Genomic DNA, 142,724 nt, shown 5'->3' with positions numbered 1-142,724 from the left:
ATGCCATACTCATGGTACCACTACCAACATTAGCTGGTGTTAACCTTAACAGCAAGTTAGTTATTTATATTATGTGCAAATGCAGTGCCCACTAACTCATGCACTCGGTGTGTCTTTCTCTCTCCTGGTGAGACTCGCTGTCTCCTGGTGAGTCTCTGTCTCCTGGTGTGTGTCTCTCTGTCACGGTGTGTCTCAGTCTCTTTCCAGGTCTCTCCACATGAGCAAACATTTCACAAAAAGATAAATGTCTTGTTCGATATTCAGCGGGTGCCACGTGGTATTATGTAAATGTTTCCCTATTTAAAATGTTTAAAGCACAGCCAGTGTTATGATGAGAGAAAATAATATGGGATTTGGATTTGTATAGTTGCCACAAAAATAAGCAATGTCACCACAGGGATTCGAACCCTATCCCAAACAAGGAGTCCAGACCAGTGACTTGTGCTTTTTGAGGCAACAGGCTACCCTGACTTGTGTCTCATTAAATCTAATCTAACTTCTATCTGTGAGCATGTTACTACGGTGTTTGTATGCGCAAAATACTGTGTGCATTCTTATCATGGACTTATTCTTATCAACTGTTATTGCTAACAATGGCTAGCCGGGGTAAAGCTAATTCTGCTGGTATTCCAACAATATCTGTTTATTGAGATTAAAAAATAATATCATATATCAGTGTCATCCAGAGATGGGGACTTGGACTTGAGACGTTCCGATCTGTTAGTAGTTCCCAGCGAAGTGGACTACACAGGGTATTCAGCCATATTACTTAACATGGCTGAATACCCTTTGCAGTCCACTTTGAAGGGGAACTACTAGCAGATCAGAACGGAGGCAGCCACAATTCTTTAGTCGTGCACACACTGATTTGAGATTTGACTTGAGACTTGTCCTCAAAGACTTGAGACTTGACTTGGACTTGAGATTTGGGACTTGTGAACAATCTTTATTTATTTATTTTAATTTGGTGCATTAAGGAAATGTTTAATAATAATAATGTCAACTAATCAATGCCGATACTGTATTATAAAGGATCTAGTGATACAGTACATGCTTTGAATCCCTTCGTTTTAGCTATGCAGTGTTCTAAGCAGACCTGATGGCATACAGCAGATGACCAAAGACTTGTGACTTGACTTGTGGACTCTAGCTCAAAGACTTGAGTTGAGTTGGACTTGCAAAACATGACTTGTGAGCATATCTTGTGACAGCCGTTTACAGCAGTGCTATTTAACGTTAGTATCTATGTTAGGAAGCAATCAGGCACAATTAACATTAGCGGTTAATGCAAACATGACGCTGATATAAAGACGTGGAAAATTAATCTGATGCTATTTGAGCGCAAATATGCATAGTAACGTTCTTTTCACAACATTCAGCGTGGCGGCCCCCACCCTTTGGAACTCTCTCCCAGCCGAAATCCGCAATGCCCCATCACTGGGTACCTTCAAAACTCTACTCAAAACTCACCTGTTCAACACAGCCTTCGGCAGCTAGTCTCTTTCTGTTCTTTGTTGTTATCTATGTGTGTCCGTCATCTTTTGTGCTCTGTGAAGCGGCCTTGGGTTCCTTGAAAGGCGCTATATAAATCCAAGCTATTATTATTATTTGAAGGGGAACGTTAGCTAACGCTAACGTTAGCTAACGCTAACGTTAGCTGCCTGCCACAAGCACAATACATAACGTTACACTACACTGCTTCTAGTCTACACTGACACGACACGTACACTTCACACAGCTTCAGGAAAAAATAAAATACCGGTACTCACCCACGGCGGTTCCATGGTCAAAAAGTCTAGGGTCGGGTCAGGCCTGCATGTTAGCATAGCGAGCTAGCAACAGTCTGTAGGTAGCGAACATGAATCCAACCCCAACAAGCCATTTCTCATATTGTTTTACCCTGGGTTTTGGAAATGGGATGAAAAATACTCCAGGATTATGTGCTGGATATCTCGAGTCGCTGTTGTAGATACCCCAACAAGCACACCATTTTAACCATCTTAAAATAATATAATCATTGGTGGTTTATCAGTAATGCCAGGCAGCTAGTGTTGCGCTAACGGGAGCGTACCTATGTTCCCCGTTTTTGTGGGACCGGGCAACATACATAGAACCCTTCCTAACCTGCCCCAGACCCTAACCCAAAACCTAACCTCTCCCACCCCTCACGCCTAAACCTAAGGTCGGCATTGCGGGTGTTCGGCATAGCGGATAGACACCCCAATGGAGAGTGTTAAAAACGGGGAACATAGGACCTGGGGAACATAGGGATGACCCCGCGCTAACGGCGCTTCTTCTTCTTCTTCGTTTGATTTCCGGCAGACTAAGCACGGATTGGCGCGTTCTTCTTTCAAATTGTGGCTGACCAATCAGAACCAATCTCATGCACTGTGACAGTGCATGAGAGTATAAATAGAGATGGTGCCAGTTGAGATGTCATTCTGTCCTGAGCTGTCCTAAGAAGAACAAGTAGTAGTAGAGAGCTCATCAGTTGGAACAAGTTGGAACTTTTTACAAAGTTGCTCATTTGAACATTTGAAGTTTTTTTTTTCTTAGCTTGTGGAAAATGGGTGGATGTACCAGCACACCATGGAAGAAGGAGGCCAGTCAGCTGGACAAAAAACCAGCGAGGGCGGGCATCAAGAAGAAGATCTCAGACAAACTGAAGAAAAAGGAGAAGCAAGGGAGGGACAAGGTGCAGGGCCAGCTGGACAGCACGCCGCAGGGCCTTAAAGCCCAATATGCTGTCCTGGAGGAGAGTCCGAACGACAAGGGAGTGATGCAGGGAGCGCCGAGTGAGGACCCCATCCGCACCTGCACCCCCCAGATGCCCGTGAAAGCCCTGGCAGCCCACGCAGGGAGCGACAAGGACGATGTCACGCCTGAGGATCATCACCATACCCTCAGCAGGGCTGAGGCAAGGCAGGAGGAGGCTGAGGCCAGAGAGTACAGGAGATACCTGCGGTTGCTCACGCTCTGGAAATCAGGCGTATTCGGGCACCTCGACATCTACAAGCCCGGCCTTCCCCGGGGCTTGTCGGCTGAGGCTTGCCGCCGTCAAGAGGTCAAGGCCATGACCATGACCAATGGTGACTCCACCTCTTTGCCGCCTCTTTGCAGCAGCAGGGCTGAGGCGAGGCAGCAGCAGGCTGTCCCGGAGGACAGTGAGAAGGAGAAGAGAGCGTCGGTTGAGGTCCCCATCCGCACCTGCACCCCCCAGACGCCCGTGAAAGCCCTGGCAGCCCACGCAGGGAGCAACAAGGACAATGTCACGCCTGAGACGCATCCCGCCAAGGATCATCATCATACCCTAAGCAGGGCCGAGGCAAGGCAGGAGGAGGCTGAGGCCAGAGACTACAGGAGATACCTGCGGTTGCTCACGCTCTGGAAATCCGGCCCATTTGGGCACCTCGACATCTACAAGCCCGGCCTTCCCCGGGGCTTGTCGGCTGAGGCTTGCCGCCGTCAAGAGGTCAAGGCCATGACCATGACCAATGGTGACTCCACCTCTTTGCTGCCACCTCCAACCAATCACAACTTGGACTGACAGACTGCCGGTCCTCTTGCACACTGGCATGGCTTCACACACACACACATAGACACAGAGACTTGTCTTCAGGGTCCCCATGCACGTGATGACCGTCTGGGAGCACGGACAGAGAAATGTTCCCACACCTTCTTAAACATCACATTCAAGGACTTTTCAAGGACTTTCCAGGCCCAATTCCTTCAAAGTAAAGGAACCAACACGGCATAGTTTGAGAGACAGATGAAGCTTAATTGTCATTCAATAGACATATGGATTCATGTTGGACACTCGGGTCAATCATTGGAAGTGCCAATACCCTTGTTAAGAAAAAAACGCAGTATTTACATTTCAAACTTATTTGTATTATTGATATTTTTAACTGCATTTTTCTACTTTACTTGTACTGTATATATTTCGCTCAACAGCAAAATGTTCTGTTTGTACCTCTTAAGTTAATTTTACCTGCTCTTATATGCATTATTTTTTGACTGTTGCAATGTTGCAGTTGTTTACTGTTGTTTACTGCAACATCTGAGTTAAGTTTGTCTATATTGCACTGTAGTCATTTTGTAAATATATTTCTAAGATGACTGGTTACATTGCTTGAATCTGTACATAGTTTTTCAGAATACATTGTTTACATTCAAATATTGTGTCTCTTTCTCAATTTCTTTAGAGCAGTCAATTTTTCACTTTTGCAAACACCAACATCCTTTAGTTTAAGTTGACCTAATAATCAGATTATATTGATTTGGACCCCAAGATACACTGGTGTCTTCACTATAAGTGAAGACACCATGTTTTTATAGGGACATTATTCACTGGAATCATACATGTCAATCTAGTGATACCTTCCATTTCACCACAATATTAAGTCTTGGCACAAGGCAGTTAATACTAGTCTAGGATTTTTTTTATTTTTTTTTAAAAGTAGTATTGGATTTAGGAGGGGGATTAATGCCCTCTTCATATGAAATCCAAAGAACATGCTTTATAATCTAGGCTGTTTGGGTTTCCCTTGTGAATGAAAAAATATTTTCTAATCCAAAGAGGTGTTGTTGACCAAACATGATGGCGTAAGAGAGAGATGGGTGTGTGTATGACAGGACTCTACTATATAGTTATTGTATCACAGAGTGTAATTATGCTAGGCTACATGATTTGTCGGGATGCACACATTACCATCAATAAGAGGAAAAACCACAGAAAAATATTACTTTATATTCAAAGAGGTCTTTAAGTGGCTACAAGGCTAATTCTAACATTTCTTGAAATATAAAAATGCAACAGGGTTTATGAGGTTATATTGCACCCTTGAAGTACAAAGCATGACAAATCAGTTGGTACTACTTATTATTAACTGAGTGGGCAATTATGCTCAATGAAATCACATTTTGCTTCCAGTAATCTTCCAGTTGATGGACTTGGGTAACAAACCTGCAGCTCATCCCTGCTCTAAACTAAAGCCACCTATTTCTGAAGAAAATGGTGAAAACGAGTCGACATACCCAAACTCAAATGCTTACTGTGGCTGAAGCGCTAGGGTTACAGACAACTGCCTGACCTTTTCTGAAAGGTAAGACTTTGAAGTTTCTGTTCCAAGTGTCAGAATGACTACGTGTTGCTGACCCTGAGTAACACCAGCTCAAACACAGTGGTTGATTCTCGCCTGGAATAAAAAACACTTTTAGAGTGTAAACAGTTACCTGTGGTTGTTGTATTTATGGCTAGAAACCCAATGGAGACATAGCCACAGGCCTTACCACATCCCAACTCAAAGAAGATGAAAAAATACCAAAACATGAGTATTTGGCAGTGGTTTTTGTAGGGAGATACCTAGGCGGATTTCCAAAAAGCCATTTGAAAAAGCCAAATAATCTGAAATGTTGTCTTTGTACAAAGACGGCTATAACTTCCGCCGTGTTGATCTGATCCGAAAAAGGAAGACATGGTTTGATGCGCAAGATTCAGACAATTAACTTGGTATGTAGCATGAACAGCATTGTTCAGAATTAACTACCTAATTAATCACGTTAATGACAGATGAGCAGTAAAAAATCAGAAACGTAACGCCTGGGTTACAGTGCAATGCAAGAGGTTATTAAAGGATGGTTTTTACCAATCAATCCACTTTGTATCATTAGTCATCTCAGTAATGTAAGCACATGGGCAGTGTTTACTCTGTTTTCCTCATGGAGATCTCCCATTGAGAAGGTAAAAACTGCCCATGTGCTTATATTACCCAGATTAGTGGGATAAAGTGGGTTGATTATCGGTAAAGCCATCCTTTAAAGGTTGCACAGTATTTGATATCATGGTTGTGTACTTTTAACTTGCAAAAAAAGGTAACTTGTACGTATGTTAATGGATCAAATCAATTTTCTAGATGTTTGTATGTATGTGTATAGTTGAGTTTCACCTTTACTGGTGTAGAATCATCATCCTTAATGTTTAGCATTTCTCCATTTTTGTCCCTGCCACCAAGCGGACTAAATTATGTTCAAATTGTTTTTTTTCTAGTAGACAATGACATGTTTGCACAAATTGAACTGCTACTTTTGAGTCACATTTCATCTCTTAATAGAGACAGTCTGGGAACGCCCACAAAATGTGAAATGGCTGGCGCGCGAGTGGGGTAAAACCACGCATATATCTCATGGGCTGACTCACCAAAAGACGGTGCTGCGGCTTTAAACTACAGGTTTGGGGGTTCTAGAGCAGAACACAAGACGTCTGCTCAGATGTGCGTTTACTGCGGTGGTTAAATCCCCGATCGTGTCTGCCTGGGCTGGGCTATCAGCTAAATTCTAACTTTGCTGAATGGATAGAACGGGGGTTTTTACCCCACCCTGACCACGCCCCCAGCCAGGCTGAGCCAGCTAAACCAGCGTCTATGACGAGACGTGGCCTCAACCTATACTGACTTGTGTGCTTATCTGCAAAAAAGTGGTTGGCATGACATGTTCAGTGTTGGTGAAACAGATGGTCATACAGGCAAAAAAAAGACAGCAAATTCCAAACTAAAAGCAGAATGTAACTAATCATTCAAGCAACATAAAATAACTGCAAACCATAAAATATACATAAACAAATAATAAGATAATAATAAGAAACAAATAAATACAAAAATACTTCCGCCGTGTGGCACAAACATGTCCGCCGAGTTGCTCAGAGTTTCGATGATGTCGCTCGGTGCCTCAAACAACATGGTGCTGCCAGGAGACGGCACCAGCAGGGGAGGAGAGATACTCTGCAAACTTGTTGCGGATGAAGAAAGCCTGTCGGGTGGAGTTGTTGCTCCCAAGCCGCTGGACAGGCAAAAACCCCTCGCCAGCTCCGTCACCGCTGACGGGGGGGATGTCCTCTGTCAGGTCCCACCGCATGAAATTGTGGAGAATGCAAGCGGCCTTAACGACCAACTCTGCTGCCACCGGTTCGACGCCCATCACCCGTTGAAAGATCTGGAACTGGCCGGCGAGTAGGCCGAAGGCACACCGCACGGGCCCCCTAGCGTGTGCCAGCCGCTCGTTGTACAGGCGGTGCTCTCTGGGCAGCTTTTTCACGGGATACGGCCTCATGAGGTTGCGCAGCAAAGGGAAGGCCTCGTCTCCCAGGAACACGTGGGGCATGGGACGCTCCACACCTGGGAGACGTTGATCCGGGGGGTTGCCCAGCCCTGCGGTCCTGAGGGCTTGGCCGAACACGGAGTTTGACAGTACGCCTCTATCGCTGCCATATGCCCCTATGTCCAACATGCGGAACCGGTACCGGGCGTCGACCACTGCCAAAAGGACAATAGAAGAGGACCCCTTGTAGTTGTGGTACAACGATCCTGAATTTGCTGGAGCCTGGATAACGACGTGTCTGCCATCCACAGCTCCAATGCAGTTTGGGAAGTTCCACAACTCCTTGTATTGCTCTGCAATCACCCTCCAGTCAGCCTCTTTGGGTACCGGCATGAATTCGTCCACTAAGCAATCCCAAATGGCCTGGGATACTTGCCGGACGATGCCACTCACAGTGGACACACCCACCCTGTAGCTGTAGGCAATGGATCGGTAAGAATACCCGGTGGCAAGATACCTGAAAGTACACAAAAGGCAAACGTTACAAAGTTGCATGTTACAGTTGCATTATGTTAACATGTCCTCCAACGCATACGCTCCATGAGGTCGTAATACAGCAACAGCCGCCCATGCACACAGACAACTTCAACTTTATTATCTAAATGAATTTTACTTGGGTTTTTTAAGCCACAACCAGACCTTACAAAGCCCATAGAGACACTGCGGAGCGCGTCATCATTCAGAAACCATGCCCAAAACGGGGGGAAACAACCACCGCCCCCAATCCTGGCGTTCTCCTATGTCGAGTGCATGGTCGTGTGTTGCAAACAAAGATCATATATACGCACTTTGCATTGTGTTTACATTTTAAATATGTTTTGTTGCACTAAGTTACTTTTCCCCCTATCAGGACCATTTCTCTGCATACTTGCACTTTGTATTGTGTTTACATTTTAAATATATTTTTGTTGCACTATGTTACTTTTTACCCCTACCAGGACTCTAAGCCTGTATCATCTGGCAGGGGGACTAACAATGGAAATCAGTCCTGTGACTGCAATTGTCGTGCATTTACATTTTTTTTAAAATGTTCATTAATGTACACCTGTCCCCTATCGAACAAATAAATGAATTGGAAGATGAACACTCCAACTTACTTCCTTGACAGCTCGATCCACATTTTTCTTCTCGCCAATTCTCAATGGCTTCCTTGTTTTGCTCAGGAGTACAAAAAAACTTTAATTGGCTATTTTTTTTACATTGTTGTCTGCGCAGCCCAACACACAACAGCTTTTAGCTATATTTAATTCAAGGAAAATGACATTGGTGTATGGGAGTGAATGGAGCGCTTTCCCCCGTGATGGGCTTTTTTGTTTTAAACTTTGTCTAAGATGGTGCTATATTGTTTAAACTCACTAATAAAGTGTAGGAAAGATGGCTTGGATCCTGACCATTTTTCTTATGAATATGGAATTTCTCCAAAAATAATAAAAAGTTGGGTTACATACAGCATCATGTCATTTCCAATCTTGTCTTGACAAAAGTATAGCATTACATCAAACATAGCCTACTTATTTCGACATTCACCTTTAGTTGCTTTTTTTTAGAAAGTTAGCTACATCAATCCAGAATATTCTTGTATAGGACGAATCAGCGTGACGTCACTTGACACCCAGAAATGCGGAACCCCGCGGCAGTTAATAGTATGAGTTGTGCCAAACAAACGTTAATTTCTCAAAAAACTATACATCACATCGCTTATATTTTGACATTCTGAGTGAGAGCCATGGTGAGAGCAGAGGTTGCTCAAGTGTTTGATGAATAATATATGCATGTCGTGTTAAAGCCGTGTGAACTGTCGCAGTTTTTTAAATGTAAACAGAGCAGACACTCACGCCTCGCACCACTTGGGCTCCAGTGCCGTTGCCACCCAGTGACGCGGTTTGTTTACCAAAATGCTGCTCGGCTGATCCCTCATATATATACAGTGGGAAAAATATGGGAAATAGCCTCTTTTTCTAGTCCACAAAAATCACATTTATAATGAATATCCAGTTTGAATCTTTCTAACACATGTTTAACCGGATAGATTCTATACGAGGGATCAGCCGAGCAGCATTTTGGGTACCCTAAACAAACCGCGTCACTGGGTGGCAACGATGTCATGCCAAGTTTTGCACCCCCACCGAGAATTGCATCCCCACCTTCCGGGAGCATAATGTAATGATTTATACGGGGGCAGTTTGTACCTGCCAAGATTTGCATCGCTGTTTTCAAGTTAAAACAGTCCCAAAATATGGTGGGGGTGCAATTCTCGGCAGGGGTGCAAAACTCTGCATGACAACGCAATGGAACCATATGGAGCCCAAGTGGCGCAAGGCATGACTAGCCAGCTAACTCTGTTTACATTTTAAAAACTGCCACAGTTCACACAACTGCATATATTATACATCAAACTCTTGAGCTACTTCTGCTCTCACTCAGAATGTCAAAATATAAGATGTCATGTATCGTTTTTGAGATATTAACGTTTGTTTGGCACAACTCATACTATTAACTGCGGCGGGGGTTCGCATTTCTGGGTGTCAAGTGACGTGACGCTGATTCGTCCTATGCATTATCTTGAATGACACTTGTTTGAACTTGTTTATACAGTATTTATCGCAAATTCGCCCACTGTAGATCATAAAATAATGAAGACCAAAAACATCTAGACGATGGGATAGTGATACAACTAGGGTATTCCTAATATTTGTTAGAACATTTCTCTTTAATTATCATTGGTCTGACCAATATAAATACTTCCCACCCACTCTTCAAAATGAAAAGGTAGGTCCATCATTCATTGCAATTTGCAACATCAGCGCGCAGCAAAACCGCCATTTTGGCCTGAAGGAATTCAAGTAAACATATGATTGGCTATGATGGTTCTGTGCAGTCGTCCCATTGGCCAACAGGGACTTTTCAGTCCAAAATGGCGGCAGCACTGTTGTCCCAAAAGCACCAGATAAGACCATCCCATCTTGCCTGCCTTGAATACTCTCTGACAAACTTACCGAAGACAAATACTGAGTCGCTGAGATGGGGCTTTCTGTAGTTGGTCTCGATAGCAGTGATGTGCGGGCCTACTGTCTGCGGGGACTGCCCCCTAGTCCGACACCTCACGAGACCGACACCTCATGGTTTTGGGTTAGGGTCTGGGGGAGGTTAGGTTTAGGGTTAGTGAAAAATGGGGAATATAGAACCCGGGGAACATAGAACCCGGGGAACATAGACATGATCCCCTGTCCAATGCCTCTTTTTTCGGACTCGTGAGGTATCGGACTAGTGCCATGGCACCCTGTCTGCAGCAACGTGTCGAACTGGTCCACAGACAATCTGAAATACTGCTGGAAGCGGGCGCTGTCCAGGCGCAGCTCATGGACCAGACGGTGGTACTCTCCCAGCCGGGTCCTCGCTTGGTTTACTTCACGTACCCAGATTCGACGTGTGCGTTTGGCTTGCAGCCTATGCTGCAAAATAGCGATGGCAAGAAGCTTCCTTTGGTTTGCGTCCATGAGCCATTGGAGTTCACGGGGGCAGGAAGGAAATGGGGAAAAGGTGTTTTTTTTTTCATCCCACGATTTCTTAAGACCCGCCCTACTCTGCCCCTGATTGGTTTACCCTGATATTCTTACCCTAACCTTAACCAATCGTCAATCATCATGCCTAAACACAACCAATCACCACTCTTGCCTAAACCCAACCCAAGGCAGAGGAGGGCGGGCGTTAAAAAGAAGACATGGGACCAGTTTAGCCTTCAAAATAAAAGCGCATGATTATCATTATGACATCAAATATTAGTTGTGTGTTGACTGGATTTTTTTTATCAATTTAGAAGTAATCAAAGCACACACAGATTTGTCAGCGAGCATTATCCTTGATTGGGTGTTCAACTTTTAGAAAGTCATATTCTTTTTTGGAAATTTTAAGAATGAGAAGTGTCCATGTGTGTGTGTGCGCGTGTGAGTGAGTGAGCAGAATTTGGGCCGGCCACAGCTATGCCGTTTTACGTGCGATCGGGCTGAAACTTTCAGGGGGTGTAAAGAGCACCCGGGCGGGTGACCAGACGGAGCCGGATTTTTTTTTTAATTATGGTGATTGTCCTAATGACCTAATGATGTGATGTAGTTCAGTGATGATGTCATCAGTGATGATGTCATGTTCCAGAGCAGGGGGGGCCTAACTCACAGGGGGGTCCCCACGGGTCCGCTAGTAGGCCTACTCTTAAATCTGTTGGGTCTCCTGGAAGTCTGTTATAAAAAAAACATCATCTGAAAGTTGTCTTAAACATTGATTAATTTACATAGTCACCCTATGTCACCACCCTCACCCTAATGATTGTCTAACCACCATCGGATGTGTGACTAGGGTGTGGCCTATCCCCAGTATCTGTTGTCATACTATTGTTGAGGGCCCAAACGTCACACAATAAATAGAAATATATAATGGAGCCGGAGTGTGCTTTTATCTTTATACACAGCATTACCACACATCACACACAGAAGATGTATTGCATCTGAATTTCAAATTATAATGTTGCTGAGAGAGAGGGAGAGAGAGCAGAGACCTCAGCTGCCACTGCATTGGAAGCACTTTTCACTTTTTCTTTGCCTTCTTCAATGTCAACTGCTACACACACATGCGTGCACACACACACACACACACACACACACACACACGCACACGCGCGCACACACACACACACACACACACACACACACACACACACACACACACACACGCAGAGATACTCTATCATGCACACACACCGACAAAACCGTGCATCTCTAATATAAAGAGGGTACAAGAAATGTGTGTGGGTTCAGGCTGTTTTTATGTTTTTGAGAAACAGCGCACCCTACTGTCCTCTCAATATACTGCTCATCCAATATGATTTGTTGGTCAATGTTCTTGTTTTTATTTATCCTTTAATTTGAGCAGGGTAATCACATTGAGATTCCAAGCTCTTTTTCAAGTGAAGGCAGAAGGCAGCATACAGATAAGTTCATACAGCATGGTAGTATAAAATAATGCCATAATCCAATATAGGCAGAAAAGTAGCAGCCACAAGCCACTTCTTTGCTTAAAAGTTAACAAGGCTTATTTCGAAAGTAAAACCCCAATTTAAGTTTATTCTTTTCCCTAGTTGGTCAATATGGAGTTTAAAAAAAAAGACAATTGTTGGTCAAGAAGGAAAACTAGGTACTTGTAAGATGACACCACCACCTTACAGTAGTAATTTGAGGCATACTGTAGTAGCACACTAGCAAACCCATCAACTTACAGTAGTCACAGGACAGGAAAGGGGAGACAGATAGAGCTGATAAAAGATTGTCTTTAATGTTTGGCATTGTTAATGAAGTCCATACCACAGCAGTTATGGGAGTAGGAAAACCACTTTTACAACCAAACACTGTTTGATCATGCTAACACCATTATGTACAGGAAAGCACATTGAAAAGTGTATAAAGTATTTATATGAGAAGACTCAAAGTGAAGAACGGTGCAGACGGCCACAGTCTAATGGATTTGTCCTTTTTCAAACATTGATTATAGATATTTATCAATTACATCGATTTCTGGAGTACATGTATATACACAAAACAACAATAAACTTTTGTGGGGGGGGGGGTCTGCAATAATTCTCAAAAATATTTCACAATACTGCTGTATGTACAATAACAGAATTTACATTGAAAAATTCTATTGTACCTATAGTTTGAGTATCACTCCACTCACTCAATTATCTTCAATGCCAGCAAGCTCACAATAGATACCCACAATAATGTATCTACCTTTAGGTTGATCTCCATACAAAGTACAGTAGCCCTTGCAGTACCCTGTGCCTTCTGTCTTGGTACAGTTTTGGAAACGTGTTTTGCACAACTGATGATTTCACATACAAAAATAGATGTTGTCTAGTCAGCTGACAACTTGATGTACAATAACACAGAGCACCCACCTGCAAAAAACAACTAGGAAAACAAGTGCTTGATAAAATATTAGCTATAACCTTCCAACCCACCGCTGAGCGATACATCTTCCTACCCGCCGTCGAGTGATACATCTCGAGAAGCAGCGCCGCTGTCAGCCTGCACAAAGTAAACCTCTTATTGAGTCCTCTCCTTTGAAACAGGTCATTAGTTTTCGCACAACAGAACATGACTGAGAAGAGCTGCAGGCAGAAGAAGAAGGAGGAGAGCGCTACAAACCAAACAACAACCTGAAACCAAAGCGGGACGAAACCATACAAGAACATCACTAGGTAGATATCTCCTTCCTTCAGGGGGGGGAGCATAGAGAACAGAACGAAAAAGGAGAACGGCTGTCAGTGTGTGGTGAGCTTCTCACAGTCAGCTGAGGTGTCCTGGATGAGAGGTCATTCTGCATTTGGGTGCACTTTTAAGGCAGGTAGGCGATTCTGCCGCCGTCTGAGAGGGGGCGCACATTGGCCCCCCCTTCCCCGGTGGGTCGACACTGACGGTGCCGTCAGACGCGAGCAACGCCACTTGCAGCTGTCCACGTTCAGCCCTCATTGCTAAGCATTGCAGTAGTCCATAGGGAGACGGAGATGGAGAGAGAGTGGAGTTCTGTTTTCAGTGTCCAGTAAGTGGTTGAGGTGTGGAGAGTCCTCCTCGTTCCATCTCTTCTTGATTCCCAATCAGCGTCGAGCATCGAAATGCTAAGAGCACTAAGAGCTACAGTCTGTCTGTCGCCGTCCTTTAAGTTTCCATTCCACAATCCTGTCTGTGTGCTGAACACTCTCATTCCTCTGAAAGAGATATCTTACTCACACACACAAAAAGAGACAAATAAGGGGCTCCAACAGAGACTGAACTTAAAAAAGCACTTCAAACAAAAAGGAGAATTGCAACTTGTGTTATAGAAAGAGAACATCTGGTTTGAATACATTCACGTAGGTTTTCCATACGTCTGGTACGGACGGGGGGGAATCGTCATCGACTGAAGTTCATGTCCCTTGAGATGCCGGTGGTCCAAGAGGAGAGGTCCGATCTGGAGACCCGCAGGACCACGACAGCCCGGCGGCAACCCATATCGGAGTGCGCCGTTAGATAATGATTCACCATTAAGGAGCACTTAACAGTGTTTCGAAAAAACAGAATGGACAGAGCCTTTGAAAACACTATAATGTAGCAAATTTATCAAAATAATTAATATGAAGCCTTTAAAGCGTAGAAGTCACTTCAACTGTCAATATCACTTCCTGTAGTTGCCTTTGTTGTTGTTGAAAATGACGAAGCAAGCGAGTTCGGAGCTTATACTATACCTGGGATCACGTTGGTTATGATCATGGTTGTCATATTTCACAAAACTGTTGTCATATTATTCTCAAAATGGGGGGAAAAAACATGCTCACAGACTAGTTGTACAATTGTGTACAATCAATATAAATTTTTGAACAAAGTTATTCTTATCTGTCTTATTGTTGAGCAGATAATATTCCCTTATTAATATCTAAAGAGGCCATATACAGCACAGTGATGGCAGTTGTGCCTCGTGGTTGTTCTGAGGTCGACTCCTGTCCCTTTCCTTCATCTGCACTGAGATGAACACGTACTGTACGGCGACGAGAGGTCTTCGGGAAAACATCTCTTACTTGACACAAGGTTCTCTCTATTCCTGCTCAGGGCAAATGAAGGAAGAAGGAAGAATAAGGAGTGAGATCTATGTAGCCCCGAGGCTCGTCGTCATCACTGGGTCTCCTCGTGCTCTTCGTTGATGCACTGCTCCCACGCGTGCTTGGCCTGCTCCTCCCGGTGGCTGTGAGGGGAATGGAAGATCCTGCGGGGCAGGGGGATGGGCTGGGGGGGCAGCTCCTCCTCGGGGATGCAGCCCTCCCTCAGGTAGGGCTTGGGCGGGACGGCCGGCGCCTGGGGCCGGCGGTAGGGCACGTGGTGGGGGCCGTGGAGGGGGGGCACGTGGTGGTGAGGAGGAGGCGGGGGCCCGTGGGCGTGGGCGTGGTGGCCGTCCAGCCCGGGGTGGGGCGAGTGAGCGTGGGGGTGGGGTGAGTGAGTGTGCGGGTGCGGGTGCGAGGCTGGGCTGCGGTAGTGGAAGGGGCGGACCGGGTCCACCGAGGAGTCGAGTTCGGGCCCGCTGTAGTGGATGTGCAGGTAGGGCGAGGCCAGGTACTCGTCGGGAGGCGACCACAGGTGACTGGGAAGGGGCTCCAGGGCGTCGTTCCTGATGGGGCCGGTGTCTGGGTACTGGCCCCCAAAGTTACTCTCGCTCAGGGAGGACACGCCGCTGCTGGCGCTGCCCGACAGGGTGGAGTTACTGCCGCCTAAAGCTGACTGAGGACTGGTGGGTGAGCCGGGGATGGGGTGGAGAGGAGACTGCAGAGAGAGACAAAGGGAGGCAGTCATCATGGGGGTATTTCACTTTGACTTTGTATCAATGAAAACGGTGACAAGTTGTTCAAACATATTAAAGCAGCTTTTAATTTGTTTAACGGTTTCAGCTGTAGGGCTGCTTAGTGCTTGGTGTCTTTTATTTATTTTCTTCTTAGTTTTTATCAGGTTTTTTTTATGTATTTTATGCATTTCATAGCTATAAGGCTGCTTAGTTCTTTTAGTTTGTACCTGTCTTATCTATTTTATATTCTACAGCAGATATTATACAGTGTTGTGCAATTTGGGTAAATGTGCAATTTTGTTTTGATCTGTTTTGGTCTATGAGGTTTTTTACAAGCGGTTTGTAGATCTGGGCAATTCTGTTCTGTGATATGTGTATGTGTGTAGTGTGGATTGTATGTACTGTATGTACTGGTTATCTGTATTTTAACAGCAGCCACTGTATGTGTCCAAGACAAATATCCTTCGGGACAATAAAAGTCTATCCTATCCTACTTACAAAGATGATGCACAAGTAATCACCACGGATCATCATATTCCGACCTTGAGTGGAACTATTTATTAGGCTACTTAGGTTACAGTCGTTTTGAATTGGCAGGAGCAGTGTAAGGTGAAAGTTAACAGCATTCACATGTGTATATCCAGGCACTATACTGTTCAGAGAATAGCCTACATTTCGTCATGTTGCCTTTGTTGGAGGAAACTATATTGATTGTCCAACTTCACTGAGATTCAGTGCCATCACCAGAGAGCTGCGGCTTGTGTACAGTCCTTTGAGGTTTCTTATGTTTCCAGGACTGTCACAAGATGTATAATATTCCTTGGACAGACATCCGACACCATTTGTGAATGGTGTCGGCAGAATTGGCTTTGTGGAATCAATCAAGCTTGGGATCTTTAAATCATGGACATGATTTCTTCATTTGAGAAGTGTTTGAAGATCTGGTTTAAAAACCAGATGTGGCAGATGCTTTTTAAGCACCTAGTTGAATTCAATATCGGATTTTAGAAACGTTAAAAAATGTCACCAAATGTGTTCTGCCAGCTGCAAACAGTTCTGTGTCATATCCAGAAAGTATGTGTGGGGGTTGGATAGGAAGAAGTAGAAGTAAAGGTAGAAGTAGAAGAAGAAGAAGAAGAAGAAGAAGAAGAAGAAGAAGAAGAAGGAGGAGGAGGAGGAGGAAGATGAAAGTTGGAACAGAAAGTCACAGCCTGGCTTTTGACAGTAGATTGCAGCAGTCAGTGCAGTGAGTCAAACAGCTGAAAAAATGTCAACAACGTCACAGTCTAATCACGTCTTGAACTGAATCCCAGTCCACCTAAACTTGTTCATGAAAAAGAATGAAATATGGAACATATGGAACATCCATTACAGAGCCGACGGACGGATACTGAACCCACAAATCAAAACCACAAAGTTGCTACAAAGCCATCCAAGCCAAATGTGGTTTGATGGTTTTTCTTGTTTGCCATGGCACCGTAGAAAAATGACATTTAAAGAAATCAATAGTGCTGGTGTTGAAGTCAAAACTCTAGTATCGTGACAACAGTACAAGATATTGTTTCCCTGATGTAGTCGTCCAATTCAGTACCTTTCGGAGCGAGCGGACAGGCAGGGCAGGGGGCGGGTCACTGCTCTGGTGATGAAATGCATCAAAGTGCATGAGGAAATGCCCTACAAAGACAAGTCACATTCATATGTAAGAGCAGAGATAATGACGTTTGACATTTTAAGCATTTAAGTCGATGCAAAGGTTTCAACCATAGACGGTATAAAATATGAACGTCATGACAGCTCCCCAAAATTGAAGCCAGAACATCTCGGTTACCCCCTTTAGGCTGGTCTCAGTATATATAGTAGTGCATGAGTCCCGCCCCCTCTATGTTAGCGAATGGGACATGAGCCCATGTCCCATTAAAAAAAATCAAAGTACACACATCAAATAATAATTTCCCCAAAGATGGTTTCTGTCGTTTTAGCTACTGTAGTTCTTATCACACGGATGTACGTTCAAGTGCTAATTTTTTGGATAAGTTCATTTTTAAATAGTTATTTGACGCTATAAAACAGGCTGATTGACAGCTGTGACAGCCACTCTCAAACCTTTGTCAGATGGTGGGACGGCTGAGGGGGCTCAGCCTGACGGGTCCAAATGATGTCACACAAGCAAGATGGCAACTCACAGGAATTAGATATTTTGGCTTCAATTTTGCATCGATCCACATATCATACAGTCAATGGTTTCAACTGAGCAATTTCTCAACACCATAATGACAACATGATGATGTGAATTTGCTTTGATTTGAATATTGGGACAGAAAAGTAAGTGGAGGAACAGAAGCACCTGGTGGGAAGGACCTGGGTGGGACGGGGGGCATGATGACCCCTCCGGTAGAGGTCGGCATGTAGGACACCAGCTCCCTGTTCTCTCCATCCAGACTCCAGCTGCTGGGAGCACTGGGAAACACTGGGGCAGGAATGAAAGCATATGTGTGTGTATATACTGTATATATATAAATATATGTATATTATAAAAAAAAATATATATATATATATATATGTGTGTGTGTGTGTGTGTGTGTGTGTGTACATACATATATATGTGTGTATATATATATGTGTATATATATATATGTAAATATATATGTGTATGTGTGTATACTGTATGTGTGTGTGTATATATACACACAAACACACACACACACACACACACCACACACACACACACACACACACACACACACACACACACACACACACACACACACACACACACACACACACGCACACACACACACACACACACACACACACACACACACACATATCTATTACCCTGGCTGTGTCTTACCTTTCTCTGGCAGATTCATGTGAGGATCAGCACATGGCTTACAGGGGCTAACTTGCTGAAGTAAGGCACGCTGCATGTGGTTGTTCTGTAAACAGCAATGACAACATTTCATGTGGTATGTAATCAGTTCTCAGCAATCTTTTATTGTTTTATTTTGACAACATCTTTGCTGGTACAGTAAGCCGGTATGGCTGTGGTGTTTCTGCAATGCGTTTCCCAGAGATCACCTGTCAATCTGGTGCTTTTTTGACAACAGCGCTGCCGCCATAAAAAAACAAAAAACAAAAAACAAAAAAATGCCTCCTTGCGCCAATGGGACAACAGCACAGCCAATCAGAGGTAGTCTCCTTCAGGCCAAAATGGCGGATTTGCTGTGCGCTGAGGTTGCAATGGAACAAGATATTAATCTTCGGTTCTTATCAATGTAAGTTCCTTGCTGGTAGTGTAGTGTCTGTTTCCTTGGATTTTCTGTTGATAAAGTTTGGTTTCTGTCTTCTTCTTATTCCCTGTAGGCTCCTAAGTGGAACATAGGGCTTCAACCACACTACAGCAATCCTCTTGGCAATCTTCCTCATACAGAGGAAGACTGTGATTGCAGTTTCTGTAGGTTTTGACAGGGCTGGGTTGCTAGCCCCCCCCCCCTCATTAATCCTAACATACATGTATTTGATGGTGGGAGGAAACCGGAGCACAAAGCAGGAAACACACACAAACACGGCGAGAACATGCAAACGACACACAGAAATGGACCTGGGATGCACGGGGGTTCGAAACCCATGACCTTATTGCTGTGAGGGGACAGTGCTAACCACTGAGCCACCGTGAGTTTCTGTAGGTTGTGCCATTTTCTTTTGTCAGTTCAGCTATTCTATTTATAGTTCATGTTCTATTTACTCCAAAGAGATCACTGTTGCTAAACGTAAAACATACCACTTTATATGGGGCAAAGGAAATACATGTTTTGACCAACACATGTAGCAAATCGTTAGTCTCATAGCATAATTGCCTATTGTCTATGGGCAATTATGCTATGAGGCTAACGAAATGTAACAGCTTTCATGACCTGGGTATAGGTTGAATCACTATTGTATTACCGTATATCATTCAGCAACAGAGCAGTAGCAAAATGCAAATTTATTTCTCTAAAATTATCATGGTTTATTAGTTTTTATAAGACAGCTCTCTCGAATCAAGCAATCTGATTGGCTCACAGCTGTGGTATATTGAGCATATGCCACAGTCAATATACCACAGTTAGAGCCACTCACTGTGAGGATAAAAGCGGCTTTATAAAGCCAAACAGCTCATCTCATTTTTGCTCTTCTCATTTTGTAAACACTGAATTAATACATTTAAATAATAATAATAATAATAATAATACTTTTCATATTGCCATACTTGGTAACCGTTTTATAAAAGTAATAGATCACTTCAGACCGTGATATACAGTATATGCTTATACCACACCTGAGGGTGTTTTCGAGCATGACCCTTAGGTGTGGTACTGTATAATAAGCATATACCACGGCCTGTCGTGATCTTTTGCTTAAATATACTGTAACTTGAGTCTTTGAATTGATGCACACACGTACATCAAAAGGTGTCATTGGATCTTTCATGTGTGTTTTGCACGTTATGTACAGTTAGTATCATGGTACCTGTCCATTCTCAGCCATGGTGTAGTACATGGAGTTATTGGCCCTCTCGCGATGAGGCGGCAACAGTATCATCACTTCCCGGTTGTGTTTGGCTTTATCTGGCAAGGATGGAGAGCCTGGACAGAGACGAGCCGTGAGATGGAAAATGAGGTATTCTGTGTTCCATCTCCACTCATAATAAGCTTGTTGTATGCATAAGCATCTTGTTCTGTAACCCTATATCACGTATCTATCTTCACGCAAACCACACGTAAATAATATGACCTCCGGTGACTGCAAATGCAGATATAATTTTATACTTAGATATTGTTGAACTTCTTTGATTTATACATAAGTGAGATATCGATGAAAGATATCTCATTTGATAAGCGTCACTTCTCTGAGGCATTTGTTATTGGCAAAACCTTGATATAGAAGCACAATACAAATATTCAGGTAGGCCAATATGACCATCATTTCAGACTCTGTATCCACCTCTGGTGTGACTTCATGGTTGACTCTGCATTGCTTACCTCTGGCACTCGAAGGAGCAGAGTTGATTATCTGGGAAGAGTTGGAGCGAATAGAGCTCAGGCTGGAGGAGGAGGGACTCGGCTACAAAACAAAAATATATCAGCATAACAATAGTGAGGATTATTAAAGCATAAAGATTCATATCAGTATGGAAAGGTGTGTAAACTCTATTTCAAAATAAAATGCTATAAGCATAGTTGTGGGGGGGGGTTTATCCATGCTAATGTGTGTTGGCATGTTAGAAGCTACCTGCATGTGTGCTGTCTCCTCTGGGTGCTCCCCCACCAGGCCGTCGGTCATTATGACCAGGTTCCCCGCCTCACTGGACGTGTGAGAGGACAGGGAGGAGGACGAGTGACGGATCGAAGCCTGCAGGTTCAGAGGACTGCAGGACAGAGACAAAATGTAAACACATCTATGTCAAATAAGATTTGCAATGTGTGTGTGTCCTCGGTCACACTGAATATAACTGTGCAATATCTGGAGACATATCTGTATAAGCTTTTGCTTACAATCCTGTGTGGCTTATTTATACATATACTCTATGTACATTCTTTCATATATATATTTAAAATGGACACTTTACACCACACTTATTGTATATAGTAGTTACTGCATTTTTGTGTGCAAATGTTTAAATGTACACGTGCTTTGTTTGTTTTCACTTGTGCATACCTTTTTTATGTGAGTACTTTGAGAGCATCGCAAACTGGAGTCAAATTCTTTGTATTGTGTACAAACTTGGCCAATAAAATCGGATTCTGAGAATCTGCATTGCATTGATTGAAGTTATAGATTCCAAAATATGTTTGTGAGTATTTAACATTGCACTAGAGACAAGCTTTTTTATGTAAACTCTGCTGTTGATGCCAATTAAGATACTGCCACTTGAAATATTTAAAATGTTTACTTTTTTTTTTGCATAGTTGATCACTTTGGGTATCTTTAGAATGTAGAAACCCCAAAAGTCAACGGAAGGTCCACGGTGCATATATAATATTAGACATGTGTCCATGTCTGTCTGTGTCTGTGTATGAGGTAAATGGTAAATGGTAAATGGTCTGCATTTATATAGCGCTTTTATCCAAAGCGCTTTACAATGAGTAGATAGTCTACATTCACCCATTCATACACCAATGGCGGCAGGCTGCCGCGCAGGGTGCCTACACACCATCGGGAGCAAGGAGGGTTAAGTGTCTTGCCCAAGGACACAACAACAGCAGCTGGGAGGGAGCGGGGATCGAACCGCCAACCCTTGCGTCATTGGCTGACCCGCTCTACCTCCTGAGCTAAAGCCGCCGATGAGGTGTGACTGACCTGTGTCTGTGTATGAGGTGTGACTGACCTGTGTCTGTGTATGAGGTGTGACTGACCTGTGTCTGTGTATGAGGTGTGACTGACCTGTGTCTGTGTGTATGAGGTGTGACTGACCTGTGTCTGTGTATGAGGTGTGACTGACCTGTGTCTGTGTATGAGGTGTGACTGACCTGTGTCTGTGTATGAGGCGCACGCTCTCAGGGCTCATGTGGCTGTGGGAGCTCATGACGCCTCTAGGCGAGTTGCCCCCGGCGCAGCCTGCAGTAGGGCCAAATCGATCCGCAGCCGGCAGACCCTGCTGGGACCCAATCATATACTGCTCTGAATATTTACACCGCACAGACACGCATAAAATACACACGCACATAAACACACGGGGGGGGAGGGACTACTCACATGGTGTAAACCTGTCCTCATCATGTGGAACTGGTCTACCAGCTTTTTGTGCAGGGGACGCATTTCTGGGTGCACCAGCTTCTCGTGAACAGCCAGCCCCACCCCCAGAATGTGCACCTATTGTAGTGAAACAGTGCGAAGGAGGAAGGAGCATCACATTTATTATTGTTGAGGGGGATGTTTACTCCATTATCAGTCTATTCACCTAGCAGTAGGCTAGGAGTAGGCTAGGATTATGGAATCCCTATTTCCCCCTGGGTCTATGCACTCTTATGTTTTTTATCTCTACCATTTTTACTATTTCTTTTACATATTTATTTTGCAGTGCAAAGTATTCTTATCACGTTGACTGATGTAAAATTTATGTTGCACTATTTACTATTTACTATCTATTGTTGCTGCTTTATGGAGGCAATGCCCCCATTTTTGACTTGAACTCGATCACTCCTGGAGTGTGTGTCTCTGTGTCACCCGATGTCTGATGATGTTGACGTTTTTGTACTATATGTCCACACGCCTGCTGCAAACCAAATTTCCTTCGGGATATCAATAAAGTTGAAGTTGGAGTTGAAGAAGTTCCATAATATTGTGCGGTTAGAAGTCGGGTCTGACCTGCTCCTGCATCAGATCCTTCAGCTGTGTGACCCTCTCAGTATCTTCCGGGTGGCTGGTGATGTAGTCCTTATCAAAGAACGCCTGTTGTATATGAGGAGGGGTAAAATTGGATGGGGATCCTTGCAAAGAGTGATTTAATTCATGAATTCAAATAATTCAAGAAATCCATTCATTCATCGCTCCACTCTGTCCCCCCTTCCCTCCCTCCCTCTCTCTCTCCGTCCCACTCACCTCCTGGTATCTGGCAATGCCTCCATTCACAGCAGCATCTATGACCCCATTGAGGCACATACTGAGGGGGTTGATATTGCCATGATGCTGCCTGTGTTGGTACTGGCTGATCAGCGTCCGCAGCTCCTGGGTCTTATTCTCCACCACGTAAATGGCGTTCTCCAGAGGGCTCACCTCCACCTGCAAGTAGACATATATCACCCCAAGCCATGATGATCATGAGAGAAGCAGAAGTTCACTCACTGTACTGTTATATACACAGAGATCACACCAACCTCCCTTTATTCAATATGCTCCCTAAGAAGGAAAAACAAAATGTGACTTCAGATCTGTTGCAAGAGGGCTCGGGGGAAACTGTGGAGCAGGTCCCTCAGGACGGCAGCTCGCTCGCAGTGTGAGATGATGAGATGAAATGATAAAAGCTCCTCACCACTTCTCTCCTCTCCACCTCGGCCCAGCGGGAGATCCCAGGGAGAGGGCGAGACAGGATCAGGGTGGTTCTCTCGATCCACAGGCTCTGTTAAACACGCAGACAAGAGAACAGAGGCTTTGCAGCTGTGTCACAAATCTCCTGTCAACTACATCTGGAGCCGTCATGGAGGTCCAGTGGAGGACTTGGCTGTGCGCAAATAATGGCTAAATAACAACCAGGCTAGAAAGAGAAAGTACCTGTAATTATTTGTTCAATTCAGTAATGTAAGTAAAACTGAATAGTTTGATGTCGCTTGTTTCCATATTGAGGTTATTGTGACTTGTCTGTATTGCTCTTGCCCCTCTACAAGACACTACAAGTTGTACCTTGATAGGAATGAGCTCACTTAATCAGCTGTTTTTTGGGCATTGTTATTTTTTATAATGCTATACTTTTACTCTTACTCGAGTAATTTAAATAATAGATATTCTACTGAAATACTTTTAAATGTACACTGAATAAATGAGTAAATTCAGATGTTTGTTTTGCACACTGAACTATAAAAACCGCACGGTAGCATTGGGACCGCTTGCTAACAGGTCCAGAATTACTTCTGGATTTAGGCTGCTCAAACAGGTGGCTCGTTAGTGCAGCGGTCAATTAAATTAAATCGGCTAAAGACTGGCCAATTGAACAGAGTGTCTCTGGCCGCATCTGAATGAGCTGTTCAATATGGAAGACAAGACAGACAAGGACAGGGACAGCTTACTGTAGGTAACACTGGTAACGTGCTGGGTGTGTGAACTGTCATTATTATGGTAAATAATAAGAAAAAAATTAAGTAATGCAAATGTACTTTTACTTGAGTACTTTTAAATACAATAGGCTACTTTTTTTTACTCTTACTTGACTGGACTAGTAATTTCACTTGTACTTGAGTTGACACTAAAGTAACAATACTTGTACTTGAGTAGAATTTAGGAGGATTTGACTGTGTTCCCAGCCCTCTGTTTCCCAAGAGCTGAGGACCTCCAGGCCACCAGAGGGGGTGTTACATCCGGGTACATCACCTGAAAGGCCTCTATCTATAGAGACTAATTGCTTGAATCCAACTGCAGCACCCACAGAGTTGAGGACATTTCAGGTTTTACACTCAAGTCTTACAAATGAATTCACTATTCCTGGGGAAAAGGCTGAACTGTGAGGCAGCAATGGCTGGCCGTACCCTGAACTCATTCTCTCTGTCCTTGGGGCCCTTGTGGAAAGGCCTGTCATAGTGGAAGCGGTTGACATTGTTGATGCGATAGAAGCTCTTGATCCTTTCAGGCACACGCTCCAGTTGAGGCACATCAGAGATGTCTGACACTGGAGTCACCGCGTAGATCTGCAGGTCTGAAGGCAAGTGTCAAGGAAGTGATTCACATATGGACAGGCTTATTACTGACGCGAGAGAAGGGACACCAGGGATACACAAAATAAACACACAGGACATTTTGTCCTGAAGGAAGTAATCTACAACGAGACCCTGATGAAGACCTAGTAGGTCGATACGCGTTGGTCTGTTTATTTGCCTGTGCTCGTCATTAAATATTGGTTTTTACTCAAGACGGAGTGCCTTAGTTTTATTCCATGATAGTCTGCATCATAACCTGGGGATTGACATCAAGCAAGACTTCCTGGATTCTGTTTTTCTAAACACACAGACATTTTGTCCTGAAGGAAGTAATCTACAAAGATTTTATTTTATTTTTTATCAAGTTTGATCGGATTTCCCCCTTTTTTTAATTGGCCAAATCCCCCTTGCTGTCCTGGTCCCCTCTGCCGATCTGTGGAGAGTGGTAGACTAGCACATGCTTCCTCCGGTACATGTGCAGTCGCCAGCCGCTTCCTGTCACCTGACAGCAAGGAGTTTCAACAGGCAGATGTAGCGCATGGGAGGATCACGCTATTCCGCCCAGTTCCAATCCCCCCCAAACAGGCGCCACGACCGTCCAGCGGAGGGAGCTAGTGCAGTGACCAGGACACATTCCCCACTGGCTTCCCAGCCACAGACCAAGCCGGAGGTAACACGGGGGGCTCGAACCTGCAACCCTCATGTTGGTTGGCACGAAATCTCCCGCTGCACTACCCGGACGCCTAGTCATTTAGAAAGTTGTATTCAAAGTTCCCTATTGATCTGTAATCATCTATGAGATGCACACAAACAGACAGCCGAAGAGTACCAAATCCTACTGTAACGAAACCTGAGCAGGATACACTGTGCATCACTCTGTAGGATGGTGTCATCTGGTTGGTTGGGATGCTGCATGGCAATGGCCTGTGGAAATTCCCCCAGCATCCTCTGCTGGAAGTCCTCTAGCCGTTCATAATCATAACCACGACAAACAAACTCCTTGTTCTAAAGAGAAGGGAAGAGAACAGTTATTAGACGTATGTAACACTGAAGCAGAGGCAGGTGAAAGGCAAAAATGGCCGCTCACATCTTCATTGTGTTGCACATGACTCTCAACATGCTATATACATAACTAAAGTGGGATCATGTCCACTAAGAGATTTTCACTGCAAAAAAAACATCCATCTTAACAACTCATATTCAAATCTTATTTTTCTTAAAGGAAGAGAAAAATTCTGCCAGAGATCACTTGCTTCCAATGCAGATTTATTTGTGTCAGGAATTTCAATATCTTGTCAATATCTTGAAATGAGTCAGAAAAAGGCTGATCACTGTGATTTACTATCAAGAAAGTGACACTTGATTCTACCAAATTCATGAAACAAGTTGAAGTTGAATTGCACTGGAAACAAGTGAAATTGTCTGATCCCATTGGTAGATTTCTTCACTTAGGCCTATTTTAAGAAAATTAAAATGTTCAATAGATGAGATGACTTGTTAACATGACAATTGTTTGGGCAAGATTTACTGTCACTTATTTCGCCATATTTTCAAAATGAGTTTGCCACCTAGGCGATCTACCTTGATGGTCCTGTAGCGGACACTGTAACCTGCTAAGCACTTAGCGTAGCTAAGCACAGTCAGCAGAATGGTAACTGTGTCAGGAGAAACGAGACGAGAGACTGGCTTTCATGAGTTTTACCCTGAGGAAGAAGGGAAACTTCCTGCCATAGAAGCCCATTCGGAAGAACTCCGGTTCGATCCTCTGCTGCTCGATGATGTTGTCGTAGTACGCCGCCTCCATTTTCTGTCACAAAATGATACGTATGCAAAGAGCCATGAGGAATCATGATTTGATCACACCTAATTCTTGTTAATGATGATGAATGTGAGTGTGTGCTGGTGATTCTGACATCGTGTTTGTTGCTACACACTTCACACTGCGAGACTTGCTTGTGAGCACATGTGAGCTGGTCGTCGTGGTCGATAATAGACCCTTTTCTCGGGGGCCATTTTGTGTCAAAACAGCAGGGTGAACACAGGTGCAAGCAAAACACTAATGAGGGTTTCCAACTTACACTCATGGAAGTTGGAAACCCTCATTAGTGTTTTGCTTGCACCTGTTTACCCTGCCTTTTTGACACAAAATGGCCCCGTGAAAAGGATCTATAACAGAGGCAAATGAGACAGGGAGCAAGCTCGACTGATAGTAGTTAGTTCAAGCGATTAGTAGTTGATTAGTCGACACCAGCAAAACACCCGCCAATCCAAGTGTGAAGTAGAACAGACGAACAGTAAGATGCTCACACACGCACGCACGCACGCACACACACACACACACACACACACACACACATTCCTTGCTTTGTCGTTTGATGGTGTCAAAATCTCACTCCAGCCAGGTACCCAAAGTGGGCAACCCTGGACTAATAACTTATAACTAATAATTAACAGCTCCCCAGTAGACTTTGGGTGTTTTTTTTGTGTGTGCTTCCTGCGACTAAGCGACTAATGAAAACTTGGTTCGCCTAAAAGACTCTTCTCATGGACTAATGATGAGGGCAGCAGGAGCAGCAGGCTCTAACTCTTGGCTTGTCTTACTCACCCGGATCCAGCTGAGGCTCTGGTAATCATACAAGGTCTCGTACTGGAAAGCCAGCTCCCGACAGAGAGAGATTCCGTATTCCCAACACTGGAAAGTGAAACAGAGATGGGATTCAACGCAGTTTACATTATGAAGTAGCTGAAGGTAACCGCTACCACAACAACAACAACAACAACAACAACAACGACGACGACGACGACTGGGGGATATTAAAACATTTGGGAGAGAGAGAGACCGCATACACAGAGTTTGGATGATATATTGAGCTGCTCTGACTACACTCAATTAGCGGAGAGAATCACTCATGTAAAACAGAGAGGGGAAAGCTTTGGTCCTAAGAGTTTTGCTCGCCTACCGGGCTATATTTATACCATCAAGGTCAGAACCAGAAGCGGCTCTAATATCATACATTCAATATAGCTTCTCAAGCAGATTAAAAGGCTTCTTTTCGCGAAGCTTCTATGTAGCCTGTGCTGTATCTACCTACAGTAAAGACGGCCTGGTGCAAGAACAATATAATACAGTATCTCACGGTATTTTCCTTTAACTCCTAAGGATCAAATCAGGAAAGTCGAACCAGTACCCCGAATACAGCTTTCCATTTGGCATGGATACATTTTTTTCGAACGTTTCTACAGATCCAGAACAGTTACTTGCTGTGGAAGAGCGCTGATAAAGAGACGAGAAGAGGCAACAAAGAGTTAACAGATAGAGGCGGCCATTGTTGTCCTCTCCAAAGCACAGACTAGTCCAAAGGCCATTGTTGTCCTCTCCAAAGCACAGACTAGTCCAAAGGCCATTGGTGTCCTCTCCAAAGCACAGACTAGTCCAAAGGCCATTGGTGTCCTCTCCAAAGCACAGACTAGTCCAAAGGCCATTGGTGTCCTCTCCAAAGCACAGACTAGTCCAAAGGCCATTGGTGTCCTCTCCAAAGCACAGACTAGTCCAAAGGCCATTGGTGTCCTCTCCAAAGCACAGACTAGTCCAAAGGCCATTGGTGTCCTCTCCAAAGCACAGACTAGTCCAAAGGCCATTGGTGTCCTCTCCAAAGCACAGACTAGTCCAAAGGCCATTGTTGTCCTCTCCAAAGCACAGACTAGTCCAAAGGCCATTGTTGTCCTCTCCAAAGCACAGACTAGTCCAAATGCCATTGGTGTCCTCTCCAAAGCACAGACTAGTCCAAAGGCCATTGGTGTCCTCTCCAAAGCACAGACTAGTCCAAAGGCCATTGGTGTCCTCTCCAAAGCACAGACTAGTCCAAAGGCCATTGGTGTCCTCTCCAAAGCACAGACTAGTCCAAAGGCCATTGTTGTCCTCTCCAAAGCACAGACTAGTCCAGAGGCCATTGTTGTCCTCTCCAAAGCACAGACTAGTCCAAAGGCCATTGGTGTCCTCTCCAAAGCACAGACTAGTCCAAAGGCCATTGGTGTCCTCTCCAAAGCACAGACTAGTCCAAAGGCCATTGGTGTCCTCTCCAAAGCACAGACTAGTCCAAAGGCCATTGGTGTCCTCTCCAAAGCACAGACTAGTCCAAAGGCCATTGGTGTCCTCTCCAAAGCACAGACTAGTCCAAAGGCCATTGGTGTCCTCTCCAAAGCACAGACTAGTCCAAAGGCCATTGTTGTCCTCTCCAAAGCACAGACTAGTCCAAAGGCCATTGTTGTCCTCTCCAAAGCACAGACTAGTCCAAAGGCCATTGGTGTCCTCTCCAAAGCACAGACTAGTCCAAAGGCCATTGGTGTCCTCTCCAAAGCACAGACTAGTCCAAAGGCCATTGGTGTCCTCTCCAAAGCACAGACTAGTCCAAAGGCCATTGTTGTCCTCTCCAAAGCACAGACTAGTCCAGAGGCCATTGTTGTCCTCTCCAAAGCACAGACTAGTCCAAAGGCCATTGGTGTCCTCTCCAAAGCACAGACTAGTCGACTAATTGCATTTTGTGAACGAGCAGCAGCCGGAAGAGAGGAGCGATTCAGGGATGAAGCAAATCAGATTTGAGGAGACATCTGATCCTCATTTGGTATTTGTCTGTAGTGGCACGGGCACAGGCTGCACACTTGTAATGATATTACACTGTGTTCTTCAGTGCAGACAGCTCCATCATGATATGATACAGGACAGGTGCCAAAGCTAAGAGAGGGATGATTCTGTTTTCACGAGCCACACGTTGTGCTTTTGCGCTCAACAACACTAGAAAAAGCAGTTTCTTCTGATAATTACAAATGAATCTGTAGGCAGCATTCTGTTCAGGTACATGGTGTTAAAGAGGGGGAAGCTAGAGTGATTTTACTTCTGGGGGCGCGGGGGGGGGGGATCAGCTTGGTTATCTTTATGGGAAAGGACATACATGTGCTTGATGGCATAGTGTAGCATTTGCATGATAAAGAATAGCCTACAAAGATTTTTCTGAAAATTCATACCTTTTTTGTTATTCGCCTTCCTTTTTGCGGTTTAGCTCAACTGCTACAAATAATAAAAGGATACATTCTATTTTTTCGGCCTACCAAAGGATTACGATCTAAAAATGGTAATCTGCTAACTGATCTTGGTCGATAGTCTACGAATGTTTAATAGCTGTATTTCATGAGCCAGATCCAGGTTTAGTCATATGGCTAGTTTAACTCTAGTCTGGGCCCAAAACCTTTTTATGGAATTTTGTCATGAATTGCTGCCATGCGGTTCCATGATTACAAATCAGTCGAAGTCCAATTGATTTGTGAAGTGCTTTTAAAATGTGTCACAGAGTGATCTGAAGAGTAAAGAAGGATACAGATTAAAACGAGAGAGAGAACCAAACAAATCACAAATGACTGAGGACCGGCAAAAGCGAGGTACAGGGAGAGCAAGTCAAAAGAGGGGTCAACCTTTACAAGGTCCCATCTCTCCCCAGCTGTTAATGGGGCAAAATATATAAATATATATTATGATGTCTGAGGCAGCAGGTCTTCTGGGGGACCGAACCTGAACCTGGTGAGACCTGCTACCTGAGGGGAACTAAGGAGACGACAGAGAGACAAGACGAGATGTAGACGTGACAATCAGTCACGCCCCTTTACAAACCCCAATCCCACACCGCCCTTCACTGCGTCACAGTATACTAGGGGTGTCACAATATATCATCCCACGAAATTTCGCGATAGTAAAACGTCACAATATGTATCGTTGAGATGAAATCTCATATCGCGGATTTTTTTTTTTTTTTTTAAATAGACTAAGAAACGTCTTTGTTTGTTGAAGTTCAATGTGTGGGAAGTAGTTCAGTTGAACAAGTCTCTGAAGAGACACATGAGAAGTTATACAGGAGCGAAACCATTCAATTGAGTTTCTGGCAAAACTGTTTACCGGTACTTGACAGGAAAAACTGAAGATGCATAAAAAATAGATTAAGAAAAGTCTTGTTGTTTGAGTTTGAAGAAAAACTGAAGATGCCTAATGAGAATTTATACTGCTGAGAAACCTTTTAGTTCAAAGTAAATCTAAGTGACGGTGTAACTCATTCTATTTCAAGATAAGCCTTATCTCCAATCTCATGTTTTTTCTAGTTGTTATTGTAATAACAATTTCCCACAACAGCATGTTTTGTATTTGTGCATTTCAAATAAAATACTACTTTTCCAGTCATATATTGTCATTATTCAAGTTTAAAAAAATATTGTTAAAATCGTATCGTATCGTTATCGTGAACCCAGTATCGTGATACGTATCGTATCGTGAACTGAGTGTATCGTGACACCCCTACAGTATACCATAATACACAGAGAAATAATAATAAACAAGGTGAAGGTAAGGTAAAGTCCCACTGATTGTCACACAATGTGTGAAATTTGTTCTCCGCATTTGACCCATCCCCTGGGGGAGCGGTGAGCGGCAGCGTGCGCCGCGCTCGGGAATCACATGGTGATTTAACCCCCCCCCAATTCCAACCCTTTGATGCTGAGTGCCAAGCAGGGAGGCAAATGGGGTCCCATTTTTATAGTCTTTGGTATGACTCGGCCGGGGATCGAACTCACAACCTCCCGGTCTCAGGGCGGACACTCAGACCACAAGGCCACTGAGCTGGTAAGATAAACTAAAGAAGGAAAGAAAAAGAAAAATAAGTGAGTGAGAACAGATCAAATAAACAGATAGTAAATAAATAAACCAACAAACACAAATAAATAAAAGTAGATGATGAAAACAGATATGGTTTACACTAAGATGTACAGTATGGGTACAGCGAATGAGACATTTGTAAGGCACAAGATCACATAAAATGATTCATTCATTCATCAGAGAGACAAAGTTAAAGAGAGAGAGAGCGAGAGAGATCCCTGATCATGTTTTTTAGTCTGGTTGTCACTCCAGTTGGACTGGGCACCACCACCTAATGCAATAAATGTCTGAAGTTATAAAACATAATGCTGCTGTATTCTTGTCAAGTGATCCATTTTGTAAAATTCCCTGACTTTCCTGTGTGGAAAACACTTCATATTCCAGCAGGAATATTGCGTGTGCAATATATAGTGTGCATGTTTTACTGTACAGCTGGAATCAAGTGTGTGTGTGTGCGTGTGTGTGTGTGTGCGTGTGTGCGTGTGCGTGTGCGTGTGTGCGTGTGTGTGCGCGTGTGTGTGTGTGTGTGCGCGTGTGTGTGTGTGTGCGCGTCTGTGCGTGTGCGTGTGTGTGTGCGTGCGTGTGTATCTTACTGTATAGCCTCGGCGAAGCCATCAGTGCGGTGTGGGACCACCAGAGTGGGAGTGCTGGGAACCATCCTGTCATCATCATCAAAGAAATGTTGCTGCAACACACACACACACACACACACACACACACACACACAATGAATACTACAGATGCAGATGTTTTTCTTGACATGCTATGAGCTTCTTTTAGGCAAATGATGCAAAATGCACAGAATATCCTCTTTTAAAACCAGTAACATCAACATTAACATTAGAGGTCAACCCATTCATCGGCCGGCCGATTAATTGGGGCTGATTATTGGCGTTTTTAATTAATCGGCATCGGCCGCTGCCTGTGCTCAGAAGGCCAATTTTTTATTATTATTAAAAAATATATTATTGTTATTATTTTTAGCGGGGGGTTCCTATCTGGAGCAAACGAACATGCAAACTCCCACAAAAAGGCTGATTATTACAAATTACCGTACTGTTTGGGATTGCCTGCTGCAGCTGAACAACTATGCCACCCCTCCCCCGCATTGGTGCAGGCAGAGCATGGCAGCGGTAAAACTTCAAAAGGTTCCAATCAGACAAACGACGGTAACACTCACATTCCAGCTGAGCTTTCAAAGATCAATACACATTTACTGTCTGTAACATTATGATTGCGGGTGAACATCCAGTATAAATTGCCACGCATTGTTTTTAAGCCGGGCATGAGATGAGATGGCTTCAGTTTCACTTGAAGTGAATCCCTCTTGCTCTGTCAGTCAAAGGAGCTTCACAAAGGTGGGGGCTTTTGCCCCCCCCCCCCACACCACTCTCTCCCTCTCTCTCTCTTCCCCTCTCCTCCCTCTGTCTCGCAAAACTGAAAACAATTAACCCCTTCCTCCCAACTGCAACATCTCTCTCTCTCTCCATCTATCTCTCCATCTATCTCTCTAGTTTACACCATGAAACTGTTGCGACTGCCAACAGTTCATACAAACGTAAACAAACATACAAAAACATGCATAACCCAATGCATTTTTCTATTTCATTAATAAATCCAAATCTAAAAGGAGGTTACTGGCTAAGATATCTTATATTAGATGTATTTGTTGTATTAGATTTTCAATGTGCATAAATGGACAATGGAATTATAGGCTACACGATTTTTTTTATCCAAATACTTTCATTATTAACAGTATATTTAAATCGTTGTATTTTATATATATATATATATATATTTTTTTAAATAACCGGCATGATATATCGGCCATCGGCCACCCTGCCATCGGCCATTGAAAAACCCATATCGGTCGACCTCTAACATGAACACACTCTCTCACACACGCACACGCACACACACACACACTCTCTCTCTCTCTCTCTTTCTCACACACACACTCTCTCTCTCTCACACACACAGTGACTCTTACCATACTTCCTATCCCAGGGGTTAGCTGAGGTGCTCGTCCTAGTGATGGTCGGCGTATCTGAGAGGACTGCCTCTGGATGGATAAACACACACACACACACACACACACACACACACACACACACACACACACACACACACAATCAGTGTGTGATCACTAGACTGCAAATGTGGTTTGTAGTAGCTGTCCAACTTGTCCTTCCCAAATCCTGCCCAATCATCACGGGGTGAGAAAAAGAGACGTTACGAAAAAGAAAGAAAATGATTGAATTGCTGATCTTTGTGGAGACTGAGCTTCATCCACGGCAAAAAATAGAGATAAGTCACAATATAGATTTAGGATAGTAGAAAAAAAAAGAAAAAAAAAGTGCCAGGTATCTCTAAAAAGCCAGCACAAAGTCAGTCATGCGTGTGTTCATTCTTGCACAAAGCTTCAACAGCTACAACAGTGCTACATTATCATTACATCTACTGAATATCCATCTACTCACTCTACCTGTTTTCTACTATTCTACTTCTCTTCCTGGAACCTCTCTGTGTGTGATAGTAATGGGATCATTCTATCTACTGGAATACTGTAAAGGCACTCCGGCCCTGTCCTTTGCACCTCTTAAATGTGTCTGCTTGTAGCATGTAGGACATGCAGCTTGTGAGTGTGTGTGTGTGTGCGACTGTGCGTACCTGTGTGTGTGGGGGTCCCAGCTCTGCAGCAGGGGGCTGGATGTAGAGGCGTGGGGGTAGGGAGTGGGGGGTTCGACGGGGGTGGGGGAGGCGAGGGGTGAGGGAGGAGGAGGAGGGGGAGGGGACAGAGGAGGAGGCGGGGGCTAGGTGCACGTGCTCTCTGGGGGGGTCGCACTCTGATGTGGCGCTGCTGCCGCCTTCGCCTGCAACACAAGCAACCAACCACATTAGCTGTATTCAGAATGGTGTGTAGTGGGGGGGGAGCCACTTCTAAGAGTGTTTTTATTAAAAAGTAATTCACAGAAGTGGTGGTTTGAAATTTAGTTATCCAATGTTATTACACAGCTTCGATTCTGATTGGTCAATCACGGCATTCTACGCTTGCTATGCAGGCCATTCTGAAAGAGTGGAGGCCCCCGACAGTGATTAGGAAATTATACATTATCCCATACTGCAAGTCATGTTTTTCTTTAGCAGTCTGGACTATAGCTAATTTAACATTTTAGCTATTTTTCTCCTTGCTAAATACATTCTCAATATGAAATGCTACTAATATTGGTCACATCAGAAACAGCTTTATCTCGGTTTGCTCTGGAAGGACAGCGCCCTCTTCCTGTTTTGTGCCATAAAGCAGCAGATTTGCCTCCAAATGTGATCCAGTGGCTGACAAAGTAAAACACAGTGTAGAGTTCAGTAACAGGCTGCTAATCATCTCTCAGATTTTCTTAATTATCTCATTTTGTTTACATTCATGATACTACTCTCTCAAAATGAACGTGATGTTATGTCGTCTGCTTTTCTACAGCGCCAAAATGGCCGCTTACTGCTGTGGGCGGGCTCAGTGGGCCGACGGGCGTCTGAGGAGGGTGCGCACACGTTCTCGTCAGCGTTGGTGGCTTCTGACTCCTCCCCCTCTTCATTCTCCTCCTCCTCCTCTCCTCCCTCTTCGTCCGCCTCTCCGCTGCCCTCGTTACTTTCCTCTCCTCCCATGCCTCCGTCACCAGCGTCTTCATCATCTTCGTCGTCTTCTTCTTCTTCCTTATACTGAGGCAGAATGTGGGAAATTAACTCACAGCAGGGTTCCAACACCTTCAACATCAAATTCAAGACACGGTTCATTACGGTTACAATTTATAATGAGAACTAGCTTTACAGAAGCTCACAGACAATTAAAAAGAGAGGCTTGAATGTGTGAACATTTCTCAACTGTGCTGTGTTACACGTTAACTAAAAAAATATATATCAAAAGAACTCCAATTTCTATTCTTGCCCAAACTATGTAAATTCAAGCACCGTCAAAAACTTTCAAGGCCTTGATTCCCCCCCCCCTCAAATTCACAAATGGCTCATTTCCACCACATATAACAGCACAGTACAGCTCTACTCGATCTGGTCTTACTCGGCTCTACTTGATATAGACTCTGTTTCCATAGCAAGTTTACTCGCCTCCACCCACACCTGGTCGTCATAGCGATCTGCCCTCCACCCATAGCCGATGTAGCCTATAACGTATAACGTTAAAATTAAATCCATACACGGAACTTTTAAACTGATTATGAAATACTGGTGCCTCTAAATGACCTACAGTGTACATGGGCAAATGTGACAATCGGCTAGGTGAATGGATATCACTTTGTTGTTACTCAAACTCGCATGCATGCACTGCGTGGGGGACGGGAGAGGCGCTACGGGAAGAACCCCAGCGGCAGCTCACCAGGCAAGACCGCGGCTTCTCTAAACCCCCGCCTGCGGCCAAGCAGACTTTTTCTCTCTCAAAACAATTGAAAACCACCGTCATGTTAAAGCTGAGCAAGGAGATCGATTTTATTTCACCAGAGCCGAAGGCAGCAACACAAAATAAATAACTTCTGGAAATAACAGAAGAGAAGGTACGCCCCACTAAACTGGTATCCAGCATTGACAGTAGATGCCTACAGTAAACACGATTCTGCCTGACCAATCAGTCGTCTGCAGTGTTTTCACGTCACCGTATGGTACCGGGTCCACAGCCCTGGAACCTCAACAGAGCAGGGACCAAAAGCAGCACGACTCAACCCCGACTCAACCCGGGCTGTCCACGTTTTTGATCGGTGGAATGAGACAAAAAAGCGAGACGAGCTGTGCGGGACCGCGCTGATACCAGCGGTGGAAATGGGCCATAACTTTCAAGGATTTCAAGGACCCGTGGGAACCCCGCATTTGGCAAGTTAGCAGAACAGAGGAGCACCTCCTCTTCCTCCTCGTCGTCGTCGTCCTCTTCCTCCTCGTCTTTCTCCTCCTGGTCTTTGCTGTCACGGCTCTCACTGTCCGTGTCGATCACGATGACGTCCCGCTCTTCCTGATCGCCGGCCTGAGGGGTCATGGGCTCCGAGGGGACCGACTGGGACACGTCTCCTTCCCCGTCCCCCTCGTCTTCAACAGCCAGGACTGGAAAACCCTCCTCTGAGAGTGCCTGCACACGAGAATATTCAGTCATTCTACGCTAACATTTACTTGTGTGTGTTGCTCGTCTTCAAAAATCCATGCTAATGAATCCCTACTTTTTACAAGCTGCAAGTCCCCACCTCAGCAACGCCACCAAACGTTCTATCTGATGAAAGAATCACATCAGAGTTGTATCAACCGATAACTGACCTGGCTGTCGTCAGGTGAGTCTTGTCTTTCTCTCTCCTCTAGCTCTCCTTCCATCCCCTCATCACCCTCCACCTGAAACACACACACAGTATTATACAGCCTAAGTGGTGCAGTACTTCAATAAAGATTACATTCGCATTTTATATCTGAGTCAGACTAAGAATAATAATACTAATATTGCTAGTTCATGATTTTAACATAATAATAATACATCGGATTTACCGTAAATTCCGGACTATAAGCCGCGGCTTTTTCCCCGTTTTTTGGCCCTGCGGCTTATATAACGGTGCGGCTTATCTATGGATTTTTTCAGAAAAAAAGAAAAAAAAAAGAAAATACAAATAAAATCTCTCTTTTTTAGCACTCTTTCTAACTATAAATCCACTTCTGTTTTAATTTCCTCTCTTGCCCTCTTTTCACCACACCGCGGACACTGTGTGCACTGTAAAAATAAACAAAGGTGGTGTTGTGTTATGTTGTTTTGTTGAAATGTTACGGTAATACGGTAAATGGGAGCTTCCTCAAACAGCCATCTCTTTCCCGACAATCCCCTCTGTGCGTGACCCCTTACATATGGTAATTACGGTAAGCAAACGGCCACTCGGTGACCTCCAAAATCGATGGATTTTACAGGTTACACAGCTTCATCAGCACATTTTATGTGCATTGCTTTGCTGCTTGTTTTTTCGATTATTTTTTAGTAAAGCACATTGAATTGCCTTTGTGTATGAAAGACTTGACATCATTGGCGGAAATCAACCGGTTACTCCTACCGGTTCAAAGTTCATCAGCAGCCCGGAATCACAACAAGACGAGCAGTAGAAGCAACTCTCTCTCACTTACCATGGGGAAGGTACGCAGAAATTCACACGACGCAGCTTTCAAGTTGAAAGCTGTCTATCTCGCATTAAAAGAGGGAAATAGAGCCGCAGCGCGTACCCTGTGCATCAATGAGTCAATGGTGAGGCGTTGGAAGGCGCAGCACGAGGAACTGTCTCAGTGCAAGAAGACCAAAAAGTCCTTCAGAGGTCATAAAAGCAGATGGCCCGAACTTGAAGATTCCCTTGAAGATTGGGTGTTGATGCTCATATAACAGATTCCGTGAAAGCAGCCATCAAGACCACAAACTCCATTCCAGCTGTGATTCCTGGGGGCACAACGAAGCATCTGCAGCCACTTGACATCAGTGTCAATCGTGCGTTCAAAGTGGCACTACGCGTTCAGTGGGAGGCGTGGATGACGAGCGGCGATAAATCATTCACCAAAACTGGTCGCATGCGAAAAGCAACTTTCGCTCAAGTTTGCCAGTGGATCCTGACAGCGTGGAGGAGTGTGAAAACATCCACGATCACCAACGGGTTCCGAAAGGCTGGACTGCTGCGTGATGATGACGCCGGCACAGCTGGGCGCCTTCAGAGGCTGTTCGATTCCGACACCGACAGTGACGAAGAGGAGTTCCTTGGTTTTGAGAGTGACAACGAAGGAGAGAGGAGAGTGGTTGACGAAGCCACCCTGAACCTGTTCGTTTCCGACACTGAAGTTGAGGACTTTGCTGGTTTCAGTACGGAGGAAGAAGAGGAAGACGAGGATTAGTGACTTGACTTTGACTCTGACTCTGTTTTTGACGCTGCACCTTCACCTAAAAGATGAAGACAAGGATTACGGTACCTGGTTTGATTGTTGACAGCACCTTATTATATTATTGTTTTCCAGTTAATTTGTTTACTGCACCTTACCTTAACCTTTTGAGAATTGTTTTATTGTTTACAGCACATTATCCTTTTGAGGATTGTTTTATTGTTTACAGCACATTATCCTTTTGAGGATTGTTTTATTGTTTACAGCACATTATCCTTTTGAGGATTGTTTTATTAGGGGTTCAAGCCCTGAAGGGGCTGAAACCCTATTGTTTTTCACCCGGTTTATTATTATTATTATCGTTGTCGTTTTCCATCTGCCCCGACGCAAATTCCCGTGAGTTGGTAAATGGTAGAGACCTGACATTTGGCCCAATGACAGATATTGTTGGCTGGTAGGTGCTCAAAAAAGATTTTTCGAATCGGCCTGAAGGTGGCGCTATAATCGAAGGTTTTACGTTAAAGGCCTTAACTTCCACGCCGTTGGTCCGATTTTCAAACTTTTTTTTTCCAGATGTTCAGGTGAACCTGCTCTACAAGTTTGCCATAAGGACCCTCAATGTCCGCCTGGAAAGTTTTTGAGATATTTGGAAAAGTTTGGAAAACACATTTTTTGCATCTCCTCCTAGACCGTTGGACCGATTTGCACCAGACTCGCCAGGAAGCATCTATGGAGCAAGCTCTACAATCGTGATTGGTGGATTTTTGAAAGCTACTTTAGTTTCGGAGATATTGATCGCTAAAGTTGAGAGGGGCGTGGCCTCACAGCTAAATTGTCATAACTTCATGACCGATTAAGGAATCTTCACGAAACTTGCAGGAGGTCTTCGGAGACCATCCCAGACCATGCGTGTCAAATTTGGTGCAATTCCACCAAAAGGGGGCGCCATAAACGCCAGAAATGGGCGTGGCTTAACATAAAAAAGGCTGTAACTCCACACCTGTTTGTCCAATGATCGCAAAACTTGTCAGATATATCAAGGAGGATGTCCTAGTCAGAATCAGAAGCTTTGTCATCTGCGCAAGGCTTGAACCCCGCCCATCGCCGCTTGCGGCTATATTTATTATTATTATTGTTTTATTTTTTATATTTATTTTGTTGAAATGTTAATAAATGGGAGCTTCTTATAGTAGCCTACCGTAATGCAGATTTTGTTGAAATGTTAATAAATGGGAGCTTCCCCAAACAGCCATCTCTTTCCCGACATTCCTCTCTGTGCACGAACCCTTACATATGGTAATTAAACATCAAAACACCCGCGGCTTATAGTCCGGTGCGGCTTATATATGTAAAAAACAGTCAATTTTGCTGCTGCGGCTTATATACCGGTGCGCCTTATAGTCCGGAATTTACGGTATATAGCGCTTTTCCAAGTGCTCAAAGACGCTTCACAATACAAAACAATATAATACAATAACTTAAGAATAGAGAAGAAAATAAAGAAAAGGTGAGAGAGGAAGGAGTTCATGGGTTGAAAGCAAGGGTGAAAAGGTGGGTTTTGAGGGCGTGTTTGAATGATGACAGAGTGTCATCATTCAACATGATTACTTAATGTTAATAGACCTGTGGAGCGGAACCTGTATGCCTTATTACAGTAGTTAGACTCGGTTACAAACATGTAATACGATACTGTAAGTCACTTATTATTGATATTGGTTGGTTGGTTGATGGGATCCATAGTGTTGTCTCGCTGTGTCTAAGTGTGTGCATACCTGCAGTCTGATCAGTGTTTGTCTTAATCCTGTGTCTAAGTGTGTACATACCTGCAGTGTGATCAGTGTTTGTCTTAATCGTAGTTTCTTGGTAGACGGAGCTGTGTGTGAACTCTCTGGTGCCCCCTCCTCCTCCCTGCCTCGCTTTGGCACTGCTGAAACCACACGCGCACGCACGTGCACACACACACACACACACACACACACACACACACACACACACACACACACACACACACACAACCAATATTTATTTATTCTAAACATGGAGCTGCAACAATATGAGAAAGATTGTAAATATGAGGTGAGGGTCCTACTATAAAATTACTGTCCTCCAACTTTCAGATGCTAAATTCTACTTTGGAATGGGGTTTGGCAATGGACCCCGATTTCTCAGATTTCCATCATTCTTACCAAGGAGGAAATACCTGCTATCATGTCTCCATTTCAAATAATATGTACAAAATCAAAGGATTCTTGGTTTGAGGTTGTCAATGTGATATTTGGTTTGCTGTCAAACACAAACTCAGATGTATCATCACTAAGTTCATGTGTGCCAGCTGTGGAAAAAGCAACCTGCTGCCATGGTTTATTCCATATACAGCAGAGTCTTTATGTGTGCTATGCTTACATAGCTAACAGTAGCTAACTCCCCACTTACTCATATCTCCCAGAGATCCCTTGTGGCCAAACCCCACCCATAATAACGATTATTCCCATATGACCCGAACAGCACAACCTAACCAAACCAAACTCTATGGCTCTGCTCCTGTCAGGCTCCTCCTAGTCTCTCGCCAGACTCAAATATTGCATTGAATCGCTGCGCTCGGCATACTACATAAATTAGTCTGTGCCACTTCACAGCAACTTCTGGGGTTTGAGGGCGCGTCTAGGGGGTTGAAACTGAATGAGCGACAGGTCGTAGCACCAATGAGAGAGCGGTTCGAAAAATGGGCTGGGCCTCCCCTGTCGTCTGATCGCAAAGAGCGTTACTGATTGGGGAAGACTGAATCCACCACTGGCCAATCACTGGCCAAGTGAACGGCTCACTTCTGACCCCAGCTGGCTGAGGGAAAGTGTCCCAGACCCAGAGAGAGATCTGCAGCAGGCAGTAACGTAGTGTATCAGCGGAAGAACTCTCATGGGTCTGGCGTTGAGACTAGGCTCCTCCCATCCTACTCACCTGTTCCAATCAGAGTGGTGGACGTGGACGGTCTCTCTGGCTCCATACTGGGTTCTGCCTCCTGATGGGCTACCTGCTGCTGAGTGGGCTGGACAAAGGCAGTGGCCTGGGAGCTGGTAGGCTGAGTGCTGATCAGTGCTGGAGAGACAAGCACTATATTACACACTGACACACAGGTTATTAATAGATGTAGGTTATTAATAGACATCTCCATTGGTAAAAACATGTATAGCTTTAGGGTTTGACCAAATATGGGATTTTCCATGCATCAGTCTCATCCTCATTTCGTTCGTCGTTCTCCGTTACCCTCTTGGCTGTCGGCCTGCGTGGTCGGCATGACAGTGGCGGTGGGCATCGGCACGGAGACGGTCGCCGGTGTGAGCATGGGCCGAATGCTGGCGCGGGGCGTGGCCTTGTTACCGGGCGAGGGGCTGGGCTTGTTGCCGGGAGACGGCGTGCTCGTGGTGGGGCGGATGTTGGCGGTAGGAGGGTCGGACAGACTGGAGCTGACAGAGAAACGGTTAAAGGCTCAAATTAATCCTGCCACACTGAGATTTCTTTTTGCTTTTAGTCTGTTATTTCTCTTCAGCAAACACTTCTCATCCATTGGTTTCAATGAGGAATGCTATCAAACCATAATTGTATTGGTGCAGTGTAGTATTGCAGTACATTGTATTGGTGCAGTGTAGTATTGCAGCATAGTGTAGTATTAGTGTAGCAGCAGTGTAGTATTGCAGTACTTATCCTTGTCATTTCTATGGGATTTCAATGGAACCTGCATATTACCTTCCTCTGTCTTGGGCAGGATTCTTCAGTGTTATTAGTCTCTGCTCTGCCGACCTGGGCTGATCGCCCACCTACACACAGAGACACACACCCACGTGATTTCCATTTGATTGCATTTCTAATCACTATGAAATTGAGAACCGCAGGGTCATGAGTGAGGAAGTATACTCCCGGGGTCGTAATAGGAAAAGTGAATGGGGTTTTAGAACGTGGATTTCACTTAAATGCATCAAATAAGGTCTGTGGTTAACAAAAGTTGATGGGAACGCGAATTTGGGTTCAGCAGGATCATCTTCACAAACGTGAATAACTGATGACTTTTGAAACGTAAATGCGTTTTTTTTAAGGAGTTTTTTAGAAAACGCTTCAAAAGGCATAAAAGTGATTAACGTCCGGGAAGATGAACCCAAATTCGCCTTCCCATAAACTTGTGTTAACCTTACTTTATGTGAAATCCACATTCTAAAACCCCATAGACTTTTCCCCTGATGAACCAAAATGGCGGCGATTTCTGGTTAAGCCTACAAAAATAGGCCATCCCTGCGGTACTCTATTGTTATGACTATTTTCAAAACAGAGGTTTGTATTTGTTTTGCCATCACAAAGACAAAATAATCCTTCCAGTGATGCAAGTTTAATCAAAATCAGCAGGCAAGGAAAATACTCAAATCTCTTGATGGACAGCAACTCACAAGGGCTACAGGATGTAATACAATTAATATAGCAACGATCTATTTAGAGAAACGACAGAGTATTGTTGAACATTTTAACTGAACACTGGAGCGGTTTTAATTGGTAGGAAATATGAACTAAAGAGTAGTGTGTAATTCCCACAGGATATCCAAGACAATAAAGCAAACTGTGATCAATATGCAGCACTAAGGCCAAGCAGAAGATAAACGGCGCACATTGTACCAACAGATCATTTGTAACTCCTTGCAAGTAAAAAGTTCTGCGAAATCATTGGTTGATATCCTGCATTGGTGGTGCACATTTCAGCTGTCATTTGTGGTAGAGAAAAAAACACAAATATTGTCAAATAATATCAGACAGTGAAACAAAGCAAAAAAACAAAAAAGCTCTGGCGATATTAGGCTTGGAACGATATTGCAATATTTTCTATAGTATTGACCATTTTCATGACGTGATAACATGCCATGAAAATGGTCAAGTTGACAAATCAGTACAAAATATTTGCTATCAGTATCAGCAGCTACAATCCAAAAAAACAAAACCATCATTGGCCTTAAAAACAAAGTGTGAGCAGAAGCATCATGTCCATGTCCATACCTTTGAGGTGCTGTGGTCCTGGCTGTCCTCTCTGGAGTCAGCATGTGTCTGTGTCTCTCTCAGCTCCCTCAGCTCTCTGTCCAGGCGGAGGAGTCGTGCTTCATACTGAGACTTGAGGGCGCTCATCCTCACCTCCTGTTCCTCCTTATGTTGTTTCAGCTCCTCGATCTCATGACTGAGCTTCTCCTTGGCACCTGGAGGTAAAGGTGCAAATTACACTTACCCCCTCCTTAATCTTAACTTACACTTATTAGAAAGTGTCGCTCAGCACATGGTCGCCGACGGAAAAGAAAGCGTCGCTGTTGCATTTATACTTCAGTGAACGGTCGCCTCGGTTCAACGGTCACGTGACACCCGAGCGCTATGAGTGCAGACAGCCAAGAGATGAGAGGGAATGGAATGCACAGTGAAACCACCTCGGAGGCAAGATGTAAGATGTAACGTACTTGGCTGCAGCCGCATATAAACAGCATACAACTCACCTCCTCTCTCTGGGAAATTGGTCACGATGTTCTTTGTGATTTTCACAAAGTCATACATCAAGGACATGCTGATAAAAAAGAGCGGGGACACGTTCATTCATTTCGGCGAAAACCAAAACAAGGAAGTCAAGCGTGTGCCGTCTATAGCCAATCACACTTGCGCGATACTAGGTGACGTAGTCAGCGACACTAGACATTTCACCAGGTAGCAGACACTGCTCACTCGCCGACACTTTGTTGAAAGTGTCGACTCAAGTCCTCATTTCTGTCGGCGACGGTTTCAAAAGTGTCGACAGACAAAGCATAAATTGGGCTTTAGTGTAACCCTGGTGCTTATTTGCACACTTGTACTTGTTTGAGTGTATTTTGTAGTCGGTAATTTTACTCCTAGTGTGTGTGTGTGTGTGTGTGTGTGTGTGTGTGTGTGTGTGTGTGTCTGTGTGTGGGTGTGTGTAACTTACCGTTTAGTTGGTTGATTTTGGTCCTGGCTCCCAGGATGACCTTCTTGGTCTTTTCTTCTTTGTCAGCCGTCTGCTGTTTGAGCTGCTCCTCTCTGCTGCTGCGCTCCGACAACTACAGAACAACAACAACGTTACGTTAACGTTACAACTCATTTATAACCAGTTTCAGTTCGGGAATGTGACGGAAATACCCAGAATACCTTGCGCGGCGGCGGGCGGGGGGGGATCTAGAGAAACATTCATGGGGTGGCATGGAGATTTTAAGGGGTGGCAGAAATATCTTATTTGAACATGTTACAATGATAGATGCATGAGGAACATTTATTGCTACATCAAGGAACATCCAGAAGGTTCCTCATGCTTATCTCTAGGAACACTCTAAGGGTGCTTTCTCACTGGCGCCCAGGTACCGTTCCCGAGCACACTTGTCCCCAAACTGACCCCAGTTTCGGAACATTTGACTAACCGTGACAGGATCCACTTGAAAAGGTGGTCTGGGGAGCGCTGCTTTGGCGCGCCCCGGGCACAGAACACTTGCGAGTGTGAAAGCCAACCATTCTGAACCTCATAGACAACACACGGGCAACGACAAACTCCAGGCACAGTTGATGACGCAGGTGCACTCTGTTCCGTTTCCGAGCGCGGAAGACATGTTAAATGTGAAAGCTGAGCAGCGGAGGAGAGGGGAGGGGGGGGTGTGACCTGTGAGACCTGTAGTGTGAACAATCATGTCTTTGTTTTCTGCCTGAACCACAATCTGCAGCAATGATTACACTGATCGTAACATCGATGAGTACAAGCCTAGTAGGCACGCACAGCACCGCTTCCTTTAATAGGGAAGAAGATTCACCTAGGAGAGCATACTTGCTTCCACATTTAAGTTCATTTATCCTTTATTTATCCCCATGGGGAAAATCATCCTCTACATTTGACCCATCCTCTACTAGGAACCTTCCTAGAACTAGGAGCAGTGGGCAGCCGCAGTGCAGCGCCCGGGGACCAACTCCAGTTCTTTTTGCCATTGCCTTGGTCAGGGGCGCTGACAGGAGTATTAACTCTCCTGTCTCTCCGTTACATCAGAAAGCGTCTGAGGAAGAGCCTGTGTGGCTCCAAACGTCACGCTGGAATAAAATAAACCTTCATACGGGAGCTCCAAAGGTGTGCGGATCCTTTCTTTTTTCACTGTCAGGTATTTTGATCCAGCACCCAACCCAGTGGGTTTCTCTGGATGTGCGTACGAACACGGGGGAGAACATGCAAACTCCACACAGAAAGGACCTGGGACGGACCGGGGGTTCGAACCCAGGACTTTCTTGCTGTGAGGCAACAGTGCTAGTAAGCACTGAGCCACTGTGCCGATGATTCATAGTGTGTAAAATCCAGACCACTGCCATTGCCTGTCAAAAATGAATGGACGTCAATGGGGAAACATCAACCACTGAACAGTCTATAAAAGTCTATTCCTTTTGACTGGAGATTAAGACGAGAATAGTCATAAATTCATGTTTGAAGTACCTGCTGTCTGAGTTTAGCCAGCTCCTCCTGTACTGTTTGGTTTGCATCACTAGCAGTGTTAGCATCGCTAGCCTGGAGAGACTGGGAACTCTGGCTGGCCTGGGTGGCTTGGCTAGCCTGGTTAGCCTCAGCCAGCTGCTCCTGCAGACGCCTGACCTCTGCTTCACGCTCACCCACCGTCTGAACAAAAGAGAGGAGGATGGAGAGAATATGAAGACATGGAGAGGAAGGATGGAATAACAAGCCTATTGTGACAACAGGGTTCCCACACCTCCTTTTGAATAGAAAAGAGGGAGAGGCTTGAACGTGTGAACACTTCCCAACTTCAGCATGTGTTGTAAAGCGCTTTGAGTGGTCAGTAGACTAGAACAGTGGTTCTCAAATGGGGGTCCGCGTCCGTGGCACTTTGCCAGGGGGTCCGCGAAAAGTTTTCAGTTATTTTTTTTTATTTTCATTTTTTATAAAAAAAAAAATGCTATATGTTACTTATTCCTTCTCAAACTACTTCCTACATGGTGCTAGTCTATCAAAATATCTTGGCTGTCATTGATTGTGTTGCATAGTGGTTTTCTGTACTGTTGACAAATTGTGATATTGCAAGTCGCTTTGGACAAAACAAAAGTGTCTGCTAAATGACGTAATGTAAATGTAATGTAATAAAAAAAAATATATATATATATTTTAGCAAAATCTTCATAGTTCAACGAAAATAGTTTATGCTTTAAATCTAAAATGGTTCATAGATTACATTCTAATAACAAACCTATCAAATTAAAAGTCAAGCACGTTACCATGGAAACAATGGGCTACATGCACAACTCCACTACTTCCTGAAATTAGTACAGCTTCTTTATTTCCTGTCATCACTACTGGATGAAGTGATTAATGTCAGGTGTGCTGCAGTCACAACAATGATCAGGCACACCTGATTAATCAGTTCATCCAATAGTGTAGGACAGGAAATAAAGAAGCTGTACTAATTTCAGGAAGTAAAAAAGTTGTGCATGTAGCCTATTAAGCTTAGCCCAAAATCAAGAATCAGAATGAGGGGGTCCCCGGTATATTTTCTATCTTGTAAGGGGTCCTTGGCTGAAAAACATTTGAGAACCTCTGGACTAGAACATTTATATTCTTGCGCTTTCAATGACCTATGTCTATTTTCAAAAACTTTCAAGGCCTTGACCCCCCCCCCCAAATCCACAAACGTCCAAGGATTCCCCGTGGGAACCCTGTAATAAGAACAGAATGAGGGGAAATGGAGATGGGGGGAATTAAAGGATGAAATAAATCGTAAAGGGAGAATAATTGAGTCTAGTTTCCCGACCTTCTGCAGGCTGTCCAGTTGGCCCTGCAGCTCAGTCACCTGTTAGGACGGAAGGATAAATGGACAAGATTCATTTGTTTGTTGATCATTGGTTTTATGATGGCACGTAAACCTCAGAAATCACACCAACATAGTATTTGCATAGAGCAAAGCCACCTCTCACCTTGGTCTCTGATTGGCCGAGAGACGTCTTCAAAGTGTTGACTTCTTGGTTGTGGCTCTGTTGATTGGTTAGTTGGGTCTGCTGCAGCTCTTTCTCTTTCTGCTGAAGGGCTTCTTTGGTCTGCTGGAGCTCCCTTTGGATTTGCTGGATTTGGTTCTGACGGGCCTGGGTCTGAGCCTGGGACGACTTCAACTGGTTCTGCAGCTGCCAATGAGAATGAAGCAGATTAGGCGGGTTCATGTGTGGACCTGCAGTTCCTGGATGCATTTCTTTTGGGTGGCGCCTCAGGGATTCATGCTGCATTCATATGATATTTGGGGCTAACTGACAAAACCACTTGATGGTGCAAAGCAACAACTTGAAGGTGTCTATGCATTACAACTCTTGTGAAACCATCAAGATGCCATGACTGAACATTTCTGTTGGCCTTGGTTGCTCCTGATCAGTTTCTTCACACTGGGAGCACACAGGCTACATTTGCGTTCATGTTTTACAGCAAGCAAAAAAATGTCAAACGAAAAATCATTATGTATTATTATTAAAATGATGATTAAAATTATTTATTTAGTATTTAATACCTGTTGGGTGTGGGTCTTGGCTTGTTGAAGCTCTTTCTGACTCTGGGTGAGCTGGTTCTGATTCTGTTGGTTTTGTGATAAAAAAAAATCTTTATTGGCCTTTTTACATAAAAAAACCAACAACACCACAAACACAGGGAGACAAAACCACAAAAAGCACATACACACACATAGTCAAAAAGATATATTCATGGGGCGTCTGGGGTAGTGTGGATGTAAACGCACTCGCCCACCACCGCGGAGAACCGGGTTCAATTCCCGGCAGCGGTACTTCTGGCTTGGTCAGATGTTCCTACGGGCACAATTGGCCGTGTCTGTGGGTGGGAAGCCAGTGGCGTAATGTGTCCTGGTCACTGCATTAGTGCCTCCTCTGGTCGGTCATGGCGCCTGTTCAGGGGGGAGGGAAACTGGGGGGAATAGCGCAATCCTCCCACACGCCAAGTCCTAGCGGGTGAAACTCCTCGCTGTCAAGTGAAAAGAAGCGGGTGGCGACTGCAGAGGAAGCATGTGCTAGTTTATAACTCCCCCCAGATCGGCAGGAGGAATTGGCCAAGTGGGGGTGGGGGGGGGGTGTTCTTTCTCAAAACAACAACAACAACAACATGTGGTGGTGTTGAGGAAGTGAGGAAGGCTTCCAATGCAAAACAACCACCTTTTTAGCAGCTGTCAAGCCAGCTAGTACAGTGTGGCCTTGTGACAAAATGCCTTGTGGAAATCTTTAGTATTTTAATACCTGTTGGGTGTGGGTCTTGGCTTGTTGAAACTCTTTCTGACTCTGGGTCAGCTGGTTCTGATTCTGTTGGAGTTGAGTCTGGGTCTGGCTCAACTGAGACTGGATCTACAGAACCAACAACACACGGTTCAAACGGCTGACATAATGGAACAAGCGATTCTCGGATTTTCCTCATTACATTTACTATATGCTCTTAAAGAGTCTTCCCTATCCCCATGTGCATAGCCCTGTCCAGACTACAGATAGCCTTGCTGGTAGGTTAGGTTAGCCTGGCTAGGCTAGAGTACCTGTTTTAGCTGATTCTCGTTCTGGGCTAGCTGGTTTTGGACCTCCTTGACTTGTTCCTTGCTCTGCAGGTTTTCCTTTCGGGCCTCCTCCAGATCCTGCTGGGACTTCTGGGCCTAGCAAAACAAATTAAACAATAAGACACTTTTCCACAGTGGAGCTAATTAAGTAGGGCCAAGTAGGTGCCAATCTCAACATAGAAACTTGCAAGGTAATTTGCCAAACAAAAACAAACTAGAACGACCGCACCACGGATATATGCCTCCGCCAACAAGTGAGCAGTCGACATCCATGTCTGTCCAGACTTTGACGTTTGAGCCAAATGTGAAGAAATTCCGTCAAGGTGGTTCCTGAGATATCGCATTAACGAGCTACAGAATGGCGTTCGTGAGATCACAGTGACCTTGAACTTTTACAACCAAAATCGAATCCGTTCATCCTTGACTCCAAGTGGACGTTTGAGCCAAATTTGAATAAATTCCTTCAAGGCGTTCCTGAGATATCACGTTAACGGGCGGTCGTGACTCGTGAGGTCACAGTGGCCTTGAACTTTGGCCGTTGATCAACAAAATCTAATCAGTTCATCCTTGAGACGTTTGAGGAAAATGTTATGAGATTCCGTCCAGGCGTTCCTGAGATATCATGTTAACGAGCATGAAACGAGCGGTCGTGAAGTCACAGTGACCTTGACCTTTGACCACCAAAATCTAATCAGTTCATCCTTGAGTCCAAGTCGACGTTTGAGCCAAATTGGAAGAAATTCCGTCAAGGCGTTTCTCAGATATCGCATTAACAAGCTTGGAAATGGTGTTCGTGAGGTCACAGTGACCTTGAACTTTGACCACCAAAATGTAGTCAGTCCAAGTACAGATCCTGCATTCTGAAAAGCAGAATGTTGGAAAAGCAATGTAACAAATATAATAAAAGCATAATAATCATTGAGAAAATGTACTTGGCAGCTCCAGGGTGAATGTGTGTAGAGTTATAGTTATGTGTAGGTTCAAGCAGCTGCTCACCTCCTCCTGTTTCTTCTGCGCCTCCTCTTTGAGCTTGCTCAGCTCCTCTCTGGCCTTGCTGAGCTCCTCCTGGGCCTGACTGAGCTCCTCCTTGCTTGGCTCTGCCTCACTTCCTGATTTGGCTGCCGTTTCCGCAACCAGCTGGAACATACAAACATACACACAACCACAATCAGATGGAACATACAAACATACACACAACCACAATCAGATGGAACATACAAACATACACACAACCACAATCAGATGGAACATACAAACATACACACAACCACAATCAGATGGAACATACAAACATACACACAACCACAATCAGATGGAACATACAAACATACACACAACCACAATCAGATGGAACATACAAACATACACACAACCACAATCAGATGGAACATACAAACATACACACAACCACAATCAGATGGAACATACAAACATACACACAACCACAATCAGATGGAACATACAAACATACACACAACCACAATCAGATGGAACATAGATGCATACATACAACATACACACAACCACAATCAGATGGAACATAGATGCATACATACAACATACACACAACCACAATCAGATGGAACATACATGCATACATACATACATACAAACATACACACAACCACAATCAGATGGAACATACATGCATACATACAAACATACACACAACCACAATCAGACAGGCCCACAATTAAAACCGGACAAGCTCCAGATGCTGGTTAATTTTCGGATAAAGCGATAAGGGTGCTACCCTGGCCTGTATAGACACAACTAACTGACGAATCAGCCGGTCAGCTAAGAAAACAGCCACCCCACAGTCCCACCTTGTCATGCTGGGCTTTGAGCTCCTCAAACTGGGTCTTGTAGCGCCGTCCGATCTTCTTGAGCTGGATGATGTACTTGTTCTTCTCCACGAGCTCATTGGTTTTTGCCTCCAGGTCTTTCTTCATGGTGTCTCTCTCTGAGGTGAGTCGGCTCACAGAGTCTCTGAGGGCTTGCAGCTGAGACTGGGCCAAGTTACTGCTAGCACTGGATCTGATCCAACACATGATAATAACAATCAATTTAAAAAAGATTTTTTTATGAATGCACCAATCAATAACACACTGATCATAATCCGCTGACAGACGACCTAAATCGATCATTTCAACTGTGCGATCACATACTACGTCAACATTGGGACCCAAAATCAGAAATTGGGACAGATTATTTTATTTCTCAAATTATTTCTGGCATCAGTCTGGGCAGATTTACTATGGAAATTGGTCCTAAAGAGCAGAAAATATGACTGTTCTTATTATTCCATTATTACCATCAGTCTCTGGGCTCAGTCTGGCCTTCCTGGTTGGTACGGCCATCAGCCTTATTTATTTTAATAGTATTATACTTTTGGCTGATAGGTGAGTTATGCTTATTGTAACATTCTATTTACTGTTGTACAAAAATTGTAATGGGGGGGGGTGTTACAGCCTCTGTCAAAGCCAGGCCTTGGTTTGTGTGTGGCTCTATTTCTGTTTCTTTTCCTGCCTCGCTATAGACCAGAACAGCACATCCGGGTAATTTGCAAAACTTGAAGGCCGCGCCCCTTTTTAGGGGATAACACAAGCCACTCGCGTTGACTTCAATGTAAAATAGCAGTACCCAAAACATCTATAGAAAAATAACAGAATTCATTTCCTTTATAAATGACCCAAAGACACCATGACATGACAATATATTTCAACTCGGCCGGCCATAGAATGCGCAAGATACATCGACATGAGGTACTTGCCTTATATGAACACTGTATCCAGTTTCCACCAGGTTACATGCATCGTCCACATTGACGGTGTCACGCCTATGCGCCTACCCTATCGCAGACCTTTTTTTTTTTTTTTAATTGTTAGTGAAACTATAACAACACAGCAACTCTTCGGCATATCTCTATCAAATTAAACCGTTTTAAATAGTTTGTTTGAAGTGGTTTCGGCTTCTTGTACCGTCGTTTACTATGGTGGGTTTCCCCTAAAAAGGGGCGCGGCCTTGGAGCTGGGCGATTGAAGACGCGACGCAGTTCTGGTCTATCTCTGTCCCAGACACACCCCTCTGCTGCAGTGATTGAGGTGAGGAGTCCTCACCTGGAGCTGGTTGAGAATCAACACAAATCAGCTGATGTCGTCACTGCTGATTGGCTGCTTCAGACCTGCAAGCCCTACTTAAGCTCCAGTGTTCCAAGATGGCACTGGGGGTCAGTGTTAGCAGAAGGCTTTGCATGCTGAACACTGGCCCTCCACCCTCTCTCCTCAAACTTTGGTTGTTAGAGACTTTGTGTCTTACATCACTTTTTGCATTAGTGCTTTTGTATTAGCATTTTGCTACTTATAGCTAACTTTACTAGCTCTCTTTTTGGTTAGCTCTTTTTGTAATGGCCCTTTGGCCACTTGACAGCCAACACGTATTCTGTGGTGTCTGCTTTAAAGCTGCAGCTACTGTCACTTACAGCTACTGTCACTTACAGTGGCTGCTGGCCCTTTTGCAGGCTTTGTGCCTTCTAATTTTGTAGCAAACTTTTACTATGTTAACTTTATCTCTGAAGTTACTTTCATCGGCCTTGCTTTAACCTATGCTTCTTTGTTAGCTGTAGCCTAACTATTTTCATGCATTTTCCTTGCTGGCCAGCTTATAGCTACTTGTAACTATTGATTGGTTACTACATACACTCACTGGCCTACTTAGATACTTTTATGTATAAAAAAATATTTTGAGTGATTCCTGTTTATTTCTGTTCATGATTTGTTAATCATAGAAGCCCTGTAGGGGTGTGTCGCCCTTTATTTGTTATTCCCTTTTCGTTTTTTATAGGTTAAGGAGAGTAGAATTGCCTTTTGTTTGTTTTCTTGTCAACCATTTTATGTGGAGCACTTTGAATTGCCTCTGTGTATGAAATGTGCTATACAAATAAACTTGACTTTTTGTTGAGTCCAATTTATAGGTAAAGTGATTGCGCTTTGGCCACCTTGACGCCATTGTGCTTCCCTTGTCCTTGGTTAAACTAAATAAATCCTTGTTTTTGTACACCTTAATTCAGCTTATTTCCCTTTTTCCTGGACTCTTTATGTTACACCTTTTCACTGTGTGTGTGTGTGTGTGTGTGTGTGTGTGTGCGTGTGCGTTCTACCTGGCAAGTTCAGTCTTTAGCTTGGCGGTCTCTTCAGCTAGCTGTATGATGCGTCTCTGCTGAGCTTCTTTCTCACTGGTCAGTTTCTGTCTCTCCTCAACGTCGCTGTCCTTCTGCTGGCTCGCCAGTTGCTGTACAGACACATCGAAAACAAACACTTTTTATTATTTTTCTGATTTTTTTTCTCCCCAGTTATACTTGGCCAATTTATCCCCATGCTGCCCTATTGGCTGCCCCGGTCGCTGCTCCACCCTCTGCCGATCTGGGGAGAGCCGAGACTAGCACCATGCTTCCTCCGACACATGCGCAGTAGCCAGCCACCTCTTTTCACCTGATGGGGAGCTTCACCGGTAGGACAGGGGAGGATCACGCTATTCCCACCAGTTCCCTTCCACCCCGACCGACCAAAGGAGGCGCTAGTGCAGCAACCAAGCCGGCGGTAACACGTGGATATGAACCTGCAACCCTCGTGTTGGTAGGCAGGGAATCTAGCGCTAGTCAGCTACACTACCCGGACGCCCCAAAACAATCAGGTTTAAGTGAAAGTGCTGCAGTAATGCTCAGAAAGTATTAGATTAGATCAGACGTGTGAGGCCTGTGGGGAAACTGGGCTGTGGCAGCAAATTAATCTACTCCAGTCCGCCAACTTGCATAGAAAGAAAAAAAAATTGGAACTTAAATTTTCATTCATTTTTTTGTATCTATTTCACTCTGCCAACTCACGTAAACAGATGATGAATGCAAATATCTAGAGTTTAGTATGTCATCTACTGTAGGTTCTGAAACTGCCACTCCCTGCAAGCATACATCAGGCTAGAGCTAAGAGAGCAGGGAGTGATAATAGGGAACTCCCCCGATATATGAATATATATGTAGGATATCTGCACGTAATCGGTATCGGCCGATAAAGGATAAAATAATAGAATGAAATATCGGCATCGGACCGAAACGAACATTTCTGCTGATATGACAGGCCGATAAAATGATGCTTTAATTATCCCCAAATGCTTGACTAAATGCTCGACGCCAAGTTGAAGTAGCTTTCCGATTTTGTTCAGTGAATGTGAAAAGAGAAAAAAGGAGCTCCCTGGATACTTAAGAGACCAATTTTAATTACGAAGTACAGAACATGTCTACTGAAAAAGTTAAACAATGTAGATCTTCAAGGATAGACAGGGGCACAAAAACGCAACGTGTTTCAACCTCTCTGGTCTTCGTCAGGCTGTATAGGCGAAGACCAGAGAGGTTAAAACGCGTTGCGTTTTTGTGCCCCTGTCTATCCTGAAGATGTACATGATTGATTGATTTTCTTGATTTTAAGTGTCATGCTTCCAATGAAGCCCAGCTCATATGGGCTTACAGGACACTTTCACTATGAAATGAAACTCATTCTCAACATCCTTTAGGTCACAGACATGGCATATCCTGTTCTCTTCTGGTATAGCTGTGAACCGCCCTACTTCAAGTCAAGGGGCAGGATACCAATTCTCAGCTGAGCACATAAAGACCTCTGGTTTCTGCTTAGATAGGGCTCAGGACCAAAAAGCTGCTTCATCTGAACATATGATCTAAGCTTAGACCATATGTAATTTGCCCATTCCTCTCTATAATTAAGAGATCACTTTTGTTTCAACATATTAACGTTACAGCAAAGCATGTTGTGAAAAAAGATATGCCAGGTCTGCCTCTCTCAGAGTAGAAAACATTTCCTTTATCCAGGGGTGACTGTGAGCCTTGTCCCAGTTGAAGACCTTCTTTGTTAACCTGCTCTCTGGCATATTGAGGCAGTTCCACAGCGGTATCATTTAGGGGTGGGGGAAAAAATCGATTCACCTAAGTATTGCGATTTTTAATGTCACGATTTTTTTAATCGATCTTTTATTCCAGAATCGATAATCGAAAAAAAAAAAAAAAGATTTGGGTGCTTGCAGTCAGGCCACTCACTGAACAGCAGGCCAGGCGCCGCCTACTGGTTTACTAGTGGTTTTATTACTTTATTAGTTAGTCTGAAGTAATAATTACACTTCAGGGTTAAAGTGGGTGCATCTCATTGTAAAATTGGACTTCAAACGGCCCAAATCTGGCTTCAAACGGCCCAAATTGGGCTTCAAACGGCCCAAATTTCACGCGCACGGCCCATATCGGCCTGGCCTGCTTGGTATCTAATGCCCGGCCTGAATTATGATCCCAGTCCGCCCCTGTTTTTAACTATATCGCCCAGCCCTACTCATGATATATAATATACAGTCTCTAGTGTATGATTCAACTTTTCCCATGTTCTAATCTAGTGTAAAAAAGCAAACAAACTGAAAAAAGAAAAGAAAAAAATAAACAAAAATCGCAATAAATCGTAATATCGAATCGCAATAATCGTAGAATCGCAATACTTAAGAATCGCAATATAAATCGAATCGGCACCCAAGAATCGTGATAGTATCGAATCGGGAGATAAGTGAATCGCCACAGCCCTAGTATCATTTCTCCCTTTAGTGTCTAATCTCCACCGGTTCCCAACCCATATCTCCCTGTATGGCAAGAGTAGGTACTGCATGTACTGTACTGTACCCCAAGGAAGCATCTTATGGCTCTATTCTGGATGGAATTGACTTTTTTGGCATCCTTGTAACCCCATACTCCAGCTACATAACTAAAAATAGGACAAACACATGCTTCATAGAGCTGTGTGAGTATGTGGAATAGGCAATGTCTTTACAGAATTTCACATTACCGATTATTGAGCCTACAGCTCTCCCTACAGAGTCTGCCAGTATTCCAATCCCAGAATCATAGGAGATAAATTCATCCAGAGTAAAGCAGAAGTATTAATTAGAATCTGTATATTCCGGATGCAGGGTTCCAAATTCTGCAGAGATCTTACAGTACCCTTTTTTCTGAAGTGCATAAATAAACATAAACAAAGAGTGCGCAAATTAACAGCAGCATAACTTACAGAGACAAAGAAATTAACAAGAAATATGTACAAAATATATATAAATACACACGCGCGCACACACACACACACACACACACACACACACACACACACACACACACAGACAGACAGACAGACACACACACACATACCTGTGCCCTGGCTTTCCATCGTTTGAGGTCCTCCTCCTGGAGCCTGCCATCAGCCTGCAGGGAGCCGTTCCTCTCTGACAGCTGGGACAGAGAATGCTGTAGTGGGCTGATGTCTGACTGCAGCTTCGTCACCTGACAGACAGCACAAAGGGGAAGAAGCTGTGAGCTTTATATAAGCTTAAGCATAGCAGGGCGTCCGGGTAGTGTAGCGATAAATTCCCTGCCTATCAACGCGGTGGTCGCAGGTTCGCGCCGCCACGTTACCTCCGGCTTGGCCGGGCGTCCATACGGGCACGATTGGCTGTGTCTGTGGGTGGGAAGCCGGACTGAGGGTATGTGTCCTGGTCGCTGCACTAGCGCCTCCTCTAGTCAGTCGGGGCGCCTGTTCGTGGCGGAATGGAACTGGTGGTGAATAGCGTGATCCTCCCACGTGCTACGTCCTGCCGGTGAAGCTCCCCGCTGTCGGGTAAGAGAAGCGGCTGGCAACTGCGCATGTATAGATCTGAAAGGGGCTGGGCTGTTGAGAAGCTGCCTATTCTGTTCAGACTCTGCATGGTTTAGTATCTGGTAGTAGCGGCACAAATATGAGGAAAGAGCAAAAACGAGTCACAGCTGATGCTAAACGAATGGGAGGCACATTCATGACGTGCAGTTGTGGGCAGGGCCTTACTTTAGCCTGAGCTTGCTGTAGCTCCTGCTCCAGTCTATCTCTCTCCATCTTCAGCATCCTTTGGGCTTCCTGGAGAGCGTTCATATTCTCCAACCTCTTCAGCTTCTCCTCCTGCTGGGACAGAGTCTTCACTGTAGCCTAACGGAGGGAGGGAGGTCAAACAGGCAGACATTAGGGCTGCAAAAAATCACATCTTGGTATTTTTCGGCTGAATGGCGACACAACATTTATCTGGGTATTTTCTATGAAGTGGGCTAAATGTTCAGTTGGAAGACAAAGCCACATGTGCGATGTAGGGCTGGGCGATATAGACATGATAGCATAACATCTTTGACCAAATACCTTGATGTTGATTTTGCAACAATATTGTAGGGATGACTATTGGTGCTTTCACAAAATGTTATTTTTTTAAATAAATAATCATCAGTATTGTGGATATGATGACTAAGTGTGTAAAGTAAATAATAGAACAGCTAGAACCGTCTGGTAAGTTCAGAAGATGACAGCATTTTAATGTGATGGAGCCTTTAAAACCAGGAAAAGACAACACTTATGCCATATCACGGTATTCAAAATTTAAGACAATATCTAGTCTCATATCACAATATCGATATGATATTGATATATTGCACAGCCCTAACAGACATCAATTACAATTAACAAACTTATTTCATCTTTTCTCCCATCCCTCCCTCCCCCACCTACCTGCATCTTCTCCCTCTCAGTGTTCAGAGCGTCCAGTAGCTCCTTCAGCTCTCTGTCTTGGTGTTCAACCCTCTGTTTGTAGCGGAGAGCTTCTCCTTCAGATGCCTCACATTGAGCCATGGAAATCTCCTTCTCGCGCCGAACAAACCTACAAGACATAAATATAAAAACATAGATATATGACATAGATCAAGTTTGTCAAATTAGAATGAAGTTGATTAAATGAAAAGCTTTCATGATAGCTGTAGAGCAGGGATACTCAACTTGCTTTGCCCGGGGGCCACTTTTGTGAAATGATAGGAGGCCAGGGGCCAGTTAATAAACAAACAATATACATTTTTCTGTAGCGGATTGTAGTTTTTTGGGGTGTCAGCCGGAGTTTAGTCTGACAATGTTGTGCACACCGGACAGTTAGTTAGGTTAAGTACATACATAAGTGCCTGGGTAGCGAGCAGACGGCGGGCGGTATTTGACAATTTAACTGGAGCTCAGTCAAACTTTATTTCACATTAGTTATTAGTCTCTAATTCACAATGAAAACTAACGTGAAATTATTAGGAAATGGTCGGGGGGGGGGCACTCTGCACCCTGTCGCGGGCCGCATCTGGCCCCCCGACCACAAGTTGAGTATCACTACTGTAGAGACTGATGGACGTTAAGGAGTCTGCATTTCTTATGTCCAGAACTCAAAGCACTTCTCAAGTGCAGTAACGCAAATACTACTGTAGGACTGGGCAATATATCGCTATGATATCAATATTGTGATATGAGACTAGATGTCTTTTCTTGGTTTTAAAGGCTGCATTGCAAAAATAATGCAGGCATGCATGCATGTATGTTGTGGAACTTACCAGACTGTTTTATGATTTGTCATGTTTACCCACTTAGTCATTAGTGTATATCCACATTACTAATGATTATTTATGAAAAATCTCATTGTGTAAAAATGTTGTGAAACCACAAATAGTCGCAGTATCGCTATCAAGGTATTTGGTCCAAAATATAGTGAGATTTGATTTTGTCCATATCGCCCAGCCCTAGCAAATGCACAGTCATCCTTAGTGTTGCAGTATTACCTGAGTATTTCTAGTAACTGTTCGGTGGTCTTTCCTTCTTCACTGAAGGACAGGTTGAGGTTGGCAGGTTGCTGCTGCTGCTGTTGTTGTTGTTGTTGACGACTCCTGGTGGCCATTTCATCCATCTGTTTGTGCAGGAGGCCATTCTGCTTCCCCAGCTCCTCACAGCGACGGCTGTGATTGGACAGATCTTCCTGCGGAGGCGGGCGAGTCGGAGTAAAGTTACATTTATGGCCGATCGGAAAACAAAGCTTACACAGAGCAGTGGTTCTTCAAGGTGGTGTACACACAGGGACACCTGGAGGTCTTTAGCAAAACTAGAACGACCGCACCGTGGATATATGCCTCGCCAAACAAGTGAGCACTGAGCAGTCAACATCCATGTCTGTCCAGACTTTGACGTTTGAGCTTGAAAATGGTGTTTGTGAGGTCACAGTGACCTTGACCTTTGACCACCAAAATCTAATCAGTTCATCCTTGAGTCCAAGTGGACGTTTTAGCCAAATGTGACGTGATATTATTACTTTTTTCATTTGGAGGGACTTTGCGACCCCCAGCCCAAAGTTTTTTGGGGGTCATGGCTCAAAAAGGTTGAGAACCATTGCTCTCTAGGCCAGTGGTTCCCAACCTTTTTTGTCTTATGTAGCCCTTGAGCTGTTTTGCCAGGCCAATAGTACACCCTCACTAATGCCTGTTGATGATGCTCCTAAATTTGTTCTATAACTTTTAGTGTAATAATATGCAGACATACAAGTAAATCCATACAAAATAGATGTTTCACTGAACTGCCAGTGTGTGGGCATGGCCTTCTCTTTCCTTTTGTCACCAGACTCCCCTAAACCTGAATCTGGAGCAACAGCAACTGGATGTTTTTTAGCCATTTATCAGGAAAGTAACAGTTGACACCTGTCGGGGGGAACTAGTTGTGGTGTGCACGTGCCATTTTAACAATGGGCTTATGTTTTTCATCATTTTGGAAATAAATTGTAATCCCAAATCTTTCCAAGTAACCCCTGCAAGCTGATCAAGTACCCCTAGGGGTACACGTACCCCTGGTTGGGAATCGCTCTAGGCTACCATCTCCTCCGGACGCACGGTGGTTAGCACTGTTGCCTCACATCAAGAAGTTCCCGGGTTCGAACCCCGGTCATTGCCAGGTCCGTTCTGTGTGGAGTTTGCATGTTCATGTGGGTTTCCTCCCACCATCAAAAACATGTATGTTAGGGTTAATACTCCCGCCAGTGTCCCTGACCAAGACACTGGCAATCCATCTGGAGTTGGTCCCCAAGTGCTGCACTGCAGCTTCCCATTGCTCCTAGTTCTATGAAAGCTTCCTAATAGAGGATGGGGTCAAATGCAGAGGACGACGTTCCCCACAGGGACAATAAAGTATAACTCAACTCTCTCCTTGTACCTTCAGCTGTCTCCAGTGTTGTTTACCTTCAGCTGTCTCTCCAGTGTGTTCCAGGCGGTCGTTTTCTCCTGCAGGAGGGAGGTGGTCTTGCTGAGTTGCTCCTCTAGCTCCCTCGTGCGCTCTGCTCCTTGTTGGGCCTGTCTCTTCCGCTCCTGCAGGGCCACCACGTCGGCAGCATGCAGCATCAGCTCTCGCTCGTACTTGGCCTGCGCCTCGCTGGCCAGCTGGGTCTGGGAGGAGGAGAGAGGAAGTGTCTATCAACAACAGACATCAAAACTCCTGTACAAATCTGGCTGGAAAGCTGTCAATGTAGTAACACAGGTCACTTTTTTTATTTTATTTTTCTGATTTCCGCCGCATTTTTCCCCCAATTGTACTTTGACAATTCCCCCTGCTGGCCCACCCCCTCTGCCGATCTGGGGAGAGCCATAGACAACACACATTCTTCCTCCAATGGATGTGCAGTTGCCAGCCGCATCTTTTCACCTGACAGCGGGGAGCTTCACCGGCAGGACGTAGCACGTGGGAGGATCACGCTATTCTCCCACCAGTTCCCTTCTGCCCCAAACAGGCCCCCCGACCGACCAGAGGAGGCGCTAGTGCAGCGATCAGGACACATACCTTCATTCCGGCTTCCCACCCCCAGACACAGCCAATCATGCCTGGAAGGACGCCCGACCAAGCCGGAGGTAACACGGGGGCGCAAACCTGCGACTCTCGTGTTGGTACGCAGGGAATCTATCGCTACACTACCCGGACGCCCCGTAACAGAGGTAACTGTGTTCTGTGGCATTGCTTGATGATTTTTCTTCTTCGCCATAGTGTTGTTGTAGTATAGTATAGTATAGTATAGTATAGTATAGTATAGTATAGTACACCTATATAAGTAGCCCAATGAAAGACTTGATGTTGTATGTATCAAATGTTGAGTAAGATACTTCCTTGTTAGCACAAAGATACTGAGCTCGCTAAATGAAAATATGCAGGCAAAATAATGCTTACACAGAGCCTGGCAGAAATCTCCTATCTCCAATTTCGCAAAGTGTCAAACCAAAAGCGTTTTTGGAGCTGCCAGTCTTTCTGCAATTCATTCTCTATGTAAGGACGCGCTAGACGTGCTCCTCTTTTAATGAACGCACCTGGCGTTTAAACGCTGGTGGCGTCTCGTCTTTTTGGCGGAGCGCTCTGGGCGTTTTAAAGCTGAAAAAGTTTAACATTAGAGGAAAAGCGCGCTGCTCATCCTTTCCACTCCTCCTACCGAGGGATTCTCGACCTCCACTGCTGCCAGAATTGGCTTTTATGTTGACAGTGAACAACATCAAACAGACAAAACTAGCTGGCTACCGTCCGTGTGGTCGTTGTGCTGCTATCTGTACTGCACGCTAGCAGGAGGAAACAAAACGGAGTACCGTAAATTCCGGACTATAAGCCGCGGCTTTTTTCCCGTTTTTTGGCCCCCTGCGGCTTATATAACGGTGCGTCTTATCTATGGATTTTTTCAGAAAAAAAAAAAAAAAATACAAATAAAATCTCTCTTTTTTAGCACTCTTTCTAACTATAAATCCACTTCTGTTTTAATTTCCTCTCTTGCCCTCTTTTCACCACACCGCGGACACTGTGTGCACTGTAAAAATAAACAACGGTGGTGTTGTGTTATGTTGTTTTGTTGAAATGTTACGGTAATACGGTAAATGGGAGCTTCCTCAAACAGCCATCTCTTTCCCGACAATCCCCTCTGTGCGTGACCACTTACATATGGTAATTACGGTAAGCAAACGGCCACTCGGCCATCAACTCCCTCCCCCGACTACCAGGAGAAAATCACAAACTTCGGCGAATTCACACAAAGGAAGATCAAGGAATATTCACAACAAGACGAGCAGTAGAAGCAACACTCTCACTTACCATGGGGAAGGTACGCAGAAATTCACACGACGCAGCTTTCAAGTTGAAAGCAGTCAATCTCGCATTAAAAGAGGGAAACAGAGCAGCCGCGCGTAACCTGGGCATCGATGAGTCAATGGTGAGGCGTTGGACGGTGCAGCAGGAGGACAAACACAAAGGAAGATCACGGAATATTATAGGAGTGTGAAAACATCCACAATCACCAACGGGTTCCAAAACGCTGGACTGCTGCGGGATGAAGAGGATGACGCCGCCACAGCTGGCGCTGAGGGCCGTCAGAGGCTTCAGAGGCTGTTCGATGCCGACAGTGATGAAGAGGAGTTCGTTGGTTTTGAGTGACAATGAAGGAGAGAGGAGAGTGGTTGACGAAGCCACCCTGAACCTGTTCGTTTCCGACACTGAAGATGAGGACTTTGGTGGTTTCAGTACGCAGGAAGAAGAGGAAGACGAGGATTAGTGACTTGACTTCTCTGGTTACAGGTTTGCTGCACATATAGCCTATTGTTGTGTGATTTTGTCTGGGGATTAGTGACCTGACTTTTGTTTTGTTTTGTTGAAATGTTAATAAATGGGAGCTTCCCCAAACAGCCATCTCTTTCCCGACATTCCTCTCTGTGCACGAACCCTTTCATATGGTAATTAAACATCAAAACACCCGCGGCTTATAGACCGGTGCGGCTTATAGAAGAAAAAAATAGTCAATTTTGGTCCCGCGGCTTATAGACCGGTGCGTCTTATAGTCCGGAATTTACGGTACAAACAAAACGTTCCGTGCGCTGTGTTTTGTGCAGAATGGAAGCGCTCTCGACATGATTTTCATAGCGTTCTGACTGAAAACAACGCTTTTGGTGTGAACGTCCCCTTAGAGTCAATTCAGGTTAAAGCAGAATTCCGGTTGGACCTTATTTTTGGCTTTTTTTTTTAATGATTTTCAACTCACCCTGAAAATAAATGTTTGAAATCGCAGCACGACATGCAACATTATCGTTGCACTGAAAAAGTGGCGAGCAGCGGCCTGAAACAGAGGAAATGCGGGCATGTGTAATGCGTGTATTTACGTCCTGTAAATAGCTTCTTTTCTAACATGCAGCAACTCATATCATTATTATATCATAGCGAGGTGAGAAAATGGCCGCTGTATTTACCTTGTTGCAGCAAGCCTGTTTGTTTACCCTGTCTGTCTGCTGTCCGTCACAAAGGCTCTCGTTCCTCCGCTCCTCCGTTTGTAATCCACATCATGTTATTCATCAAATAAATACGGGTGGCCATCGAATTCAACTGCCTCGTCTATATTCTCAAAATGAGATAAATATCAGCGGCGTGTAGCATGCTATGGGCTACTACGGCGGCTTCATCCACTGCTTTGAGAGTCCCCGGATGAGGAATACACTCCATGGAGGCAGACAGAGGGACCGTAAATATACAGCCCGCCAGACTCCTGCCTGTATGATATAATAATGAAATGAGCCGCTGCGTGACAGAAAAATAAGATATTTACAGGACGTAAATGCGCGCGTTACACATGCCCCGCCCCGCGTTCCTCTGTTCCAGGCTGGGCATTGCGTTGTGGTGGATGGATTTGGAACATTTCTTTTCAGGATGAGTTATATTGGCCTCATGTATCTAGTACAAACCTCATGTTGTAGATACAAACATGCATCTACAAACCAGTTCTAAAGCTTCTGGCATACTCTTTGCGCCCAGCCAAGCGCATAGGGCGCGCGGCGATTAGGACGTCATCACACAGGGCGTGTCGGGGGGGCGAGGCCTGAGCGCAGCGCGGCGCGTCCATGGAGATTTTTCTATCAGCGTGTCGGGTTTTGCTGCCTGTGCCTGTGAGATCTCCGTGGTAGGCTATCAGCGGATATCTGCTGTGATTGAGTCCTCACCGTCGTAAAGTCGCTTCAAAGCATGATGTTCGATTATAACGAACTAGTTGTGTGGCTTAGCCTTCCCAAATGTTGAGGGTCGTTTTTTAGAATTTAATATATAGAATTGGGAACGTTACATTCAATTTAATTCAGACTGCCTGGCACTGATCGCTGCCATTTCTGGAGCACTCATTATGTTCTGTTTTGGCCCGCGCCCTCCGTGGAGCCGCGCCTCCAGCGCATGTGCGAAGAGTATGCCAGAAGCTTTACACTTACTAGAAATATAAGTGCGTCAGTGGGGAAATCAACTAGATTGGCAAAAAAAGACTTCCTGGATATAGACCCTTTTAGAGTGGCCGTCACAGGGTTAGTTGCGCAGTTTCGGCTTCAGTTCCTCAGAACTGAAGCCGAAACGAGAGAGATCCCCGGAATACAGGAATATAGCGTCTATACGCATACGGCACAAGACGTCTATATATATATATATATTTATATATATATATGTTTTTGTAGGGTGTGTGTAGATATGCATTATTAAAACCTGCTGCAGGCTGTCCTGTGTAGCCTTCTGCTCCTGTGTGACAGCAGCAGCGGCTCTCTCTAGCGCCTCCTGTTGTTCTGCTTGGCTGGTCTTCAGAAGGCGCTTCAGCTCGCACACCTACACAAGAGAGCAAAGGAAAGTAACTACAGTAACAGCACTGCGGTAGACATTTCTGTAAGAATGATCCGAGATCGGAAAGTAGAGACATTGTTTGCATTGAGCGCTAGATCACATTTTGCCTGCAGTATTTAAAGGTGAATTCAGCTACAAGGCGCCTGATGGATGTTGGATAAGAATTTTGGTATTAAACAAAAGGCCAATCTCAAAGCTGCCTACCCAACTCCTATAGCCGGCCGCCAATTTAACTGAGAACTGATAACATGCAGAATAAGAAGGGAAAGTCCAGAGTTTCCTGAGAATTCCGGGAGATAAAGACATTTTCAGTGCAACAAAGACCAATTAAACTGGCCACTACCAGTAATCTCACGGTCATGCGAGAACTACTGAACTGTAGTTCACATGAGCTCACATTATAAAACGAGAGAATTCAACAAAGAGACATAAAATAGCATAATAGTATTATGCAAAATAGAATAATTTCCTCCACAACTACCAATGTTTTTGAAAATGTACATGGATCTAACCGTAGATGTGTTTACGTGTAGTCTTTTCTGGGTGTGTGTGTGTGTGTGTTAGCCCTACCTGCTTCTCCACAGCGTCCACAGCCTTCCGCCTGTCTTCTAGCTGCTGCTGCTTCTCCACCTCCACCAGCCTCTTCTCCAGCTGCTTCTGCATCTCATCCGCCTGCTTTAGCCGGGCCTCCAGGGGGCAGCGCGACTGGACGACAACACCAAAAGTGGGGTTATTGTGTGTGTGTGTGAGAAAAGAGCAGAAGACGTGACAACGAAATGAGGACAAGGAGCTATATGGTAAATGGCCTGCATTTATATAGCGCTTTTAAGCAAAGCGCTTTACAATCAGTAGGTACATTCACCCATTCATACACTGATGGCGGCAGGTTACCACGCAGGGTGCTGGCACACCATCGGGAGCAATTTGGGTTCAGTATCTTGCCCAAGGACACTTCGACATGCAGACTGGAGGAGGCGGGAATCGAACCACCGACCTCTTTTATCCAAAGCGATTAGTGGACGACCCGCTCTACCTCCTGAGCTACAGCTGCACCGGTATAACCCGCCCCAGCTATAACCAGGGGTCCTACACATTTTCAATTAATTTTTTTTTTTGAAGATTTGTCTCGTGTCCAATATGATTTACGCAGATAGACATCTTGCTCCTGCTGACTAGGTCATATCACTGTATAGATGAAGATTGTTCTTCACAGCCACAAATATCAGAATATGTGAGATGTGATTTTATAATTCCATATTTTTTCTTGACTGGATTTGATTTTGGTGCGTATTTGATATAATGGATGCTGAGAGTGAACATCAACAATCAACAATATGAACATCCCTCTGAACATTATTCTTCACATCAACAAAAAATGTGAACTCGGGAACCACAACATTTCCCATACTTTTTTTTTTATTCTTAAACTATTCAATGTTTTATACTTTTCCAGACCTGCGTAGGAACCCTGTATACCTGTTTCTCTTTCTTCAGACTGTCTTCCAGAGTCAGCACCACTGACTTGTACTGCTCTACAGTGGTGTTAGCATTCTTTAGCTGCTCTGCTAGCTCGCGGCTCTGTTCCTCAGCGGCGTGCAGACGACCTTTCAACTCTACAAGTTCCCGATCTGAGTTGGCGGCCTGCTGGGAGGCTGACTGTGCTGGAGCTGAGAACATACAGAGACACAAGCACAGGTTTGAATGAGAGATCATTATATCCATCAGTAGTAGCACTAGTAGTAGTAGTGTTCTGTCACATTCCGCAGTACCACAGCTTACCTCTGAGTGATGCTCTGAGACCGGATGCCCTGGTTGCTGGGGTGGCGGCAGTATTGCTAGGGCTGGCTGTGGAGGTGGCGGCCTCAGAGGAGGCGGAGCCTAGCTGGGTTTTCAGCATTGCCACCTGCTGTTCAGAACTGCGCAACAACTCCCGGGTCTTCTTCTGTAAAGTGTTCTGGGTCTCCAACTGTTTCTTAGCTTCTAGTAACTGAGCCTGAAAAGCAGGGAGGGGTTGATGGAGAGAGGGTGATTAACAAAATTATATTGTTGAATCATCTGATTGCTCGTCCATTGCAAAGTTCTCTTGATTGTCCGGTTGTTTTTTAACTTGACTGATTAAACTAATAACATAATAACATGAAATATGATATACAGTTGAGTAGTAAGTGAATCTGAGAGAAAGTGATTCAAGGTTTGTTACGTTAGTTCATTTGAGCCATTTGGAATTCCTAATCGATTGAACCAAAAGAAAATAACTTCCGCACACTGTCTGCAAATGCAGAAAGTTTTATTTAACAGAAAGAATAAGGTTTCGGTGGAAAACGTTATTCTTTCTGTTAAATAAAACTTTTTGCATTTGGAGACAGTTATTTTCTTTTGATTCAGTCGGGTTTTTCCTCCTTCGACGCACCTGTCATTTTTAGGTGTGCAGAAGCTTTGCTCCTTCGAATCCCTAATCGATGAAATGCTCACTATGACCGACATAATAGCTGCTGCTGAATGGCAGTAGAGGAAGCTGTGACCACTGACTAAAAACAATGTATGCATATTAAACATAATACATACATCCATACTGCGTCCAAGGGTGTGTCTCTGCTCTACTTCCTGGTCCAGCTTGGTCTTCATGGCAACCAACTCCGCCTCCAGACGCTCAATCTGGCTGTTCATTCGCTGGCGAGTCTCTGTCTCTGTACGCTCCATAGTCAACTAGACAGATGAGAGAGACACAAGAAATTCATGTTACTTAACTGCAGTAAATAAAGTCATCTGGACATGATTTATATGGTTTGACTGATTTTTTTGAAGGCCAAGCATTCAATTTGTCTCCCTGAATGTGATCACTGTCAGGGTGGAAAAGCCTATACAGCTATAAATACCTGTATGGTCTTGAGGTTGGTGAGCAGTAGCTATAAATACCTGTATGGTCTTGAGGTTGGTGAGCAGTAGCTATAAATACCTGTATGGTCTTGAGGTTGGTGAGCAGTAGGTTCTGGTTACGTTGCTCAGCCATCATGGCTTCCTTCTCCCGACAGAGGCGACCTTCTGACACCTTCATCATGTCTCTCTCTTTGGTCAAGTTCTCTACTCGCACCTGCAGGTGGAGAGGATAGAAGGGCGGACAGGAAAGAAAGCAAGGAGGAAACAGTGAGAAGGGATAAATAAATCAGCACCTCCAGGACTGCAATATCGTGGAGGTACTGATACTTTTGAGTTTTTTGGTCATCATTACAGCAGTTTTACTCCAAAATTGCCGTGCAATCTTAAAAGTATTAGCTGCTCCTAGTTCTAGGAAGGTTCCTAGTAGAGGATGGGTCAAATGCAGAGGATGAATTTCCCCATGGGGATAAACAAAGGTTAACTTAACTTAGTGTTACGTAATTTTGGTTTTACAGTCAAATTGAAGGATTGAAGGATATGCGCTAGGCTTGCCGTGGTAGTCGGTGTTACCGGTGTTACACGGTGGTGGGGTATACACCAATTACATAACATGCCCACCGGTAACACCGTTCATTTTTATAGAGGAAATGAAAGAAAAAACTCCACGGTTTCAGCGTACGCGGTGGTAAATTACAAGTGCTCCCTCTGGGCTGCAGTGTGGCTACAGCGTTCATCATCTCTGGTTAGACCGGCAAGTAACGTTAGTTATATGTTATCATCCACTTCCGGTGGCGCTGCTCTGCTGGCGACCCGGGCTCTAGTGCTACTGTGCTGATTTTGCTTTTTATGTCTACGTTTATGTTTGTTTATTGTCTGGTACACGTTCTCTGCATTGCGCTTTTCCTGTGGAAGTGTGGGACAGCTGGGGTCTGGTTGTCACACGAGAATACTGATTCGATTTGTCAATCTTTGCAATAGTGCAATCTTGTGCCTAGCTGGCACTCTTCCTGTGTTTTAGTGCAATGCTGTGACTGTGACCGTGTCTGTTCTGTGTTACCGTGTCTGTTACACCGATGTTGGTACAAGCACTTTCTGCCCAAGACTAATTTCTAGAGCTGCCGAAAATAATCGATTCAGAGATGCATCGCGATGCTTAATAGGACGATTCTGAATCGATTAACAAATATCAAAAATCGATTATTTAAAAAAAAAAAATTTTTTTATAATCAAATAAAATAGAATGTAAGTACATGCAGTTGTTTATTTTAATTATGGATCATAATACAATGCAATTCCAAATGCACTTTTATTTTAAAAGTAGCCACACAGTGAGAAAAAAGAAAGTGAGAAAAAATAAATCATGTATTGCGGAAAAAGTGATGCATCGATTTAAGATGCATCGCGATGCATCGAGATGCATCGTATAATCGAATCGAATCGAATCGTAGACTTGTATAATCGAATCGTATCGAATCGTGAGATCAGTGAAGATGCACAGCTCTACAAATTTCCCTCCTGGGACAATAAAGTTTATCTCATCTCATCTCATCATCTCGTTATGAGCACAATGCCCCCCTCATACACATGTAGGTAAGACCCTTAGCTAAGCCTGTGTGTGTATTCTGTTGTCACTGAGGGTCATCTCTCTCTTTTTTTTAAACCACAGATAAAAGTCCTGCTAGCATCGATGTTAATACCACAGTCTGCAGCATCGATGCTAACTTAGCATCAATTACATATTTTTTTCTATCCCATTTTTATCCCCCATTAGTGCTAATTTTTAATTTATTTATCCTGGTTGCTGCTCCACCCTCTGACGATCTGGGGAGAGCCGAAACTGGCTCCATGCTCCCTCCGAGACATGGGCAGTAGCCAGCCGCTTCTTGTCACCTGACAGGGGAAGCTTCACCGGTAGGACATAGCACGTGGGAGGTTCACGCTATTCCAACGAGTTCCCCTCCCTCCGAACAGGCGCCCCTAACGACCAGAGGAGGCACCACATCAGCATCCAGGATATTGCATGTTTTGGTGTGGGGTTCCTATATGAAGGAAACCCCCAGGGAGCACATGCAAAACTCCACACAGAAAGGCCCTTTTGACGACCCCACCCGGGCGGTGGGCACTCGAGGACATGCGGACGGGCACGCACTCCTTCAGCGCTCACAGCGTCCCAGGTGGGAATCGAACCTAGGACCTTCTAGCTGTGAGGCGATGGCGCTTACCACTGCGCCACCGTACCCCAACCAACGTCTCTTTTGAGAAAGATTGTCTCCAGGAGGGTCTGAAATGTTGTCTGGAGTCGGATGCAGCCATGAGTGCGTATTGTGAGGCCGCCAGTGTTGTGACTGTGAAAGTCTTGATATAGTTCCATGTCAAGCGGTCGGCGAGCCTGCCAGCACAGCCTGCGTACCGCGCCTCGAAAATGTGACTCGACGCAGCTGATGCGAACAGTATAATATAATATAGATGGGGAGATAACAGGAAGAGAGTGAAAGCTATTACCAAGTATATGCACTACATTCTCTCCCTGGGCTAACTTCTAGTCATTGAAATCCTAGTGAAATCACACAATTGACTCATTTTACTGGGGAGTCCCCTGGGAGCCCTTGTCAAGCACAGCAGCGGGGAGGGGCTGACTGACTGGACTGTGAGGACAACTCAGGAGCTTTGTTGTTTATTGTACCTCATACGGTGTCACCGGTAACACAGATGTTGTCACGTGTTTATTACCCGGTGGGAAAATGTCGACACCGTGGCAACACTAATATGCGCTCATCTATCCATCCATGTTTGTATACATCTCTTGCTCCCTGCATCTCCCCTTCCATACCTCTTCCAGTGCCAGTTTTTCGTTAGCCTGTCGTAGGTCCTGGGTCATGGTGTGGATGATCTGTTCGTGTCGCTGGATGGTGGTGACCATTTTGCGGTTCCTGTCCTGTAGAGCGGATATCTCTCTGCGGTGGGCTGATGCCGTTTCCTGGAGCATCTCGTACCTGACATACAGAGAGACACAGAGGGAGGCAGACAAACAGACAGAAAACACACAGAAAATAATGATTATCTGAAGAACTGGAATGGGGGGGGTTAGGTCAAACTTCCCTTTAGGGCTGGGTGATATGGACCACAAATCACTCCTCTGTATTTTTAAGCTGAATGGCGATGCACAATATATTATCTCTGTATTTTTTTACAAAGTGGGCTAAATGTTCAGTTCTAGGTCAAAGACACATGTGAGATGAAGGGCTGGGTGATCGGGACAAAATCAAATATCACAATATTTTTTATTCAAAATAATACCTTGGTGTCAATATTGCAACAATATTGTAAGGATGACTATTGGTGCTTTCACAAAATATGATTTACACAATGAGATTTTTAATAACCATCTGTAATGTAGATATAGGCCCAATCCAATTTCTTATTTTTACCCCTGCCCCTCGCTTTTGCCCCTTGCCCTTCAAAATGGAGCCACAAGGGGTCGTGTTTGAAAACAATCATCATTTTGCCAAACTGGGAAAATAAAGCGATTTATGGTTCTAACAGATTGAATGAAGTCTGCAGATTCTCATAGATATACTATTTTGTCCTCATATTGCATATATCCACTAATTAAATAATTAAATTATTGATAACTTATTGATATTTAAATTATAATATCAGTTGCCTGGTTTGCTCAGGAGTCACTGAAAAACATGATTATAACATTATAGTGCACTAGTAGGATAGTATATCCAAATTTACATTGATATTGTACATATTCTGGTTTCTGGTTTCATATTCTGTAAAATGCCAACATTGGCGATTGGGTTGCTGGCTCCGGTTTTGAAAAATAACTGATTTTATAGCTGCATATATAGTCACGTTTCAGTGTTCAATGCTTTACACCAGGGACACTCGACTTGCTTTGCCCGGGGGCCACTTTTGCAAAATGACAAGCATCCAGGGGGCCTGTAAACATCCCAAACAAATCAATAAAGGGTCTCTCCAAAAAGAAAATTAACCAAACATGACTTTGTGCACAAAGGATAGTTAGTTAAGTTAAGTTAGTTCAGTACACAATATTGGACAATTTAGCTGGAGCTCAGTCAAACTTTATTTAATGTTAAGTTTTCATTGTGAATTAGAAAATGGTCGGGGGGGGGGGTATCACTGCTTTACACCATACCTCTTGTTGTTAAACTCTAGCTGTGACGCCAGCTTGGCCTTGAAGGAGCGCAGCTCCGTCAACTGCTTCTGCAGCCGGTCGTTGGTTTCATTCATCATTCTGTCATTCTCTGCCTTCTCCTTCTTATACAGAGAGAAGGAGTCGCTGAGCTGGATGGAGACACACACACACAAATAATAGTTATTGAATTTGATATTTAATTTTTTCCAAGTTCAAGTTCATAGGAACATTAAAAGAATGATGTGTGTTGACTACAGTCTTGAGGAAGCCGTTCTAACCAAGATGCTGAAATATCAACAGTGTGGGAGAACACCATTTCACAGCTAGGCTACGTTTTTTTTTTTTTTATATCTTTGGGAGCCTGGGTCATGGTGCTGGTTGTTTGTTGTGAGGGCCCTCAGATCCCTGGTCTCCCTAAAGCGCAAATTATGCTCAAGCGAAATCGCCGGCGCTGACTGTGCAGCCTGGGCGGACTCTGCAGCAGCAGCTCTGTGTGTGTGTGTGTGCATGCGCGCGCGTGTGTGTGTGTGTGTGTGTGTGTGTGGGTGTGTGTGTGTGTACCTGTTTGAGTGCAGCTTTAGACTGTGCAGCCTGGCCGGACTCTGCAGCAGCAGCTCTGTGTGTGTGTGTGTGTGCATGCGCGCGCGCGTGTGTGTGTGTGTGTGTGTGTGTGGGTGTGTGTGCGTGTACCTGTTTGAGTGCAGCTTTAGACTGGGCAGCCTGGGCTGACTCTGCAGCAGCAGCTCTGTGTGTGTGTGTGTGTGTGTGTGTGTACCTGTTTGAGTGCAGCTTTAGACTGTGCAGCCTGGGCTGACTCTGCAGCAGCAGCTCTGTGTGTGTGTGTGTGTGTGTGTGTGTGTGTGTGTGTGTGTGTGTGTGTGTGTGTGTGTGTGTACCTGTTTGAGTGCAGCTTTAGACTGTGCAGCCTGGGCTGACTCTGCAGCAGCAGCTCTGTGTGTGTGTGTGTGTGTGTGTGTGTGTGTGTGTGTGTGTGTGTGTGTGTGTGTGTGTACCTGTTTGAGTGCAGCTTTAGACTGGGCAGCCTGGGCTGACTCTGCAGCAGCAGCTCTCTGTGTGTGTGTGTGTGTGTGTGTGTGTGTGTGTGTGTGTGTGTGTGTGTGTGTGTGTGTACCTGTTTGAGTGCAGCTTTAGACTGTGCAGCCTGGGCTGACTCTGCAGCAGCAGCTCTCTGTGGAGTCGAGCGAGTAGCCGGGACCGCGGGCCGAGGCTGAGGAGGCTGTGAGGAAGAGTCTGGACCTGGAGACACACATGGAAACATGACCTCATCCTGTATGGACTGTTACATTAGGCTGTGTTCACGCCCAGCCCGTTTGGGTCCATTCATCCAAACCCTAGACGACTTTTACTTACTTATTTACTTCTTTAGTTTGGTTTGTTTGGACAGGTGAGATCGATGCCCTTCAAACTCTGTTGTGTTCTCAACACAAACCACACTTCAGGCCACTTGGAAGTAGACTGAGACCCATGTTTTCAGGGTGTTTTGAAGGGATCTCTACTCTGTTTTGGATGATTCATCTCAACAGCTGATGATTATTTTAAGTATACTGTTAAAACACATCTCATCTACCAAATGGAAGGATTTCTTGCTCACAATCCTTTGTGGCATGGATTAAATGAGGCTAATATATGCAGCTTTAGGGTCCTTACACATCAAGAGCGATGCGAATATACGGCACGAAATTGCGATGCGAGTTTTGACCCACCTGTCAATCACAGCCACAGATGTGTACACGTCGGAAGCGAATTTCTGAAAAATCGACCGCGGTTCGAAAAAATAAACACCGCAACAACGCTCAGCGAAACTTCGCCGTTAGTATGCACGGTTGCATTGACTGATATAGGTTCGGAAAATATTATTGACGTGCGAATTAATCGCATGGAAAAAACGCTCCCGATGTGTAAGGACCTTTAGAGTTGTACATAAGCTGTGTGTGTGTGTGTGTGTGTGTGTGTGTGTGTTTATTTATTTGTACCTTGAGGAGGCAGAGTGAAACCAGTACTCTGTGACAGCAGTATCTTAAACATGTCTCTCTGTCTGGCGCTGGAGTCGGCCAGCTGTTTCTGCTGGTTCCTCTGCTCTCTCAGCTGCTCCACCTCCTTCTGCAGCAGGTCTCTGCTCGCCTCCAGCTCTGATACACTGGAAAGACCCAGAGAGATGCAGCTCAGGGTTATAAAACATTTAATACAACTCCACTGCTGAGCAATGCTCTGCGCCATATTTTTGACAACTGCAAATGGCAAATTAACTTGCCCTTTGAAATGCATTGTATTCATGTCTGCATCTGCCAGTGGGGCCATCACAATAAGAGAAGACATAATAATGTGTGAATTCTACTACAGGAGAGAAGTTCACTGAAATTAGGTGGAGGAAAATGTGCGCATATATCAGCATCATCGGCCAAAAGAGTTGCAAAATATCTGCATATCGGATATGGGGGGGGGGGGGATCCAATATCGTGCATCCAGAGGTAGTAGTGGTATTAGAACTAGTAGTAATAGTATTAGTACTAGTGGTGGTAGAACACGCAGCACTATAGTTGCTGTAGTTAGTAGAACTGGCAGGACTAATAGTAGCACTGCGTTACCGTGCTGATGTAAGCTGTGTCTGCCGTCTGTCCCTCTCCTCCTCCAGTTCCCTCAGGCTTCCCAGCAGGCTTTGGTTCTGCCTCTGAAGCTCCTCCACGCTGCGGAAGGACAGTTGGCGCGAGCCGATCACCTCGGAGGAGCTGCTGATGTTGGCCGAGCTGCCGTCCTCCTTGGTCACATGCCGTCCCTGGGCTTCCTCCAGTTCCACCAGAAGAGCACAGACCTGGACAAGGAGAGGACAACGTTGATGAATGATAGCAGACTGACTGCACAGCGCTATTTTTTTACAGAGACTTGACCTTTCACCCATCATTAGCTACTTACTTTGACTTACTTAGGCCGGACACCCCTCCAAACGGTAGAGGTGCAGAACATTTAATCATTCCCAATTCCTTTCAAATTAATGGTTTACCTGAACACTAAATAAAGTGATCTGATGTGTGTGTGTGTGTGTGTGTGTGTGTGTGTGTGTATGTGTGTGTGTATGTGTGTGTGTGTGTGTGTGTGTGTGTGTGTGTGTGTGTGTGCTTTTACATGCACCAAAGCATAGACTTTCCCAGAAACTTGATGACATCTCTTCCTAAAGTAGGCGGCATAAAAAGACCAAACAATTTTGTTTGCCATTGGGAATCTGTTGGAATATTGCCCGTGAAAAAAAGGCAGAGAACAACGATCTGTCAATTTATAAGCAGAGGTTCGGAGGGGGGAGAGGGGGGGGGGCGTCAGCACACTTCCAGCGACGGAGGATCTGAATCACAAGTTACATTTCCGGGTTCTGCCAACAGGAAGCCTGCGGCGAAATCCGATTGGCTGGGCTGTTGCAGAAGTCCAGTATGCCATCCGTGGCTGGTCAATTCATATGTCTGTTACGCCTCTGATTTGTGTCTTGGGGTGAGTGTTAACCACTTTTCAAGAGTTGCGTTCCAGACGTAGACCCATCGTATCTACGGCAGGCTACTGCGAGACTAGGGACGACCCATCCTCATTAAATGATGTAAGTGCCAGGCTACACTGGGTACCTCAAGGCCGTCTCCGGGCAGGTTTGTGTTCATCTCAAAAGCTGTCAAAGCGAGAACATTGACTAAGGTAGAAGTGGTTTCGGGCTCTGGTGGTGATAAGGATGTTCGTGTGACAAGGAGGATCTAGCTCTGAATTACATTACGTCACATCATTTAGCAGATGCTTTTTTCCAAAGCGACAAGAAGTACATTTTGTCAACAGTAGTGAAACCAACTGTGCATCACAAGTCTTTATCATATAAGACTTTTAAGAGGAATAAGTTGTGTTTGTTGAATGGGTAAGAAGAAAGGTTTGTTCAGGTCACAAAGCTGTAGTTCGAGAGGGGTCCAGCGAGGTGTGATAGATAGAAAGATAGGAAGTGATTCAGCCGTTCTGACAGAAGAGGGGAGCTCGTTCCACCATAGTGGCGCCAGGAACAAGAGGAGCCGCGACCGAGATGAGTGACTTCTGAGCCCACGTACTGATGGCAGGGCAAGGGGGCCTGCAAGGGTGGAGGAGCTGAGTGAGCGAGGCGAAGGTTTGGAAACAGACTGTAGATTGCAGATAGGGAGGAGCAGTCTGATGTACTGTCCTGTAGGCACTAGGCCAGCGGTACTCGAGGGGTACCAACTTCCTCAAGCAAAGGTCCGGAACACTGTCATCGTATGCGATGTTCAGGAGAACGTGTATATCTAGCTATAACTTAGCATTATGATTTAGTGCCATATATACTGAAGGTCAGTATCAACCTATGTAGAATCACATGTGATGATTTACAACGCATGCATTCGTCAGTAGGGCTGGGCAATATAATCGATACGGCAATATATCGCGATATTTTATTTCCCGATACTGTATCGATACTTGGACGCCAAGTATCGCGATATAAAAAAAATAAAAAATAAAAAAATAAAACAAATTGCAGGCCATGCCATGTCAGCTGCCAGGCCTCTGCATCTGGTGATTCCCACCCCTAATCGATACTGTATTGATATTTCCCATATCGCTGCGTTCAGTAACACTCAACACTCAGTAGTTTTGACTACATTTGTCCACTAACTTATCAGTATAAAGTGATGTACATATTATTACACTACCTGGGTGGTACAGTGTGTTGTATCTTTAGCTCTATTATTTAATTTTGAGTAAATTCTGTAGAATATCGCAATATATCACAATATGTATCGCATCGCAATATATTATCGTATCGTGATACGTATCGTATCGTGAGATCCTTGCCAATACCCAGCCCTATTCGTCAGTGAGTTTCCTGTGCTGATAAACAAGTACCGTAATGGCTAATAGCCATTGGCTATTAGACGTTCCGTGAAAATGTAATAATTCTCAATGATTTGTAGGTTATATGGCTGGGTCCGCATAGGATGCCGTCTGGGTCCGGGTCCGGACCGGAGCCCGCAGTTTGAGGATCGCCGCACTAGGCAAACACCAGTCTTGAATTTGATGGCTGTAGAGATGGGAAGGCAGTGGAGCGACCTGAAGAGGGGACTGACATGAGAGAATTGATGTTGGTTGAACAGCAGACAGGCAGCAGCAGATTTCCTTCCTGCTGGATCCTCAGAGCTCCAGTCTCAATAAATCATCAGATATCATAAGACGGAGACTCCTCAAGTTTCGGGAGATGAGACATTCTTCAGCATCGCAAGACCAAGTGAAGCCGGGCACCATCTCTCAGAGTCAAGTCACAGACAGAGAGGTGTGCTGAACTGCAGTGTCCTAAGATGAGCTCACAAGAGAATACAGAACACTATTGACTAGCATCATGCCAGAATGCAAAATACATTAGTATAATTTCCTCCACAATGCCTACAAGGTCTTTTTTTATTCTGATTGAGCGGTTGTTCTCATTATTAAATGACTATTAGGCTAAATGTAAACCCAACCAGCGTCCAGTGTGGGTTCCCACTAAGGTTGCTAACTTCTTGAAATGGAAATAAGGAACTGGGGCGGCTGGGGGCGACCGGGGAGGGGGGGTGGGGGTTTGGTTGTCTCTAGCTATGTGGACCTATAACAAATAGAACGGGTCTTAACGGCTCAGTGGACTTAAATATATACAATCACATAACTGCAATGGCTTCAGCTTCAACCATTTACCATTAACACAAGCAAACAAACCTGATTTTGATCAGTTTTTACATTTTCTGCGCTATGGATTGAATAAAGTTTAACATTTTAAGAAAAACAAACCGTAGCGTAGTGCAAATGACATTTTGATATAATTCATCTTCACATTGTAGTCATTCAAGAATTTTCTTTCAAGAATACAAACAGCAATGTCATATTCCCTTGAGTAGAACAGACTATACTATAAATATACTATAATATACTACTGTACTATACTAAAACATTTTAGATTTGAGATGAAATCTTCTGAACAAAAGAACAATTAATTATTGAAAAGTATGAATTTAGACTGAGGAGCTCTGATTACTGTAGAACAAGTCTTACACCTGCATTACCCTAGTAGTACTTTTACTACATCTAAAGATATAACATAATAACGCCCAAATGTAAGCAGGGTTTGTACAGCTTTTTAAGAGTAAAATTCAAACACTTCTCAAGGTACCAGACTCTCGAAATCTTTATTATCACATCTAAATAAAATAAATATTGATAATGTGCAAAAGAAATGGCATTTGTGACGCCTGGTGAATAAGGAACTTTGAGAGTGCTCCGTGTGTCCTGTGCACTGTCTGCAGCCTCTGGCTCCTGCTGTAACATGACACCACAGACAGGTTGGGGGGGGGGGGGGGGGAAGAGGCAGCAGGGCCAGTGGACTAGTAAGCAGAGACTCATACAAATAGCCCTTCACTCTTTGCATGCAGTGTTTCTCGAATACAGGACAAATCACGCCCCGCATCAGTTCAATACGGCACACGTCTTTTTGTTTACAAATACGGGACGATTCCGTATTTTAAGGGACGGTTGGCAACCCTAGTTCCCACACCACCTTCGACAACAAATTCAATTACTTTTCAAGGACTTTCAACAAGGTCCAATTCCCCAAATTCAAGGAGCCAACATGGCATAGGTTGAGACATGGAAGGTTAATTACTGTTACAACACAGGATTTTTATCATGAAAACTAGCAGAAGCTCACAATTAAAGAGAGAGGCTTGAATGTGTGAACACCCCTCAACTGTGCTGTTAGTTCCAATTGCAAATGACAGAAATCCACCGACTGCAACACTTGTTTGAAAAATATTTTGTTTTCATTGGTCGAGAGAGAGAGCTGAAGGCGGAGCCACATTTAACAGAGGTGGCTCCCACATAATTCTCTATACAGGAAAACATCTCTAAATCCAAGCACCATCAATGACCCATGTCTATTTTCAAACACTTTCAATGCCTGGATTTTAATTGTTCAAATTCACAAACGTTCAAGGACCCGTGGGAACCCTGTCCGATATTTTTGCCATGTTTTAGAAACAACCGCATCTAGATCTCATTCGACTGCGTGTGTACCTGGGTAGACGTGTCCTCTAGCTGTCTCTCCGTCCTCAGTTTGTCCCTCTCCAGGGCAGAGCTGTGCTGGATGCTCTCCTCTCTCTCTTTCTGCAGGCTGTGGATCTCCTAATGACAAAACGGTGAACACCCACACACGACCACACGTTCCACGTTAAACAGTCAAAGAGTCAACGTGCATTTCCAGAGAGAGATGAACATGTGGCCGCACCATTCTGGCCTGTTCCAGTTTATTGCACAGGGAGGTCATGGACCTGTGCATGGCCTCGTACTCCTCTCTCTGCCGTTTGAGGACGGGGGCTTTGGACTCCACCTCCTGGACGATCTCGTCCAGCACCCTGCTCACTCGGTTCTTCTCTTGCCTCTCCAGCTGCAGCTTGGTCTGACAGTCGGCATAGTCGTTGTACAGCTAGACGCAGAAACAGAGGGTGAGGCGTTAACATCAGATCCTATCTCCGACTCCTCCCGTGCGTTGAACTCTGACGATGTGCTATTGAACCCCTGGTAGGAGGTAGAGGCGGGTCCCTCTGTGTAAGCACAATTGTTACAAGGACTTTATTCAACTTATTAAAGGGCTCCCCCTGGAGGACAGACAGAAAAACAGCAGGCTCTGAGATCATTCACAGGCTCTAACGATTGCCTGCTTGCACGTCAAGTCTAACAACCGCTTGTTTTGCTTGCATGTAAAGTGAGATACGCTAGTATCGTTTGTAACCTGTCCTATTGTACTGTACTTTATTGTATTTTGCACTGCGTTATTGTATTGTGATGTGTGTGGTCTGAGAAGTTTGCCTGTAAGTGTTAATGACTCCTCAGTTTTTGCTTTATTTTGTAGTTTTGTTTTATGCTAGGCTAGTGTTTGCATGCGTCTGTATGTGATGCAGCTTTTCCTCTCTAACCCAAGACAAATTTCTCCCACGGGAGATGTGTTAAGAGGGGGCAGGAGGGCAGAGGACTGGTCAATGACTTTGTCAAGTGGTGCAACCAGAACCACATGCAACTAAACATAAAAAAAAAAGAGATTGTGGTGGACTTACAAAAAAGAATAAAACCAATCTCCCCTGTCTCCATTGGGGGTGAGGATGTGGACTTGGTGCAGTCCTACATGTACCTGGGAGTGCACTTGGAGAATAAACTGGACTGGAACACTGGGACCAGAGCCGACTGTACCTCCTGAGGAGGCTCAGGTGCTTTGGCTCAACGTGTTCCATCAGTCAGTGGTGGCAAACGCCCTTTTCTTTACAGCTGTGTGCTGGGCAGCAGCATCAAAGCTGCAGACACTAACAGACTAGACAAGCTGCTGAGGAGGGCGGGGTCTGTCCTGGGGACCAGCCTGGGGCCTGTGAGTGTGGTGGTCTGTGCTGGGGACCAGCCTGGAGCCTGTGAGTGTGGTGGTCTGTGCTGGGGACCAGCCTGGAGCCTGTGAGTGTGGTGGTCTGTCCTGGGGACCAGCCTGGAGCCTGTGAGTGTGGTGGTCTGTGCTGGGGACCAGCCTGGAGCCTGTGAGTGTGGTGGTCTGTCCTGGGGACCAGCCTGGAGCCTGTGAGTGTGGTGGTCTGTCCTGGGGACCAGCCTGGAGCCTGTGAGTGTGGTGGTTTGTCCTGGGGACCAGCCTGGAGCCTGTGAGTGTGGTGGCTGAGAGGAGAACGTTGTCCAAACTGCTGACCATCATGGACAACGCCTCTCATCCACTCCATCACACTCTGGCCAGGCAGAGGAGCATGTTCAGCACCAGGCTCATTCTGCCCCGGTGCACCACAGGAGGTCCTTCCTGCCCACAGCCATCAGACTCTGCAATGCCTCCCTGAGCTAAACACCCCCACCACCCCACACGGACTGGCTCACCTATTACTTATTAGTATTATATTATTCACTTGTGTATAACTAGGTCCATACTGTATATAATTGTGTGTAATATGTAAATCTGTTACATAAATGTGTATTTATTACATAATATGTAAATTTGTTACATAAATATAGGGGCAGTGGTGGCCCAATGGTTAGAGAAGCGAGCTTGTGACCGGAAGGTCGTCGGTTCAATCCCCGGGACCGGCAGGATAAATCTGGGTGGGGAAAGTGAAAAGGCAGCGCTTGCCCCTCCCTCATTACCACCACTGAGGTGCCCTTGAGCAAGGCCCTTAACCCCAACTGCTCCAGTGGAGCTGATCAGTGGCCAACAGATCAGACTGTGGTTGTACTGGTCAGCTTCCAGGTATGAATGTGTGTGATTGTGAACAGGGCGCTCCTGAAAAAGAGAGCATTGCTCTCAGTGAGACTCCCCCTGTATAAATAAAGGTCAAATATATATATATATATATATATATATATGTATTTGTCAGATACATTTATGGATGTATAATTTGGCTAAATGCTATTCATACTTTATTTCTTACTTTCTATTCTTATTTTATTGATTGTGTGCTGTATTGCTGCTGTAACAAAAGAAGTTCCCCTCGGGAATTAATAAAAGTACCTACCTAGCTTACAATTACGACACTATCGTAGCTGCATAGTGATATAGCAAAGGACAGTTCCCTGTCCATTATATAGGGCATCTGCAGGTCAATACCCTTTTAGCACCTTGAATTGGATTTAAGACCACTTGAACAGCAAAATATAGAAAGCGGCTTATTTTCCTTATACATGTTCTGAAACTATGAATGGGCACAATATGAAACATTGAAAAAGAAATAAGCGATTTCCACTGTGTTTCTTAAAGCAGATGTGATGCTGCTCAGTCACACCTTTTGATGAAACTACATAACTCTGCTTTAAGTAGAATCACAGAATGTCCAGAATCTGTCAAAACCACTGCCTACTGTTATAGTTGCATTACGAGGAAACTCCAGTGATAATAAACCTGCATTAAACATTGGTAAAAAAAAAAGGGGGGGGGGGGTGCCTTTATTAAATGTATATAAGAAACTAACGAATACTTTTTTTATATATATAATTTAAAGCATTTTCAGACTTTTATGGACAGAGCAAGTCCAAGCAAACTCACCTCAAAGAACTTCATACCAGGCTTGACAATCTCCGCTATGGCAGCTGCTGAGGGACACATGGAGTCCAACTGCTCCTCAGTCAGAGAAGGCACACCTAGACGAGAAGATAGACATTTAGTTAAAGTCCAGGGTTCATACAGTCAATACACACACACACACACACACACACACACACACACACACACACACAGGAACATATACCCAGCCCGCACCCTTATGTTCACACACACACACAACATAAATATGTCTAGGTATGTGTATATTTATATGTGTGTGTGTGTGTGTGTGTGAGAGAGAGAGTGTGTGTGTGTGAGTGTCTGAGTATTTTCTCACAGCAGCGTTTGTCAGCAGCCTTTATCGTGGCATTCTCCAGCTCCTTCTCCATCTTCTTGATCTTCTCTCTAAGCTCCGCCTCCAAATGTGCCTTTAGCTCCTCCCCTTCAGACACCTTCTTCTCCAGTGCTTTATTCGCTGCAAGGCCAGTGACATCATCAATCATGTATATAATCATCAATTTTCAAACTAAAGGCCAGATACGTGGTTTTAAGAGTCCGATAAAACTGCTGGCAATTTTCAACAGAATCATCTGATCTCTGATAGATTTGCTGAATGGGCAAATCTAAAATAAAATTGCAAATCAAAGAGTGAGTCTTACCCTCCCCAGTGTCTCTGACCAGTTTGCTGAGCTCCTCCACTGCTCTGCTCAGCTCTTGGTTCTTGGTCTCGCAGTCTGCCGCGGCCCCCTACAGGGGGAGAAAGAGACATCAGATACAGTCTGCCGCTGCCCCCTACAGGGGGAAACAGAGACATCACATACTGGTTGTGGTCTTGTTCAGATTAATCTGTAATCCATGAACCTTCCATCCTCTGTGATTGACTCTCCCTATAGATACAGTCAGCGTCTCGTCATAGACGCATGTTCAATGGGATCAGCGTGGGGTAAATCCTCCCGTTCTTCCAATGCAGCAGAGTTAGCATTTAGCTGCTAGCCCAGCCCAGGCAGGGCTGGGCTAGCAGCTAGCAGGGCTATCATTATCATAACCCCGGTTATTCTGATCAAGTTCGACCAAGCTGGAGGTAACACAGGCGCTCGAACCTGCGACCATCGTGTTGGTAGGCAGGGAATCTACCGCTGCACTTCCCGGACGCCCTTACCCGGGTTATTCCAACCCAATTGTGATGTTTACATGCATCAACACAAACCCAGGCTACTTTGAGGAACAAGGTTCAAGAATGCAAGTCTTTCTTACCTTGTAGAGCGAAGACAATTTGACATGAGCGTTGAGTTCATTACGATATTTCTCCTCCATAGCACTCTGCTGATCGATAGACTGGAGAGAGAGAGAGAGAGAGAGAGAGAGAGAGGGTGGACATGTAAGCAGAGCATGTGGAGGAAAATATACTATTTTGCATTATCATATGTATTCTCTTACTTTATAATAGTGCAAACATATCTGAAAGTGTTTGACCTTTTTCAGGGCTAGAAGTTTTTCTTTTTCTTTAAACCAGCAGATTTAGAAATCCCCCAATTAGGATTTCATGCCCCCATTTTCCCTCGCACCCATAAAAAGATCTGACCAAATTCAATGCGAAAAATATGCATTTTAGTTACCTGTTTCAGTTTATTGTTGAGGTATTCGGCCCTCTTGTAGTGGCTGTCGCTGGTCTTCTTCAGAGAAGCTACCTGGCTTTCTAGTTCGGTCACCTGGAGCAGGGAAAAACATGACCAAGATAGTATTACCATGCGTGGTTAGACCGGGGTGGAACGTGGAAGACGCCAATCCTGATGACTTTCAACCAGACACACCAGCAAAACCTGACAACAACACAGTGAAGAAAGCTGTAATACAGGCGTGTGTAAAGTCCAGCCCGGGGGCCAACTGCAGCCCGCGGACCGATTTCAAGTGGCCCTCAGCTTGTCTCTCAAAATATACACACTATTGGTTAATCAAGCAAGTTCAAATTTGCGTTTTTTCTTCTTCTGTTCACTTAACAATGACAGCGCTATCAAACCGTTTGTAGACAAGCACCAAGTAGGAACAACACACAGGCATAACTAATGTTTTCAGATGGTAAACAAACTCCTTAAGAGTAGGGATGCAGGGGTTAACCGGTTTGACTATTAACCACGATTTAAAACGTCACGGTTATATAACCGCAGAGGCTCCGCTACACCGAGTGTTTTGTTTCACAACAGTCCGTCAGTTTAAACTCCCATGCGGCGCAGACGGCGCTGGAAGGAGAGGAACCTGTCTTTCTCGCTTCGTTTCCGCACGGACTATTTAGCGGAGGCACCAAACACAGGCAGCTGCCATCCTATGGCTGCCATGTCTCCCAGTAGTAGCCAGTCTGTAGCCTAGCCATGGATGCCAGCCCAACATAAATGTTGCAATACATGTCCCGCAAGGTTTCTGAGATTAGGGGAAAGTCTGAGCTGGTGTGACGTTAAACCAAACGTGGGGAAGAGGCAGCGGATTTGTTTAGCGTTAACATACAGTCATTGACGTTAACGTTAGCTGTTGTGGCTAATGTTAGCTAGCTGGCCATGGCCTAGCGTACATAGTTCCTCAAGCTCGTTGTGACCAAACATCCCCGCATTTAAAGCACTTCATGCTCCCAGCGCTGGCCTAAACCATAGAGAACCTCATGCTTTACATGAAAAGAAACATCAAGGGTTTGTGTCAACTCCAAAAGCAACCCGCTAACGTTACATGTAGGCCTAATAACGTGAAGCTAACGTAGCTAGCTGCTTGGCAGTCATGATCTGACTGAGACAAGGAAAACAAATGCGCACATTTACATAACAAACACCAGTCAACACCACAGAGTGTCCTTTCTTTAATCCAGAGGGAGCATTTTCCAGTAAAAAGTGAAACGACACATGATGGCTTATAGTGAGGCTTTCCATGCCTGCCCCATCATCACTTCAATAGAACTGACCCCAATGCAAAATTCATTTCAGACGGCACATTTAGTTGCCAGTAACATGCCAATAAGAGTCTAAGTTACTATGCCTTTTGTGTTTTTTTCTGCAGACTAAGCAGCTATAGGCTTTCGCTTCTATAAAGTAATAATAAAATATTTTTTTTATTGACTATTGAGTGATACACTTTACTAATACAATCATATTATATCAGAAATGTTGTTTGTTTTATGTTCACAATAGTGATGTCAGTTAGATTTGATTAGGTCAGAGCCATGGAATATTAAATCATCCATCTTTGCTCACTACATCTGCCCTTTCTTCTTTTTTTAATCCCAGGTGTGCATAAAATACAGGTTAAGAACTTATTTTTTTAAATACAAAAATGTGAAAAAAGTAACATAGTATGTTTATCGTATCGGTTATTGGCCAGGAGAATATTTATCGGTTAGCGTAGGCCTATACTATCGGCTGTAAAAATCCATATCATGCATTAGTATTCCGGAAGGCAGCAACTGTTAAGATTGTGGGGGAAATACAATAAAACCTCTATTTAGAGAATGCTCATGTGATTTTTATACGTCCATAACAATAATCGTGAAACCGTGATAATCGTGGTTTTTTCTCAGACTATAATCGTACATCAAAATTTATAATCGATGCATCCCTACTTAAGAGTACTACTGTGTATTGTATGAGATTTATTTATTTTATAACCCATACGATGCGAGAAGCAGCTGACCTGCCGGTATTTCCACATGATCTAATCTGGCCCCATTTAGTAAAAAAAGTTGGACACTTGTGTTCTCCTGTTTTGTTGTTGAATGATATTACTGGGTTGAATTTATCCTTGAGACAGAGGCGTTGGTTATTATAAGGCCTTACTGCTGCTGCTGCAAAAAAAAAAGTGGCTCAGAGATGGAAGGCTCCTCATACTCTGCCTTTGGAACAACGGACATCTTCAGTCGTGGACCTGGCTGTCATGGAGATGTCAGTGGCCCGTATGCATGGTGCCAAAGTGGAGAATATCACAGCGTGGGATGCATTTGTGGAGGCCGTGCATGGAGGTCATGGGGTTCCATGAGGGCTAGGTTGTTTTTTCTTCTTCTCTTTTTGCTGAAGAGCTGTTGTACTATGAGCTAACTTCTTTGTGGATTTGTGGGTGGGGGCTCCTGCGGGGAGGGGGATTGTGTTCCGAGTGTGTTTGTTTGTGTATGTCAGGGGTGTCCAAACTTTTTGAATGCAGGCCAGATTAGATCATGTAAAAATGCCGGGGGGGGGAAGGTGTTTCTCGCATCATATGGGTTATAAAGAAATTAAATAAAAAATCACATACAAATGTACTCAAAGTATTTTGTTTACCATCTGAAAACATTAGTTCTGCATGTGCTGTTCCTACTTGGTGCTTGTACAAACTGTATGATAATGCTGTTGTCATCGTTGGGTGAAGGGAGAAAATGCAAATTGAACTTGCTTGATTAACCAATACTGTGTGGAGGGCCACAAAATATATTTCGAGAGACAAGCCTTACAATCTGTCCGCAGGCCGCAATTGGCCCCAGGGCCGGACTTTGGACATGCCTGGTGTAGGGCTGTTGAAACGAATTTTGATATTCGAATATTATTCGAATTTAATAATTATGAACGAAATTCGATTATTATTATTTTTTAAAAACGAATATTTTTTTATTTAAAAAAAAAAAAAAAAAAATTTTTTTTTTTTTTTAGAACACTAGAACAGTGACAAGTTCTGACAACATACTTGAAGAAAAGAGTGTTAACTGAAGTTGACTGTTGAAGCTGCTATACTGATGTAAACCTACCTGTAGCTCTTAAAATGTATGTTCATTCATTGTTAACTGAAGTTGACTGTTGAAGCTGCTATACTGAATGTAAACCTGTAGCTCTTAAGTGCAATACGTGACTGATTTTTTTTTGTTCATGGCTCATTGTTGTTTTGGCAAAGTTTACTTATTTGTTTATTGATAAGGAGCTCAAACAAAGTCTGTGTCTTTTTTTATTATCAATTATTTTATTTTAGCATTTCAGACAGCACCAATACATCACTGATGAATATTAACTAAGCTCTGGTTATCTGACCTATTTTCTAATGCAATGAATGTATGTACATTGTACAAGGAACATGTTTTCTTAAATAAACATCATTGCTGGACTATTTGTGATAAGCCTAATATTATTTTGAATATTCATCCACCATTCACTTTTCCATCTACATTTGGTAAAATGCTTAGAAAAAGTTTTACTTGGTCAAACCCAAAGATTCAGCTATATTTAGAATCAGAACACAACATAAGAGAAGACAACAATTCACTCAGACAAAAAAAAAAAAAAAAAAAAAATTTTTTTAAATTCAATTAAAAATTAATTAAAATATTCGAATATAATTCGAATATTAAAATGTATAAAGCACTGAAATTCGAATTTGATTATAGAGGGAGATTGACAGCCCTAGTGTATGTATAGGGATTCTTTTCTTGTAGATGTTTGTGGTCTTTGTGTTTGTGTTATGAAATGTTGTTTAAAAAATGAATAAAACATTTGATTAAAAAAAATTAGTTTGGACAACTATTTGTAGTCTATGTCTGCGTTGCCTCTGTTACCTGCTCCTTGGCGTTCTGCAGACTACAGCGCAGCTCCAGTAACTCCTTGCCTTTCTCTCGGTTTGTTTTGAGCAGCTCTTCAGTCTTGGTCTTCAGTTCAGCATTTAACCAGTCGGTCTGCTTCTGCAGTAACTCCTTCTCCTGCTCCATGCGCTTCTCCCGGTGCTACAGCGCATGAAGAAGAGCAAGAAGAACACATTTAGAAAATTGGGTTTTGTGTTGTTTACTTTCCCAACGCTAAATGGTCGAACAGCAGAAATAGCCACCAAGTAGTTTAGAGTCTACGGTTTCCAAATGGAGATGTTTTGTGTGCCCGTTCATAGTCATTGACTGACAACAGTGTGTTACTGTATTGTATTTAGTGTGTACCTGTACAGAAGTCTCAGTGTGTTACTGTATTGTATTTAGTGTGTACCTGGACAGAAGTCTCAGTGTGTTACTGTATTGTATTTAGTGTGTACCTGTACAGTTACTGTATTGTATTTAGTGTGTACCTGTACAGTTACTGTATTGTATTTAGTGTGTACCTGTACAGAAGTCTCAGTGTGTTACTGTATTGTATTTAGTGTGTACCTGTACAGTTACTGTATTGTATTTAGTGTGTACCTGTACAGTTACTGTATTGTATTTAGTGTGTACCTGTAGAGAAGTCTGTGTGTTACTGTATTGTATTTAGTGTGTACCTGTACAGTTACTGTATTGTATTTAGTGTGTACCTGTACAGAAGTCTCAGTGTGTTACTGTATTGTATTTAGTGTGTACCTGTACAGAAGTCTCAGTGTGTTACTGTATTGTATTTAGTGTGTACCTGTACAGTTACTGTATTGTATTTAGTGTGTACCTGTACAGTTACTGTATTGTATTTAGTGTGTACCTGTAGAGAAGTCTGTGTGTTACTGTATTGTATTTAGTGTGTACCTGTACAGTTACTGTATTGTATTTAGTGTGTACCTATACAGAAGTCTCAGTGTGTTACTGTATTGTATTTAGTGTGTACCTGTACAGTTACTGTATTGTATTTAGTAGGGGTGGGAATCACCAGATGCCCACGATACGATACTAAAACGATACTTGAGTCACAATACGATAGTATTGCGATATCGCCGATATTGCGATATTTCGATATATTACGATTTCTTACTTTTTCAACTGCAAATGTCACCAAAGGAATACTTTGTCAACATCTGGTTTATATAAGAACAATTTTTCAGTCTGTACATCTGACTCCAACCATTTTATTGCAGCAACATTGTCAAGTAGACAGACCAACAACTTTCATAAAGTCATGTCATAGTTGCATGCACCTGACAAACTGAACTGTTTGTTACAGTCTACTTACAGTCCACCTTAACTGGATGTGTGTGTGGACTACTGTACTTAGGTAGTTTTTGAACAATGCAACTTCACTTACACAAAACATCTTGTGCAGCCCATTCAGTAACTGGGGAATTTGTAAATTACTGTTATGACAAAACTGTTACTGTCAAAACAAAATGAAAATATGCTACCGTTTGTTTACTGCTGGCCTTGGAACTAAAGTTTATAGTAGCCCGGTGGCCTGGCATGGCCTGCAAATTTCTTTTCTTTTTTTTTCAATATTGATACTTGGCATCCAAATATCGATACAATATCGTCAGGCAAAATATCGCGATACTATGGTGTATCGATTTTTTCCCCCACCCCTAGTATTTAGTGTGTACCTGTACAGATACTGTATTGTATTTAGTGTGTACCTGTACAGTTACTGTATTGTATTTAGTGTGTACCTGGACAGAAGTCTCAGTGTGTTACTGTATTGTATTTAGTGTGTACCTGTACAGTTACTGTATTGTATTTAGTGTGTACCTGTACAGAAGTCTCGGATGACTGTATTTCATCCAGTTTTAACTGCAGCTCCATCTTGACTTTGTTGGTCTCAGTCAGCTTCTCGTTCAGGCGCTTCATGTCCTCTGCAAACAGACACATTCAAAATTGTCTACATTTGAACACAGAGTATGAGACGGTTTCAACTCGACAACATCAACATTCTAAATTGCCCGCAGATTACTTCCTGTTGTAGTGTTTGCTAGCTACAATAACTGACAGGACATAAGATAGGGTTCCAACTGTTCCCCAGCAACACGATTGTGTGAAAACCATCTAGACAAAACTACTAGTTTGTGTTCCGGAGAATGATGCATTCCTTTTTAACAATAAATGTTTCAATTGCTGTGGTAAAAAAAGAAAATAGCTTAGACACACACACACACACACACACACACACACACACGCGCGCGCACGCACACATTTGTATCACCTTCACCTTTATGACAGAACAGGATTATAGGTGGCCTCAATGAAGATCTCTACACATGATGTTACCACTAAGAAGGCCCAATACCTCACCAATGCTAACACGGCTGTCCTTTAACACTAAATATATACAGATTTGTTGTCGTCTTTGAGCACTGGGCCTTATGCTGTGTGTGTGTGTGTGTGTGTGTGTGTGTGTGTGTGTGTGTGTGACGTGTGTGTGTGTGTGTGTGTGTGTGTGTGTGTGCGTACACACTGAGTGTGAACATCTCACCAGTAAGGTTCTCCACCTCCTGGTTTCTCTTCTCCAGCAGTCGAGCCAGTTCTCTCCTCTCTGCCTCGATCTCATACTTGGCCTTGGTCTGATGCAAAAAAAACAAACGCACAAAAAAAGACAAACTAAAATTTAGTCCACTAGGCATTTTCCCGCCCTGCAGCTCGCTGAGCTGGCCACTGTGCGCCCTCGCCCGCAGCTCGGCTGCTGCACGATTGTTCAACTCGGGGGTTAAAGCAAAAAAAAATATTTTGACTGAAATTTTTTCCAGGCCTATTTTTTCCGGGCTTTTTAGAGTGTCGAAGTAGGTTAAGGGATCAGTATAACTATAATAGCTAACAGCCACAGGAACTACAACAACATTGTCAAACATATGTCCCAACTAAGGAGGTTCTCTTCCACCAGTCACACAGCCCAGCTCCACCCAACCTCTCACCCCTCCTGTCCCACTGAGCTGATGGTCTGATAGCTGTTATGAAAACACACCAAGTAATACTGTGAGACAACACCTTGCATGCCTAGGCTAACCACCACCTAACGCTAAATAGTGTTACAGTTCAGCATCAAATGAATAGGAAACATCCACACACGGTTACATCTAAAACATATCCCTTAGAATTACAAAACTATTATCGTGGAGTCAGGTAACAGATGAAATCAGCATCTTGTTATCAACTAACTCAGAGACTAACAGCAGCTGACAGATCTAACGCTAACCAGAAAGTTAGTAACCAACTAGTTACTGCGCTAGCAACAGTTGTTTGTTAATGTTATCACGTTGCAGATAGGTGCCTATAGCTCATTCAGTAATGTTAGCCGCTAGTGTCAAGTCAAGTCAAGTCAAGTTTATTTATATAGCCCTAATTCACAAGCATGTCTCAGAGGGCTTCACAGAAAGTATGTCTAGCTAATTCTAGCTGACACAACAGTAACATGAATATACAGAATAAAGATAACATTTGAACAATTGATAATATAGAAAATATAGGAATGAGGGGAGAGCAGAGGAGAGCGCAGGAGAAGGGAGAATAGCAGGGGGAATGTGAGAGAGTGATGGGGTGGGGAGGGTATAGGAGGTGGGGAAGGAGCAAGAGGAGAGAGCAGGAGAGGGGAAGGGAGGGGAGGTGTGGGGGAGAAGAGAGCAGGGGGAGGGAGGAGGTGGGGAGAGAATGAGCAATATAGACGGAGGAGAGGGGGGAGGTGGGGAGAAGATAGGAATGTGGAGGAGGAGAGAAGGAGAGATGGGGATGCAGGGGAGGGAGAGCCAGGGTAGAGAAGCAGGGGGAGCGTCCCACATCCCCCCCCCCCCCCCCCCAGAGAGGACAGAGAGGAGGAGAGTGTTGAGTTACAGTCACTAATGTGAGTAATAATAATAATTGTCTCTGTATACATGTTATGGTATATCGAGTAGTGAGTAGGAACCTTTGTTGTAAAGGAGTGGTTTCCGGGGGGGAGTCGTTATTGTGGGACAGGATGTTCATGGTGAACATGGCGGTGGTCGCCAAATAAAGCTGCTGTTTAACAAGAAGTAAAGTTGTCTTCTTTTCGAGTAACATGGTAGCAGAGGATGGCTAACAACTACAGAGTCCCGCCTGGCTTCGATGAAGCGAAGCCATATGAAAGCTGGAAGAATGAGGTCGCGATTTGGACCAGAGTTACGGAGCTGGAGAAGAGCAAGCAAGCGCTCGCTGTGGTTTTGGCGCTGTCGGGGAGAGCGAGAGAAACGGCGATGGAAATACCGGTAGATGACTTGGATGCCGACACTGGCATGGAGACTTTACTTGCGAAGCTTGACAATTTGTTTCTAAAAGAAGAAAAAGACCGAACATATGAAGCGTATTCGAGCTTCGACCGGATTACGAGAGACGGTAGTGTATCCATGCTAGACTACATAATTGATTTTGAGCAACGTTACTCTCGGATGCGCAAATATAAGATGGAACTTCCTGACGCAGTATTGGCGTTCAAACTGCTTGATACTGCATGCTTGGACACAAAAGACCGACAGTTAGCTCTCACAGCATGTACAGAACTGACTTTTGCATCGATGAAGTCAGCATTGAAGAGGATATTTGGAGAAAAGGCGCCTGTCTCCAGCATGGGAATTAACCAAGAATCAGCATATATGACGGAGCAGCGACGACAGAGGGGCAAGTCATGGCCTCAAAAAGATCAACCAAAAATGCCACTGCCTGGCACAAACCCACTAGACAGGTACGGCCGCAGATCAAAGTGTGCTGTTTGTCAATCCACGTTTCACTGGGCCAAAGACTGTCCACATAAAGGTGAGCAAGTCAAGCTAACTGAAGATGGTGGAGCAGTAGAGGAGGTTAACATCACTCTGTACACAAAAGAGCCTGTCACTGAAGCAGAGATATTTCTGGCAGAGTGTTTTGGATCAGCAATTATCGACACAGCATGCACACGGACTGTGTGTGGACAAGCATGGCTAGATAGCTACAGCGCTGGACTAAGCCAGAAGGAGGTGAATGTTTTGAGGAAAACAGAAACACGCAGTCATAGACCATTCAGGTTTGGAGATGGAAAAGTGGTATTTTCCACTAAAAAGTTAAATATTCCTGCAAAGATTGGAGAGACTACATGTCATATTGAAACAGAGATAGTCCCAGCTAACGTTCCACTGCTTTTGAGCAAAGCCTCCATGAAAAGAGCAGGGACGATACTAGATATGGAAAATGACAAAGCGGTCATGTTTAACAAACCTGTAAAACTTGAATTTACAAGCTCTGGTCACTATTGTGTGAACATCATGGACAATAAAGAAAAGAAAAATGAGCAGAAAGAAAGCCAATGTGAGGATGAAATTCTGATAATCACAGAAGAAATGAGCTCAGCAACAAAGCAGAAAATGTTGTTGAAGCTTCATAAACAATTTGCTCATGCTTCAGCCGACAAACTCCAGAGGCTTCTGAAGAGTTCAGGCAATAAAGATACAGAATGTGACGCCATCCTTCACAAAATTGTAAGTGAATGTGAAATATGTCAAAGATACAGTAAAACTACGCCAAAGCCTGCTGTTGGTCTACCACTGGCATCTCAGTACAATGAGACTGTAGCTGTAGATCTGCATGAACTTGAACCAGGTGTGTGGTATCTCCACATTATTGATCAGTTCACCAGGTTCAGTGCAGGCAGCGTTCTGACCACAAAGAAGTCATCTGAAATAGTGAAACATTTTGTCCATGATTGGATAAGTGTGCATGGTCCACCTCAGAAACTGTTTAGCGACAATGGGGGAGAGTTTAACAATGATGAAGTGAGAGATATGGCGGAAAACTTTGGCATTGAAATAAAGACAACAGCTGCCTACAGCCCATGGAGCAATGGACTTCTAGAGCGACACAACCAAACACTCACTGAGATCATCATGAAAGTGAAGGCAAGCCACTGTTGTGACTGGAGCACGGCAATGGACTGGGCTCTTATGGCCAAAAACACCATGCAAAGTGTCCATGGCTATAGTCCGCATCAATTAGTTTTTGGACAAAACCCCAACCTGCCCTCTGTACTGACAGATAAACCCCCAGCTCTAGAAGGAACGACAAAGAGTGAATGGGTGGCAAAACACATATCTGCTTTACATGCATCGAGGAAGGCTTTTACAGAAGCAGAATGCTCAGAAAGAATACGGAGAGCGCTGCGGAAACAACTACGTCATACAGATGAAAAATATGAAAGTGGAGACAAAGTGTACTACAAGAGAGTGGATTGCCCGGAGTGGAAAGGACCAGGAGTTGTCATCGGTCAGGACGGCGCAGTGGTGTTTGTCAGACACGGAGGCACCTGCGTTAGGGTGCATTATCTCAGATTGAGAAAAGTGAATACAGAAAATGTGGATCATAACACAAATACCGAAAATGACACAGACCTTGACCAAGGACAGGAGATTGCACAGAACATAGAGGACACAGAAGACAGTGTAACTGAGGTGCAACAAGGTCTGAGTCAAATGGAGCCGCCAGGAATAACCACTAGGGTGCAGAACGAAGAAGAGCATCACACAAATGACAATGCAGGTGATACACAGCAGGGAACAGATGTCACTCTGAAACCAGGACAAATTGTGAAATACAGAGATAAAGACAGAGGTATTTTGCACACAGCTAAAGTCTTGGGGCGTGCAGGCAAAGCCACGGGTAAATACAAAAACTGGTACAACTTGCTGTATATTGAGCCTATTAATGTTGCAGGCACTACAGATTCAACTGATATCTCAAGCGTAGAGAACCTGCATGTAGAAACAAATGTTGATACTGATGTAAGTGATGATGTATTTGTGGTGGGGGATGTCTCTTTTAACTTGGCAAAACATGAGGAGATAAAGAACTGGAATAATAACGGTGTATATGACGAGGTTAAGGATGAGGGACAGAGGTGTATTTCCACCAGATGGGTATGTACCCTCAAAGAGACACTCACTGGGACTGTACCTAAAGCACGGCTTGTAGCTAGAGGTTTTGAGGAGCTAGAGGTGTCAGAGCTGCAAAAGGACTCACCCACATGTGCTACAGAGTCTCTTCGGCTACTTGTGGCCGTGATTTGTCAAAGACAGTGGCCACTCCATTCTATGGATATCAAATCTGCATTTCTGCAGGGAATGCAACTATCACGTGACATTTATATCAGACCCCCTCCTGAGGCTGAGACTAAAGGGATATTATGGAAACTAAAAAAGTGTGTGTATGGTCTGGCCGACGCCTCCCTGTACTGGTACAACAGAGTAAAGGAAATAGTGTTGACAGCAGGAGGACAAATGTCTCAGGTTGATCCAGCTGTTTTCTATTGGCTAGATCAGGACTATGCGGTGACTGGGGTTCTTGCCTGCCATGTAGATGATTTCATATGGGGGGGCACACATAGTTTCTCCACAACAGTGATACCTCAGCTCAGGTCTGCACTCCAAGTTGGACATGAAGAGCATGACAACTTTTGTTATGTGGGAATAGACTTTGTGAGCGTAGACAGAAAAGTGCAAATACACCAGGAAACATACATCCAGCATATGCAGCCCATACCTATAGATCCTTCACGGGCTGTAGAACAAGACTCAGCTCTTGGTGAGAAGGAAAAAGAACAGCTCAGGTCTAAGATAGGCCAAATCCTCTGGGTTGCACGACAGAGTAGGCCTGATGTAATGTTTGATGCCAGCAACTTGGCGTCAGGCATAAAAAATGCAACTGTTCAAAATATTCATGAAGCAAACAGGATTGTGTGTAAAATTAAGTCCAAGAAGGTAGCACTGAACTTCCAACACTTGGGCAGAGATAGTGCCTTGAAGATTATTGTGTTCAGTGATGCCTCTTTTGGCAATCTCTCTGACGGTGGCACTCAGGGAGGACACCTGATTCTTCTAATGGGGGAGAATGGAAAGTTCTCACCCCTTTCTTGGCAGTCAAAGAGAGTCAAGAGGGTTGTGCTACTCTTGCAGGTGAAACACTGGCAATGTCAGATGGGATTGACAATGCTATCTTTTTGGCTACTCTCTTCTCTGAACTGACTACTGGGGACACTGAACACATTACACCGATAACATGTGTCACAGATAATCATTCACTGGCTGATGCACTGAAGTCCACAAAGTCAGTCACAGAGAAAAGACTTCGCCTCGAAATTAGCAGTATCAAAGAACTTATCCACACCCAGAAAGTTGAGCGAGTTCTTTGGTATAATACCAAAGAACAACTTGCGGACTGTCTCACTAAAAAGGGGGCATCAGCTCTCCTACTGCTTAAGGCGCTTAGTGAAGGACAGTGGGAACTTGGTTAGGAACAGTTTTTTTTTTTGAGTCACCTGTTTTTGGTTTTCTCATTTTCAAAGCAGTGTAAACTTGAGTAAGAACAAAATTCTATCCTTGAGCCAAATGTTATGACTTGTTGTATTTATGTTTTTTTTCTATACAAGGGAGGCCACATGGCTCTAGTTGAGTACTTGTTATATTAATGCTACTTTAAGAGCAGGAGTTATTGCGCTGTTTTAAACAGCATCAGTATTTTTTATTTATTATGTATTGATTTTATTTTTTCAGAATGTTTTGTGATTGATTCTTCTTTAGGACTGTTGATTTACAAGATGCATTACAGTTTAAGTGGGGCTGCTCTGCAAGCATACAATGAATTAAATAAATTGGGGGCGGGGCTAGAGTTCAAACACTACTTTTATGACAAGAAATAAGAAAGAAAGTTCTCGCATAGTTTTTGTTCAGATTCAGTTTTGGGAGAAAGTCTCATCCCAGTGTTGTGTCGAGAGAACTGACATTTTAGATTGTTGTACACAGCCAAATCATAAAAAATAATGCCATTTGAAATCATAGAGATTAATTCTATGATTATCTATGGTATCAAAAAAAAACAAATTTCCCCAAGGGGATCAATATATCTATCTCCCGAATTTCCCCAAGGGGATCAATAAAGTATCTATCTAATTTAATCCATTTAGGTGTTTAAATGTGTCTGAACAGAGTGGTCCAGTCAGAAACGGCAGGGTCGGGGAGGGAATACCTGGTCGACGCGGTCAGCCTGCACGCCAAACTTCCCCCCGAAGCCCTTTGACGTGTCTGTCTGGGAGCAGTGCTTGGACAGCTTGCTCTGGTAGTCGTGGCCCACCGCAGACTGTGGACACACACAGAGACAAGGGACACACACACAGACAAGGGACACACACACAGAGACAAGGGACACAGACAGAGACACACACACAGAGACAAGGGACACACACACAGACAAGGGACACAGACAGACACAAGGGACACACACAGAGACAAGGGACACACACACACACACAGAGACAAGGGACACAGACAGACACAAGAGACAAAGACAAGGGACACAGACAGAGACAAGGGACACAGACAGACACAAGGGACACAGACAGAGACAAGGGACACAGACAGACACAAGGGACACAGACAGACACAAGGGACACAGACAGACACAAGGGACACACACAGAGACAAGGGACACACACAGACACAAGGGACACACACAGACACAAGGGACACACACAGACACAAGGGACACACACACAGACACAAGGGACACACACAGACACAAGGGACACACACAGACACAAGGGACACACACAGACACAAGGGACACAGACAGACACAAGGGACACAGACAGACACAAGGGACACAGACAGACACAAGGGACACAGACAGACACAAGGGACACAGACAGACACAAGGGACACACAGAGACAAGGGACACACACAGAGACAAGGGACACAGACAGACACAAGGGACACAGACAGAGACAAGGGACACACACAGACCAGGGACACAGACAGAGACAAGGGGCTGAGATAAGAGGGAGGGACAGAAAAAGACATGGAGGTAGCACTTCTACTAGAAACCCAGCCAGCGGTTTGGAGTGCTGACATCTGACTCATCACAGTAACACATGTAAACAGTGTTTGGTCATCACATTCATGCTGCGCTGACCGCACAAGAGAGAGAGAGGGGGTGGGGGGAGAGAGAGGGAGAGAGGGAGAAAGAGGGAGAGAGAAAGCAAGGGAGAGCGAGAGAGAGGCAGAGCAAGGGAGAGGGAGAGGGAGAGCGAGAGAGAGGCAGAGCAAGGGAGAGAGAGAGGGAGAGGGAGAGAAAGCAAGGGAGAGCGAGAGGGAGAGAGAGGCAGAGCAAGGGAGAGAGAGAAAGCAAAGGAGAGCGAGAGGGAGAGAAAGCGAGGGAGAGGGAGAGAGGAAGGAAAGATTATCAAGTGTGAAATACCCACTACTGATTCGCCCTGTTCACACTGATAAGCACATTACAGAAAGTGCAGCACAGGTTGAAAAGACTTTCTGGGATCATTTAGAACAACATTTGTGAAAATGTGCATTTTCACATTTTCAAACAGAGCTCATCTTCAAACAGGGCTGTCTGTCTTTGAAATACAGGTACTCTTCTTTGTATTGCAAACCAGCAGGGATGTATCTAGCAGACATCAAATTTAGCTTCAGCTACAGCAAAACATGTATTCATTTTATATATATATATATATATATATATATATATATATATATATATATATATACACACACACACATACATATATATACATACATACAGGAGAGAAAGTTCTGGTGGTATTCGATCACAGACCAGCAGCTATGCTTCTGTAGCTCCAGAGTAATGGATAGATTAGAACAGCTCAGAGCACAGACTGAGGCAGGGGATTTTAAATGTAATAAAGAGCAGAATGATTTGTAACATTAGATCAATCGTTGTTGTAGGGACTGATCATACACACACACCACAGATCCTGTAACAGCGGAGCATAGCCTGAACAACATCACTGAAAACAGAGATAAAACGTCTGACCACACAGCTATCACTCACATACCCCTAAACTGAACCAATGGTGATAATGACACAAAGTAGGGTTGTCACGATAATAAAATGTCTAACTTCAATACGATAAAACCTTTTGCACTTACAGCAGATTAGCCCTGCTCTAGTCATCAGCCTATCAGAACACTTTGAGCTTGTTGAAGCAACAGATAGCCACCAATGACAGGGAGGGAAAAATCTGTAGTATTTTAGATTTCTCAATCGGAGAAAGCACTGCTGGTATCGATACTGTTGCAAATGAGTATTGTATCCATTTAAATGTATCAGTATCGATACTGTCGATAACCTTAACCGAGAGCTACGATGAAACAACTCCCTGGTGGACATGAATCATAATTATGATGATAAAATGCTGCTGTGGTGCAGCTGAGGCTGGATGGTCATAACGGCTTTCTTCAGCAGGCACCTCTTGCTGACCATGCGTCAACATGGAGTTGACACATGACTACTGCACTCTACACTCCTCTCCTAAATTAATTTAATAATTCGTACACTTCCTATTATTTATGGCAACTCACTCTATCACCACTCCAGCAGGCACGGTGTAATAAATTAATCTGACATATTGTGCATTCGTGTTCTATCGGATGAACACATTTCCCACATAGAAATTTCACATAAACTCAGAGGATGAAACTAATCATAGTTTTACTGGTGAGTTTCCAAGGTATGACTCGACAACGGTGACCTTTAACCTTCTCAACAAGCCAAAAAACCTCAATTTCAGTCAACAGAAACCTTCATTTGTTTGAATTAAATGTGTCAGATTAGCTTGTTAAACTACAGGAGGTCCAGGTCTGATGTTCGGACAAAACTGCGCATGAACAATGCTGTTTCGCAGCCAACTTGGAAGTCCGTTAGGCCAGACTTTCCCACCAGCACATGAAGACAGAAACAACTCTTTGAAAGTTACAAAATAATATATATATACAAACGGCCTGATCCAGTTGAACTGAGCACAACAGCTGTAAAAGGCTCCAGGGTCTCTCTCACCTTGTCCATGCGGCCCTGCTCCACTCCAAACTTGCCCCCGTAGCCATGCGAGGCCTTGGGCACGTCGTCCATCTCCTTCTGCTTCTGGGAGGTGTGCTCAGTCGACACGTTCTCACGCAGCTGGTGGATACTGAGCAGGAGGAGGGACAGCGTTAAGATGACACCTTTGGGGGCTTTTCACATTACAGATCCCATTATGAAATAAAGAAGAAAATCCCTGCTTATTGTAGTGAAAATCGATATCTAAAAAAAAAACCCACTAGTCTCATAGTTGCTCACTTTATGTGCTCCTGATGGCCTGAGCCGGCCACCGTCTTCGCCCCCCAGCGCTGCTCTTTCTCCGACACGTCATTCTAGAAAACGAAACCAAAAAAACAGGACAGAATGATCAGAGATGGTGGACGCATGAAGAACGAATAGAGACATGTGAGGATTAGATGGAGAGGGGGAGGAAGAGTGACGGGTTTATGGAGGGAGGAGTGATGGTGTCTTCCTAATAGTTTCACAGCCACCTTAAAGTCGGGGTTGGTCTCCCAGTCGTCCCCTCCGTCGTCCACAGTCACCTTGACCGGCTGTCGAGCCTGTGCCACACACACACTGAAACACACAAAACAAATAAAAAAAATGTATGTAACGTGGCTCACTTTACCACATTAACTCATTCATGGCCAGTTTAGGACTGCCAATATTTAGCACAGGCCAAAGATTTTCATAATTGTTGGTCATCTTTCAAGACCCACAGTAAATTATCTATTAGCACCAAAGTGATTTGCAATACCTCAAAATGAAGATGTACGTCTCTGGGTTCACCAGGAAAAAAAAAGTGAGCTTTTAGCATGTTCTGTACTCTACTTATAGCCATTTATATACACCCTGTTTTCACCAAAAAGGTCTCTCTTGAGAAGACAAATAGGAGAAAAGGCCATTTGTGTAAAATACACAATCTCAGGCAGAACTCGCTCTCAATTCTTTTATTTTGAACTGTATTGACATCAGACATGTAAATATTATTCGTTATGACACAAATGACAAAAAAATATATATATATAAAGTGCTTTTTTTAGATTCAACAATACAGTTTACTCAGGACACACACACACACACACTTCTGTCCACAGCTGCTGCTGGATCGCACCTCTTCCCAGGGAATACTACTGATCGCCCCGCAAATTAGCATAGGAGGGGAGAACACCAAACTGCTCTGAGATCAGCGTCTAGCCTCCTCTGCACTGCATCGTTTTCCTCCTCTCCTTCGGGCTGGGACGAATGCTGCGACACAGGAACGGGGTCGGCTTGGCTTTGGGACAAGGCGCTGGAACCGGATCGATCATGTTGGTTTGACTTCCGCGAAGAACTCAATCCAGGTTCGCCCTGCAGCAGAGGCGACCAGCGCAGCGCCGGGCCCGGCGCCACGAGGGGGCTCCAGGGGGCTTAGCACCCTCAGTTCAATTTCCAGCCCCCTCACTTTCAATTTGATCAGTTTAAGTTAATGTGTAGGCTACCCCCCTATAAGCATAGCTCTGTGTTGTTTCAAAATTGGCAGGGAATCGCTATTTGCTGTGCTTTGGTTGTCACAAGTCAAGCAGGTGTCAGAGATGTAGCTATTTATTAAATTTGACCCTCACTGCATCATGTTGTAGTCACACACACACCACACGCCCACAGAGACAGACAGACACAGAGACAGAGCATGCCCGCCATCTATCATGCCGAGAGCTGGGCTGGGCGCCAATTGAACTTTCATTTTCAGCTCAACCAAAAAGCACAGGATGGACATCAGAACGTGGCTTAAAAAGAAAAAAAACACGGAGACATCCGAGGCCGATCATGACAGCGGCACCAGTAGCAGCACCAGTGGCATTGTCACAGCCGAAGATGCGCCGCGCCCGCCAGCAGCAGCACCGGCGGCCGGCGCCGGGCCAAGCCAGGTCAGGGCACCACAACAACAACTCCCCGACCCCGGGCTCGGGGCTCAGGCTCAGCCTCCTACTGCAGCTGCTTCCGCTGCTCCTGGCGGGGCCGCCGCCGGGCCAAGCCAGGTCAGAAGGCCACCACAACTCCTCCCCGTCCCCGCTGCTCCTGACGATCTTGGGGCAGAACAGCCAGCCCAAGTGCACCTAGATTCCTATCCTACTAGGTCATTTACTACCCAAAAACGCACATTTTTTAAACATTGGTTTCACGGAAGAGAGTGGCTGGAGTATTCAGTTGTTGCTGATGCAGCGTTTTGCTATCCATGTCGGAAGTTTAGGATTGGGTCTAGTGCTAATGCCGACAGAGCCTTCACTGAAACTGGCTACTCTAACTGGAAAGCTGCAACAGAAAGCACCAAAGGTTTTGCAAGACACGTAGCCAGCAAGGAACATATTAAATGCACTGCTCTCTGGAAGGAATACTGTGCTCGTAGTGCTGCAGGAGCTGAGGTCTCCACACTTGTCAACGAGGGGCAACTGGCAAGGAATCGCTTATATCTGAGTGCCATTGTGGATATAATTGAGTTCCTTGCGTCAAACCAGCAACCGCTGAGGGGGACATTGGACGCTTTGGCGTCAAGAGAGGAGGGGGGGAGTGGCTTGTTTTTGTCTATGATGGAATACACGCTGAGGAAAGACAGCGCCCTAGCCAAAGTATTTAGCACCATCCCAAAAAATGCCACCTATACATCACACGAGATCCAGAACGAAATAATAGAGCTCATGAGTGAAATAGTGACCAGTGAAATAGTTGAAGAAATAGGGGATAGCTGGTACACATTGAAAGTGGATGGGACAAAGGATCCAACTGGTTGTGAGAATGTCTCAATTGTGCTCCGTTTTCTAAACAAGGATAATGAGACCCGTGAAAGGCTGCTGATAATGGCCACTACAAAGCACTGTGATGCATTAAGTCTGACAAACCTGGTCCTTTCTGAGCTGAGAAAAGCAGGCCTGAGCCCAGACAAGATCCTCAGCCAATGCTATGATGGTGCAAGCGTGATGTCGGGTAAAAAAGGGGGTGTACAGAAAATATTACAGGATCAAGTTAAACGAGAAGTCCCGTATGTGCATTGTTTCAACCATCAACTCCATCTGGTAGTTATCCACACCATGTCATGTGAGAATGCACTACAAGCCTTTTTCGACGTGTGTGACATGCTTTACCGGTTTCTGAAAAAGCCAACTGTGGCCGCCGTGTACACGGGAGAACGTCTGAAAAGGCTGCTGGACCAAAGGTGGACAGGTCACCTGGCTACCGTTTCAGTCATTGTCAAGAGTTATGAAGCTATTGTGCAGTTCCTCACGGAGATTGACAGCAGTGGCCACCGTCACATAACTGAACTGAAAATAGAGGCAACAGGGCTCCTAAAAGCGATCAATGACAGCAACTTCAAGTTTACTGCCATTATGGTCCACAGAATCCTCGCCCTCCTGGATCCTCCAAACAAAACGTTGCAGGATAAAAACACAGACCTCTACACTGGAGTGAAGCTTGTGAAAAGCGCTTTGGTTTGCGTGGGGAAACTCAGGAGTGATGAGGAGTTCCAAGCCCTTTGGGCACAGCGTGCCACCGCCGGCCCGCCTGACGCATCAGAAACAGCAGCTCCTCTGCCACCTAAGAGAATGCGCCAAGTCCCTGCACACCTGCAGCAGTACGTCGTGGACAGCACTGTAGGCCAGCAGCAGCAAGAAAGAGGAAATGAGAGAGAGTGCAAGCGGCTTTTCTTCAGCACCCTGGACAGCATCACTGGGGAGATGGACGCCAGATTTAGTGAAAGGAACAGCCACCTGGTTGAGGCAATGTGTGCCCTTGACCCAGACAGTCCTCAATTTTTGGATGCACAGAAGGTGAAACCACTGCTGGAGCTCACCAACACAGTTTTAGTGGAATCTGAATTTGAGGTAGCTCTACAGTTCTTACAGTCTGAAATGGCCCGCTCTCCTGAGGACAAATGGACACCTACTGCCATCCTGCAGCGCTACTCTGGGCCTCTCACTGCCATGCCAAGCGTGCTGACAGCACTGAAACATGCAGTGACTTTCGGGGCATCCTCAGCGACATGTGAGAACACATTTTCAACTCTAACCAACGTCTTCAGTCAGCACAGACGAAGCATGCTACACCAGAGAAAAGCTCAACTAATCCAACTGGCGTTTGAAGCGGACCTTACAAAACGTTTTCGGGAACAGGACTGGAAGGATCGTTTGCTCAGGAAGTTCAACAACAAAACCAAGAGGAGGCTACAACTCTACTGAGGAACAGTAAAGGTAATTTAACAGGTTTATTTTTCTGTTGCTTTGCATCTCAGAGTATCTCTCCATCCGATTTCAACACAAGTCTGAGACGTGCGGCGCTGTCCCTGGTGCTGAAATCAGATGGAGAGATAAACAGATGAGTTTCATGCAGGGCCAATGCGGCGCTGTCCGTCGTGCTGAAATGGCGCGGAAGTCAAGATAGATACACACACACATTACTTTGGTTCAGCCTGCTTTGCGTGGGTGTGAATTTAATTTTTCTATTCTTTCTTCTCTATTCTTCTCAATCCACAGACCACGGAGAAGTAGCCTAAATGTTATAGTGGCAATCGTCGGGGAGAGAGAGTGAGAGAGAGAGAGAGAAAGAAATCAGCTGCACACAGCATGCCATGAGCAGAAAGACGCGGAGACAATGCATCTGATCACTTTATTTCTTTAATTTAATGAACCTGGCACTGACTGGCTATTATCTTGTATATTTGTTGTTTATTCTATGACTGTTCATAGACATATTAGGCCTATATATGTTCAGAGAGTGCTCCAGACAGGTCCCGCGGGCCGCGGCGCTGCTCCGCAGTTCACTTTATGCCTTAATCTGCTCGGAGACAATGCATCTGATCACTTTATTTCTTTAATTTAATGAACCTGGCACTGACTGGCTATTATCTTGTATATTTGTTGTTTATTCTATGACTGTTCATAGACATATTAGGCCTATATATGTTCAGAGAGTGCTCCAGACAGGCCTCGCGGCGCTGCTCCGCAGTTCACTTTATGCCTTAATCTGCTCGGAGACAATGCATCTGATCACTTTATTTCTTTAATTTAATGAACCTGGCACTGACTGGCTATTATCTTGTATATTTGTTGTTTATTATATGACTGTTCATAGACATATTAGGCCTATATATTTTCAGAGAGTGCTCCAGACAGGTCCCGCGCGCTGCTCAGCATTTCACGTTATGACTTAATCTGCTGCTGTGAGCTTGAAGTGTGAAATAAATGTTTTATTTGATTTTGAATAGTAGTCTTTCTCTTGTGTTGTTATTGCGCTTTTCAGAGGTTATTATGGTTAAAAAGTGCAGAAATAGGCATAGCGGCGCCTGCGGCGGGCTGCGGGTATGTGTAGCCTATATAAAAATATCAGCCCCCTCCCCAGTTATAACAGCCCCCTGAGTCATTTCATCCTGGCGCCGGGCCTGCGCAGCGCGCCGAGGGGTGTTTCAATGGCGTTTCTCCTCTATGCAACAGGCAGCGTTTCTCCGTTTTCTCCTCCTCTTCCATTTCAAAACAACAGCTGCGGTATGTGTTTGATAACGTGTTGTCGGCTTGTCTTTGTTTGGACCTGATAACATGTCACAGGCTGGGGAAGTCTTTGAACTACGCGCTGTACTAATAAAAACAAAAACACGTCAAACACGTCATTGGCGGGGAGGGCTATTTCTGATAACACGTCAAAGACGTCTTTGGCGGTGAATGAGTTAAAACTGTTCAAGGGTGTCCAACCAACAAAAGTGTTGTCCGACAACGCCACCTAGGTTGTTTGGTAGAGCCTAGGACTCAAATAAAAAAGCTGCACAGGTTCTTTAAAAATCAGGAGTGAGCAGAGTTAAAGTTGACCACCAAGGTAAAAAGGAATAACAATGTTTATTACTACAAGAATATTAAAATGTTGTCGCGGCCCAGCCCCAAGTCCACTGCTGGAATCAGAGTCCGCTAGTCCTGTCCTCCCGCTTTGGTCCTCCGGTTTTCTTTAGGGGACCAAGACAGCGTCAGCCACCGCCACTCACTTGACACAAAATCCACTGCAACAAGTATCCACTGCAACAAATATCCACTGCACTGCAGACTGGTCACTGCACCCTTTTGGCCCATTTCCACCGCTGGTATCAGCGCGGCCCCGCCCAGCTCGTCTCGCGTTTTTGTCTCATTCCACCGATCAAAAACCTGGCCAGCCCGGGTTGAGTCGGCGTTGAGTCGTGCTAGTTTTGGTCCCTGCTCTGTTGAGGTTCTAACGCTGTGGACCCGGTACCATACGGTGACGTGAAAACACTGCAGACGACTGATTGGTCAGGCAGAATCGTGTCTACTCTATCTACTGTCAATGCTGGATACCAGTTTAGTGGGGATTACCTTCTCTTCTGTTATTTCCATCAGTCTTTTGTGTTGCTGCCTTCGGCTCTGGTGAAATAAAAGCGATCTCCTTACTCAGCTTAACATGACGGTGCTTTTCAATTGTTTTGAGAGAAAAAAAAATCCGCTCCTCAGGAAGCCCTTTGTAGCTGTCTGCAGCATCGGCTCCGCTAGGCCGCAGGCGGGGCTTTGGTGAAGCCGCGGTCTTACCTGGTGAGAGGCCGCCGGGGTAGAGGCTTCACTCTGTAGCGCAACCCCCGTCCCTCACTCCCGTCCCTCGCGCATGCATGCGAGTTTGACTAACAACAAAGAGATATCCATTCTCCTGGCCGATTGTCACATTTGCCCATGTACACTGTAGGTAATTTAGAGGCACCAGTATTTCATAAACAGTTTAAAAGTTCTGTGGATGGATTTAATTGTAACGTTATATGTTATAGCCTACTTCGGAATATGGGCGGCGGGCAGATATGCGGTCGCTATGACGACCAGGTGTGGGCGGGGGCAGATGACCAGCGGTGGAAGCAAAACGTCCATCGGGTTGAAACAAGTAGAGCCGAGTGGTGACGAGCTGTGCAGGGCTGTAAAATGTGGTGGAAATGAGCCATAAGTGCACAATGAACTCGTAGGTAGTAAGCTCGAAAACACATGCAGTCAAACACAGCACTCTGATCGAGATTAGGGGGTGATCTGCTGTTAGCAGCCCAACAAAAGTCCCGGCGGCCTTGGCAAGATAAAATAGGAAGGTGGGACAATTAAAAGTGGCTGAGGATAAAAGGGCCCATTAAGATAAAAACAAGGAAAAAATGTCTAAAATGAAAACGTTAAAAGGGGATTAAAATCTGGCAATCGTCGTATTCAAACAGTATGCTGGAAGGAGGAGGAAGGAGCCAGGGGTAAAAAACGTGTACTTAACTCGAGAGAGGGGCTCGTCGAGACGCCTCCCCTCTGCTGTGGTTCAATGGCTTCCCCCTGGCTTTCACCGATGATTAGACGCTCCGCTCCACCGACACCTCGCCCGGATCCAAGGTCGTCACGGTGCCACACACCTCGCCTGTCTCCTGATCGTTGGGATGCTGCTGCTGGCTCCTCCGTCTTGGACTGCGTCGAGCCATCTGTTCTGTCCGCCTCCTCTGTCTCACTGGTCTCTCTCTGTGAAACAGGTGTGTTATATTCCCCACCAGCGCTGCCCACACAGGTTTGCAGGTGAGGCCAGTTCCACTGATTGCAGTGTGGCCTTCGAGTGTGATCGGGAATCTGGTGTGTCCCACAGTCCATTAAAATACAAAAAGTGCCCCTGTCACATCCCCCCAACGGACTGGGGGGACTCCTCGGTTTGGTCTACCAGAGCGCCGCACTGATTGCTCCTCTGGCTGTGCGGGCACGTTCCTATGCGGGGCTGGGACACAATAAAACATGGGCAGGCCTTCAAGTCCTTCCCCAGTGGCTTGTGGGGCTGCCGGTTTTTGTTGCAATGGGGGACCTGTACACAGTTTCAGAGAATTCCTATGTAAAACTTTGTCCTTCCCTCCCCTCTCTGGTTTCACCCTGTACACAGTTTCCAGAACAAGGTGAGATTCAGGATCCCACCCACCATGCAACTTCCCTTGTCCTTGCCTGTTCCTGTCCCGAACCCATACTTGCTCGCCAATCAGCAACGGGGTTGCGTTGGCTCTTTGGTCATTTAGTCTGTCCGGCGGCTTTAGACATTTTGTTGCGTGCCACATCATAAGCGTAGGTCAATCTTCTGTGGTGTTCACGAACCCACCCGGCCAAATCACCATTTGCTTTCTCTTGCCCGACCCCGAGACCAACGTCCACCGGGAGCCTAAGGTGTCGGCCGAACATTAGGTAAGATGGAGCAAACCCAGTGGCACTGTGCACGGTGTTGTTATCCGCTTGCAACAGCTCAGGTAAGTGGTCTGGCCACCTACTTTGTTTATCAGCTCCCAACGTCCGGAGCAGATTCAGTAGGGTTTGGTTCATCCTTTCAACGTACCCATTACCTGCCGGATGGTATGGCGTAGTTCTAGGGCTGGGCGATAAAACGATGTCAAAAATTTTCACGAAAAAAACGGCCACGATAACGATGATAAATTTATGAGCTGTAATTTCAATAAAATATTTTCAGTGTTGCGTTCAAAACCCCTCAGAAACATGACCGCAGCTTAGCACAGCAATGCTTATTGTGAATAATGTGTCGTTTTGGGGGGTATTTGAAGGCAACACTGAGTGAAACCAATGGCATCAATGGAAAATAAACCATGTGATGCACGCGTTTGCGGAAGAATCCCTTTTTCTGCAGAGCCTCGCAGTCGGCTCGGCTGGCTGAGTGGCTCCTAATCAGTTAGAGCCTGGCCCAGCAAAACAAGAGTAACATAAACAGATGGAATTAAAATATATGTCAGGCCGTGGATTTGTAGCGGTAGCTGGCTGTCATGAATGGTATCAAATTAGCATCTACATCGCGTTAGCTAACGCTAACGTTAATCTCTTCATACTTGACAATCTTGCTAACGTTATGCTATCTGTTAGATAGACCATCTATAGCAGCTATCCGAACAACATTACACATCTATGGTTTAAACAGTCTTTGCTTCCTTTATCAAACCAACAGCAGCTAACTATAGCTGCATAATCAACACCTAGCCTTGGACCAAGACGTTCATTGCACTAAAACAACATAATGTAATACACACAACAGAATAAGCACACCAAAGACCAGTGGTATAAGGGAAAACAAGTAACAAGCATAGGACAATTATAATAAGCTGAAAATGCAAATGGATCAAGTTACATTAAAAAGCCATAAGTGAATAGTATGGACAAACAGATGACTAAATAAAGGGCTATCATTTAATGACAACAATAGCCAATGAGCTGCATTGAGCCTCTCTCATGAGAATACTTTGAATTGAATTCAACTTCATTGTAACCGGTCAGATATTAATAGAGTCCTATCGAATACATTCTATATCGCTCTGCATTGAATTTTAATTGTGCCCCTAAAATTCTTCATGTGCTTTTTATGTGCAATTAGTATTAATTATATCGTGATAAATATCGACATCGATCGATATAAGAAAACATATCGTGATAAAAAAATTGCCATATCGCCCAGGCCTACATAGTTCTACTTTTAGCAATACCATACATGTCACAGAGTTGCTTCATTAGCTCAGATTCAAAGTTCGGGCCCTGGTCTGAGTGAAACCGAACAGGGCATCCGAAAGTGTGGATGATTTGGGACCAAATCGCTCGCACCGTGGTTTTGGCAGTCTGGTTGCGAGTGGCCACAGCCCAGGCATAGCGAGTAAACATATTGGTCATGACCAAAACATTTTGGTACGAGTGGCCAGGCCTACCGAGAGACAGGAAATCCAAGGCCATTACCTCTAAAGGGTACGTGACAGTGACTGGGTTCAAGGGAGCCCTTTGTTCCGCCCTGTCCTTCTGCAGGCTGCATACAACACAACCGGACTGGAAACCCCTCACCTCTTGCTCCATGTCGACCCAGAAGAAATGGCGTCTCAAGGTGGCCAGAGTCCTTCCTGCTCCTGCATGTGCTGCAGCCTCATGGTACAGCCACCACACTTCTTGACGCTTGGGACCTGGGCACACAATCTGAAACAGCTGCTCATGGGTGTTTGGGTCAACAGTTTTGCGGCACAGGATCCCCTCATGGACACAGAGCCTCTTGAATCATTTCAGCAGTATAACAGTGCCCTCAGTGAGTGTTCTCTGCTCAGGCCCAACAGGGCATAACCCTTGCTCCACATACCTTCTCGTAGCCTGCAGGTCAGGGTCGGCCTGTTGTTCTACCGCCCAATCATTTTGTTGTAGAGAGCCTTCATCCTGTTCTACTGCTGCTGAGGTGATGCCGTCTGTAGGGGGAGCAGTAGTCTGTGCTGGTGGGTTCTTAACTGCAGGGAATCGAGAGAGAGCATCTGCATTTGCGTTTTCCCTCCCGGCGCGGTACTTCACTTCAAAGTCAAAGGATGCCAGCTGTGCCACCCAGCGCTGCTCCACCGCACCCAACTTTGCTGACTGCAGATGAGCAACGGGATTATTATCCGTATACACTGTGAACTTTGCTGCAGTCAAGTAATCTCTGAATTTCTCGGTAATGGCCCACTTTAGTGCTAGGAGTTCCAGTTTGAAAGAACTATAATTTGCATCATTACGCTCTGTGGGGTGCAAACTCCGACTTGCATAAGCAATTACTCGCTCCTTACCCTCCTGGACCTGGGCCAACACCGCTCCTAACCCATGGTTGCTGGTCCAAAGTGGAAAACCACTTTGCTTGGGTCATGGAGGTCAAGGTCTCCTCAATCCTAGGGAGCGGAAAGGCATCCTTACGAGTGACAGAATTGAACTTTCTATAATCAACACAGAATCGCCAGCTGCCATCTTTCTTTTTCACCATAACAATGGGTGCGGCCCAGGGGCTGGAACTTTCTGTTATGACGCCATTTTGCAACATACCTGCTAGCAGGACCCACATGTCTTGGTAAAGCAGGGGTGGTAGAGGTCGGAAGCGCTCTCTCACGGGGGCCGCATCGCCTGTGGGTATGCAGTGCTTCACGGCATCTGTCCTCCCAAAGTCCTCCTCATGGGCTGAAAAGACTCTCCCATTTGTTTATCAGGGCTGTTAACTGACCTTGCTCCTCCAGGTTCAGGTCCGGCCGGTCGGCCAGTTTGAGCGCCTCAAACACCTGGTCTTGCTCTGTCCCGTCACAGACGTCAACCACACTGACTTCGACCACGCCATCAGGCCTCAGGCTGATATCCCGCGTTCCATGGATGTCCGTGTCGTTAACCTGAAACAGCCTTGCCAGCTTTGTGTAGCGGCCTAGAGAGACAGGAAGAGGCAGGTTATGCACACAGACAGGTACTCAAGCCTGCTTGACTACAGATATTGTTCGTGCCGCTGCAACTGCACCAGGTTCTGGGAGTGCCTCGACCAGCCCATGGTAGTCACGCCCTCGCATCCCAGGTCTGGCACGCCCCCAGACCACCACTTCACTCCTTGCTGGTATGGTAACTCGGTGGGCTGGCCGGATGTGACCCAGGGACCCATCTCCAGAGGTCTCCACGGTGCTGCAGCATACTGTAAAGGCCATCCTCCAGGCATTCTGAAACTTGGCATTCTGGCAAGAGAAAGACCTTGGACCATCTGGGTTTTTAAACACGACATCAAAGACTGCTTGTATGACATTCATGCCAATGAGGAAGGGGTTAGACAAACAATCATCTTTTACAATAAAGACTCCTCGCTGGCCAATATTGTGGCCCTCAACCACAAAGTCAAACATTGCATAGCCCAGAGAGGGGATATGGAGACGGTTGGCAGCTTTAAGCTTAATCATAGAGGGGAGCTCTTTGACCGCATAGTCTGGAAAGTACTGAGTGAAAAGGCTATGTCGGATTAATGTGATTTGTGAGCCCATGTGGAAAAGTCCAGTCAGTTTAATTCCTCCCATCACCACCTCAGCCTGTGGGCATTGTCCAATCAATGCCTCCATTGGCGGCCCTTGTAACACCTCCTCCTGTCCTACCCCCACCACCCGAGCCTCAGTAGTGGGGTTAGTTAGTTTCAATATTGTGTGGGCTGGTTAGAGCTCAGTAGTGGGGTTAGTTAGTTTCAATGTAGACTCAGCCCTCAGTCTTAATCCGTTTCACTCCTGTAAGACTGAGAATATTACTATTGAAATCTTTGCATAACGTTAGGTGGCGCTGTTGGAAGCCTTGCATCGGAGAACCAATCATGAGTGTTGTGGGCGGGCCTGCTTTCTGGGGGCAGTGACGCTCATGCAGAACCAGTGTCTCGCAAAACATCGCCGCGTTTGCGGAGAAACATATTAATCACTTAGAAACAAACATAACCTGTTAATAGGACGTGTTTCATCCGGCCCCGGCGGCTAGAGGTCTTTTCCCCAGCGATAAACCCGACTCCCGAGGCTAACGTTACAGAGCCTGCTGATGACTCACAGTAGCAAGCGGACCACTTCCGGGTAGGAAAAATGATTGTAAAATAAACAACAGGTATAAACTCTCTTTGCAGCACATCGGTGTCTTGCTCTATATTGGAACTATGATAAATGGCATTGCCGCTACCAAATAAAATTCTAATAATAAATGTAGGCGTGTCTGCTGCCGGCCGTTCTCGCCGGGCTCTGACAGACAGTTTCTGACAGTGAAATTCCCAGACGTTTGGTGGCGCAGCTCACCAAACGTCTGGGAGCCGAGACTAGTTTCAATGTTGTGTGGGCTGGTTAGAGTTTGGACAGAAACCAGCTATATGGCCCGCTTGGCGGCAGCGCCTACAGATAGGCTTACCATCTGCTGCCCACGTGTTGGAGGATGCAGGTGCTTCCCAGCGGTGTTCTGGGTTACGGCGTGGGGCATAGCTGCTCTGCCTTGTCGGGGCGGGCTTCTCGGCCTGGCTTCTCGGAGGAACTCTTGTGTCCATTCCTTCAATTGGTCTTTCAACTCTGACATAATCTCTTGTTTAAATTCCGCCTTCCAATCGGTTTTCTGGGGGTGAGAATGAAAGTTATTTCCACTGTGCATGTTACCTCAGACCAGCCATGTCCCCGTCTATCCTCCTCCAGCAATAGGGCTTCTTGGTGAAGGGCATCAAATGTTCGCTGTGGGTTTTGGCGGGCATGTCTCCTCAAGGTTTGTGTCATCGGGCCCTCCTCCAGACCTAAGAGGAACTGTTCTTTCAGGTGTTCATCCGTGGAGGCTCCATCCGGGTCATGCTGCAGCAGCCTGTTAAAGAGCTCCCTTAACCTGAGGGCATAAGACTGTATGGGTTCGTCAGATTTCTGTCGACACCCATAAAACTGTGATCTAACCACCGAGACTGGGATCCGTACTTTATAGATCCTATCAAGTGCAGTAAATATTTTAGCTACAGTGTTACGCTCGTCTTCTACAAATACACTAATGTGTCTCTTAGCTTCCCCAGTCAATGCTCCCATCACAACGCCCACTTTTTGTGGTTCAGCTTGCCCAGCATATTGTGCCAGCACCTGTAACTGTTCTTTCCAGTCATTGTATTTCAGTTCTGAATCAGTTCCGCCAAACCTAGGCACCCATGGTGCGCCCGGGAAAACAGGGGTCATCATCATTGTATACGTTTAACAGCAAAAAGTAAAAGAATAAAACAAAACTCTTGGGTTTCAACTCTGCTCAGGTCCTGATCCTGCCGACGGACGCCAAATGTAACGTGGCCAACTTTTACACGTTAAAAAATGCTTAAAAGGGTCCTTAATAAAATGTTGCCCGACAACGCCACCTAGGGTTGCAGCAGAGCCTAGGACTCTAGTTCTAAAAGATTAAAAGCTGCACAGGTTCGTTTAAAATCAGGAGTAAGCAGAGTTAAAACTACAACCAAGGTAAAAAGGGAATAACAATGTTTATTTATAAAAATAGGTGACCCAGCCCAGCTCCACTGACTGAAGATCCAGGTCCACTTGTCTCAGTCCTCCCGCTTGCTCTCCGGTATCCTTTAAAGATCAAACACAGCGTCAGCCACCACTGCCACTCAAGTTAACTTTAAGGCAAATATCCACTGCAAAACGTCTACTGCAAATTAATAGCCACTCTGCATGCTAATCACTCGTGATAGGAACCCGTAGGTATTATTAGGCTCGACAAATCTCACAGTAATTGGGTCGAGGCTAGGGGGATGTGCTGCAATAGCAGTCAAAAGTCCTGGCAAGGGGTAGTGACAGCAAGTGGAACTACAGAATATTTTAAAAGTGGCTGGGGGTAAAAGGGCCCATTAAAGATCAACACTATAAATAAAAATGTCCCAGATAAAACGGTAAAAACAGGTCTAAAATATGGCAATCGCCGTGTTCTTATAAAATGCTGGACAGGAGGAAGGGAGCAAGGGGTACTTAACTCGAGAGCGGGGCACGTCGCAACGCCACCCCTCTGCTGCGGTCCAATGGCTTCCCCCTTGCTTTCACAGATGACGCTTGCTTCTCCGACGCAGCTCGCCCAATCACAGGCCTCGTCCCAGTGCCACACAGCTTGTTCTGTTGGAGGACAGGAAACCCACAGCTAATCTTCTGTACACAAGCACAATGCTCTCCCCACCCTGCCTGGCCCCGCAGCCGGCCTCAATGTGTCCGCCACAATTCAGTGAGTACTGACTCTTGTCCCGGGCAATAACAGGTCCTGTTATTGGCCCAGGCTGGAGTAGTAAAGCAGAACGGACACTGGCTGCTGCGCTTCAGGTTCCAGAGTGGTCCTAGGCTCGTCTGGATAGGTGCTGTGTTGGCTCTCCACTCTCCTGGGTCTGTCCTGGTGCGCTGTGTCGCCTCGCTGCATCGGCTGTCTTCTCCCTCGTCTCACTGGTCTCTCTCTGTGAAACAGGTGTGTTTATATTCCCCACCAGCTGCCCACACAGGTTTGCAGGTGAGGCAAGTTCCACTGATTGCAGTGTGGCCTTCGAGTGTGATCGGGAATCTGGTGTTTCCCACAGTTCATTAAAATACAAAAAGTGTCGCTGTCACAGTAACATCACTGACTAACGTTGGAATTTGAATGTCTTGGGTCCCTAGATTTTTGTGACATCAAAGTTGGGTCACAAGCAAAAAAGGTTGGGAGCCCCTGGTCTTATTCCTTGTAAAGATTGCCATGTCCATGTTCTCGGTAAAATGACTTGACTTTCTGATGTCTGTGTTCGTTATTCTTCTTGGTTGGGTTGTGTGTGTGTGTGTGTGTGTGTGTGTGTGTGTGTGTGTGTGTGTGTGTGTGTGTGTGTGGGGGGGGGTAGGGGGGGTTCAAGTCTATGCATTTCTGGTCTTGGAACATTTGTTGTTCAGCTGATGTGGGATCTACTCCACTATTTACACGTGGTTGCACCAAACATTTGTTTCATTCAGTACAATGTAGCCTACATTTTTTATGGTAAATGTATGGTAAATATAACTGCCATTTACCCAATGGCATTTGGCATTTACCCCATAAAGAGCCAATGTTTACCATTGTGTATTTGCTGGTAGAACAACTTGTTATACCAGCAAATACACAATGGTAAACATTGGCTCTTTACAGTCCTGATTCTGAAGGGAAGAAAATATTTGAGGAAAATGTTTAAACGGTCGCTTAGTGTCATTCAGCATATACAGTAATTGATCAACAAGTAGGCTGCTATAACTTCATTGACAGAAGTAAAAGAATGCAACAAGAAATTAACACATAAGCCTGCTACAGTAACTACAGGCATTACAATCTTTAAATCTTTACAAATAGTTTTGATGGCTTTGCTGTTCTTGGGACAGATGGTCTCCAAATTTGACTTTGACTTGTATGTGTGGCTTCTTGGTCTTCCATTTGCATTTGTGAGTGATATTTTCCATCTAAAATAAAGATTCTAAATCAATGTGTTGGCATAGGTGGATTATGACATGATGGACCCCTGGGCCTGGACACATGCAGCGCACACACAATGACAACTAAAGCTTAATTTATACTTATTAGAAAGTGTCGCTCAGCACATGGTCGCAGACGAAAAATAAAGTGTCGCTCATGTTGCTGCATTTATGCTTCTCTCCGCGGCGCAACGGTCACGTGATGCTAGAGACAGAGGGAGGCAGAGAACTAGTGCAGTGCAGACAGGCAAGAGAGGGAATGCTGTCAGTGAACCCAAGAGGCAAGATGTAACTGCAGCCGCATATAACGACACACAACTACACAATCACCTCCTCTCTCTCTGGGAAGTTGGTCACGGTGTTCTTTGTGATTTTCACGAAGTCATACATCAAGGACATGCTGATAAAAATACCGGGAGGCGGGGACACGCTCATTAATTTCATTTCAGTGAAAACTAAAACAAGGAAGTCGCGCGTGCCCGTCTATATAGCCAATCAGACTTGCGCGACATTATGTGACGTAGTCAGCGACACTAGACATTTCACCAGGTAGCAGACACTGCTGCACGCCGACACTTGAAAGTGTCGACTCAAGTCCTCATTTCTGTCGGCGACCGTTTCAAAAGTGTCGGCAGACGAAGCATAAATTGGGCTTAAGGCATACATTCACTTGACTCAACAGGATTTACATCACAGTCAGCCACCTGAACTTAAAGCCAACAGCACAATAACAATAAATACATTCACCTGTATCTCCATAAAGGCAACAAAATTCACTTTTTTTGTCCACCAAATGGCTAGTGAATGTTCACATTTTACCAGCCACTCAATAGATTACCATTGTTCTTTTGGATGGTGAGTGAAGCAAATCTACCAGCCACTTTTACCAGCATTTGGCGGCTGGCTGTACTAATTTTGGCTCATGTCTCAATAACACAGGATTTACAGTAAACAGAAAAAAACAATAACCCTGTAATTGTTCATAAACTTATGGAACATTTGGTCAAAAATAAAGGGTTGGGGCTCTCTCTAAGGGATCATTTGAGATATGCAGTGGTCCTGTGAAGAGGCTCTGGGTTATAGGCCCCCTGAGCTCTGGGGCCTGTGATGATGCACACATATCTGCGTGTGCTATAATCTAGCACACATATCTGCTATATGACACATATCATAGATATAGCTCACTCTGTACACGGCTGACCTGAACACGGTTGCAGTCGTTAGTGTTAAGTCACCCGTTGCAGCCGAGCATGGCTGGATCGTTAGTCGTTGTTAAGTCACTCTGAACACGGCTTCATCGTTAGGTGTCAGTACTCTGAACACGGCTTCATCGTTAGGTGTCAGTACTCTGAACACGGCTTCATCGTTAGGTGTCAGTACTCTGAACACAGCTGATCGTTAGTGTCAGGTCACTTACACGGCTGATCGTTAGTGTCAGGTCACTCTGAATACGGCTGGATCGTTAGTGTTCGGTCACTCTGAACATGACTGGATCGGTTGTGTTAGGTCACTCTGTACAAGGCCGGATCGTCCGTGTTAGGTCCCTCAATGGCTGACCTACAAACGCTCGGATCGTCGCTGTCAGGGAGCTGAACAAGGTTGATCGTCAGTGTCAGTCTGAACAGTGTCACTCTGAACAGTGTCACTCTGAACACGGCTGGATCTTTAGTGTCAGGTCACTCTTACACGGCTGGATGGTTCAGTGTCAGGTTAGTGTACAGAGTGAGCTATATCTATGATATGTGTCATATAGCAGATATGTGTGCTATATTATAGCACACGCAGATATGTGTGCATCTTTAATCAGATCCTTTACCGTGCAGATCAGGTGCAGATGGTTAAATCCTGGTTATGACTGAAACTGCTCCCACCTTGGTCACAGTGGTAGGGCTTCTCTCCAGTGTGAATGCGTTTGTGTGTTTTTAGGTTACCTAACAGACTGACTCTGCTCCAACATTGATCACAGTGGTAGGACTTCTCTCCAGTGTGAATGCGTTTGTGTTTTTAGGTTACCTAACAGACTGAACCTGCTCCCACCTTGGTCACAGTGGTAGGACTTCACTCCAGTGTGAATGCGTTTGGGTCTCTTGGTGTCTCTCTGTTTGCATAAAGGAAGACATAAAGAATTAGGACAGGGGTGCACAGTGTGTGTGTGTGTGTGTGTGTGTGTGTTGCAACATCACTGACACAACAGTGATATTCTTCTCACCTCTTTTGAAGGATTCATTTGGACAATGCTCCTCCCCTCCTACGCCAGATCTCTGTCCTCCCACCAAGCAGCTCTGTAGATACAGCAGGGTTAAATTAACACATTGAGTGCCAGCGACGCCATATGGCGTCATTAGAAATTTACCGTAGAGTGCCAGCGACGCCAAATGGCGTCAATAACTCGAAATTGTTTTTTTGACGGGGGGGTGTCGATCTCAGCTTCTTACATCGCCTCTTACAATATGAGAGCTATTGAATGTGTCTAACCTATTTTACAGAACCCTTAGGTGGCGACAGCGCACTCCAGATGAGAGAAAGTGGAGTAAAACACACAGAAGAAGTCGTTGGGGAAAAGGAAATCGCATCGCATCCGTCCGTATGCAGCTGCTTCATTGAAGCATATAACGTTAGCTGTGCCCCTGCAGCAGCCAATCTGCTGTCGCAATTGAGCACCTCCGTGTCGGCTGCGACAGCCCATTCGCATGATCAGCCGTTATTATTCTCAACTGGAAGCATACAGTAGTAGCCGGTGACAAACACACGCGGAAAAAGCTGGATGTCGCGCACCCTTCACAGTGCAGAGCAAACTCAGCAGAGAGCCACCTCCCATACAGGAGGAGTGTGCAGTTGAGGCGGGGCGGGGCGGGGGGGGGGGGGGGGGGGGGGCACGCAGAGCAGCACACAACACTGACCCAGACAGACCCAGGCAGCAGGACAGGGTTGGCAAACGCAAGCCAGAATATCTGATGCCCACCAGCAGCAAATCAAGATCAGCAAGAAGCTGCAACCAGCAGCGCACGCAGGGGCCAGCGCTGCTGGTTGCAGCTAAAAATATTATTCTGCCAAACAAAATTCCCTGGCCTTCACTGTTTTATTGAAGGAAATTATTTTTGAGGTGTGACTACATCAGAAAATTAGCTTCAGAGTCAGTGATGTGTTTGAAATGTTTAATTTCACAAAAGGGCCATTATCTCAGCTTCTAGAAAAAAACTGCTCTTTTTTGTTAAATCAAGCTATCTTCTCCGGCTGATAACTAAAGAACGGAAAATGGGATCAATAAACTTTTTTTTGCAGGTGATAGAAGAGAGTCTCATCGTTATTTGTGCGTGTTCAGTGTTTACATAGTAATTATTAAAGAAATTATATTACTGTTTTAAAATGCATTGCGGCCTATGTGGCACAGTACAGCACCTTTTGCCCAAGGGCCGTGGCACTCAAAGTGTTATGTATGCAATTTAATTACAAAGTGAGGTTTCAAACTCTTTGGGAAATTGTTCATAATTGAATGGTAATGTTGCTTAAAATGTAGGCTATAGATAATCAGAGGTTTGAAGCTATACAAATATTAGCAATCTAAAGGTTGAAGATTTGTGACTTCTTAAAATAGCAGAGGATGATTTCAATGAAAACAAGGCCAGGTCGAAACCTGGCATAGGGCCGGTGTGCTCAGTAAAGTGCAGAACTCTGCCAAGGTGTATTGAGTCATTTGTGTTCAGTCTACTTTAGTGCACATCAACTGTAGTGTGCCTGTCACCTGTGCTGTAGTGTAGCCTATGTGGGTTAATAATCCTGGGTTTAAGCTTCATTAACATGAAGTGCCAGATTTATGGTTAATCTAGTAATATATATTAGTTTCACACATAAATGTAGGCTATTGAAATGTAGGCTTATTATGTCTTTGAACAGGTCGGGGTGCCTGTCGGCAAGATGTTTAGCCAGGTTCGATGTGTTTGAGCCTTTCGCTTTGGTCGCGTTGAAGCACCTTTTACACACTGGTTTCGATGTGTCCACGGGCTTGCCTTCGCTGTCGGCAACGTATACAAAATATTTCCATATTTCGCTTTGTGCATCTGCTTTTTCTACAAGCGTTGGGCGGCTTGCAAGACTCAGAAGAAGCCGCTGCCATTTTCGCTGTGTCTGTCCTGTGTGTCGGGCTGCTGTGGAGGACTGAAGGACTGGCCATAGAGCGAGCAGAGAGGGAACGGGGGAAAGTCGGCACGCCCACACATGAAGCAGACAGAGTCAGAGAGAGCTTTTTTCACTTTTCACCAGTCACCATTGGTTCAAGGCAACGATGTGTTGCGTTCAAGTGAACTGGGACACAGGCTCTCAACTTTAATGCTGCAGCGTCCTCCTTGTAATGAGCTAGAGACAATATTAGCCAGAGGTGCATTACCGCCACCTACCGGACTGGAAAGTGGAAAGACATTACCTCGCCCTGGATCCGTGCTCAAATGCGGCGACTGAGTGGAATGTAAGGGCCCTGCTGTGCATGCTGCACACCGGCCCCAAAAACAGTGAGAATCAAAACAACTCAAGCATGAATTTTACAGGCTATAAATAGAAGAATAACACAATACAATGGAGTGTGATGTAGCCTAGATCAGTGTGTGTGTGTGTGTGTGTGTGTGTGTGCGTGCGTGCGTGTGTGTGTGTGTGTGTGTGTGACGTACGCCTGAGCGCAGACAGTCTCCACATCTCCGTGCAGTGCAGGAAATCCTTGCTTGGATCCATTTACACACAGCATGGATGTCACTCCACTCGTGCCTGCACACACTCTTCTCTCCTCAGAATGCCATGTTGATTTTCAACTATAGCCTACATTGCAGAAAAAACACACCTTGATTTGAAAATGAGAATTAGTTTGTCATGGTTTTATTAGTCTACATAATTCCCGACCATACAGGTTTGTGGTGTGAGGTAACAATAGATTGCTTTTGAGAAGGTTGTGACGGTGTTGTGCCAAGCTGCCTCTCCCCACCCTGGCCGGCCCAAAACACCCAGGGCACCGACCCACACCCACCCCACCACCAAGCCTGCATACCCGTCCAGCTCCCACCTTCTCGGGGGAGATCTCCCTCCAGCACCCGGCGCACACAGACTCCCGCCCCGCCAGACCCTCTTTTCCCTAATCCAATCCAATACAACACCTGTGTCCGGCCAGTACAGTAACCTCTTTCCCTGCAATTGCACGCATGTAAGATGCAGCTTCTCCACAGCGCAGATGGCAGCTGAAGTCCCTCTCGCCATCAAGCAGACAGTGACGGAAGCACGTGTCTTTATGTGCGCCAAGGGGAAAATGACAATGAAATTGGTGGGATTCAATGTATATATATTAATAGGAACGAATAGAAAATAGCTCAGTGTTTCCCATACATAAAGGAATTTGTGGCGGGCCGCCACAATAATATTTTGACCGCCACAATAAGATGTTGACCAAAAAAAAAAAAAAAAAAAAAAATTGACATTCTGGCCAATACTTCTGTTATAGCATTTCAGTCTGGAATATGGAATATCTTTCAATAATCTATGATTTAGCTGCTAAATTGTCAAATACCGCCATCTGCTCGCTACCCAGGCACTTATGTATGTACTTAACCCAACTAACTTAACCTACGGTAACTAACTATCCGGTGTGCACAACACTGTCAGCCTAAACTCCGGCTGACACCCCAAAAACCTACAATCCGCTACAGAAAAATGTATATTGTTTGTTTATTAACTGGCCCCTCACCTTCTATCATTTCACGAAAGTGGCAAAGCAAGTTGAGTATCCCTGACCTATAGGGAGAAATTTAGTTTGTCATTGTAAACCCACAGCACAGTAATGATGACATGTTCTTCATAGATCTAGCCTTTTAATTTTGCTCTTAAGCTTTCTCAAAGTACACCAAATTCATGCATTTTACTTTAAAATGTTTAAAAAAATCTCGCGGGGGGGCATGCCCCCGCACCCCGTCGGGAAGATAGAGCCCTAAGTGTCTGAAAAACATGATTTACCTTTTGGTGTAGCCCAAGGAAGCTGTTTGGGCCTATATTATTCGACCTGTATATGCTGCCGCTTGATAAAATCATTAGCCAACACAATGTTCATTTCCATAGCTACTTAGATGACACGCAACTTTATATTTCTGTTGAGCCAAGTGACCCAGATTGCCTTCGTTCTTTGACTGCCTGTTTAGCCTCTATAAATCAGTGGATGAATGACAATTTTTTTAAATTAAATGAGGATAAAACCGAGATCCTCCTACTTGGACCGAAATCAAAGAGGGACACCCTCTCCAGTAAGCTTGGGAACCTGGCTCACCAGATGAAATCCCAAGTTCAAAGTTTATGTGTCATCTTGGATTCTGATTTAAATTTTAAGCCGCACTTTAGTAAAGTGACCCAGATAGCTTTCTTTCACCTTAGAAATGTTGCCAAAGTACGACCATTTCTACTACAACAGGATGCTGAGAAACTAATTCATGTTTTTATTACTAGTAGGTTAGACTACTGTAATTCACTGTTTACTGGTCTACCAAAAACGTCTATAAAGAAACTGGAACTCATACAGAACTCTGGTGCTAGACTTTTAACTAGGACAAAGAAGAGAGAGCACATCACTCCTGTTTTAACTGAACTACACTGGCTCCCTGTTCCTTTCAGAATTGATTTTTTTTTTTTTTTTTTTTTTTTTTTTTATCTCCATGCAAGTTCTTAGTTGCTTTTAGTTCTATTTTAGATTTTTTTTTTTTTTAACTTCTATTTTAATTATTTTATCATTTTTATTGTGTTAACTTATTTTCATGTCTATAAATTGGTTTTAATGTATTATCTTTTGCAATGGTTTTATTGCTCCTGTTTTAAATGTTTTTTTTCTCTTGCATGTCCAGCACTTTGAGCTGCATTCTATGTATGAAAGGTGCTATACAAATAAATCTTATTATTATTATTATTATTATTACCATCAGCCCCTGATTAGCCAGTCACTTTACGCTCTGATCGATAACATCGTGGGAAGACACACACACACACACACACACAAATGCATCAACACACAGACACACACACACTCAAACAAAGGCAAATCACACACACACACTCACACACACACACACACACACACACACACACACACACACACACACACACACACACTTCTCACCCATCCCCCAGTCTATTGCCTTGCCCCTCCCCCTGCTCTGCTCTCTAGCTTGTGGAGTGCAGGGCCTATCGGGCGCCGAAAAAACATAACATAAAAAAAAAAAAAAAAAAAAAAAAAAATGTGTCCCCCTTAACTCGTTCCGGCGCCACTGAGTCTGGACATGTCAATGGTGGACATGGTTTATTGAGTTGTTTCTATCTGCTCTGTGTCGTCCGAATAAGCTCACCTGTCAGCCCGTCAGCTCACCTGAATGATGATATCAAAGTGTTTTTCTCGAAGCGTCTGTCTCACACACTCACACACACACACACACACACACACACACACACACACACAGCTCCACGGTCAAACACAGCCTCTGTCTGACCGCGAGGGTGCATGCGGCTTTTCTTCTACTAAAACTTTATCGCTTCATCGATTAACTTCAAATCAGAAGCGAGGTCACTAAAGCAAACATGAAGAGAAAATGGCCGCCCATTCATCTGAAGATCTGAACGAACTGCTCAGTGCTCAAATCATGCTGGCTGCTGTCAGTCACCTGTCTATATTATTAGTTACCTAAACGCTGCTGTGTGTATTCATATTAGCTGATTCGACAAACAGGGTCTGTGGAAAATATTGAGAGGAAAAACAGATTATATATGTCTATTAAATAAAGAAGTAGTATTCAGCTTGACTCACTCCTGTCTCCACAGCCTCCCTGCAGGTCTTGTACATTTTGGGGAACCCGTCTTTGCCCACTGCAAATAGGCATCATGTCCTTCGTCAAACAACGAGTGGAGTCTGTTATTTCTTTGTGGCGTTTGGATGTTGTCTCGGAATCACGCTCGCTAAACTCCAAGAAAGTGACGGTTGCTGCAATCGCTTCTTGCTGCTACTCGACGTTGTTGCCTTTGCGGCTTGGCTTTGTTGTAATTGTTTGTGCAGTTCTTTGTGGTTATATTGCAGGTGGTGATGAAGGTTTGTTGTGTTTCCCCACAACTGCGCCGCATGTTTTACACAGTACCTGTGTTTGCAGCGTGTCATCTCGTTTAAATCCGAAATTATTCCAAATCAGAGAAGTGCTGTTCCTTTTCGCCACAGTGCCGCTGATAAGCTAATGTGTTAAGTGTAGCTAGAGACGAGTGAGAGCAGATAGATAGACCCAACTCCATGCTACCGCATGCTTGCTACGCCAAATGGTACTCTTCCGGGTCTCCTGGTCATCAGCTTGTGATTGGCTGTTTTTGAATGAATGAATGAAAAAATTTTATTGGTCACCACCACCACCACCAAGCATACACTTAGGTCATAACCAGGGGCGGTTCTAGGCCGTTTTTGGGTGGGCTTTAGCCCACCCAAAAATAGTCTCAGCCCACCCAAAAAAATAGAGGCAAAAAAACTTTTTTTTTTTTTTTTTTTTTTTTTTTTTTAATCCCTCTCCAAATCCATGGTGGTCATTAGTAGCAGTTTCTGACTACACTCAATGCGCTGTGTGCATGTTCCCCCCCCCCCTCTATGTTCTTAGGGTGGGCTGAGACAAAAATTTAGGGGGGTTCAGCCCACCCGAAAAGTTTCTAGAACCGCGGCTGCGCAGGCGCTCCCTCCTCCATCTATCTGCCTAATCCCACATCACTTCACACAGGTCACACACAGTACAGCAGCGAAGTGGTCCTCCACAGTCCACACAATCGTTCTCCCCACTCATGATCAATGAAACTGAGGTGAGCATTGAGCAGTCAGAGTCGTTAGTAGTTACTTAATTAGCGCATATTGATATGCAAATTAGCACGTAATGTTGTCGTAGGCTAAACAAAACAACTGGAGGAAGGTAGGTAGGCTACCATGGCACCAGCCAGCCATGTCATGCTAGCTCGCAGTAAGCGGGTGTAAATGGATGTGATGTTTTTTGAGAAACATATGGGCATAAGTGACAAACATTTTCAAACGGGTCCCTTGTTATCTGAATGAAATTAAGCCCTTCAGAATCGCAAGTGGCTGCTTTACACAGCCTGTCTGATGTGATGATGACGATAGCTTAACATGCGTGCATGGCATCACTTATGTCTTGCTGTGATGTTAGTTCAGTATCTCAATAAAAGTTCTTACAGGCTTGTTATTTCCCTCTAAGGCAGGGATGTCAGAGATACGGCCCGCGGGCCGGATCCAGGCCCACGGGCAGGTTTCATCCGGCCCGCGAGATGTTTTGGAATATTAAAAAATATATATTATTATTATTATTATTATTAAATTTGCACCCCATTATCATGAACTACGTGTGGCTAATAAGCAAGCTAAGAGTTCATTCATAAGTTAATTAACCTGCACTACAAGGAAGTATGTCAGTAGGTCATCAGGTGTAAACAAAGCCGCCATGATGCCACGCTGGAATTGAATCGCGCATTCAGCTACCTACCAAAAAACAAAAGAATCAACAAGATCAGGCGCGGACTGCATAATCGGGCACGTCGGGCAAATGCCCGGTGGCCTGGCCTGGCCTGGCCTGGCCTGCAAAAGAAAAAAAAAAAAAAAAAAAAAATTGTGCCCGCAGTCAGGCCACTCACTGAACAGCAGGCCAGGCGCCGCCTACTGGTTTACTAGTGGTTTTATTACTTTATTCAGGATTAAAGTGGGTGCATCTCATTGTAAAATTGGACTTGGCCCAAATTGGGCTTCAAACGGCCCAAATCTGGCTTTAAACGACCCAAATTGGGCTTCAAACGGCCCACATCTGGCTTCAAACGGCCCAAATTGAGCTTTAAACGGCCCAAATTTTTCTGACGCCAGCACGCGCGTCGGCCCGTATCGGCCTGGCCTGCTTGGTATCTAATGCCCGGCCTGAATTATGATCCCAGTCCGCCCCTGAACAAGATGCTGTCGAAAAAGAGAAAGGTTGACACGGAATGCAGGCAGTTTCAAGAGAAATGGAAAGAGCAGTATTTCTTTTGTGAAGTAAATGGGTAAATGAGTCGAATTGATTTTAGTAAAAAAAAACTCTGGCCCCCATGAGGTATCAGTTGAACAAATCCGGCCCTCTACCTAATATGAGTCTGACACCCCTGCTCTAAGGGAGTGCAAGGCAGATATTTAAACAGCCTTGTTTGTGTACAGTACCAGTGGCATGGGAGTAATAAAAAGGGATTAAGGACCAGGACCCCTGGTGGTCAGTAAGATGGGCTGGTTGAGCCAATGTTAAAATGATCTTTATTTATTATTTATTTTTGATTTAAAACTATTTTTTAATTTTCTGCTTAAAGTTCATGAAAAAAGTGGCATTCTTGTTTTTTCCCACAATAATTTCATAATACCATTTGTAATGCCACCGTTGTAGTGCTGTTGTTCAAAATTAAAGTACATTTTCTCAGATTTATTGGTGTCTTTCTAGTCACACAATTTAATAGTCAGTGTTTCCCATACACTGATCTATTTGTGGTGGTACACCCTACATAGATTTTGACCCCCACAAATACTGCCACATATTAATTTCAACTAGTTGACTGCAAACTCCTGCTTTAGTGCTTACAGTATATTATTATCTTGTCGGAATATTATTCCAGCCAATAAGTTAGGAAGTTCCCTTTTGATTTAATTTTACTTTTGTTTTGCCTACAAAGCAAAATGTTACTTTACTTGAAACTCCCCTGAAGTGATTTTGGTATTATTTATGCAAGCATAATTCTACCATATAGTAACCTGTATGCAGAATATATATAGTATATATAGGGAAACAATTATTTTTTCATTGCTGTAAAACCACAGAACGGTAAAGAAGATATTGATGTGTGTAGTTCTTCATAGATCTAGTCTCTTCATTTTGATCTCAAAGTGCGCCAGTTTGATCCATTTTTACTTGAAACTGTACAAAATTTTCTTCCGGGGGGGCATGCCCCCGGACCCCCCTAGGGGTTCAGTGGTCCATGACCTTTGGGTGGGCTGAGCCCACCCAAAGCTCTGATGCTAAAACCGCCCCTGGTCATAACCAAAGGTTTGGGGCAGAAGCAAACGCTTATGTGAAGCCCCCCCTTTTCTTACAATTAAAATAAGATCATCATGATCAGACATTTTGGACCTTGTCCTTACTTGCCATCAAATAAACAACAAAGGATTGCAAGGAAAAAATATCCTAATACAAGAAACAAACAACAACAAAACAAAAAAAAAAAAGCAAAAAAATAAACAAACAATACAACAGTCAAAAACCAGTGGGTAGCAAATAACAAAACAAACACAATCCATACATGCATATTCATACATTTTATATTCATTGTTTTATTTTTTATTATTATATATATATATACATATACCTATATATATATATATACTTATACATACACTTTTTTCTTTTTTTCTTTATTATTATTATTATTATTATTATTATTATTATTATTATTATTATTATTATTATTATTATTATTATTATTTCTTTCTTTCTTTTTTTCCTCCTGTCCCCTACATCATTCAGTTACCTAGGAACTAGACTGTAATTTTCCAACATCATGTCTTTATACCTTTTTTTAAAGATCAACACATTCTTACTGGTTTTTAAGTCTTCCGGCAAAGCGTTCCACAACTTCACACCACAGACAGATATGCACCTGCTTTTCATAGCTGTGTTACAGAAGGGTTGTTTCCAATTTTTTTCGCCTCTGAGGGCATACCCCCCCTCTCTTTCTTTGAACATTATTTGTATGTTGGACGGGAGCACTCCCTTTCTGGCTTTATATACAATCAAAGCTGTTTTTTGATCCACCAAGTCCATAAATTTTAATGTTTTTGACTTTATAAATAATAAATTAGTATGATCATAGAATCCAACATTATTCACTATTCGTATTGCTCTTTTCTGTACTGTACAAACTGACTGTAGTGTGGTTTTGCAAGCATTACCCCAGATCTCAACACAGTAAGTTAAATAAGGTAAAATCAACGTGGAATAGAGAGTGTTCATGGATCTGTGGTTAAGGAAGTGTCTGACTTTGTTCAAAACCCCGATGTTTCTGGAGATTTTAGATCTTACTTTGTGTACTTTCTTACTTTGTTCACTTTCAATGACGCGGCGAAAACACAGATACAGGGAGTCACTCGAAGTTGAAGTGTCTTGCTTTATAGTGTCTTTGGTGACAGCAGCTTTTGGCTGCATGTGAAAGACATTGAAAGAGCATTTGCTCCCATAAAAAAAAATCAATTTTCAATGTTGATGTCCCTCCAACTAAAGAGCACCTTCAAGGTCTACTCCACACTCCTGATATCCACCTGAGCACTTCTGTTTGCTACCTGTTCTACAAGGCACTCTTGTGGTTGACACTTTTTAAAAGCTACTTTTAGTAGTCTAGTTAGATAGCCACACTGGCCTCTTCAAGTCTCGCATTGATCTTCTACTATGGTCTAATAATAATAACAACAACCTGATTCTAGAATAGGAGTCTTTCTATGTTTCAGCCAAAACAAAACAAAACAAAATCCTAATGAACTAATCTGGACAGAAATGACCTATTCATCAAATATGATTCATTTCATTCAAAATGATTTTCAAACTGTCAGTATGATCACACACGATGGCTGTGGTAGGTAGACAATGTATTTTCACTAACATCTTATGCAGATTCATCTCCTTTTATTGTAGAGGTTGGCGGGACCCGGCTGGTTGAAAGGCAGCCGGGGGGGGGATCGGTTCCCATCAGCTCTCTCACTTGCCAGAGGGGTTTGATTTGGGCCGAGCCCAACTCCACCGACAGGAGGCACAGTGGGGAGTCCGGCTCTGCCCGTGGCGATCAAGGTTTCCCTCTCAAGGGTCCAGCTGGCCCATCTGCTCTAGGTTTGGGTTTGAGCCTGCCTCAAATCTTGAAGCTTGCATTGATACAGGCACACTGTCAAGTGTGTGTAGGAGGTCCCTTCCCTCACTTACCCGCTGGCCAACTGGGTGTCGACCAGCACCTCCTAAGATGGACCTTGTGATGGGGCTTAAGGGGACATCCCGATTGGGGATCCACCTGCCTTCTTCAGTCTGGTCCACAACATATTCATAGGCCGTCCTCGGAAGAGCCATGTCGCTCGTCCTCAACCCGGCGGCTTCTCTGTAGTTGTCTCTGGCCCTGTGCTCTCCTGGGCGTCATGAGAGTCCTGGAAGTCCTAGAGATCTTTGAAGTCTCCGAAGCATCGAACATCTGGAACTTTCTGGAACTTGAACTGGACTGGGTATGTGACATCACTGGTGATATCATAACTCATCTCATTCCCATCTGATGATGGCACACATTCCATTGTGATTTCACCGGAGATGGTGATATCCTCATTGTGATGGCATTGGTGATGATGTCATACTCGGCCATGACATCATCGGCAAGGACATCACCTCTGTCATGACGTCACAGGTAGCATTGTGATGGCGTCGGCGATGATGTCATACTGGGGGGGTCCTTTCCAGGGGGTCCCCAGCCAAAAGGGGGTAATTTATTTGTGCTATAATTCCATTCATAAGTAACACAATGACTATTTTGGTCATGGGTTTTATACACTTTCTCTAATAAAACATCTAAAAGCATCAATCTTATTATCATATGGGGGACCATGGGACAAAATCCTATCAAATGGGGGTCTGTGGTCTAATTCTTGTCAGTTTAGGGGTACTTCATGTATACAAATTTGAGAACCACTGCTCTAAAACACTCTCTGTGCAAAGAGAGCTTTTCATCAATGTTATTTCATTCAAAATGTGAGTGACTGAACCTGCTCCCACATTCCTCACAGCTGTAGGGTTTCTCTCCAGTTTGAATGTGTTGATATGGTTTTAGGTGTTATGAGCAACTGAAACTGCTCCCATTTCTCACAGGTGTAGGGTTTCTCTCCAGTGTGAATGTGTTGATGTGTTTTTAGGTTATGTGACTGACTGAAGCTCCCGTCACATTCCTCACAGCTGTAGGGCTTCTCTCCAGTGTGAATGCGTTGATGTGGTTTTAGGTTATGTGTCTGACTGAAGCTCCTGTCACATTGATCACAGCTGTAGGGTTTCTCTCAAGTGTGAATGTGTTGGTTTTACATGTTGTGAGCAACTGAAACTGCTCCCACATTGGTCACAGCTGTAGGGTTTCTCTACAGTGTGAATGTGTTGGTGTCTTTCTTAGGTCACCTGAACCACGGAAACAGCTCCCACACTCCTGACAGGAGTAAAGCTTCTCCCCTGCGTGAACGCACTGATGACGCATTAACAGGTAAAGTTTTGTGAATGTTTTGTCACACTGCTGACAGCGGTGACATCTGGGTCTGCTTTTGTCTCTCTGTTTCCATAGAGAAAGATATAAAGATATAAAAGAAAGAATCAGGAAAGAGGGACACTGTGTGTGTGTGTGTGTGTGTGTGTGTGTGTGTGTGTGTGTGTGTGTGTGTGTGTGTGTGTGTGTGTGTGTGTGTGTGTGTGTGTGTGTGTGTGTGTGTGTGTGTGTGTGTGTGTGTGTGTGTGTGTCGCAACATCAGTAATTACCAAAAAACAAATTCTCACCTCTTCTGAATTTCTAATTAATTTCAACAACATTCCTCTCCTCCTCTGGCAGATGTCCTGCGGGGAGGGGGGGTTAAGTTTCTGAGTGAATTTGTTTGTGTCTGTGTATGTATTTTGTATTTTATGTTTGTTGTGGATGTTTGTGGTTTTTATGTTTTTCTTCCAGTAGCTATGTTAAATCAAATTAAATCAATAAAAATTGATAAAAACATATTGATACATATTGTAACTACATTACATGTCAGTGTGATATATAACTATTGTACATAAATAATGTAAATAAATGCATTTATTGACTGGATCATTAATAATTACCAAAAAATTCAGTTTTTCCTCTGGTGATGTTTAAAATTCCACGCCAAATCACTGGAACTTCCGGGAGCTACGGCAACGTTTTGGAACCAATTACAGCACCGCTTTCGGAATTGGGCATTAAACTGTTTTAAACAGACGACACGACACATCATAGAAGAAGAAGAAGACGACACGACACGCCACTAACAAGCTGCCGTTTCCAACGTTTTTCACGTTTCCCAGAAAGGAAATCTATCTTTCTGTTTACAAGCTAGAAGACAAAACGTTGTGGATTCAGGGTAAGAGTTGTGTTTCGGTTTCGACCATCAGTAAATCTGTACGGCTAGCGTTAACGTTACATCTATGCTAAAGCTAATGTTAGCTCAAAGTTTTTTTTTTCAACGTTTAGCTCAAAGTGTCTTGCTCACATAAGCACATAACAGCGTAACGCTAGCGTTAAATCAACATTCGCCCACCGGTTTGCTGCTAACATTTGCGCTAAATGTTAATGTGACTGAACATGCTAACTAGTGTTAATGTTCACTCTGCTGCTCTCATCTGTCTTGCTAGCTAACGTTACTTGTTTCAGACTGCATGCATATAACGTTAAAATAGTTGCCGTCGCTTAGATAATGATATGTGGGGTTTCCTTTGCAGATTTTAAACCGAGATAAAATGGCTCACTTTGTGTTCGAAAACGGCACCCACTACACTGTAGTGGATGACATCGACTACACTGTAGTGGATGACATGGATGCCTACAGTATCCTGAAGTTGGACATGCCGATCACCGACGCGCCCAGGTGTCAAAGGGAGGCCAGCGATGTGTTGTCAAGCAAAACTCCAGGTAACTTGCTTCCATGATTGAAATGTCATTTGTATGGATGCCTTCCAGTAATGTTTGGTCTTTACTATACTGATGCTTGTACAACTGTATGACCTGAGCAGGGAAAGTAAAGGGTGTGTTTTGTTCTCATTTACAGGCTATTACCCAAAGACAGCCAGCCTGGATGTGGAGCTGCTCATGGACGACTACCTGGAGGTGGATTATCTGAGAGCAGGGGCTGGGGACAGCCTGCTAATGGAGCTCCTGGACATGGAGGTGTCCAACAACACAGGACAACATTCTGTAAGTAACAAGGCCTCTGTCATGAAGATTTGTCCCAGGCAAAATATGTTTTTTATTTCAGAGCAAAGCAATGCAACTTCAGCAGCTTGATCTCTGTGATAGTAATTGTACACATCTATCCTACATTACAAGTTTCACATGTGCTCCCACATTGGTTTTGTAGCTAGACCACGCCTTTTATCCTTAGCCTAAACTCTTACTGTTCTTTGACAGGTGTGCAAAAATGAATGTATTTTCTAAAGGTATGCCCCTCAAGAGATACAAATGTTGTCTCCCCTTCATCCCAAGCAGAGGTGTAGTGCTATCTGGAGAAGTGGGGGAACGCACCTATAGCTCTATGGGGAACACTCCCCTCCCCTGGCACACGCACAGGTTCCAACAACCCGCTTTTCGCTTGTGAAACAAATGTTCAGTGTCAAAATCATAGGCAGCGTGAGGGCATCACGCATGGGACAAAAGCACATAAACAGCTCGACTTGCACTATACTATTGCACTATATGAGATAAGAAAGGCCACATCTGGCCATGAAATAAAATAATACATTATGATGCATAATATGCAAAAAATTATTATAATTATCACTGGTATGGCCAAATTGAGATAATTTTCCATTCCTTCTTCACAAAGAAGCAATGCTCACCTCTATTCGATTAAGGCAGCCGTGCAAGTCTCCATGCACGGCGCATTCCACAACAAAAAAACATCGCCAGCTCAGATTGTTCATTTGTTTTGTTTTCTCCAGATAGTCCCATATTCTGGTTTAACACGCTTTCTCTAAATTGGCCCAGTTGGCGTTGTGGGCGCTGGTAGATGCGTTCCATAACACACAGTCAGAATGTAGGCTATTCTGTTGCACACTGAATGTATTCTGTTACACACTGTTAATGCGTTAATTGTAGCAATATAAGTTCATATCAGCTTGTAGCCTACGAATCGGGAGCTGTAACAGCGATCAAAGTGGCTGGATCAGGTGAGCTGGCGCTGCCCAATTACGCACAGGGGGGAGACCACGGCTTCAATGCGCAGATGAAATATCATCAAAGTTGCCAATTGATTTGTACTGCCGCCACCCACAAACGGGCATTTCTGCACTCCTCCAGTTTGCCCATGACATTATTCAGGTGTTTGTTGTTTTTCTTCCTTGGGAAGAACCGTGGTGGGTCCCATAATAACGCATCGCAGTAGCACTCTTCTTCATGCTGTCGTAAATAATAACGCACAAAACACCTCTTGGAGAAGTGTGGGAACGCCGTTCCCCCGCGTTACATTAGCTACACCTATGATCCCAAGTCTCTACCCTAACAGATCTTCAAACATTAGGCTTTAAGTTACATGCTGCCTGCATTCAGATATTTATATATACGGTATATATATAAATATAAATAAATATATATTTCTAATTGTTTAGTCACTTTGCATAAGGGTGTCAAGTGAAGGGCTAAAATGTAAATTAGGTAATTAATTTGAATTGCATTCCCTCTTCATCAGCCTGCGATCCGCTGTCATCCACGGGACCAGTTTCGCGCCCCCTCCATGTCCAGCCCCGCCCCCTCCATGTCCAGCCTGGTCTCCCGTCCCGCGGTCAAACGTGAGCGCTCCAGGGAAGAAGAGTCTCCGGTCAGTTCGAAGCGACGACGCATCCTGGCCGGAGCTCAAATCACCACCCAATCTCCCTGCAAGGTCAGTCCTAAATACACATTCACTCACTAGTCATTGAACAGTGAACAGAAACATGGTATGTGAAGCATTTTAAAGGGATAGTTGTGATTTTTTCGACGTGGGGTTGTTGCATAAGCTACTATGATAGATAGTGGCCGACTAGTCTCAACGCCAGACCCATGAGAGTTCTTACGCTGATACACTACGTTACTGCATGCTGCAGAGCTCTCTCTGGGTCTGGGATGCTTTCCCCCCAGCCGGCTGGTTATGGGAGGGAACCCTTCACTTGGCCAGTGATTGTCCAGTGGTGGATTCAGTCCTCCCCAATCAGTAACGACTTTGCGATCAGACGACATGGGAGGTGCAGCCCATTTTTCGAACCGCTCTCTCATCGGTGCTACGACCTGTCACTCAATTTCAACCCGCCTTCAAAAACCAGCAGTGGCTGTGAAGTGGCACAGACTCATTTATGTAGTATGCGGAGCGCAGCGATTCAACATAATATTTGAGTCTGGGGAGAGACTAGTGGCCGACCCACATAAGAGTAAAAACACTCCTGGATCATTGCTGCAGCCAGACTGATGTTACAATGGAAGCGTTGATTCCATTGAGCTAAATAGACACAGCGCTTTATACACTTTCATTCTTGTCAAGAAATGAAGAGATCATTTCCATCTGGGGACAAATGACATGAGCCTATGTTTATCAGTCCAGATGGTAAATGGTAAATGGCCTGCATTTATATAGCGCTTTACAATCAGTAGGTACATTCACCATTCATACACCGATGGCGGCAGGCTACCACGCAGGGTGCTGGCACACCATCAGGAGCAATTTGGGGTTCAGTGTCTTGCCCAAGGACACTTCGACATGCAGACTGGAGGAGGCAGGAATCGAACCACCGACCTCTTTTATCCAAAGCGATTAGTGGACGATCCGCTCTACCTCCGGAGCTACAGATGCCCCAGATCTCTATAACAAAGAAGAGTCCAACTGTAAACAGCTTCTCATTTTGTCAACCAAGGATTCACATGACCGACTATAATGAGTGTTAACTATGTGCATTCTGCTTATAATCATAGATATCAAGTTTTTCAAAAGGTGGATATGTCATTTTAGAATGGATTTCTAAGTACTACTGACACACACTTCTTTGCTTGATTCTTGCTTTTTGAAATGATGTATCCAGCGACTTTCTCATTTTTAGCCTGGACATGTCGGACATGAGAAGTGATGCAATGTAGCACAGGCCCACTAGTTTGCTAATGCTTTGTAGGTTTGTCGGGGGTTCGTTCCAGTTGTGGCTTATTAGTCTGTTTGTTTTTTCAAATGAAAAGGTCAGGTGGTAATGACTTGACTGTAACAGATTGTACCTCTCTCTCTGCTCCCACACCCAGCCAAGGACAAAGGGTGAGGTTGAGGAAGAGGAGATCTCCGAGCTGCAGCTGCGTCTCCTGGCCGTGCAGTCGGTCAACAAGAAGTGCCAGCAGCTGATGAAGCAGAGCAAGAACCAGCGCTCCAAGGCTTCCCAGGTAGGGGTGGGACACTATGAGAATTTCATGTTACGATTATCTTGCCCAGAATAATCTATTGTCAATATTATCGCGATAATCATCAAAATATGCTTACAACTCTTAACATGGCACTAACATGCTATATATGCTTACAATTCTTAACATGGCACTAAAACATACTGGAATCACTTTGCTATACCTTAAATATTGGAGATGTTGGCCCCACAGGCTAGACACCTTCCTCCTACCTATCTTTCTGTCCTTCCTTTTTTTTGAAGACACTTTTTGAGCTGGAGACAGGGGGCAAGCCGAGCCGGCTTCAGCCAGGTTGACAACAAGTGACTGGAAAGACGCGGGCTCCCCCTTGTGCCAAATGACAATTCAAAATAAAACAAGAAATCAAGACAGATTTTAACCAATGGACTCCCAGATTGATAGGACTGTGACATATTAGTGAGTAGGGATATCATGATACAAACATTTCTACTTCGATACAGATACCCAAAATATTGATACTCCTATACCATTTTTGATACAGGGGGAGGAGGAAGGGGGGGTGAGGGTGTTCGGTGACAACGCATCAAGAGACATAAAAATAAAGACGCACACTTCTCCATCATCTAGGCCAGATAAAACTCTCACCACTTAAATGCTTTCGTAATAGAGAGCCGCAGGAATGAGTCCGGAAGTATACTTCCGGGTTCTTCAGTGGAAAGTCTATGGGGTTTTAGAATGAGGATTTCACTTAAATGCATAAAATAAGGTCTGTGGTTAACAAAAGTTTATGGAAACGCGAATCTGGGTTCTGCATGATAATCTTCACAAACGTGAATAACTTTTATGACTTTTGGAGCGTAAATGCGTAAAAAAAAGTTCAAAAGCTTCAAAAGTCATAACTGAAATGAAGTTTAAATACAGAAATCCCCATTCTAAAACCCCATAGACGACGGGAACTGAATACACAGAACACTGAAGAACCACTTTTTTTCTTTTTTTCTTTTTTTTTATACAGGGAAATTTCTTGAGAGCAAGCTCTCATTTTCAAGAGTGCCCTGATTACAGAAGAACACATACAAGAAGTTTCAGTTGCAGACAGACAAGATGAAGCAGCAATAAGAATAAAGATAAAAAGAAAATAGTAAAAAAAAACATTTTAAGTAAAACAAGAGCATTTCTCCTGTAGAGTACCCTCTAAGCTTCGTTTAAATGACGAGAGAGAGAGAGAGAGAGAGAGAGAGATTAGATGATCCAGTTTCAGATTGTTCTGACTTACTGGGGGCATAGAAAGAGAAGGCTATAGTGCTGATTTCTGGATAAAGCCTACAAAAATACCTCATCCCTGCGGTACTCTATATAGCTACTTCTAATGGATCAAAAGTTGCAAATGGCGCTGGCATTGTCAGCCTGGTCTTTTGCTTATGGAAGAAGACAAGAAGAGGTGGAAAAATAAGGAGAAACCACACCAAAGGGTCATCATGTATTATTATAATCATACAGACATCACAAAATCAATGAGTTACTGTAGGACTGTGCTCAGACTTCTCCCACGTACACATCTCAGCTCATCACACTCTGATGGGCTGAACTAGTTACCAGCAGGAAAGAGTGGCTCACATTCAGTTGGGGCTGCCCTTTAAAACAGTGGTTCTGGGGACCCCCAGGGGTCCTTGAGGGGGTTCCCTGGGTTTCCAGTCATTTATTAGGGGTTCAAGCCCTGAAGGGGCTGAAACCCTATTGTTTTTCACCCGGTTTATTATTATTCTTGTTATTATTGTTCATCTGCCCCAACGCAAATTCCCGTGAGTTGGTAAATGGTAGAGACCTCACATTTGGCCCAATGACAGATATTGTTGGCTGGTAGGTGCTCAAAAAAGATTTTTCGAATCGGCCTGAAGGTGGCGCTATAATCGATGGTTTTACGTTAAAGGCCTTAACTTCCACGCCGTTGGTCCGATTTTCAAACTTTTTTTTTCCAGATGTTCAGGTGAACCTGCTCTACAAGTTTGCCATAAGGACCCTCAATGTCCGCCTGGAAAGTTTTTGAGATATTTGGAAAAGTTTGGAAAACACATTTTTTGCATCTCCTCCTAGACCGTTGGACCGATTTGCACCAGACTCGCAGGGAAGCATCTATGGAGCAAGCTCTACAATCGTGATTGGTGGATTTTTGAAAGCTACTTTAGTTTCGGAGATATTGATCGCTAAAGTTGAGAGGGGCGTGGCCTCACAGCTAAATTGTCATAACTTCATGACCGATTAAGGAATCTTCACGAAACTTGCAGGAGGTCTTCGGAGACCATCCTCGACCATGTGTGTTAAATTTTGTGCAATTCGACCAAAAGGGGGCGCCATAAACGCCGGAAATGGGCGTGGCTTAACATAAAAAAGGCTGTAACTCCACACCTGTTTGTCCATTGATCGCGAAACTTGTCAGATATATCAAGGAGGATGTCCTAGTCAGAATCAGAAGCTTTGTCATCTGCGCAAGGCTTGAACCCCGCCCATCGCCGCTTGCGGCTATATTTCTCACTATAATTCCATCCATAAGCAACACAATGATAGAATGTATGACTGTTTTGGTCATGGGTTTCATACACTTTCTGTAATCAAACATCTAAAAGATCAAATCTTATCAGATGTGGATGATGGGACAAAATCTTATCAAATGGGTCAGTTTAGGGATGCTTGAGGTGAAAAAGTTTGAGAACCACCACTTTAAAATAAGGAAAGCTCCCTTCTTATCTGGTGGATTACTTTAGCTGGGTGTGTGACTCACAAATATTCCACTAGAGGGAGCCAGACAGATATAATTCCACACAGGTTTAAAAGTTCTGCAAAATTCACTTTTATATAGGACAGGAGTTCTACCGTTTGCAAAGAACTGGCCACAGAAAGGAGCTTTAAGGCCGCATTGAAAAAGTGGTTAGTGTCCGCCTCTATTTGATCTACATAGAAGTTAGGATGGTTAGGTTGAGTTTGTTTATACAGAAATGTTTTCAGATGGATATTTTTCATAGTCTTTTTTTTATAGTGTTCATTTGATCGACTGAAGGAATTATGGAAGATTAATTGAATTTGTTTGTGGATGCGTTGATGTGTAATCTACTGTTAATTGTGTGATTTGTTTTGTATGTTTTGATTTTGGCCTTCAAAGTAGCTCACTGTCCCTTGTCCCCACCATACCCCACCCCACTCCCTACTAGTGTGCGTGTGTGTGTGTGTGTGTGTGTGTGTGTGTGTGTGTGTGTGTGTGTGTGTGTGTGTGTGTGTGTGTGTGTGTGTGTGGTACATTGCATGTGTGTGTGTGTGTGTGTGTGTGTGTGTGTGTGTGTGTGTGGTACATTGCCTGTGTGTGTGTGTGTGTGTGTGTGTGTGTGTGTGTGTGTGTGTGTGTGTGTGTGTGTGTGTGTGTGTGTGTGTGTGTGTGTGTGTGTGTTGTACATTGCCTGTGCTAAAAAGCCAGCTTAGGTTTATGGTTTGTGTTAAGATTAAATAGGAAAAAAGTGAAATGTGACTTCCAGTTGACTTTGAACACGCCGGGAGTTGCCTACTTTTAACTCTTTGTATTGTAGTTTTGAACCCATCTTGTTCAGTTCTTTGAATGTGTCTCGTTCTTCCCTGCAGGCTCAATGTGAACGCCCGTCATATCGGCCCGGGAATCATGATGACTTGAAGGAGGAGCGGAGGAGGTTCTGTGCCAAGAGTTGGACCTGGGCCGGAGAGCGCAGCAACAGCCGCCTGCATTACACTGCCTCACGCCCAAACAGCCGGGTCTCTAAGAACTATAGGAGGAGGACCTGAGGAAGTTCTGGAGGACCTGCCTGAAGAATCCCACCTCAGCCGCCCAGCGCATACTCATATTTTCATTTCATATTCACTTTTTTCATTTCATATTCATAATTTCATTTCATATTCATAATTTCATTTCCTACTCATATTTTCATTTCATACAATACACATTCATACTACACTCAAATTAGATATCCATGCAGTTCCCTGTGCAGTGAACCGTTTTTGTGATGTGATGTCTATGAAATCGATTTAAATTAATCTTATCTTGTAAATAGTTTTAAAGTATCGTTTCTAACAATTAGTATTCTAAAAGTATGAAGTAATGTGTTCTTGTCTTTTTAATCTCTTTTATATCATCTCTTTTATACCTGTATTTGTAAATAAATGTAATGAATAACTTGGTGGATACTCCTGTCCATATTTCTTAACCCTGCATGGTTCTAGTTCTGGTTCATGGTTCTAGTAGTGAACTTGAACAATGTCTTTGACTGTGACTGATTCTTACAAGCAGCAGTGCTGGACTGGACTTGTATGATTTCTATGAATACATTTCACGCTGTCATGATTGTCAGGTTTTCATCAACACAGCTCATCCTCCAGTCTGACCACGTGGTACCCAGCCAAAAATGTCAGCCAATCACATCATTTCCAGGAGCAGCAGCGTCCGATGGGCCAGTGCAGGTGCAGAGATCAATGGATTCAGACAGAGAGACATGTATATATATATATATATATATATATATATATATGCAAGTCACCTTTAGGTGACAATCACCTTTTTTATCCCAAAATGGGAGGATTTGTGGGTTCGGAGGGGTGGGATCGGCCTGGTCTGACTTTCCAATAGCAGTTTTGTGTCTGCCCTGGTATCTGTCACCTTTTTCACTATCCATGACTTTGCATCCCTGCTTATCAGATGGGGGGGGCCCTCGGACAAAATCTTATCAAATGGGGGTCTGTGGTCTAATTTCTGTCAGTTTAGGGGTCCATGATGTGAAAAAGTCTGAGAACCAACCACTGTTCTAGATTAGTGGTTCTCGAGCTGTGGATCGGGACCCCCCCAGGGGGTTGCGAGATCATTTTCAGGGAGCGCAAGATGATTTATGGGATGTGGGGATATATTATTATCCTGTCTGTTTTCTCTCTGTCATTTTTTCTGAACATGTTTGCCTTTTCAGCAATAGTAAACTAAAGAGATGTGGTTCTCAAACTAGGGTATGCAACTGCGTACCCTGCGGAGGTACTACAGGGGTACTTGAGAGAAGTGGAAAAATGTAAGAATAAATCATAGAAATAGAATAGAATAGCCTAAATGTGTGTGATTTGGTTAAATAGATAGTTCAGACAGTAGTTTGGGGGAATGGACCATTTTCCCCACTTTCTTAGAGTCAGGGAACAAATAAATGCCTTCAGACAGACCTTGTCCTTATGTAGGCTATTTGGTGTAGTCTGAAATATGTCAACAGTAACATCAGGCTATCTTGGCCCAATTGTTGATATGGGATCAAATAAGAATCAGTTCAGTTCATTTGCACATATATGTATGCATATTCATTTCCCATATTAATTCACATTATATAGGCTATATATATATATGTATACATAGATATACATATACACATGATCACATATCATGTCTGTCTACTGTCTAGATCGTGTAAGTACCTTTGGTATGTGGAGCCAAGATGGCAAAGAGCATCCCATAGTATGATATAATATAGTTTGGTATAATATATATATATATAGCCTATATATATATATATATAATCTTTGGGTTGTGGACTGGGCAGGCCAAAATTAGACATTTGAGGATGTCATCTTGAGCTTTGGGAGAAAAGTGGTAAACATGCATTTTTCATAATAATATAATACGGCGTTGCTGCACTCTCCTGATCCAGACTCACAGCAGTAGCCTCCAGTGTCTAATGATATAAGTCAGTGATGATGATGTGGGATTCGTTTCTTTTCTTCCTTTATTGTTGTTGTGTTCCTCGAAACTCTCCAGCAGAAGAGTTGCCCAGCCCTTCACAGCTTAGAGAGACAGAGTGAGTCGTATTCAAGAACACATTTTTCACCACTGACTCTGAGACAGGCTGGAAGAGAGAGAGGGGGGAGGGGCAAGGGCACAATGACAAATTAACTACTTAACTACTTAATTCACTACTATGCGTTCACACTGTGAGCACCATGACCAACAACAGTAGTTCATTCATGCTTGAGGGCGTCCCCAGCAAAAATGGCAATAATTAAATTTCACTATAATTCCATGACACACACACACACACACACACACACACACACACACACACACAAGCACACGCACACACACACACTGACACACACACACACTGACACACACACACACACACACACACACACACACACACATTAAATAGGTGCACTGAATAACCAGGGATGTGATCTAAAATAGAGAAAAAAAGTAATTCTTCATTTCAGCTGGACTTTCAACTGGTCGGCTCGGCTGACATGACTGTCTTTCAGAGGCTGTGCTGACCAATTTGGGGGCCGCGGGCCAAACGCAACGGATTTGGGGGGGAAAATGTCCCCCCTGCACTGATTGCAAAGGGTGGACGAGCTTTTTCACGTGGTGACTTTGTGAAACAGTGTCTGAATGTGGCTGCGGATACTGTGTTCACTCCTGAGATTGCAAATTGTCATGGCAAATTGTTTACAAAAGATGGACAATAAAGCTGATTTTCAAAGTACCTTAAGGATTTTTCAAGTTGTGAATTAAGTCAAATTTCTCTCTTGATTACAAAGGTGGAAAATACAACTGTTTTTAACTGGGTGTTTACTGATTAAATGTTTAAGCTCCCCACAAATGCAGATGTTTTTTTAAATATATATAATCAATTGCAATTAAATTATTACAATTACCAAGCAGATTCAAGTCAAGTCAAGTCAAGTTTATTTATATAGCCCTAATTCACAAGCATGTCTCAGAGGGCTTCACAGAAAGTATGTCTAGCTGATTCTAGCTAACACACAGTAACAAGAATATACAGAATAAAGATAACATTTGAACATTTGAAGAAAGCAGGAGAGTGGAGGAGGGAGGGAGAGGGAGGAGGGAGGAGAGGGGGGAGGTGGGGAGAAAATGGGAAATGTGGAGGAGGAGAGAACAGAGGAGGAGAGATGAGGGTGCAGGGGAGGGAGAGCCAGGGTAGGGGTAGGGTCTAGGGTTGGGGGAGGGGAGGGAGTAGGATACGGGCCCGGATTAGGGCGAGGGTGGGGAGAAATGGGAAATGTGGAGGAGGAGAGAACAGAGAAGGAGAGGGTGCAGGGGAGGGAGAGCAGGGGGAATGTGAGAGGGAGGAGAGGGCAGAGAGGAGGAGAGAACAGAGAAGGAGAGGTGGGAGGGCGCAGGGGAAGGAGAGCAGCGGGAATGTGAGAGAGGGGAGAGGACAGAGAGGAGGAGAGAACAGAGAAGGAGAGGTGGAAGGGTACAGGGGAGGTAGAGTAGAGGTAGGGTCTAGGGTGGAGGGAGGGAGTAGGATACGGGCCCGGATTAGGGCGAGGGTGGGGAGAAAATGGGAGATGTGGAGGAGGAGAGAACAGAGAAGGAGAGGTGGGAGGGTGCAGGGGAAGGAGAGCAGGGGGAATGTGAGAGAGGGGGGAGGACAGAGAGTAGAGGTAGGGTCTAGGGTGGAGGGAGGGAGTAGGATACGGGCCCGGATTAGGGCGAGGGTGGGGAGAAAATGGGAAATGTGGAGGAGGAGAGAACAGAGAAGGAGGTGGGAGGGTGCAGGGGAAGGAGAGCAGGGGGAATGTGAGAGAGGGGGGAGGACAGAGAGGCAGAGAAGGAGAGGTGGGAGGGTGCAGGGGAAGGAGAGCAGGGGGAATGTGAGAGAAGGGAGAGCAGGAAGTGGCAGGGATTCAGGAAAATAGGGGAGAAGAGGAGAAGGAGCAGAGGGGGGGAGAATGAGGAGAGAGCAGGAGAAGGGAGGGGGGGGGCGGTGGGATGTGGGGGAGGAAAGAGCATGGAAAGAGAGGAGAACAAGAAGGGGGAAGAAGGGAAGAAGCGGGGGAAGGGGGAAAGAGAGGGGGGGGGGAGAAGATCAGACAACTGACTACTCTAAGCATTAACCAGAGCTAACTGGGACATAGTATCTAGCTAATCTACAGCCTAATCTGGCCTATCCTACCCTGCTCTAGTCTGATTTTAGCCTGAACACTAACAGGTCAGCCTTAGGCTGTAGCTAATCTATCGCCTACCTAAGCTGTTCTAAACCAACCGGCAGCCCTTGACCAGTGATGAAGAGCACCGATGCCCCCCGACCCGGCCCCCGCCCACATAAGGCGTGGGAGGGAAGGCCAGGCCGGGACACAGCGGCACCCCCTCACCCCCAGTGAACGCAAGAAAACCTGTCCACCATATGGTGGCAATCCACACATGGATCGCCACATGGATTGCCCCAGTGACTTGGCTGAGGAGGAACCTTTTGAGGTCGTTGTGCTAGGGGCCAATTGCTGCGGCCCGGGCGGACCCAGCCCCCACGCGACCCGCCCCCCCAGCCCCCAGCCACCAGCATAGTGACTGAGAGCGTGAGAGCAGGCCACGCGGGGGACGGGCCCACCCAGGCCACAGCAGCGGACCCCCATCTGGGGACTCCCCTCCGAGACAGGCCGAGAGATGCCGGGCTAAACCATGCACAGAGTTTCCGATAATGAAACTCTGTGAATGGTTTATTATGGAAATAAAATGTACAAGAGAACAGAAA

At 44.6% G+C, this 142,724-nt stretch overlaps 1 protein-coding gene across 1 annotated transcript; it reads right to left on the bottom strand.

The window, feature by feature from the left end:
• Positions 1-30,419: 30,419 nt before the first annotated feature.
• Positions 30,420-100,860, bottom strand: LOC310798143 (nucleoprotein TPR-like; the record flags this gene model as incomplete). The annotated part of the gene is made up of 53 exons (XM_083660626.1): positions 30,420-30,492; positions 32,184-32,275; positions 33,581-33,652; positions 34,261-34,463; positions 35,085-35,304; positions 36,488-36,712; positions 36,895-36,966; positions 40,296-40,399; positions 41,428-41,592; positions 41,734-41,933; positions 42,214-42,284; positions 43,504-43,697; positions 44,447-44,558; positions 45,962-46,141; positions 47,286-47,324; positions 47,449-47,652; positions 48,027-48,089; positions 48,760-48,864; positions 49,047-49,160; positions 50,061-50,201; positions 50,891-51,101; positions 53,224-53,354; positions 56,308-56,439; positions 56,978-57,115; positions 57,683-57,830; positions 58,759-58,952; positions 60,199-60,402; positions 64,490-64,606; positions 65,192-65,326; positions 66,098-66,288; positions 66,401-66,614; positions 67,187-67,327; positions 67,578-67,712; positions 70,329-70,491; positions 71,664-71,812; positions 72,796-72,920; positions 73,658-73,821; positions 74,270-74,493; positions 78,753-78,860; positions 78,964-79,161; positions 81,757-81,851; positions 82,091-82,228; positions 82,413-82,500; positions 83,008-83,088; positions 83,370-83,462; positions 87,302-87,466; positions 89,147-89,250; positions 89,868-89,955; positions 96,386-96,496; positions 99,228-99,357; positions 99,507-99,580; positions 99,740-99,824; positions 100,853-100,860. The coding sequence occupies 53 exons, from the start codon at positions 100,858-100,860 to the stop codon at positions 30,420-30,422; spliced, it is 7,131 nt and encodes a 2,376-aa protein (XP_083516752.1).
• Between the last annotated feature and the right edge of the window lie 41,864 nt (positions 100,861-142,724).

Source organism: Poromitra crassiceps, assembly GCF_964638095.1.
Source record: "Poromitra crassiceps genome assembly, chromosome: 25".
Classification (NCBI taxonomy): Eukaryota; Metazoa; Chordata; class Actinopteri; order Beryciformes; family Melamphaidae; genus Poromitra; species Poromitra crassiceps.
Note: the sequence above shows the minus strand (reverse complement) of the source record. Positions and strands in the feature narration are given on the sequence as shown.